Below are 144,179 nucleotides of genomic sequence, written 5' to 3'. Positions count from 1 at the left end.
ATTGTAACACAATGATTAGTATTTGTATATCTAAACATATCTAAACATAGAAAAGGTACAGCAAAAATATGATATAATCTTATAAGGCCACCCTCACATACATGGTCTATCATTGGCTGCAATGTCATTATGCAGCACACGAATTTACATATATTGGACAGAAATCATCACCTAGGACTTGAAAACTTAAAATATTTAAATTACGCTTTCTATATCTTCGATACATATAAAACTATTTAGTTTTTCTATTATGTATTTCAACCAGAGTATTCTGTAACTTTTGTCTCCATAGCCCAATGACATCGTCAAAACCCATGATTAGCTTCGCAGACCATTACCGGCCACTTTCTGCTGGACTTTCTAACTTCCACTTAAATGTGGCAAATACTTTGAAGGAATTTTTGTCACTTTCTCTTAGGAGCTCTCTTCTGAAAACTTGAGTCCTAAAATCTTGTTTGAGGGTAGATTTCTTATGGTTTCAACTCAATTTTTTGCAATATTAGAATTGTTTAATCATGTTTTCTAGCTTTTCTAGATAGTCTTTGCTGGTATTATTTAGTCTTATTTCAATCTAGTGTGTCATAGCTAGAAGCAGAAATTTGCCCTGATTTTAGTAAAAGGAATAAGTAGTTAATGAAAGACTAACAGGAAAAATGTTCCAAAAGATTATAAATAGAGACAATAGAGTGATAAGTGATAAAGCTTTTTTTAAATTTTTTTTTGTGGGGGAAGAAGTCTCATTCTGTCACCCAGGCTGGAGTGCAGTGGCTCCACCTCAGCTCACTGCAACCTCCACCTCCCGGGTTCAAGCGATTCTCCTGCCTCAGCCTCCTGAGTAGCTGAGACTACAGGCACGCACCACCACGCCCAGCTAATCTTTGTATTTTTAGTAGAGACGGTGTTTCACCATGTTGGCCAGGATGGTCTCCATCTCTTAACCTTGTGATCCGCCCTCCTTGGCCTCCCAAAGTGTTGGGATTGCAGGCATAAGCCACCACGCCTGGCCTGATAAAGCTTTTTAATACCCTTATTTTACTAGGATTTGGAATAATGACTTACATTCCCTATACCTGCACACAGAAATTTATTCTATAATCACTTTTCAAATCTCCAATTATTAACACAGCATTCTCTTTTACTGATTAGTGTAAATAATTTTGCAAAGGTTTTTTCTGAAATTCATGAAATGCCCACTATTAAAAATAGGAACAGTCATATCTTTGTGTTAAAAACTGTTTTGGAGTTATAGAATACCCTTGTCATTCACGGCAGTTACCAGCTGCCATTTTAACTAACAAGCAAAACTAAATATTTTCATTTTACTGTGGTGTGTATTTGAATCATGCTCCCTTAAGTGTGCAATGTGAGAACACATTTCTCAGCTAGGCGGAGACAAGTGGAGAGTCCAGACTCAACATTTCCAAGACATTTTTTTTTTCTACTCAGAAAAACATCTGTAATACTGGTAAAAATATGGAGGAAAGATGTTTTTTATTCAGCTACAACTTACTGTATCTTGTGGGAATAATGATATGGCATAGTATATCTGCAAATAAGATAATTTATAAAGCTTTGGAAAATTTTCCCACATCAGTGACTTGTTAAAAGCTAATTTGATTGAAAAGAATTGTAATTTTCCCCTTCAGAAACATATTTCTACTCAGCGAGCTTGGTGATTGGCCTGGATGAAACCTATGTTATCTTGAGGAATTAAAGATAAGGTAAAGATGGCGGCCTTATATCTGCCTGACTTGGATCTTCCTTCAAAAAGAATTTTCCATTTAGCTATAAGGACTACAGCAAACGGAGCAGCTTTCTGCTACAATGGTTTTTTGAACAGCCATTGGTTTTAAGCCCAAGCCACACATTTCCCTAGCAGTCCCCAGACAATAACTAAGGAAAGCCAGGCTGCCAGATAAAGCCTGACCACTTCTGCCCAAGTTTGGACTCCACTAAATGCATTCTTTGCTCCAGAGCTCCACACTGGATTGACCAATGTTTCATCTAATTTGCATCATTATTTAAGGTTCACCCTGCCCCATCATGCTTCCTGCCCAATCATGCTTCCTGTAATTTTTTCCACTTTTATCTTTTACAGTATCATCTGCCCTCCCCCGCCCCCACACATCTGCTTCCTCAAAGATCCAATTGGTACTCTAGTTTAAACCTCCCCAATTCATGCACACGATTCAATCAAGTAGAACTTTTCTTTTTTTATTTTATTTTATTTTATTTTTGAGATGGAGTCTCGCTCTTTTGCCCAGGCTGGAGTGCACTGGTGCGATCTCAGCTCGCTGCAATCTCTGCCTCCTGGGGTCAAGCAAATCTCCTGCTTCAGCCTCCCTAGTAGTTGGGACTATAGGTGTGTGCCACCACACCCAGCTAATTTTTTGTATTTTTAGTAGAGATGGGGTTTCACCGTGTTAGCCAGGATGGTCTCAATCTCCTAACCTTGGGATCCGCCCACCATGGCCTCCCAAAGTGCTGGGATTACAGGTGTGAGCCACCGCTCCTGGCCCCATTTTTAGTTTTTGAGACAAGGTCTCTCTGTTGCTCAGGCTGGACTACGGTGGCACAAATATTGCTCAGTGCAGCCTTGACCTCCTGGGCCCAAGAGATCCTCTCTCCTCGGCCTCCCGAGTAGCTGGAAGTATAGGCACACACCGTGATGCCTGGAAATTCTTGTTTGTTTTTTATAGAGACAGGGTTTCACTATTTTGCCCAGGCTGGTCTTGAACTCCTGGACTCAAGCAATCCACCCATCCTCGTCTACCAAAGTGCTGCATCTGGCTCAAATAGAACATTTTTAATAGTGGACATTTATAAAGGACTGTGGTCTAATATGGATGTGAGAAATATCGTGAGCGGACATAGAATGAAATGAAGACTTGGGCCAAACTTTCTTCTTTCCTACCTGACAGTTCACTTCCAATTGTCCAAGCAAAGTTTAATGGAATAGATGGAATGTTAAATAAAGATTAGGAAATTAGTGTAGCTATCGTGAGCCACACATTTTAGCATCTTATAGACAATGTCACATAAGATAAGGTAGGTATCAGAGTTTCTTTGGAACAAGTACTTGCCACTAGAAGGAGAAATGGTGCCTCATGCTTTAAAATTCCCCCTTTTCTCATTCTCTCCCCCATGGCTCACAGTATTCGATGATCAAAACAGGGCATAGTTCTCATTGGTCTGTTTCTCCTGGAGAAAGGGCATATAGGTGCTCATCTTCAATATTATAATTTCAAAAATGGCTTAGAGATACTGGAGTTTAAGCATTATTGCCTTGAGCTATTTTTTCTTAGGTAAGAAGTGAAGTCTCAGTGATACTCAAGAACTAAATTATTATTCATTGTCATACTGTTTTCTTGTTTAAAAATTCAAATTAGAATTTTAAACCTAAAATTCAAAATATAAACACTGAGTATAATTCTAGTGTCTTATTTTCAATAGCAAAATCATCATGACAATATTCTGTAAGAAATTCTCAATCACAGGCTAGTAGCCAATTTTTCCTTATATCATTTCAGATGTTAAATAACAGTAATGAAAATATTAGGTATTTGTAACTCTAAATGACAATAATTCTGTCTTATGTTAAAGGGTGTATTTATTAGAGTTTTTCATAGCAACATTTGTTGGAATTTTCCTGTGTTTCTACCCTGAACCCATCTTAGCTTGAACTAATCTTGGCTGTTGTTAACTTGTGGTATTGATGCAGGAGGGAGGCAGGGAAGTGCTGGGTAGAGAAGGGCGGGTCCCTGGCGAGGGCTCCACCCCCAGGCCTGTCCCCATGAACCTGGGTGAGGACAGGCATTTTTGTTTTTATGCACAAATGTTGCATTTCCCAAGAACACCCTGGCTTGCCACATCCCCATCCTGTGCCTATAAAAACCCCGTTAGCACACCGACAGGCACCGGCAGATGCTGGTAGACCATTTGCAGTGGAATGACGGGAATGGGAATCTGGCCAGGTGGTCTGAGGAGAGTCTAGCTGCTGAGCACCCCAAATCCAGGGGAAAACCACCTTCCCGCTCCATCCCCCTTCTGGCCTCCCCATCCACCTTGCTGAGAGCCACCATCACTCAATAATAAACCTTGTACTCATTCTCCAAGCCCACATGTGATCTGATTTTTCCGGTATGCTAAGGCAAGAACCTGGGATACAGAAAGCCCTCTGTCCTTGCAATAAGGCAGAGGACCTAACTGAGCTGATTAACACAAGCCACCTTCGGACGCCAAAACTGAAAGAGCACACTGTAACACACGCCCACGGGGGCCTCAGGAGCTGTAAACATTCACCCCAGGACACTGCCATGGGGTCAGCGCTCCACAACCTGCCTGTGTGTATGCTCTCCTAGAGGTTTGAGCAGTGGGGTGCTGAAAAAGGGACCCATTCCCATCGTGTGCCCTATGAGGGGGATAAGGGAACTTATCGCATTTCAGTATAAAAGAGTGATTTTATATCTTTACTCTCATTTTGTTCTTGAATGCTGGGAAGGGAGTGACACCTGGCCATGTGCCACATGGGTAACTTTGCTTCACGTGCATCCTTCTAACTCTGTACTGAAAGGTTGTTTACTTATAAAGAGCTTTGCGCTCACAGCCAAGGGAACCATACATTCCAACTGTCTGAAGTGACAATAGATCATATAATGATGAATAAATCCTTGCATATTCCAACATAGACAGATGCTGAAGAACAAGAGTTACACTCTTCATCAGTGCCTTAGTCCCAGAATTAGACAGAACACTGAGGGAGAGATGGGTTAGGACAAACTGACTGATAAACTCCCAGTTTCACTGAAATTAAATTCCCATCAATTAACAATATAAATATTCAATTTAATTACAGAATATATGTTAAAATCACATTTTAACACTTGATTTCAAAGTAGAGATTTTTATCTACTCTCTCTTTCTCTCTTTATAAATACACACACCCCAACAAATTGATTTTTCTTATAAATAGTGAATACAGGATTCATGTTATTTGATTTTTAAGTTATAATAAATAAGTATATATAAATATAATAAAATACTCTTCCATTTTCTTACATGTAGGTCTACTTCATTTTTTTAAAATGCTTCAAAGTACTTTATAAATACATATACTATAATTTATCTAACTATATGCCTACTGATGAGTACTCACAGTATTTTTTGTTTTTATTTACACAAACAATATTGTGAGAAGCTTAGTAATTAACTGCCTACTTTATTTCTGTAAAAAAAATGAGAATACTGGTCAAAGGGAATGTGCATTTGCCATTGTGAGACATCTGAGCAGACTCAACAGAGGGATGACAATTGCTTTCCAAGACTTTTTAAAGACTTATTCACTTTTACCCATTTTCTGTCAAAAAAAAAAATTAGCTCAATCACTCTTTCTGGAAAATCTAAATCAAAGTATATATGGGGATAAGTATTTCTAATTTCAGTTTGTCTAAGTATAATAAAGGGACTGCTTATCTTTTCAATGGTTTTTCAATAGTTTTTTAATAGTTTTTTTAATAGTTTTCAATAGTTGTTTTTCAATAGTTTTATGGGGTCTTTTTTTATTCTTAAGTTTTAAAATTACCAATAAGTCCATCAATAGATGTTGTTCTTTAATGACAGCTTATATTCACAATAGTCTTTCCCTCTTTCGTTCAGGTCATTGTACTAACTACATATAATTCTTTTCCTTCAAATTTTTGGCGTCCTATATAATACTTTCTAGTGAGATTAACTATGAACACCTTAACAGTAAGTTATCAGCATAAGCATCTAATTTGACTTTAATAAAAAATTGTTTTCTAAAAGTAGTACTTAAAACTGGCAACTATCCGATGTTTCAAATACTTCCCTCTGAAATTACTATGAACATCAAGGCTATGATAAACTCAAACTTAACTAAATAGTTGTAAGGTTATAATGATGTATTTTACTCAAGAATATTCCTACTTGACTAGCAACTTGATGAGTAAACATTAGACCTAAAATGAGGATCTGCGTATGATGAAGTAGTTAATAAAAATAACTTCAGCTGGGATGGAGAAAACATTTTTGGTTTTTTTTAGCATTTTAATGAAATATTTATATGAAATATATGCCAGTTTTCATCAGGATAGTTACATGAAATGTTGTACGTGCTTGGATTTTTAATCTTTTGCTAAAATTTGTATCCCCTTTTCAACACATCCTTTTTTTTTTCTGCATTGTCATTTATAATATGACTAAACAATGTGGGAATGCTGCTCTTGAGACCTAGTTGTCATATGAAAGGTAACAAACCTTTAAAGATAATATAATATGTGATTTATACATTTTATTTTTCTTTCAAAGCTGTTTGTGGGTCACTTACAGTACCTACAGTCACTGTGACAGCAAAGGAATGACTCTGTGTTAAGAGCAAACAGAAGTGATGTCTCCTTTGATCCCAGCAAATAAAATTCACCAAGTCTTATATGAAATAAGTCTGCTTTCATACAATAAAATATGAGAATAAGAGTTTATCATGATAATAGTAATTCTAAGAAGCTTAAAATATTTATTCTTATTCTAACTGAAGTTTTAATTATTGATCACAAATTAATTTCTATAATGGCAAGTATATAAAATCCTTCATATTGTACAATGGTGTAATTGTATTCACTTCTCTTACATGGTTGCCATGAACAAACTTGTGAGTGATTATCAAATATTTGGGATTCAGATTGGAGGTTGGATGGGCAGAAAGTGTGGGGACTGCTTAGTATGAACTCTGGAGAGGTCTTGCTTAAGACACTTGAGTAGAAGGCCAGATAAGATGGAAAAGCCAAGAGTGTCTCTCACGTGAAAAGAGTATTGTCTATAGCTCATTTTAGTTTCAGATTGGAAAGAAACAAAGTGAAGAAAATCTTTAATATTTTCTGGAGGGAAGAACAGTGTTTAAAATATGTAAATTGGACAATGAAGTAAAGAGGGTAATTGCAAGTTGTACTTAAGAACAGGATGTGCCAACACTCAAATTTATAAATGTTTAAGAGCAGAATTTCTTGTTTTATATTCTGTTATCACCAGAAAAGGACCGACAGTGCAAGCAGTTAAACCAGAATATGCAAATAGAAGTGTCATAATGAACTCATTTCTGTGGAAATAGCTACTAGAAAATGTTAGCACATAGATGAGAAATTCTGAAAAAAATTAGCTATCAACACTAAATATCTGAAGAGAACAAAAACCTTGAAGCTAGTCTTTTATTCTTTTTCTTCTTTTCTATCTTCAATTTTACCTGATTATTCCTTCATCTTTATAAAACTGCTTGTTATTCTCTCTAATTTAGAACAATAAATATCTATAGATAAAAAACATTAAGCTTTGGCAATACTTGAAGCCTGGAGACTCACAAAATAAATGTATAAAAAGTAAACTTTTCAAAATTGTTAGGAATTAGTTGTCTCACATGTTGTCTAAACTATATTTAAATAAGAAAAAGAAGTTAGAAAAGTGACTGAAGTTGAGACCCTGAAAACAATAATGCTCGAATGTTATACTCCCAATTCCCACACAGCCTCAAAGCAACTTGAAGGACAGCATGCACTGCATGATTAAGATGACTTTATTGAGGCTATTGCATAGGAAGGATGATCATAATGAGAAAGATTTCAAAGAAAAAGAAGGATAGCTTGGGTTTTATAGAGGCAGGTGAACAAATGAAACCATCTGCGAGTCTTCCTGGAGTGGTGAAAAAGAAGAGAAAATGAATCATACAGAGAAGGGTGGTTCTTTTGCAGTTGGCTTTTTTCTGGAATTTAAAAAAAAAAAGTGGTGCTAGGAATAGGGAAATGTCTTAACCATAAGCATTTTCCATGAGCACAGGGCCCAGGTTAAATTCAACATTCACCATTTTATTTGAAAATTTTATTTGAATTTGAAAAGAATTATTTATTCTACTGCAAAAGTAGTTTTAATTGCATTATCTGTTACGTTCAGTATACATTGAATAGGGTTCCAAATGACAAATTCATTTTAAAATTCACTTCTAAGAAATAATACTAATGATCCTGAGGAATTGATTTTTTAATTTTATTTGACAATGAAAAGTATATGAAACCACTGTTATAGTTTGTCTTTACCTAAGCTGAGAGCTCAATTGAACATTCAATTACAGAAACTGTATAGGCATATATGGTGGTCTGTATGGTTCCCCATTATTTTCATGGCATTAGTTATAAGCATTATATATTAGCAGTTGTCTTGTTTGCATATATTTTTAACATCACCTAAATCTTTTGGGAAGAAAGCAACATATAAGTAATAAATTTATTTCAATGAAAACAAGTGTGAGTTGACTTTTTGTTGTTTCTTAAACAACAAAACAAGCCCATATTTGTTGAAATATTAATTCATGAACTGTAAAGGATTTTGAATTATGTTTGCGGGGACCATGGTATCAGGACAAGAATTATGTAGCTATTAGTGAAAATGGATACATAGGAATTATCTGGGTAATTGGTATTTGATGAAAGTAGCACATGATAAAAGGATAGAAATTAAAAGAGAATAATTCCAAAGCCATGATCTTATCCCAATGATACATAAAATTAGTGCTTAGATAAAAACTCCTTATAAATATTGGAATGTCAAGAGAAAAAAAATTGAAAATAATCCAGAGGCAACTTACTTTGGTAATTGGAATTCCTTCTAATAATCCTGTCATTATAGTTCTTTATACATACAATAGCAACAAGTAAATGTTCACTCAGAGGGGAAAATAAATTGATATTAGATTGCCTACTGAATATTATTTATAATTTTTCTTTATTATTTACCTTTTCTTTTTATTGGTGATTATCAACATTCAAACATATTTAAGGCTCTTTCTCATTTGACAAACTCTATCTTAATAAATAGCACTGCCTGTCATCCAGTTGACTAATCCAGAGTTCTAGCCATCATTTTGCATCCTTCATCCCACACTGACTCATTTAACATATATGAATTGAGCTCTGTGTTCAAGATGCTATTATTATAAATGTGTTAAAAAACACTTCTTCTCTACTTATTCCTAATCAGTTGTCAAGTTCCACTTTGCCACCTTTAAACGTATTTTTCTGTCACCATCTAGAAATGTGTGTGTGTATGAGCTCTTTTGCCTATAGAAATATAGTTGTGTATATATATATATGTGTGTGTATATATATATGTGTGTGTGTATATATATATGTGTATATATATATATATATTTATGTGTGTGTGTGTGTGTTTTTCCCCTTCACCATCCCCCATAGCTGTAAGTTTCCTGAGGCCTCTCCAGGAGCTGAGCTGATGTCAGCATCATGCTTCCTGTACAGCCTGCAGAACTGTGGGCCAATTAAACATATTTTCTTTTTTCTTTCTTTTTTTTTTTTATTTTTTTGAGACGGAGTCTCACTCTGTCTTGCCCAGGTTGGAGTGCAGTGGCACGATCTTGGCTCACTGCAACCTCTGCCTCCTGGGTTCAAGCGATTCTCCTGCCTCAGCCTCTCGAGTAGCTGGGACTATAAGCGTGCACCACTACGCCCAGCTAATTTTTGTATTTTTAGTAGAGACGGTGTTTCACCACGTGGGCCAGGATGGTCTTGATCTCTTGAGTTCGTAATCCATACCCCTCAGCTTTGCGAAGTGCTGGGATTACAGGCATGAGCCACCGTGCCCAGCCAACATATTTTCTTTACAAAATACCTAGGCTCGGGTATTTCTTTATAGCAGTACAAGGACAGACTAATGCAGAAAATTTGTATTAAGGAATGCGGCATTGCTGTAAAAATACCTGAAACATGTAAGTGACTTTGGAACTGGGTAATAGGCAGAGGCTGGAAGGGTTTGGAGGGCTCAGAAGAAGAGAGAAAAATGAGAGAAAGTTTGGAACTTCCTGGAGACTGGCTAACTGGTTGTGAACAAAATGTTGCTAGTGATATGGACAGTAAAGGCTAGGCTGAAGAGGTCTCAGATGGAAATGAGGAACTAATTGTGACCTGGAGCAAAAGTCATTTTTGTTATGCCTGAGCAAAGAAACTGGCTGTGTTGTGCCCCTGCCCTAGGGATCCATGGAACTTCGAACTTCAGAGTGGTGATTTAGGGTATGTAGTGGGAGAAATTTCTGAGCAACAAAACGTTCAAGAGGTAGCCTGGCTGCCTCTAACAACCTGAGCTCATACACAGGAACAAATAAATGACCTGAAATTGGAACTTATATTTAAGAGAAACAGAGTGTAAAAGTTAGGAAAAATTTGCAGTCTGGTCATGTGGTAGAAAAGAAAATCCCATTTTAAGGGGAGGAATTTAAGCCAGATGCAAAAATTTGAATAAGTAAAGAGCAAAGAGATAATGGCCAAGATGATTGATGGGGAACAGGCCTTGAGGGCATTTCCAAGACCTTTGTGGCAGCCCCTTTCATCACAGTCCAGGAGGCCTAGGGGAGAAAAATGGTTTCATGGGCCAGGCCCAGGTCCCTGCTATCCTGTGCAGCCTAGGGACAGTGCTCCCTGTATTTTAGCCACTCCAGCTCCAGCCATGGGTCAAAGGGGCTCAGGTACAGCTCAGGCCTTTACTTCAGAGGGTGCAAGCTATAAGCCTTAGAGGCTTCCATATGGTGGTAAGCCTGTAGGTATGCAGAATGTAGGAGCTGAGGTTTGGGGGCCTCCATCTTGATTTCAAAGGATGTATAGAAAAGCCTGGATGTCCAGAGAGAGGTCTGCTGCAGGGGCGGAGCCCTCATAGAGAACCTCTATTAGAGCAGTGTGCAGGGGAAATGTGGAGTTCGAGCTCCCCACACAGAGTCCTCACTGGGGCACTGCCTAGTGGAGCTGTGAGAAGGGGACTGTCATCCTTCAGACCCCGGAATGGGAGATCCACCAGCAGCTTGCACCATGTGCGTAGAAAAGCCAACGACACTCAACATTAGCCCATGAGAGCAGTAACGGGATAAACCCTGCAAAGTGACGGACCTGCCCAATGTCTTGGGAGCTCACTACTTGCATCAGTGTGCCCTGGATGTGAAACATGAAATCAAAGGAGATTATTTTTGAGCTTTAAGATTTAATGACTGCCCTACTGGGTTTTGGACTTGCATGGGGCCAGTAGCCCCTTTGTTTTGGCTGATTTCTCCTTTTTGGATTGGGAATATTTACCCAATGCTTGTACCTTAAGTGTATGTTGGAAGTAACTAAATTTTACAGGCTCATGGGAGAAAAGGACTAGCCTTGTTTCAGAGGACACTTTGGACTGTGGGCTTTTGAGTTAATGCTGGAATCAGTTAAGACTTTGGGATCTGTTGGGAAAGCATGATTAGTTTTGAAATGTGAGTAGAACATGAGATTTGAGAAGAGCCAGGGGTGAAATGATATGATTTGGATCTGTGTCCCTACCAAATCTCATGTCAAATTGTAATCCCCAGTGTTGGAGATGGGGCCTGGTGGGAGATGATTGGATAATGGGAGCAGTTCCTCATGAATGGTTTAGCACCATGCATTTGGTGCTGTTCTCATGATAATGAGTTACTTCTCATGATAATGAGTTACGTCTCATGATATCTCATTGTTTAAAAATGTGTACCACTTTCTGTCTTCTCTCTTGCTCCTATTCTGGCCATGTGATGTGTGTGCTTCCCCTTCCCCTTCTACCATGATTGTTAGTTTCCTGAGGCCTCCCCAGGAGCTGAGCAGATGCCAGCATTATTCTTGTACATTCTGTGGAACTGTGAGTCAATTAAGCCTCTTTTCTTTATAAATGACCCAGTCTCAGGTATTTCTTTATAGCAGTATGAGAACAGACTAATACAATCATTTAGCTGTCCTTGAGAGAAAGTAGATATTCTTGGAAGAGCTTTTGATTTTAGTCATGACTGCCTTTTTGTATTTTAAACTCTCCCTCTTTCTTTTATCCAAATATAATGGAATCATATCTTTAAATTCAGCAACTCCTTTATTTGCCTCCAGGTCCTTGAACTTTGTTTCTTCTGTTTCAAGCTTCCATTTATTCAGCTGGCTAATTGCTACCAAACCTTCTGACCCTAGTCTTTGTATTGCCTCACTGGGAGGAAATGGCCTAATGTACCTGTGGTACACTTTCCAATTAGACTTGTAGTTCCTTTCAAAGAGTTCATTGTGTTGTAAATGCATGCTGAATTTCTATAGTCTCTATGTTAGGATTATTTTCTGTGGAAGGATTTATACAGATATAAAATGAAAATATGTTAAATATTTCATTTAATTATTAAGATGATGTTTTAACCAGTGGGATGGAGAATTCAAAGAACAGACACATTTACAGTTCAGGAATTCAAATGAGTATGTAAATGGAGGCAATGAAGGATTTTTACATGGGGGTGGATGGAAGCCAATTGAACCTCCAATGGGCAGAATTTTGTGTCTCTATTAGCAATAATTATTTTGCGTTGCCATCAGATATCTGTAAGTTGACTGAGTGGTAAAATAGCTCAAATAGAAGAAAAGATTAAAATTGGATAATCTGGAAAAATGTGATCTACAATGCACACGGAATCATTTTTTTCCCTTCATTCGGTAAATTGGCAACTCCAAGGAAATAAGGAATCTGTCACCTTGTTCACAAGATATTTTCCTAGAACCTATCAAAGTGCCTACCTTAAAATAGTTACAATATTTTTCATTAAAAATTAGATAATATCTTCCAAATTTTTCACTATAGCCCATGTCTCTTTCTTAAGAATTAAATAAATGTCTAATTTCTTCAGTAGATAGTCCATCTTCATACACACAAGCACCTCAAACACAGCATTATCAAAATTATATCTTGTTTTCATTAAAACAGTTGTTTCTTCAGTATTCCAGATCAGCTAATATTTATGTGTTCCAGAGGAGTTAACGATGGAATAAACTATCTGAACTCCCAGAATTTAAACCTATGTGTCAGCTTGGAACTATCCACCTGGCATCTTAATTGCATATAGATACAGTTAATTTTTCCATTTTATAAACTTAAGATTTTTCCTGGCGTAGCTCCAAGTGTTTACATTGTGAAAACTGTGAAGCTTCTGTACAGTTCACGTGATTCTGTGATTCTCTGCCTTTTGCATCCTATAATACTTAAGATTCTATTCACCTGCTAAGCCCCATTTTAGTAATTTTTTCTGTGAAGATTGAACTTAGGTCAAACCCAGTCTGCTTCACTCTGTGCTGCTTTCCACACGAAGAATAGCTTACGTCAAACTTTGTGCTACCACAATGCATGACACTTGGCACATTCATTTACTGTGGTACTTCACCAGCTTCCTGGAATTATTTTGATTAAAAGTTTATTTCCTTTACTCATCTATAAGGTTTCAGAAGTTAGAAAACTTACATTTCTTATCTTTGAAACTCACTTGACTAACAAAAAATAAATCAAAAGAATAAATAATACAGGAGCAGAAAAAATCAATTCCTCTTATTTTATAAAAGAGAACAGTCTATATCCACATACTGAAGAGTAAAACAGCCTTTTAAAATATGATATACTAGGGGAAAAATAAAAGTTCAACTAAATTTCTGGAGGTTTCAAAGCGTTTTCTATCTCAAAAACCATAATGATGAAAGAAACACATATAGGGCATTCATGATTGTAATTGGTGCTAAACCATGACCAACAGCTTTTTGCTTAAAATTGATATTGTAAATGTTTCAGTCACTATAGAATAAAAGACATGAAAGGAGATTTTATCTAGAAATACAGCTTTCTAAAAAGCAGTCATATAATTTGTTTTTCTTTTCCAACAATGCAGTGTCAAATTGCAGTGTAATAGCACAGCATGGAGACATTGCTGATGGTCCATGAGACATCGCTGATGGAGTCTGAGCTGTAAGGGCTAGCATATGACTTCAGCTCCTCCTAAACCTCTTCTCTTAGAGGAAGACTGTGGAAATATTGTACAGCATAATCATATTTTGCAGAATATGAAACACTGTCTAAGGCAGAATGGCAGAGTATATTTGTATTTTATTTTTAAAAAAAGTAAGAGATTTCCAACAAGTTCTCTTTCCCCATAGTTCCAACCACTGACCTGTACAAAGCACAGTTCGTCACATCTCATTCTTTGTGTCTTTTTCGCCACTATCTTTACTATTGCAGTCAGTTTCGACTCCAGTCATGCAAATTTTCAGCAGGAGCATAGATATTCTATATTTATAATAGAAATTTATCAGTGTTTAGTCAGAGATGGAATAAGAAATATGAATTCAAACTACTCCAACATTTTACTGAGTGAGTTGTACAAAACATTAGTACTGTGAGATTTCAGCATTTTAGGGTAAATTTTAGATAAAATTAAGCAATTCCTATTTTAAACATTTTTAAGAGTATTTAATATAATGTGCTTTCTAAATTTCTAAAGGAACAAAGAGCAAAACTTTTATTCAGTTATATTTGATGATGTAACCTTTTCCTTAGGAAGAAATTCCAGGCAACTATATTTTATAGACTATGCTAGGAAATGATTTTCTTCCCATATAGTCTTGTTTTGAAAACAAATATAGACAAAAGCACCTCATCTGTTAGCATATAATACTGCTGATATTTCTTATTGTTACTCTTGCAATTTCCATTTCTAGAAACGTAACTAACAAAAGTACAAACTGACACATAAAGATACGTTTTTCTATCGTTCATCTGGTTATTAATAATCTTGGCCATGCTTGCTTTTCTGTAGATTTCCCCAAAGATTTCAGGGCTTGATTTTCATATGATCTGAGCCAGGAACTCATCATTAGTCAGTGATCAAACAGAAGCTATGCTTTGCTGAACATTGGGAAAATGTATATGAATTTATTTTTAATAAAGAGAAAAGGTAGAAAAAAACAAAATAAGAGGACAAATAATATTAACAGTTTTTAATTGATTGTTTACTCTGTGCCATTGACTATGCTAAGTAAGTCACTGAAATTATCTCATTTACTTTTCACAAGAACTCTAGGGTAAAGATATTATTACCATTCCCTCCATGTTACAGATGAGAAGACTCAGCATTCTGTAGGTTATATGATTTGACAGTGCCCTCCTAGTAAGAAACAAAGCAAGATTCTAACCGAGATGAGCTGATCCTGAAGCCCACATTCACTGATGATCAGTGTGTTGCCTCATACCAGCCCTCACTATCACTATGCAATGCTTAGAAGCAAGAGCGATTGGTTCAGTTGGCCTCATTCATGAATGAAGCTTTGTAGAGTTAAGTCTAGAAGAAAACCTAAAAGAGATGAGAGAGGAGGCTTGCTGCCTGATTCATTGCTACCATCTTTGATATAAGGAAAGAAAGTTCCCTTGAGTTGCCAGTTTTATTTTATGCCTTTTCCCTGTGGAATCCTTAGTGTGTGGAATGCAGTTAGTGTGGAGATGAGGCGAACCATGAGGTCTCCATTCTATGAAACACGTGGTGTTCTTTTAACAAACTCAGGTATTAGCCTTTAGAACATTGCCAGAACTATGGAAGTTGTCATGTTCTCATCACCTCTAAAGCCATGGCTGCCCCCATACACTCACAGACACTTAAGAAGTCCTTCCTCCAAGCCTAAGAGTGAAGTGATAAAGGTATGATGAACATTCCAACAAGCTGTAGTAGTTCAATGATGGTTTGGACACATAACCGAGACCATCCCACAAATCAGACCAACATACAAAATATTTTGTACACGGTCTCCAACAATAAAAGAAAAAAAAAATTAGTGATCTAACCATCCCAGACAAGAAGTTGGCTTCTGCACAAACTGCCTCTTGTAAATAATTTTCTACAAATTCAGGTTCTTGGGTATTTTTTGTTTTTGTTTTCTCTAGCAATGGCTCATTAGTCAGGGATAGTAAACATTCTCATTTTGATAACTTGAAATATAGTCCTTTAAACCAGTGTCTCCCCAATCTCCATTCTTAATCTTTCTATTTGTTCACTGGCAAAATTATCAAAATAGTACTATTACCTACAGTGCTTTTTCTTCCAGTCTCAACTTACTCTTTCTTATTTTTCCTCCTACAAATTTGCTGAAACTACAGCCTTTGAGAGCTCAATTCACCAACGACCTACTAATTAACAAATTCAATGGTCTCTTCTAAGTCCTTATTTGACTAGTTTTCTCTACAGTAATCAAAATCACAGATCACTTGTTCCTTCTTGGAAAGCTCTTGTAACTGGAAGAAGAAAATGAATGTCTCTTTCCCATAGAGAGCCTGGGGAGAAGAATGACCCTTGGCTGAAAATGTAATCAAGTACTTATAAGAAGTAATTTCAAGGCTTCCCCTGCTCTTAGTGTAGCTAAGGTAGCAGGTTGTAAAAGATATACGGTTTAGCATTAGCCATTTATTATTCCAGGTAGACCTGAAATAGCATGTTTTAAAAGGAGGTTGGGGAGCCGAAGGAGAAGAATTATCATGGCGCTGCATAACAATGAGACTGTGCTAACTCTCTTGCACTCAGGTGAACTTGTGAGTTATAAGGCAGTTAAAAATGTGTTTGTTTTTCTTATTTAGGCTTGACACTATTTTGAAAGATCTACGCATATGAATAAGTGCATATGAGAGAGAAACAGAGACAGACAGATATAACAGATAACAACTGGAAAGTTGGAGAAACAAAATGTTTTTGACTCCATCTGACCTTTGGGAAACAACTACAGGATCCAGATTTAAAGTTCCCAGGACCACTCCTGGACTGCATGAAAAAACTGCAAAAATAGGCAATTCCTGAGTGTTTCTTTTAATGTCTACATGGTTCTATTCCAGCTTTGATATGACTAGACTGATGACACTTAATCCTAGATGGGACCAACCTTAATAGATTTGCTGTAAAGGAATATAATTTTTCTAAAATTCATCTAAAAACAATGAGCATGTCAACGAAGGTTTTAAATATGTTTATTTATCTGTTTCTTCTTCACCAATTTTCGAACTCTTGGAGCACAATCATTCTACCTGTTTTCTTTGAACATCATTGTACCTCCCGTAGAGGCATCAATAATTAGTAAGTGCTCAAGAAATATTTTTAGAATTGAATTGTTGAACTAAACACAGACATATGTATGGTAAATTAGTCATACACTAAATGTTATATTAACTTTGATAAATTTATTTAAATAAAATACATATAAAAGTAGCTGAATTGGAACATATTAATATTAAACATACAAAAATTAATTAGCAACATGGTGTGCACACAATGAAATCGTGTAAATATCTTGATATTTATGGTAAAGGGAGAAAGTAGGAACTAAGCTAACATTTATTAAGTACCTTTAAAATATCAGACATTTTTCATACATCATCTTATAAAATATAAAAAATTCTTTAAAAATAAGCATTTTAATTCCAGTTTACATCTGAACATTCAGCCCAAAATTCCATGATGAGTAACTAGCTCAGGGAAGAAAAATAGATCTCAACTTTCTTGCAAACACCTATCAATTTATTCGGGCTGCAGATGAATAATTAAAAACAGTCTTTGGTTGTATCTCTATTCAATGAGAAAGACTCCCCATGCATCAGTAATATCTGCTTTAACCTCAGAAGGAAAGGGAAACTGATCACTAGCAAGTATTGCTATCATTGTACAAGTTCAAAATTAGAAAGCAAGAATATGAGTGTATGGACATGTTTATTTACAGAGAGATGGAAGAGAGGGCTGAACAGGATTTGAGCTCACATACATGCTCCTCTCAAGGAGAGCTATTTCCACTATCACTAATTTAATTTTAAAATATGGGAAAGATATAAGTGTTTTGATGAGTGCATGATTAATGAAAAATATCATGGTAAGAGCGGACTCAGGAAGCATTAGTTCAAATTAAAAGTATCCTAATGGATAATACTATATGAAAAATTATGACTAATAGAGCAGAAGTTGGAGAGGAGTCAGCTCTCCATTTCCTTTTTTTGTTTTTGTCTTTCCCAGACTGGTTTTACCATTTTTGTATCTAGTGATCTTTGTGAGCTTAAGGATAAAAATATACACAAATGTTTTGACGTATTACCACCACAAAACCAAGAAAATAAAATACTCCTGAGTTTACATAGTCTTCTCCTTTTGGGCACCAGTTCATACTTTTCAAAATAAATTGCACTAAAATCAAAAATAATATGTAGTTTCTTTAACATTTCTATTTATAAGCAAATGTTTTATAAAATAAATTTATTTGCTATGAAGTTAATTCTGCCCTACAGATGAATGTATTAAATAAAATAACTAAAAGATGAAATTCAATACCAATTAAGTTGAAGAAAATGAAGACATTCAAATTCCCCAAATTACAGTGTCTTTTATTTTAAAGCAACAATGCTACTGACACTGTGGTTCTGTCTTCCAAAGCTTAGACATTGGCTGGCATGGAGAGCTGGTAATTTGCAAAATTAGAAATATGCTTTCTACACCACTTATAGTTCAATTAAATGAGTTTATAAAAGTGTTACCGCAAGGAGGCGGAGCGAGATGGCCAAATGGAACCCTCTAGTGATTGTTCTCCCCACAGAAGTAACACATTGAACAACTATCCATGCAGAAAGCACCTTTATAGAAATCACATATAACATAATGACAAGGAAAGAAGCGTCGAAGAGGATAGGAAGGATAATCTTGCATTGCCTATACACCCCTTCCCCAGCCTCAGGCAGAGCAGCAGGGAGAGAGAACCTGTGTGCTTGGGGCAGGGAGAGTGAAGTGAGTGTGGCACCTTGCATTGGAACTCAGTGCCACCCTGATACAGTAAAACAAAACGTCGGGCAGAATTCCACTGTTCCACTGAGAGAGCACTTAGATCAGTCCTGGGCCAGAAGGCAATCCTCCACCCCAAGGGTGGGAACCCAAGTTCTAGCCCACTTCACCACTGCTAACTAAAGTAGGTTGGGGTCCTGAATAAATTTGAGATGCAGTTAGGCCACAGCAATTGCAATCGTTGAGCAGGCCCCAGTGCTGTTCAGACCTTGGAGACTTTGGCCTTAGGGTGCAACCCAGTGAGATGCAAGCTGCAGCTGTCAAGGAAGTCCACGCATCACCCCTCTTTCAACTCCAGGCAGTGAAACACAGGGAGAGACCCCTTCTACTTAGGGGAAGAAAAGGCAAAAGTACAGAGAACTTTGTCTTATAGCCAGATACCAGCTAAGCCACAGCAAAATAACGCACTATGCAGACTCCTGAAACACCCAGTTCCAGGACTTTGCTCCTAGATGTTATTTCTAGACACATCCCAGAACAGAAGGGAATCCACTGGCCCTGGTGGGACAGACAGTTTCAGCAGAATTCACACCGGCTGACGAGAATGGCCTTGGTCCTTGAATAAACATCAGTGGCAGCCAGGCAGTCGTTGCCATGGGCCTTGGGGGAGCCCCAGTGCTGTGCTGGTCTGAGAAGATATGGGCTTCAGGTGCAACACAGCACAGTGCCAGCTGTGCCCATGAGAGTGCTCATATTATCCTTCCCCCAATTCCAGGCACTCCAGCACAGAAAAAGACTCCTTGTGGGAAAGGAAGGAAAGAAAGCAAAGGACTTTTTGGGAACCCAGGAAATTCTCCCTCATCTTCTCCAAGTCCACCAAGGCTATGTATTTAGGGGGCTGCAAGAGTCACGGCATACGTGGGCTTGGGGCATCACCTAGTGCTGGAATGGCTGAAGTGACCACAGGCTAGGAAATAAAACCCAATCCCCTTTGAATTCTTGGATTCCTCTCAAGAAGGATAGGCACAAACAAGGCCAAACTACAAAAACTGGAATAAATAACTTCCAGATTTTATAAAATAAAATCTCTTCTATGCCCAGAAATAAACAAATGTCTATAAGCATCAAGAACATCCAGAAAACCATGACCTCATCACATGGAGTAAATAAGTCACCAGTGACCAGTCGTGGAGTGATGAAGATATGAAATCTCTCAGACAAAAAAAATTCCAAAAGCTTTGTGAGGAAGCTCAATGACCTTCAAGACAACCCAGAGAAGACATGCAGAATTTTATCAGAGAAATTTAACAAAGATATTGAAATAATTTTTAAAAATCAAACAAAAATCCTGCAGCTGAAAAATTCAATTGACAAACTGAAAAATGCATCATAATGCCTCAAAAGCATAATTGATCAAGCAGAAAAAATAATTACAAAGCTTCAAGATAGGCTATTTGAAAATATACAGTCAGAGGAGAAAAAAGGGTCATGAACAAGAAATAATGAAGTGTACTAGCAAAATCTACAAAATAGCCTCAAAATGATAAATCTACAACCAGACTGAAGGTAGTTCTTCAGTGTGAAAGAATAGGACACCAAGAAAAAAACAATCACTAAAGTTATAAAACTCACTGGTAGATTAAGTACACACACAAGTACTAAATACTCTAATACTATAATTGCAGTGCATAAACCACTCATATATTTAGTATGAAGACTAAAAGGACAACCTATTGAGGCCAGGCATGGTGGCCTATGCTTGAAATCCCAGCACTTTAGGAGGCCGAGGCGGGCAGATCACAATATCAGGAGTTCAAGACCAGCCTGGCCAACATGGTGAAACCCCATCTCTACTAAAAATACAAAAAATTAGTGGGGCATGGCGGTCCGTGCCTGCAATCCCAGCTGCTCAGGAGGCTGAGGCAGGAGAATCACTTGAACCTGGGAGGCAGAGGTTGCAGTGAGCCGAGATCCTGCCACGGCACTCCAGCCTGGACAATAGAGCAAGACTCCATCTCAAAAAAAAAAAAAAAAGAAAAAGGAAAAAGAAAAAGAAAAACTCATCAAAAACAATAATAACCACAGAAATTTGCTTAAAGACATAAATAGATAATGAAAAGTTTTTTTTTTCTTAAAGCAATCTCATTTACAATAGCTACAAATAAAATAAAATGCATAGGAATAAGCTGAACCAAAGAGGTGACATATTTCTACAATGAAAACTATGAAATATTGACATACAAAATTGAAGAGGACAGAGAACATAGAAAGATATTTAATGTTCACAGATTGGAAAAATCTTATTGTTAAAATGTCCACGTTACCTAAAGCAGAGATTCAATGCGATACCTATCAAAATAATAATGATGTTCTTCACATAAATAGAAAAAAAAATCCTAAAATTTACGTGGAACCACAGAAGACTAAAAATTGCCAAAGTCATCCTGAGCAAAAAGAACAAGACTGGAGGGATCACAATACCAGACTTCAAATTATACTATGCTATAGTAACCAAAATACCATGGCAGTGGTATTAAAACAGACACATAGACCAATGGAACAGGATAGAGGACAAATAAATAAATCTACACATTTACAGTTGACTCATTTTCAACAAAGGTGTCAAGAACATCCATTGGGGAAAAGCCAGTATCTTCAAAAAATGGTGCTGGGAAAACTGGATATTCATAGGTACAAGAATAAAACTAGACACCATTGTTCCTCATATACAAAATCAATTCAAAATTATTAAAGAGTTAAATCTAAGACCTGATGCAACAAAACTGCTAGAAGGAATCATTGTGGAAATGCTACAGAACATTTGTCTGGGCAAAGATTTTTTGAGTAAGACCTGGAAAGCGCAGGCAACCAAAGCAAAACTGGGCAAATGGGATCACATCTAACTAAGAAGCTTCTGTACAGCAAAGGAAACTATCCAGAAACAGGATGGGAGAAAATATTTGCAAGCTACTTAACTTTTATGGGATTAATAACCAGAATATATAAGGAGCTGAAAAACTCAATAACAAAATAACAAAGAATCTAATTTTAAAATGGGCAACATAGTTGAATAGACATTTTTCAAAAGATAAGAATGGCCAACAGGTATATGAACAAATGCTCAACTTCCCTAATCATCAGAGAAATGCAAGTCAAAAACAATGAAATATCATCTCTCTCCAGTTAAAATGGCTTTTCTCAAAAAAAAAAAAAAAAAAGGATGGCAGCAAGTGTATGGAGAAAGGGGAATGCTCATACACTGTTGGTGGGAATTTAAATTAGTTCAGCCACTATGGAAAACAGTGTGGAAGTTTCTAAGAAAATTAAAAATAGAACAACCATATGATCCATCAATGCCACTGCTGCCAATATATTCAAAATAAATGAAATTAATACATTCAAGAGATATTTGCACTCCCATGTTTATTGCAGCTCTACTCATGGTAGCCAAGATATGAGATCAACCTAAGTGTCCATTAACGGATGAATAGATAAAGAAAATGTGGTATATATATACAATGGAATATTATTCAGCCATAAAAAGAATGAAGTCCTGTCATTTGCAACAGCATCGGTGGAACTGGAGGACGTTACATTATGTTAAGTGAAATAAGCCAAACACAGAAAGGCAAACATTGCATGTTCTCCTTCATATACAGGCATTACAAATTTGATCTCATGGAGGTAAAAAGTAGAATGATGTTTACCAGAGGCTCAAAAGGGTACTGAGGAGGAGAGGTTAAAGAGGGGTTGATTGATGGGTACAAAAATACAGTTAGAAGAAATAAGATCTAGTGTTTGGTAGCAAAATGTGACAACTATAGTTAACAATTCCTTCCTTCCTCCCTCCCTCCCTCCCTCCCTTCCTTCCTTTCTTCCTTCCTTCTTTCCCTCGCTCTATCACCAGGCTGGAATGCATGGAGTATAATGACGCGATCTCGGCTCACTGCAATGTCCGCCTCCCAGGTTCAAGCAATTCTCTGGCCTCAGACTCCCGAGTAGCTGGGACTATGGGTGTGCGCCACCACGCCCAGCTAATTTTGGTATTTTTAGTAGAGATAGGGTTTCACCATGTTGGCCAGGACGATCTCCATCTCTTGACCTCTTGATCTGCCCACCTCGGCCTCTCAAGGTGCTGGGATTACAGGCGTGAGCCACCTCACCCGACCTTATTGTGTATTTCAAAACAACTAGAGGAGTGAATATGGAATGTCGAATGTTCCCAACACAAAGTCAGGGTAAACGGATATCCCAAGTACCTTCATTTGATCATTACCCATTGTATGCTTGTATCAAAACATCACATATATCCCATAAATATATACAACTGTCTTTTTTTTTTTTTTTTTTGACACTGTCACTCTGTTACCCAGGCTGGAATGCAGTGGTATGATCTCAGCTGACTGCAACCTCCACCTCCCGGGTTTAAGTGACTCACCTGCCTTCGCCTCCCAAGTACCTGGGACTACAGGTGTGTGCCACCACACTTGGCTAATTTTTGTATTTTTAGAGAGACAGGGTTTCACTATGTTGGCCAGGCTGGTCTCAAACTCCTGACCTCAAGTGATCTGCCTGCCTCGGCCTCCCAAAGTGCTGGGATTAACAGGTGTGATTCACTGTGCCCAACCTATACAACTCTTATGTACCCATAATTTTTTTTAAAAGTTAAAATTTAACCACAATAGAACAACTGGTCTTTTTCGTCATGGTGAACCCTGAAAATTTGAGCATAGATGAATTATGTAGTTTTTATTTTTACTTGCTTGCCCTATCCATTTTTGCTCTCATCACCTCAGGTGTCACCCCCTTTTGTTATTGTCCCTAGGGACCCGATGCTGGCTGGTTTATGATTAGGTTTAACACAGGGAAAGCACCAACATGAGACTGGAGGGCAAGAGTGAAGATTCTCCATTCTCCTTTGCTTTGAGGATGCTCTTTTTTTTTGTCTGCAACTGCTTTTCTCCACAACTACTTGGGTAGCCCTTTTGCTGGTAGTTCAAGTTCCCATTGAGGAACTGTAAAAATGTTTCGTATCCTTTTTTTCTTCAATCTGTGGGTAGAAAGATGCTCTGACATTGCTAGTATCTGGATGCCTCACTTGCTATACCTTTTTTGTTTCCTTAACTCTGCCTGAAGCTTTTGAGAAATCTTTTCAATGGGTTAAATTTTATTTCCTTTTTGGGACTATGATCAACCCAGATTGTGTTCCTGGTTTTGGTGGTCTTTTTTATTTTTTTTTAATTCCTAAGACTTGTAAATCTGTTTGTGTTTATGCTCTGGGTTTGGCATCTCTAGTCCACACACTGTCCTTGGTGCTCAAGGACACTTTGTTCCATTTGTTCCTCTCATTTCTTCCTGTCTCCTTCCACCCATTTAAAATAAGTTCTCTTTGTAGCACATTTCAATTTTGTCTGTCATTTTAATTCACCATAGGGTTCAAATGTGTGAGAACAGCTGATAAAAGATCAAAGTGCTCCCTCCTAGGTAATATCCTTATATTTCTATTGAACAGTAGTGATGTATTGAGAACAGTCCTGAAATTTAAGGAAAAAGATCAGCATCTGAGCTCAGCTCTGGCATTAATTATTTCACATTACGAGGATCTATTAAACATCTATTCTTCTGTGGCAGAGCAAAATAATGTGCTTATGAAGGTGAAGCAAATAGTTTCTAAACCTAAAGCGGATTTGAATGTATTTTATTTCTTCTTTCTCTATGAGCCTTTATTTTCTTTTTATTTCCTTTTATTACCATGCAGTGATTTTTCTGTGGGGGGCAGTAACTACCATAGCTTGTGCCTATTACTTAGTACTTACATAAATATGCGTAAAAGTGAATTAAATTTTCTCTACTTTAAGTTGAAGAACATATGTTCTAAGTTCTCGCTTACATGAAATTTTCAGGACCAGCTGTTTATTTGTGGCACTACTAAAAATATATTGATAGATTGATATGCTTAAATTGTGCTCTCTTTAGATAAAACAAGTAACTTGGTTAATATCTTTGGAATCACCCAGGAAATTTAAAGAATATTAAAATGCTCATTCATTCAGATTTATTTTTAATACAATCTAATGTTTAATCAAATTATCAATAGTTATTTAAAGGTTTGCATCATGCAGACATAATCTATTTTTTGTGGAGGGGAGGGGCAGTGGATATATTTGAAAAATAACAAAGAATAAATTCTACAATATTTCCATTTGGCTTTTAAAAGTTATTACAGGTTTCAAATTCACATTACCCTATTTGTAGAATAATTTCACCCATTGAGTAGACATATTGTATTTTTTAATATTTCAAGATAATTTTGAAGGGATGAAAATAAATGTATACAAATTATAATGATTTCATATAAAATTATTTTATTACAATTGATGAAGTTTTCATTTGCTCCCTCAAACATAATTTAAGTATCTGAGCATTAGAGCAATAAGCTATTCTTTTATAGTTTATTGATATCCACTGAAATATCAATGTGTAATTTTGCTCTGTTCAGATAGTATTTCATCATATCATATGATTCCATTGTTCTTGAATCATTGGGCTGTTTCCTAAGATAGAAAATAAAATTAACCTGGCTTTATGTATTTCTTTGCTACTGTTTCCATAAAGGCTGATAGTGAAACAGTTAAGTAAACACGAAGTTTCTAAGAAGAATCACTGAAGTGCATATGATCTAACATAATGTGCTTCACAGAAACTAGAAATTGGATTAATATTGCTTGCTCATGCTTGAAGCACAGAAAATTGCTCAAAGGCAGATGGATAGAGAGTGAAAATCTAAAAATAAAATTCCCAGTGGAAATGAGGATTTTCACAGTCCAGATTGGTTTCGTCTAAGATATAAGTCTCATGGCATGGATGAAAACCTTATAAGCAGGGCACTTATGAATATTGTAAATCATATGTATATATGTTTGTGTATATGTGTGTGTGTGTGTGTGTGAGAGAGAGAGAGAGAGAGAGAGAGAGAGAGAAAGAATAGGCCTAAAAGACATATAAATTAAAGAACAACAGAGTTAAAACTATTCATCATTTGTGGCAAAGTGTCATTATTTATTGATATAACCTATGATTTCTTTTATAGACTTCCAGCAGCAGGCATTCAAAATTTGAACTAGTATGATTTTAATGAAAAAAAAATGCAATGAACTTTGGCATGATTTTTATTGTTTTATTTTAATAAAATCTATATGGTGGATATGTTCCCCTTATGGTTTATATTTACTAACTTCTGGAAAGAAATATGGTTTATATTTACTAACTTCTGGAGTCTAAATGCTGCAGTTTTAATACCTGCAGATAAATCAGCTCAACTGTGTATAATGTGATAAATGATCACAGCAATTATGAAAAAAATAATGAATTCTAAATTAAAATTTATTGAAAAATATCACATTGTGTATAGCACTGAAATAAATTCCTAACCAAAAAATGTGTTAAGTAATCAGATTTAATACATGTTTTATTATTTTTAAATATAATATAATTTAATTAATTAATTTATTTATTTTTGAGATGGACTCTTGCTGTGTGGCTCAGGCTGGAGTGCAGTGGCATGATCTCGGGTCACTGCAACCTCTGCCTCCCAGGTTCAAGTGATTCTCCTGCCTCAGCCTCCTGAGTAGCTGGGATTACAGGCATAATCCACCACGCCTAGCTAATTTCTGTATTTTTAGCAGCAATGGGGTTTCACCATGTTGGCCAGGCTGGTCTCAAACTCCTGACCTCAAGTGATCCACCCACTTCAGCCTCCCAAAGTGCTGAGATTACAGATGTGAGCCACTGCACCCGGCCAGATTTAATACATATGTCTTAGTATAAGGACAATTCATAAAACTAGTGTTTTTTGTTGCTGACCACATATTATCTGCTAATTTAATATAGGCACAAAGTATAAAGTGTGCCCATTTATTAAGAATGCATTTATGTTTCTTCTCTTTAATTCTAGGAATTTCACTCAGGTAACTGTAGTTAATACTTTTATTAGTGATAAGACAATTAAATCACCTCATTTTCTTTATAGGAAAAAGGAGATGTTGCTTAAAAATAATATTGTGTCTCCTCTCTCACTAATGCCAACCTATAACAAGTGCAAACACAATTCAATCATTTATTGCTAATTTATTTTATATTGACTTCATTTTAATAAACTTTAAATATATGAACTAAAATATTAGGAAAGTATTATGGGAGGGGTTATTAGATTATATTAAATAATACTCCCCATTTGGCTTTAATAACCAACTTGTAAGGGGTGAAGCTCTCTGTCACAACTTAAGAAGTTTCACTAAATTGACTATTTTTTGCTTATCTGTCCAGTGGTTCTATAAATTAGCTTTAGGAGAAATCATAAAATGAATTTTAAAATTCTTTAGAGTGAAAAGAAAAAGGCTCCCAAGTGACCCAATAATGTTCTCAAGGCCCTTCCAAAGGCTGCTTCTTTGGTCCTAGACTCATCATGGATTTCCTGGTTGACCTTCAATGTTATCCAGTACCTTTGCCATAAATGGAAAGGATTGGTAATCTGCCAAGGCCTTTCTCAGGCTTATAAATCCATTTCTAGAAAAAGATTTGACAGTTATTCATCTTTACTGATAACAGGGCAACATTATAAAAAATAATAAAAAGAAAAATAAAACATTGACTTAAATTTCAGGAAGGTTTAGAAGGGTAAGAACACAAAGACAAGTCTTTTCTAAAAATAGAAATCTCTTAAAACGCTTTTATATATGCCCACCTAAATGAATTTAGAATCAAGTTAGTTTTATCATAGACACAAAAGAAAGAGTATTAATATTTCTTCAAGTTTTATGAATTTAACATCATATGAACAGATATATCAAATAATATAAATTACGGAGAGATTGTCTTTAATATCAACATTAGTATTAATTTGCCAAAAATTTCAGGGACTAATGCAATTTTTTTCTCAAGTCCTGGAATCAGTCTCTGTATACCAATAAATGAAAGTTATAGCTTCCTGTAGGGAATATAGTCCACGTTCAACATGCTTCCCCAATTACGATGAAAATATTTGTCTAATTTCTATTTTTCTTCCTAATTCTAGCATCAACTAAAGTTGTCCTTCTTCCTGAACATAGGATGAACAGTAGATTAGATTATAAAATTATATTTTGTTTATTAACCATTCCACTCGTAAGAAATAAAATACCTTATTCTTTTCTTAGGAATTTTTACTTTTCCCCGTTTAAGAGGGGAAGATATTTCTGCTTAAGCAAAAAATGTTTTAGTCACAAAATAAAACATATCAGATGATAAAGATGTAAACATATATTCATTGGAATACTCATTTTGTTTGAGCAAATCATTTTAATTCAGAAATTGATCAAAAAGAACTTTACACCTAAAAAAGGAAAAAAACCTTAATTATAGAAATTTGAAAATTCTCATAAATCTGAATGCCCCTAGTCGAATTTTCTTGAGTCAAATTTACCAAGATTATTTCATTATGTTTGATTGAATGGTAAAGTAAATCAGCTAAAAAAACTTAAAGAAAAATTAATAGTCTTATTTAGTAAATCAATTATATATTTAGAAGAAATTTTGTTAAATTAGTTCATTATCAGTAACAACAGCTAGTTTTTGAAAAGATAACCTGATTATTATTCTGTATCTGTTTTATCTGAATATGTAATTTGTATATATTATTCTTATTATTTTAGATTCCTACATTCTATTCATTAACATTTCTTGAAAACATGTGTTAATTCTCACAAGTATTTAGGCATTAGTGGGAAAAAGAAACACCCAGAACTACCATAATTTTCTACCTTAGAAATCACTGTAATATTTTGCTATATTTTAAATCCCTTCTGGGAAGTATTTTTCTTTTTGTTAATTTGAAAATATAAAATAGTGCCCTTTACTTTACATAAAATAACATTTTCTTCAAACTTGGTACTTAGAGCACAGTTACATAACCAGAAATACAGGAAAATTGCCTCGTAAGATATTGACTGTCCCACAGCTTACACACTTAACCCGGAGAGTGACAAAACTGTTTGTCAGCAGTATAAGATTTTAGAATTGTTCATAAAATTAACTTTATTGGTTTAAGTAGCTTGGTTAGAAGGGACTGTAAATCAGAAGCCTCACCTGGAATCATTCAGGCTGGAAGGAGAGAGAACATTGCAGCTTTAACCTGTAGCTCTTATCTTTTGAAGTTGACTGAAAGAAAAGGAATTTATACAGAAAACAAAGCACAGAGTTTAGGTGATCATTTAAAGCAGGAAGCATATCACTTTAACCCTATGTTCTGAGCATCATCGTCATTCTGCTCCAGAAAGCAAAAAGTACTAAGCAATTGAAAAAGTTTTGGAAATGTTTTTAAATATTTAGCCAAAAACAAAAGTTCCTAAGGAATAATGCATATAAAAAGGCATGTATTTATGGGAAAAATTTTATTCTGCACATACTCCAAAGTGATAGATGCGTGAGATCATTATTTTTAAATCACAACAATATACTGATACAACAAAAAGACTGACTTTAAAATAATATATAATATATAATAAAAATATACAAATAATATACATTATACAATATATTATATATGTAATACATATATTACATACTATATATAACATCATGTATTGCATATATTATATAATATATTATGTATATAATAGATGTATGATTTTGATGCTCAATAAATTTTTATTAGCAACGATAAAATAAGGCCCAATAACAGTAATTGTTTACAGTGAGATAAAGTAGTAGTCTAAGCAGACGTAAAGTCAAATAGAAAAAGAAAGAATAAGCATGTTGAAAATTAAATGAATGCATGGAATTTCATCAAAATGTCAAGTTCAACATAGCAATTAATAGTGTAACATAAAACAAATACATTTTCCATAAAACAAATTAATATACTCATTCATCAGAATAATTTATGAAACTCCTACTGTTATGCATCAGATGTTATCCAGGGTACAAAAGGTTGAAAGGCAGTTTTAAGGACAGAAGGAGACTGAAAATGTTTGAAGAAATTGTATGTAGTCTCTTGAATGTGTGGCAGTTTTCCAGTTGTCTTTTACTTCAGTATTATTATTGTGCTTTCTCCATGGGAGAAGCTATCCATTTTAATTTTCTATTTGCTAAATGAATGAAATAGCATACTCAATTAGTTGCTTAACACATGTTTTTATTTTATAGCTTTATTGAGATATTACACATATCATAAAATTCACCACTTTAAAACACACAGTTGAATGATTTTTAGCATTTTCAAAGAGTGTACAACCATCATCAAAATCTACATTTGGAATACTTACCTGGCTTCACATCCTGCACTCTCTCATTCGAGACCCCACTTCCAGCCTCAGCTCCAGAGAACCGCTAATCTATTTTCTGTCTCTGGATTTACTTAGACTGGTATTTCACGTAAGTAAAATTGTTCTTGATGTGGTCTTTGTGACAGCCTTCTTTCACTTAACACGACGTTTTCAAGGTTCATCTCTATCGTAGTATGTATTAATATTTCATTATTTTTATTGTCAAGTAATATTTTATTGCATGATATAACATGTTATGTTTATTAATTGATATTAAACATTTTGTGTTTTCCCATATTTTGCCTATGAATAATGCTGCTATGTACACTTATTTATACTTTTTTTGTGTATCTAATTTTTCATTTATTTTGGGTATACACTGAGGAGTGAAATTTCTGGGTCATACAGTAAATTTGTGTTTAATTTCTTGGAAGAACTGTAAGTTTTTCAAAGTGGCTATGCCATTTTAACTTTCTACCAGTGATATATAAGGGTTCCAATATCTCCATATCTTCATCAAACACTTCTTATTATCTGTCTCCTTTATTTTAAGCATTCCATCATATGAGAAGTGGTATTTCCTTTAGGTTTTAATTTGCATTTTCCTAATGACTAATGATGTTCAGCATCTTTTTATGTGTTTATTGGCCAGTTGTATTTCTTTCTTTTTTCCTTTTAGCAATTTCTATTTAAATCCTTTGCCCATTTCATTACTTGTTGTTTTTATTGTTGAGTTATAGAATTACTTTATATATTTTAGATACAAGGCCTTGGTCGAATATGTGATTTGAAAATAGATTTTTCTCATTTTTCCACTTGACTTTTCACTTTTTGATTATGACCTTTGATGGGCCAAGTTTTCAATTTTGATTAATCCAAATTATCTTTTTTTATTTATATTGCCAGTTGTGCTGTCGGTGTTGTATTTAAAAGATCACCGCCCAACCTGAGGTCATGAAGATTTACCTGTATGATTTCTTCTATAACTTTTATAATTTTGACAATTAGTTTGTGTCTATATACACCTTTGAGTTAATTTTTTTGTAGGATGAGATAGCAGTCTAGATTTGTTCTTGTGGATTTGGATATTCATTTGTCCTATCACTATGTATGAAAATATTACTTTTTTCTCCATTGAATTGTCTTGGCATCCTTCGTCAATTTATATTCAATTGATTTATGGTCAATTGAATATCAGTTGACCATAAGTATGAGTTTATTTCTGTAAACTCAATCGCATTCTTTTGATCAGTATGTTTATTCTCATGCCAGTATTGCTTTGCCTTGATTTCTATAATTTGTCATAAGTTTTGTATAATTTTTATCCCTTCAATTTATGAAGGCTTATTTTATGGTCCAGCATATGGTCTGTCCTGGAGAATGATTTTATACACTTAAGAAGGATGTGTATTTTGCTGTTGTAGGGTGTAGTATTCTATACATGTCTGTCAAGTCTAGGGGTTTCTAATGTTGCTCAAGTCTTCCATTTCCTTGGTGATCTTCTGCCTAGTTACCTCATCCGTTATTGAAAGTGGGTTGTTGAAATATTTAACTATTATTGTTGAATGTTTTATTCTCATCCCCCACTGTGCAGCAGAGCTGAGTTCTCTGAGTTAAATCCAAAACATCACCACAGTCTGAGAATAGAGATTTTGTAGTAATCTGCAAGTTCAAACAAAATATTTTCTGTGCTCTGGGAGTGATGCTTTGAAGGGAACTCCAGAAGAGGTTAAATCTCATTGTCTGCAGTACTGCTGTATTTTTGCTACTGTGCCATTGATCTGGGGTAAAAAGGAGTGATAGGAGTAGAACCACAGATCTTGCTGTCATACTTATATTCAATATTTTCTCTAGGATCACTCTAGTTACTAGAGTTCTGCTATGGCAGGTTTTAGGTTGTTTTGCTAGTATTTTTATTGTTTTAGAGAGAGAGAGTTCACTGAGGTCCTCATTATGTCATACTGTAACTATGTATATGATTATTGAACAATAGTAGTGTCTGGGAAAAGAAAGCTTTTTAAATTATTTACTGGAGCTAATGAGTCTTGGTTCCATATCCTAAGATTCTCTAGGAGTTGTTAATGTCATTATAGTTGCAATTAATAAAATAAATATGGCTTCTGAAAAATATATTCTTTAGTTTACAGAAGTAACATTCAGAGTACCTTGGTAGGTCATCTTAGTCTATTTTAGCTTCAACTTTATAGTTCTAAAAACCTAAATTGAGCAGAGTATATAGAGATAATTTGATTCAGAAGAACTGATTCAAACTAACAAATCGAAAGGTGTTAACCAAAACGCAAACTTTACTTTGATTTACATTAATCACCATGCCTTACTGAGGGGCCTAAATATTCAAATAATCAACATAGCTTGAAAGTGACTTAAAGACATATCTAAAAAGTATAACTATAATGCTATTCGATTAACAAAGAAAATAATACATTGTATCAATATTTAAAATATGGAATCACTTTTTATATGCTAGGCACTGTACTAATATTTTTTGATGTGTTACCCAAATTATCTTTTCAAACCTTCATATGATGGCTATAATGATTATTGCCCCATATACAAAAATGGACTAGAGTAAGAGAGATTAGAAAATCATTCTCATATTTTAATTAAATATTTGATGGCCTACTTATAGTTAAAATACTAAGAAGACAGAAACAGTGGAGCCCTTCTTGAAATCTTTTTCTCCCTAATATTTTTATGCCGTATCCTATAAATCATCATGTACTTTTAATTTTACTTTCTAAATAATTTTTGCATGTGTATTTTCTTATTCATCTTTGTTACTACTGCCCAAATATTGGCCTTTAATATTTCTTGACTGGCTCATCTTAACAGCCTTCCTATTGATTTCTTTCCTAAGCATCTTTGACCTATTAACACATACTTCATATTGCAGCCATAATTATCTTTCTACAATGCAAATATGACAACGCCACCCCTAGTTTTTGTACTTTAATTTCCCACTTCCACCGCAAATGTAGTTGTAAACACAGACACGGTCTTCTCAAGATCATTGAGGGGAATATGTAAAAATTATCAGAGGAATCTCCTGGTAAAAGGCCCTTCTCACCTTGCCAAATACATAAAGGAGATTCAAAAAGTATTTGTTGAATAAATCAATGAATGCATGAAATATAACACTAAGAAAGTGAAGAGGATTAGGGAGATGGAAGAAATAAGATATTTACAGCCCTCTCCTGGATAGTGCTATGGTCAAATGATAGGGAGAGTAATGGCACAAGTACAATAAACATTATTGGAGTTTTTTTCCCTTTTTTTCCTGTATTTCCCCCATTTTCTCCCAAAATAGTCTATTAGAGACAGAAAAATAAGACATAATCAAACAAATGTTCTACTTCAGACCAAGATGTTTACTACTGTATCAATCAACTAAAAAAATGTAAAAATACATGGAACAACGGTTTTCAAGACACTAAACATCAGCCAACAATGGACAGTGAGCCCTGAAAGACCAGAACTCAACAAAGTAAATCCTACAATTGTTCCAGCTTCTAGTCCTGAGATTTTTTATACCATAACAGGAAGCAAGTAACTAGGCCAAGCCTGGCAGACTCCCTGAACTGAGCAGGCAAAGTTGGTCAGTTACCAAGGTGGCTAGAGTTCATGAAACAGATACGTAGATAAGACAGCTGCACAGGGAGAAGGCAGGAGTCTGAGGTGTCCTCTTCCAGCATCCAGCAGTGCTGGTCAGAGCATGCAAATGAGGAAACAGTGAAGAGATACCCCGGAGGCTTTTAACGTCTTTACTATTAACTTCCTTCCGACCACAAAGAAAACTTTTTTTGGCACAAACCTAGGACTTTGTTCAAGATGTCCATCCGTCTCTACTACTAGTAAGTAAATAGTTCTTTAGCAGTACTTTCTTCCTGGAATCAACTTAAGATTTTAACATTTGGTTGATAAAATCTACAAGTGTGGTAATGAAAGATATTTGTTCCATATTCTGCTTCTTACAAATGCTCATAGCTCTTATCATATTCTCATAAATACCACAAAAGTCCAGTTATTTTCTTGCACAAGATAAAGATTTATGCCTTCCAAAGACTGAATATATCATGTCATTTTTTTCATCAGTCTCGTATTACTAAAAACTACATCTAAGACATCTAATTAAATGCAAATGAATACAATTTAACATAAAATGCTATTTCATTGATAGTATATTTTAAGATTTTAACCTCAATTTTTAGCTATATTAAAGTATCTCAGAGATATATGTAAATACACAAATGAAATGGATCGTAATGAAAACATTTATTGCTATACATACAATAGTATTTTAACAATTACAAAAGTATTTTTCTTCTATTGCTTTCTATTTAATCAAATAGAAGATATGACATAACACTCCTGTGAAGTACTTTGGATAAATTATGTATAAAAAATGTAAAATATATAGAAATATAGAATATTATACTCAAATTTGAATTTTTTTAAATTGTCATGTGAACTATAATGATACAGTGTTAATTTTTCTTGTTTAGAAAATGCATTAATGTATGTTAAAACCAATGTATGTATATTTTAATTCTAATACCATAGTTAAAATATTAATGTGAGTTATCTCGTTATCATTTGACATGATAGCTCTAAAATTCAAAGTTATTTCTTAAAGAAATACATAATAGTGCCTATAGTAATGTGACTTTAAAATATATTTTCATGGGAAAAGAGACGGGAGAGCTTAACCCTTTTTTATTTTTTATTTTTTATTTTTTTGAGATGCGGTTTTGCTCTTTCGCCCAGTCTGGAGCGCATTGGCGCCATCTCTGCTCACTGCAACCTCCGCCTTCCGGTTTCAAGTGATTCTCCTGCCTCGGCCTCCCAAGCAGCTGGGATTACAGGCACCCGCCACCACGCCCAGCTAATTTTGTATTTTTAGTATAGATGGGGTTTCACCATGTTGGCCAGGCTGATCTCAAACTCCTCACCTCAAACTCCGCCTGCCTTGGCCTCCCCAAGTGCTGAGATTACAGGTGTGAGCCACCGTGCCTGGCCAGAGAGCTTAACCCTTAACTGGCATTTTCTATGATGACATATGAGCCCAAATGTCAAGCTGCATATGGTCATCCACTCAAACCTATCACATATATGTGCAAAATACCATCTCACAGCTGGTGATGAACTATTCACAAGTTTCTATTTGTTTACTCAGGTACAATTCTAATTTCCAAGAGAAAAATGTTTTCAGTTTTCAGCCTTTTAGTGTTAAGTGTTAGCTCTACACATACAAAATTACTACTTCAATAAAACCTCATTAAATTTCATGAGAGGGCTGGAGAATAAGGTGGAGGAAATCTGGAAATGGGACAACAGTACCAACAAATTTTCAAAAAATGTATGAAAGATAAACTAAATTTAGAGCATCAGAATCCTTGGATAAGAGTTCTTCTGCCAATAAGCTAAATGACAGAAAAAGAAAGAGGAGAAAAAAAAAAGATTAAAATGATGAAAGGCATTTATCAAAGAAAGAGTGCTAAAATAGAACAAAACAGAAATCAAACACAAAAATTAGCTGTTCGGGTCCCAGCCATCATCTTCATCATCCCTGTGGCAGGGAGAAGCAAGGGATGGGGTTGCAGAGGGCTCACATCCACTTTCACTAAACTTCATTTCTACAGGGTTACCCACCACCCTTCACTGAATTTCACTGGCCAGATTTTGGTACATGGCCCAATCTAGCTACTAGGGAGGCAGTATGCATGAAATGAATTAAAAAGAAAAACAGGCTGGGCACGGTGGTTCACGCCTGTAATCCCAGCATTTTGGAAGACCGAGGCGGGCAGATCACGAGGCCAGGAGTTCAAGACTAGCCTGATCAATATGGTGAAACCCCATCTCTACTAAAAATACAAAAAATTAGCCGGGCATGGTGGCAAGTGCCTGTAGTCCCAGCTACTCGGGAGACTGAAGCAGGAGAATTGCTTGAACCCAGAAGGGAGAAGTTGCAGTGAGACGAGATCGCACCACTGCACTCAAGCTTGGGGGACAGAGCGAGACTCCATCTCAAAAAAGAAAAAGAACAAGAAGAAAAACAATGTTGTAGAAGAGAAGAGTGAATCTATACTATTATGTAAATTATATACTCTATGACTGATCTGTGAATAATATTTCCATACTCATAGAATGTTAGTGCTGAATAATGATTTAACAAAAAGTGTGAACTTTTATTTTGGGGGTATTCACATTATGTCTGGCGAATTCATTAGTGTTAAAGCCTCATCTTTCATAATAGTAATCATATATCATCTCTAAAACAGAAACAAAAAACTAACATTATAATTGATAAAGGAAGAAAAATCAATCAAAATTGCTCCAAGTGGAAGGATTTGAGTACCTTATTTCTTTTAAAATTTTTTATATTGTACACGTTTCCTTAAGGAAACATGAAAATTTGATTTTTTTGAAGAGGTAGGACTAATGGTTTGGTGGTATGGAAGAAGTTGTAAAATTGCAAGGACAGGGGTACTATAGTCAGAGAATTTACAAGAACTTGAAGGACTGGAATTGATACATTAGTACTGACAATAGGGGTGGCCATGGGAGTTAATGGCTGAGCTAAGTTGGAGAAATGTTATTAAATTCTAAGAGGTTAAGGAAATGAGAAGAAAAGTTTTTGAATAATCTTTCATGGGAATGATGATAATATCACTAAGATTAATAATAGAAGAAGGACTCGAATTTTTAAAAAATGAGGAGAGTGATCAGGAGATAGATGATAACTACATAGGGAAATATGGCATGGTATAATCGTTGGACATCTGGGTCAAATGACTTGTGAGTTTTAAAGGCAGAAGATAGAAAAATGATTTGAAAGTGGTAATGAAGAACAATGTGAGTCTTACACCTCACCACTAAGACCTGAGCTATTGAGTTAGGAGAGGAAAGAAAAGAGTCCACCTGAAAAAGCTGCAGAGAAGACGGTGTCTTTATCAGAAACTCACTTATTTGGAGAAGTAATGGGAACATTCAGAAAACTGACTAAGGCTTAAGGGGAATTGCTAATGATAGCCCATGTATTTCACACTTGGGATATATAAAACATTATGAGCGTTAGAATTGGTTGGTATAAAAGGGAGTAGAAAGTCGGGGTTCTGGCGAAGATATTAGTAAAAAGAGAAGTAGGACATCATGGAGTTAGTACCTAATGCGCTCAACTGGGTATTTCTGGTGACTCATTGTCTTCAGAGAAAAGTCACCAAGACATCAGGGGATTGTTAACTCCTGAGGGAGAGCTATTCTGGAGTTTGATGTGGTACAATTGTGCTCAATAAATGAAAAAGTGATTTACAAATAAAGCCATGGTTGGAAACATGAAAATTCAGAACTATCTGAAAACATTGTTATCTACAAGCAGAAATAAGATTATTACAGACAGCCTAATATATAGGAAAAAAGAGGTTAAGGTACTGATCAGAAAGAAAAACGACGCAACAAAGAGAAAAATAAATGGAGAATAGCTACCTAACAACAAGAAATGGAACAAAAAAATACAGTGAACATAAACCACCCTGAAAGGGAGCACTGTTGGCAGTGATTAAAAAAATAAAAGAAAACTGTACGGTTTTCTTGAAGGACTGCCTTTGACTTTACCTCGTATTCAGCTTCCTTTGCTCCCCATACACAACATGCTTGCAAGCCTCTAATAACCATTGACTAGCAACGTGAAGCCCAAGAAATACAGTGAATTTCTGTGTACAGAAAGAACTGCTTTTATTAGCTGCCAAACACAGCCTAGAATAAAGTTTTGGCAAGAGCCGAGTAAATTGCTTCAGTGGATGGAAGTATACTTTTCTTGGCTTTCTGGGTAGGAACCGTACAGCGGCCTCTGGAGGCTGGCTGATAGAATGGATCCCATTATTTATTGATAAATCATCTCCTTAAAACTGATAAAGATGTTGTGTAATTATTTTTACCTCTTAAACTCCTATTGATATCAGGAATTAGATTTTAGTCTTCATTTATCTGTTTCTAAACTTCAACATGATTAAAAGTATGTTCAGCTTTCATGATTCTCTAAACTAAAATATTGTGGGTTTGTTATCATGAAAACCTATTTCTCAAAAAGGCACTTCTGTCTGAGGTAACACTGGGGGTAGTAGTGAATATACTGGTATATTGGATATTCAATGCCAGGTAATTCTGAATATGATCTTAGTTCTAGTCTAATAGCCAGGCGTATAGTGTTACTTATAGCCACTATATTAACAGAAGTTTTTATTTAAAAAGAAGATGCTACAGTATTGAACGTGCTAATATAGAACTAAAATGTTTGGAAAAAAAGACATTATAAGAGTGTGAATTTTAAGCTGTTTTGTTTCTCTTATTTAATCCATAAATATAGTGCCGTAATTAGGTTCAGAAAATTAAAAAGATGAAGCTTTTATAAATTAGTAAGTTTTAAGTCTCTCCTAATATTGAAATAAACCCATACATTAAGTTTTCTTACATTCCAAATACAAGAACAAGAATATTCTTAGAAATCTTTACATAGGACCAGGCACGGTGGCTCAGCTTCTAATCTGAGCACTTTGAGAGGCCGAGGTAGGTGGATCAGGAGGTCAGGAGTTCAAGACCAGTCTGACCAACATGGTGAAACACCCCGTGTCTACTAAAAGTACAAAAATTAACCCGACGTGGTGGCTCGCGCCTATAATCCCAGCTACTCAGGAGGCTGAAGAAAGAAAATCGCTTGAACCCAGGAGGCAGAGGTTGCAGCGAGCCGAGATCTTGCCACTGCATTCCAGCCTGGGTGACAGAGGGGAAAAAAAAAAAGAAAGAAAGAAATTTTTACATAGCTAGATTTTAGGAAGAAAAATATTTTTTTTCATGGAGTTGGAGAACCTTATTTCCCATGCAAGTATGATTCTGTCATAATCAAGTCTGCAGTCATCTCTTTCCACAGAAGAGAAAAACTATAAGAACCCACCTGAACCAATGGAGAAGGTGCGTGTGATAAACAACCGTATTGTAATTTTCTTAAGTGCTTGAATAAAATAGCCAGTCAGCCAGGTAATATACACAATTGTCCAGCATTTTGAAGATATAAAAAACAAACTTGAAATGGCATAACATTTATTTATTTATTTGAGATGGAGTCTCGCTCCGTTGCCTGGGCTAGAGTGCAGTGGCGCGATCTCGGCTCACTGCAACCTCCGCCTTCTGGATTCAAGCAATTCTCCTGCCTCAGCCACCTGAGTAACTGGGGCTACAGGCGTGCGCCACTACGCCCAGCTAATTTTTATATTTTTAGTAGAGATGGGGTTTCACCATGTTGGTTGGGCAGGATGGCCTTGATTCCTTGACCTCGTGATCTGCCCGCCTCGGCCTCCCAAAATGCTGGGATTACAGGTGTGAGCCACAGCGCCCGGCCCATTTGTTTATTTTCTTAATACTCAACACTTGAAGGCAAATAATGTACAATAATAATCTGACAATTATTGAAAATTATATATTTTTTAAAAATAAAAATTTTGGTTTCAGAAAGTTTTTTAATGTGAGGTACTGTATTTTCTTAATTATAACTCATAGAGAACCTAGCCAATTAAGAATGTTCATAAATCAATAAACATTACTTGAATAATGATGCTACATACAAAGACCAGATGAAAACTATGTGGGCAAATTGTTGGCAGCAGCTAGGTTTCCTTTAGAAATTCCTTTCACATAACACTATTTGGACAGAATGTTACCTAATTCAATCACTTCTAAACCATCTTGAGAATGGAAAGTCAAGGAGAATTGCAGAGTTTTTTAACTATTTGATGAGAACTTTATCACCTTTCCTTTGATGTGTAACTTTCTCTTGAGAGAGGCCTAGGGCAGCTCAGACTGAGATTGGCATCTGAAGAATCTGAGTGTTGTAACATTGTGATCCCTTCATTGTATTTGTTTGTGGGTAAATATTTTATAAAAGCCTTCAAATATAAAACTTCCCTGGTCATGATTTTTAACATTCTCTCTGGTTTAACCAAGTTTCTTTTCTTACTTTGTCTTAATAATAGGGAAACTGTAGTAAGCAGTTTTCAAACATCAAAATCAACAAGCTCATACTTAGTTTGAGATTAGTTAAATACTAATCCTAAATCATTTCAAACAAAGCTGACTAGTAGTTATCAAAAATTAATTTGTTATGATTGGCATTTTATTATAATCTTTAATAATAATAAAGTTGATCGTGTTTGATCAATTTCAAAATTTTAACAGAGATCTGTGAGCTCTTTATGAATGAACATTACATAAAACTTGAGTGTAGCCTCTATGTTCAAAAAATATCCATACATTTTAAACTTCAGTTATTATGGGACTCATCTTTTTGACTAAGGAAAATAGTTGAAATAACATATTCTGTAAAAAAGCAGTTCTATCAGAAAAATCTTCAAGTCATGGCACACAGTGGCTCATGCCTGTAATCCCAGCACTTTGGGAGGCCAAAGCAGAGTGGATCACTTGAGGTCAGAAGTTCGAGACCAGCCTGGCCAACACAGTGAAACCCTGTCTCTACTTTATTTTTTTAATTAATTTATTTTTTTTACCTCTGAACTTCTTATTGGCCTCCTGCTCCCCAAAGGGTACCCTGCATCTGCTGGCTTAATGTCTCAGAACTTTGGTGTCGTTGGTCTCAGACACCACTTTGTCATCCACTATCCTGCAGGTGGTGGACTTTTGGTTGTTTCCATTGAGCTGCTGCTGTTCAGCGCATCACCATGATTGAAGTTCTCCCCGTCTTCCAGTGGGCTGCAGTAGGTGGTAATCTCAGTCTCCAGCTTGACCTTGATGTTCAGCAGGGCTTCGTACTCCTGGGCCTGGTGCTGTCCCTCTGCCCGAGTCTGTGCCAGCTCTGACTCCAGGTGCAGCAGGATGGCGTTGAGCTGCCCCATCTGCAGGGCATAGCAGGCCTCCACCTCCCTCAGGCTGTTCTCCAAGCTGGCCTTCAGATTTCTCATGGAGTCCAAGTCGATCTCCAAGGACTAGACTGTATGTCTCAGCTCCGTGAGCGTCATCTTAGCAGCTCCAACCTCAGCAGACTGTGTGATGACCACTGTGGTGCTCTCTTCAATCTGCTGAGACCAATACTTGTCCAGCTTCTCTCAGTTCTTCCCAGCCAGCTCATCGTATTGGGCCGAATGTCTGCCATGATCTTGGTGAGGTCCTGCGATTTGGGGGCTTCTACCTCCATGGTCAACCCAGAGCTGTCAATCTGGGCTTGTAAGCCTTTTACTTCCTCTTCCTAGTTCTTCTTCATGAAGAGCAGCTCCTCTTTGAGAGCCTTGATCTCTGTCTCCCTGCTGCAGCTGAGTGACATTAGTGTCATCAATGACCTTGCAGAGCCCATGGATGTCACTCTCCACAGACTGACGCATGGCCAGCTCTGTCTCATACTTGACTCTAAGGTCATCAGCAGCAAGACGGGCATTGTCTATCTGCAGAACGATGTGGGCATTGTCCACAATATTTGCGAAGATCTGAGCACTCAGTTCCTCGATGGTCTTGAAGTAATGGCTCCAGTCTCTGTCCTGGGGTCCCTTCTTCTCCAGGTGCTCCCGGATTTTGCTCTTCAGGATTTTGCTCTTCAGCTTCGGGTTCTCAGTCTCCAGGCTCCTCACTCTCCAGGTAGGAGGCCAGGCGGTCATTCATGCTTTGCATGGTCTCCTCGTTCTAGATGCCTCCCATTCCTGCCAAATCCCCCGCCATCCTCATGGCCAGGCCCTGAGACCCCATGCCGCCCAGGAAGCTGGTAGAGCGGGACACGGAGATCCGGGAACCAGGGCCCCTGGCGGCTGCATAGACGATGGCCGTGCTGCTGCCTGGCAGGGCACCATAGCTGGACGCCTGGACAGAGCCCAGGGAATGGTAGTTGGTGGAGAGGGTGGAGCGAGTGGTGAAGCTCATGCTGTTTGGGGAGGAGAGCGAGAGGACAGGACTCAGGCTTTGCCAACGACCCCCTGTCTCTACTTTAAATACAAAAATTAGCTGAGCGTGGTGGCGCATGCCTGTAATCCCAGTTACTCAGGAGGCTGAGACAGGAGAATCGCTTGAAAGTGGGAAGTGGAGGTTGCAGTGAGCAGAAATCCCGCCAATGCATGCACTCCAGCCTGGGAGACAGAGTGAGACTCCATCTCCAAAAACCAACCAACCCAACAAACAAAATCTTCAAGTCAACCAAAAAATTGTCGATAGGCCTTTGTTTGTTTGTTTGTTTTACCTGATTTCTCTTAAATTAATGTTGCTCTTAACTCTGAGATAACAAAACAAGGGACTGGTTCATATGTAGGTATCAGTAGAAGTAAAGAGGAAGAGGAACTATAGGAAATGATATTTCAATGTGAGTGTTTTAACATGGTATTGTTTAAACCCAGCTATTTCAAAAGATTTTGTAGTCTTACTGATAATAATATGTCATTGCTACGGGAAGAAAGGTGCAAACACAAGTTGAAGACAACATCCTTAATCTAACTTGGAAGCAACCTGGGTGCTACTCAATACTCATATTAACGAGCTCTATAATGTTTTGACTGCTGAATAAAGTTACTTTAACTAACTTCCAATATCTTCTAATTCATGTATACTTTTAATATATCTCTCCTTTGTGTTTGTATAGATGTATACAGCATGGGTTTGTGAGAAATTTTTCTTGTTGAGAATATATTATTATTAAGCCATAAACTCAGGACAATTTTGGTTTACTAAAGACCAAGGTTGCTTTCATCAGTTCCACCAAACATGGTTTAATGGTACCACTCACCACCCTTGCCTCTCCTTTCCAGCTCCAGAACATTTAGTTCTCTGTCCTCAGTACCTTCATAGTACCAAATGTATATTTCTGTCCTAACACTTGCCACATTGTGCTGTCAGGTTTTACTATACTTGTGGACCCAGGAGAAAAATGTGCAGCCCTGATATAGGTTTCTTGGTATAGTTGATACTTTGTCATTTCATAACCTGTGCTGAACATAATTTCTGGCTCTTGTTGGATCTCAACGAGAATTTTTGAAAGAATAAATAAATAGTGGGAGCAATGTGAATTTCTGCAAGCAACTTGCTTTTAGAAATAAATTAATCCATTTGTCTTTATTCCTATTCTCTATGGATAGGGAATGTGCAAATTGTTAATGTCCAAATTGTGAATGTTAATTTTTATTCTTTGAAGTAGAATGGGCTGAAAAGAAGTCAAACTGTACATTAACTCTAAATTTTACCTGGAATAGTAGTAACTGAGTCAATGAATTCTAGGAAGAAAATTCTTGAGTTTTTAATCCTGACTTCTACGTTATAAATTGTCTGGATATATGCTCCCTGCCTATGTCATAGCATGAGAATAGTAGTAATGGCAGAGTGAGCTGATCTACAATATCAATTTACCAAGAAGGAAATGGGCCAGGTGCGGTGGCTCATGCCTGTAATCCCGGCACTTTGGGAGGCTGAGGTGGGTGGATCACTTGAGGTCAGGAGTTCAAGACCAGCCTGGCCAACATGGTGAAACGTTGTCTTCACTAAAAATATAAAAATTAGCTGGGCCTAGTGGCATGTGCCTGTAATCCCAGCTACTCATGAGGCTGAGGCAGGAGAATCACTTGAACCTGGGAGGCAGTTGTTGCAGTGGCCCGAGATCACACCACTGCATTCCACCTTGGGCGACAGAGGGAGACTCTCTCAAAAAAAATTAAAAAGTAAAATCTAGAAGAGTAGCTAAGATTTTATTCAAGTAATTATCTATTGAGAGACTTACCTAGACATGATTCTGTTGCTGATGAAATTTGACCTTGTCGCCACTTCCGGCCCTAACTCCCTTTTGAATTTGGCTTACACTGCTCATCTGCAAAGTTCTCTGAAACACAGCACTTCTTTGCCAGGGTAAGAAACTTTGTTTTCCTGCTTCAATCTCTGAGTACTATGTGTTATTAATTCTCTTTCCTTAAGGCCCTGTCAACATACGCTGTGTGAGCTTACAGATTTGTTAAGATACAATGGTAGTACCCTACTCCTTCACTAGAGTAGAAATGTAAGGTATGGATAATTAAGTTCAAAAGATTCCTTGAGCCGTGAGAATACAACATACATCACTATTTGGGAGACAAAAAGATGTATTTTTCTTTTCTTTCTTTTTTTTTTTTTTTTGAGACAGAGTCGTGCTCTGCTCTGTTGCTCAGGCTGGAATGCAATAGTGCGATCTCGACTCACTGCAACCTTCGCCTCCCGGTTTCAAGTGATTTTCCTGCCTCAGCCTCCTGAGTAGCTGGGACTACAGTCATGTGCCACCATGCCTGGCTGATTTTTGTATTTTTAGTACAGATAGGATTTTGCCATTTTGGCCAGGCTGGTCTTGAATTCCTGACTTCAGGTGATCCACCCACCTCGGCCTCCCAAAGTGCTGGGATTACAGGTGTGAGCCACCACGCCAGTCCTAAAAAGATGTATTTTCTCTATCTTTTAAATTATTCTGTAAATATAATAAATAGAGGATTAGAAAATATAAAAATGTGAAAAAATGTTTGGGAGTCTGGCCTATTATGACCTCACAGGATTTTTCAAGTTTGCTTCTATGACACTATATCATATTAGTACCTGTAATTTTGAGGTAGGAAAAAAATTGTATATTGCTTTTAACAAAAACTTTGATTTAGGCACTGACTTATTCTTTCATAATATTCAGTTTGCTTTCAGATTTCAATAAATTTGCTATTTTAATATGCCCAGTTTCTTAGCCTATTATACTCTGACATTCATTATTAGCAGGATTTTGTAAAATAAAAATATTTGAAATTATCCGTGTGGGACCAAGCTGAATTAAGAAATGTGGCTCTAGAACTGTTTTCATTTGAGACTTGTTTTAATTTCGAATACTGACCCCACGTGCACATATAGACACAGCACCTCATGGAGAAATTGAGCAAGGTTTGCCTCACCAGTGATTACCTGCTCTTCTCTATCCTGTCACTAACGGTGTCCAAAATAGTAATTACTGCTTTAAGGGTGTCCAGATAACTCTGTTCTAACCAGTGAGATAAAAGTTGACTTCACAGAATGAGGTTTCTAAGAACCCATAAAGGGAAACATAGGCTGTGAAAACATTTTGTCCTTTGTTCTTCTCTGACCTGGAGTGCACTAAGTGATGTTAAAGATGAAGCAGGCAATGAAAACCTTTTCACCTTAATGTCCCCACTGATTATTAAGAAAACTATCACTCTTACCTCCTAAAACAAGCCAGTAGATGGACCAACTATTTTTTTTTTTTAGAGAGACTATAAATTGAACCTGTAACAGAAGCATTTAAAAATCTGTTCAGACAGAATAACTGGGTATTCACAACCACCAACCTGATAAACTGTCTTAAACAGTTGCTCTTTTTTTTTCCTGCCTCTACATATCCAGAAGTTTGAAATAGTCCTGGGCTAATACAAGAGCCCCAGTGTTATCAGGCATGTGAGCATCCTTTAGAATTCCTTTCTCCGTTATTTTTCAAGTGGAGTGAGCTTTTCTGTGGTCGCAAGGTGCCTGCTTCACCTTCAACATCACTTAGGGCATTGCAATCCAGAAGAAGAACAAAGACAGACACAGTAATTTCACAACCTATTTGCCCCATAATAGACTTTCATGGAAGCCATACTTCACAAAGGTGTTTATATTTTATTGGCCAGAATATACTTTTTTGGGCAACTTTAGACCAATGATTGGAAGCTAAATTTGGAGAAAGTATTTGTCCATAGGGTTAGTCAGCCAACCAATAGTGACCTCCACTGTTTTTACTTAAAAGTGATATGACAGACAAAAAAGAGAAAAGTTAAACAAAGGAATGTAATAATGCATACAATTTTTAAAATGTCCTTTCTACAGTGCCTTTGTGTACAGAATAGCTGACTAAAAGAAGTTACTAAGAATTCAGAACTTTGCTGTTGGTTTGCTTGGCTATGCTTTGCTGATGTGCAGAAAGGCTGGCATACTTGGTTGAGAAAACAATATGGAAATATCATTACATAAGACACAATTAATATCAATATATTTCTTTTATATATTACATACTTCCTAGGGAAAAATCACTCAAATACAAGCATTAGATTCAAAACTACAAGCTGATATAGGAGTGTTTACATTAATTACCAGTAACGAAATTTGAATTGGCCCTCATGGCCAAGGTAAAGTGCAACTGAACCCCAATACCTGAGCTTGGTTTTTCCTCAGCCACATTTCAACAGGTGCCTCTTATCCTTCCATTCAGGGAGGAAAAATGGAGTAGCCCAGGAATCCTTTGGAACTTCCTAAGCCTTCAATTAGAACAATATTTCACAATGTTTTTTTCATGTTGTGGCAAAATAGAATAGTATCCTATTTGAAGTTGATGGAGGAAGATGCTCCTGCCTGGACTGGGCTGGGTTGAGCAATTTCATGGATAAAGTAGTTAAAGATCTTGGGACATTGTTAAACCATTCATAGCCTCCCTGTGCATCATAATAAAATGATTTAAAAAATTTCTTAGAACATAAGTTTATATCACAGCTATGGTTTATCTACTAAGCTAAAAAGAAATTCTGCCAGGTAGTGATGATACTACAAATGACTGATCACCTTTCTTTGTGCCCCAAGTCTTTTTTCCCATCTGGAAAAATTGTCTCATTTTACAATTCAAATTTGTCTAATTTCATTTTATTTCCTATCCTTATGCCTGTCCTTTAAAAAAAAATCTTACTCCTTTCTTAAGTTTTTTTTTTCTAGAACCTGACTGTTCTCTTTTTATTAAATCGAAGTATGCAATATGGATCCTGAACAGTCATAGGCAAGCTGTGTGCATTGATTAGCAAGGTGGAGCTTGTCCCTGAACTGATTTTCTATTGGCAAATTCAGGGTAAGGCCAAGTATGAAGTCTGAATCCTGTGTTTTCTCTCTTTTTTTTTTTTTTTTGGCTTCCCCTCTTTTTGTGACATTCTTGCCCTCACTCTTCAACCTCCTTGTCCCACTTAGACCCAACTCAAGAATGTTTTTTCCATTGGTGCTGGTTTTCAACCAGTCAGGATCTTTGGTCTTCTGACAAAATCTCTTATCATACAAAAGTAATTGTGTGAAATTATTTCAGCTGGTCTTAATATCACTTGGCATTTCATCTAAATTATAGTTCCTTGAAAATAACTGAGTCTTCTAAATATTTGTACCCACAATGCTACGCACAGTCAATAAATTATGCTTTTAAAAATATTACATAACTTCTAAAACATAAATAAAACTATCGAGTGTGGTATAATGTACTGATTACACTCATTATTCATACATGGCCAATCTTAGTTTATCTTCATCTAATGCAATTAGTATTCCCAAATGTCAGACACCATATAGTATGTCAGTATATGTTTCTAAAATATAAGGACTTCAAAAAATGCAGCATAATACTGGGAAGCAGGTTCACTAAAAGAGGACTCCCATTGTGGGGCAGATTGCAGAGATCATCATCATGTGAATCACCAGGAATTGGAGTCCAAACTCTTCCACCCGCTGCAGCCTGGGCTGCACTGTTACCAATGTGAGAAGGAACACATTCACGTGCAACAGTTATTTAAAGCAGGTTTATTAATTATAGATGGGTAGGAAGGGAAATAAGAAGTGTTGGATCCACTGTGAGCTGATCCTCAAGGTTCAGAAAGTTGCCCAAGGCAGATGGAGTCTCAGCTGACGTGGTCCACTTGCATGACAGCTGAGGGACACCAAAAAGTAGACCACCCTGGGCTACTAACTCAGGAGCATGTGACTCACTGGGCAAAGCTTTGAAGGCCATCCTGCTTCCAAGGGAGAGAGGAACAAAGCCCCAGTTAGTTCCAGATAGTTTCTCCCTAACTTAAGATATTACATTTCCTAGGAGAGAGAGACAAGTCCCAGGCAGTTTCTCTCTGCCTAAGCATATTGCATTCCTAGCACATTCTACACTTGTTGTTGAGACTGTAAGCAAGAAGGTGGGGAAAACTAAGTCAGTCCAAGACCATGTGAAGAACTGCCCTGAAAATACCACTTTCACACTAAGAAATGAATGATAACTTCATAATGTTTTTCCAGTATTCATATTATAAGGGTCTTACAAGTGATTTTTAACATATTACTTTTTTGGATCTGAATACAAAGAAAGTCCATATATTGCAATAGGATGTTACGTCTTCTTAATATTTGTATCTTGTCTTCTTTTCATCTACTTTTTCAATTAAAGTAAAATTTACATACAAGGAAATGCACAGATTAGGTGACAATTCTGTGAGTTTTGACTAATGTATACATCATGTACCCTATACCCCAATCAAAACAGAAAACGTTTCCATCACCCCACAAACTTCCCTTATGGCTCCATCCAGTTTTTGTCATCACCCCATAGTTCAGATTTTCTATCAAAAATTAAGGTTGTCTAATCTAAAAATTCATGTATATGAAATCAGACTTACTATTTTGCAACTGAAATATTCCTTTCAAAAAATGTTTATAAAATTCAGCCATGTCTTCCTATATATCAGTCTTATTTTATTTTATTTTAGAAATGGGGTCTCACTCTGTTGCCCATGCTGGAGTACAGTGACTCTATCCTAGCTCACTGCAGGCATGGACTCCTGGGCTCAAGCGATCCTCTCACCTCAGCCTCCAAAGTAGCTGGGACCACAAGCGCAAGCCACCATGCCTGGCTAATTTTTGTATTTTTTGTGAAGATGGAGTCTTACTATGTATGTTGCCTAGGCTGGTCTCATGCTCCTGGGCTCAAGGGATCCTGTCACCTAGGTCTCCCAGTGTTGGGATTACAGGTGTCAGCCATTGTGCCCAGCCCCATGTATCAGTCTTTTATTATTGATGAATATTGCAGTATATCAATATATCCCATTTTATCCATCTAATGCTGATGGACATTGGATTTGCTTTCAGTGTTTTGCTATTATTAATAATGATTCTATAAATATAAGTAATGTGTAAATTATTTTTCTGGAGCTATACCTTTATTTCTCTTGTGTAAGTAGTTGGGTGTGGAATTACGTGGTCTCGAAGTCAGTGTAAGTTGGACTTTATAAAAAGACTATCAATGCTGATTTTAAAATTTTTTTTCTGTTATCCTCAATGTATATGCATTTTCTAATTCTTTCACATCATGGCCAAAGTCAAATTGGATTTTTGCTTTTTAATTTTTGATACATAGTTCATATATTCTACATATCTATTTTATATGACATGATATGTGAGAAATATGTAAATATGATTGCAATATATTAAACAGTTAATGTAAAATGTAGCATACTATAGTATAATGTAATATAAATGTAGGGCAGATGGAGTCTTGTCTGCAAGTGCTCTACTTGCACGACAGTTGAGCGGCACCAAAAAGTAGACCACTCTGGGCTACTTTATTTATAATTTTGTATAAATTATAAATTAGCTATATAAATATAACTACATATTGATATATGGTTATCTATAAGTATGTGTAAATATACATATAACAGATTATAAATTATATAATATGTAATATATAATATAATTTAGTATACCATAAAACATATAGTTTCTATAATATCCTATATATCAGTAACAAAATGTCAACTTATATATAAGATTACATATATATGTGTGTGTATATATATATATATATTTTTTTTTTTTTTTTTTTGAGATGGAGTCTCACTGTGTCACCCAGGCTGGAGTGCAGTGGCACGATCTCAGCTCACTGCAACATCCGTCTCCAGGGTTCAAGCGATTCTTCTGCCTCAGCACCCCCCCTCGCCCCCCGCCCCGTAGCTGGGACTACAGGCATGCACCACCATGCCTGGCTAATTTCTGTATTTTTAGTAGAGACAGGGTTTCATCATATTGGCCTGGCTGGTGTCAAACTCCTGACCTCGTGATCTGCCCATCTTGGCCTCCCAAATTGCTAGAATTACAGGCATGAGCCAGCGCACCAGGTGAGATTATATATTCTTTATGTCAATTCTATGTATTATGTATGTCATATAATATATAATATATATTATCTATGGTTACATGTTACAGGTTAGAAGTTAGGATATAAGTCCTTCATAGGTGTTATACCTACTAGATATGGAAACATTTCCTCTCAATGTGAGGCTTGATTTTTATTTTCTTAATGGTGCTATAAAATGAAAAAGAATTAAATTTTGTTAATATCCGATTTATATATTTTTCATAAAAGCTCAGTGTTTTATGTTTCTCAAAGAAATCACTGACTACTCATTACAAAAGTATTCTATGTTTTCTTTGAGAAAATTTAAAATGTTACTTTTACTATTAGATCTATTAGGATTCCAAATTAATATTTGCTTGTGCTGTGCAGTAAGGATTAAGGTTTTTTATTTGATATGATTTTGTGTGTGTGTGTGCTTTTTTTCCCCAATGTTCATCCACTTTTTCCAGCAGCAGGTTTTGAGATTTTCATTTCTCAGTTGAATGGCCTTAGCAAGTCTGTGTTTAATTGATAGTATTTGTGAGGTTAATTTCTGAATTCTCCATTCTGTTCCACTGACTGATTTCTTTACTTTTATATCAATCACACACTTGCATGATTATTGTGGACTGATAAATAGCCAGAAAGTCAGGTATATCCATGATTTTCATGTCAAGATATCTTTGGCTCTTCACGTTTTTATGTACATTTTAGAAATAATTTGTCAATTGCTGTAAACATATGCTGTTATTTTGGTTGGATTTCCATAGAATCTATAGCACTTTTTTTTTAGATAATTGATGTCTTAGAAATATTACATTTTCCAATGTATAAATATATTGTGTTATTCACTGGCTTCCTTAATTTCAGTCAGTAATATTTTCATCTTTTAAATATAGAGGTCTTGCACATTTAACAAGCATATTTCTTAATTTTTTTATGTTAATGTAAATTGACTTTTTAAAATTTCAGTTTCCAATTGTCAGTAGTATGTATAAATACAACTGATTTTTCTTCAAAAACCTTCTATTCTGTAATCTGTCTAAATTCATTTTTTATTAAAAAGATTTAGTACTCTCCTTAAGATTTCGTTAATAGTCTATCATACCTCCTGTGTAAGAACACTTCCTTTTTCCTGTCCTTATATAAAGTTATTTATTTATTTATTTATTCATTTATTTATTTATTTATCTTGCCTTATGGTGCTAACCAGGACCATGGATATAATGTTGAATGGAAGCGCTGAGACAAAATATGCCTTTTGTCCTATCTCAGAAGAAATGCTTCATCAGTAAGTATGATGTTAGCTATAAGTTTTTACAAGTGCCCATACTTAGGCTGAGACATTTTTCTTCAATTATTTTTGTAATTGAATTGAAGAATTCAATGAAATAGAATGAAATAGAATTGAGTAATTCTATTATGAACAGGAGTAGAGTTTTTTTCATATGAATTTTCTTTGGGTACATAGATGGTCATATAATTCTTTGGCTTCTTAATATGGACATAAGCTCCTTAATTTTAAATTGTTGTTTTCTTATTTTTTTTTATTATACTTTAAGTTTTAGGGTATATGTGCACAATGTGCAGGTTTGTTACGTATGTATACGTGTGCCATGTTGGTGTGCTGCACCCATTAACTCATCATTTACATTAGGTATATCTCCTAATGCTATCCCTCCCCCCTCCCCACCCCCACAACAGGCCCCAGTGTGTGATGTTCCCTTCCTGTGTCCAAGTGTTCTCATTGTTCAGTTCCCACCTATGAGTGAGAACATGCAGTGTTTGGTTTTTTGTCCTTGCGATAGTTTGCTGAGAATGATGGTTTCCAGCTTCATCCATGTCCCTATAAGGGACATGAACTCATCGTTTCTTACGGCTGCATAGTATTCCATGGTGTATATGTGCCACATTTTTTTAATCCAGTCTGTCATTGTTGGACATTTGGGTTGGTTCCAAGTCTTTGCTATTGTGAATAGTGCCGCAATAAACACACCTGTGCATGTGTCTTTATAGCAGCATGATTTATAATCCTTTGGGTATATACCCAGTAATGGGATGGCTGGGTCTAATGGTATTTCTAGTTCTAGATCCCTGAGGAATCGCCACACCGACTTCCACAATGGTTGAACTAGTTTACAGTCCCACCAACAGAGTAAAAGTGTTCCTATTTCTCCACATCCTCTCTAGCACCTGTTGTTTCCTGACTTTTTAATGATTGCCATTCTAACTGGTGTGAGATGGTATCTCAGTGTGGCTTTGATTTGCATTTCTCTGATGGCCAGTGATGAGCATTTTTTCATGTGTCTGTTGGCTGCATAAATGTCTTCTTTTGGGAAGTGTCTGTTCATATCGTTCGCCCACTTGTTGATGGGGTAGTTTGTTTTTTTCTTGTAAATTTGTTTGAGTTCTTTGTAGATTCTGGATGTTAGCCCTTTGTCAGATGAGTAGATGGCAAAAATTTTCTCCCATTTTGTAGGTTGCTTTTTCACTCTGATGGTAGTTTCTTTTGCTGTGCAGAAGCTCTTTAGTTTAATTAGATCCCATTTGTCAATTTTGGCTTTTGTTGCCATTGCTTTTGGTGTTTCAGACATGAAGTCTTTGCCCATGCCTATGTCCTGAATGGTATTGCCTAGGATTTCTTCTAGGGTTTTTATGGTTTTAGGTCTAACGTTTAAGTCTTTAATCCATCTTGAATTAATTTTTGTATAAGGTGTAAGGAAGAGATCCAGTTTCAGATTTCTACATATGGCTAGTCATAAACTGTTCTTTTCTGATATAAACATGTAAATTATGAATTTCCTTCTAAGTACTCCTTTAAGTGCGTGTCACAAATTTTGACAAGTGCAGTTTTCATTATCATTTATTTTAAAATATTTTTAAATTTTCATTGTGTTTCTTCTTGGACAAATGGGTTATTTCAATAGGTTATTGTATCATTTATAAATATTTGATGCTTTTAAAGTTTATTTTTATTGATTTTTAATTTAATTTAACTTGATTTTTTATTTTATGTTATTTTTATTTTTTTGAGATGGAGTCTCACTCTGTCACCCAGGCTGAAGTGCAGTGGCGTGATTTCAGCTCACTGAAACCTCCACTCCTGGGCTCAAGGGATCCTCCTGCCTCAGCCTCCTGAGTAGCTGGTATTACAGGCATCTGCCACCACACCCAGCTAATTTTTGTATTTTTAGTAGAGACGGGGTTTCACTATATTTGTCAGGCTGGTCTGGAACTCCTGACCTCGGGAGATCCACCCATCTTGGCCTCCCAAAGTGCTGGGATTACAGGCGTGAGCCACTGTGCTCAGTTTAATTTTATATCATTATGGACAGAGAACAATATTGTATAAGATTTTATTATTCTGAAATTTGAGTCTGGTTTTATGGCCCAAATATAGTAGAGCTTACTGAATGTTCTATATGCATTAGAAAAAAATGTATATTCTGCAGTTGGTGGGAATAGTATCTTATAAATGTAAATTAGTTCATGCTGACAATCTTGTTCCAAAGACATAAATCTTCTTCTTCTTCTTATTATTATTTTTGATACAGAGTCTTGCTTTGTTGCCCAGGCTGCAGTGCAATGGCATGATCTTAGATCACTGCAACCTCTTCCTCCCGAGTTCAAGTGATTCTTGTGCCTCAGCCTCCCAAGTAGCTGGTATTACAGGCATGCACCACCACACCCAGCTAATTTTTGTATTTTTAGTAGAGGCGAGGTTTCACCATGTTGGCCAGGCTGGTCTTGAAATCCTGACCTCAAGTGATATGCCCGCCTTGGCCTTCCAAAGTGCTGGGATTACAGGCGTGACCCACCATGCCCGGCCCCAAACCTGATTTTTTTGTGTACTTATTAATTAGTGAGGAAGCAGTGATAAAAACCTCTAAATATGTTTGTGACCTTCTCTGTTTTTATTTTTGTCACTTTGTATATTTTCCTACTCTATTATTAGATATGCACTAATTTATATTGCCAGGTTTTTCTAAAGAAATCACTCTTTTATTACATGATGTTCTCTCTTAATCTGTGGTAACACTCCTTTTAAAGTCTATTTTTTTTACAATATTAATATATCCACTATTTTTTTGAGCTTCTACTTGGTATGGTTTATCCTTTTTCATCTTTTTCCATTCAGCTTATCTCTGCATAAAATAGGCAAGTCTGACATGGAATAACTTTAAATTGCAGTATTTAGTTCTTTATATTTAATAAAATTATTTCCATTTGTTTTTTGTTTCTATCTGCTTATTTTTTCTTTTATGTCTTTTAAAAATAATTGTTTGAATATTCTGTTACTTCTGCAATTTGCTTTTTACAAGAAATTTTTTGTATATTTTTTCTAGTGGTTTTTCCAGAGGCTTAAAGTATGTCTAATTAATTTATCAGTCTACTAAAAGTTATGTTGCACCATTTCAGGTAAACTCTAAGAATTTAATTGCAGTATCATCCCATTGCATTCCTTATCATATTTTGTATTATTATTGTAACATATTTTACTTCTAAATATACAGTGCACCACATTCTAATTTTTTTCTTTGAAGAGTTAGTTTATTTGCTTTTAATGAATTGAAGGAAAAAAATTAAAGTAGTCTATATTTATCCATATCTTTATTATTTCTATTGCTTTGCATTTCTTTCTATGGATAGAGTTCTATCACTTAATTGTTCCCTTAAGCTGGAAGAGCTTTATTTAGCATTTCTAGTAGCACAGGTAAAAATTAATTCACTTAGCTTTTCTTATATGAGAATGTCACTATTTCATCCTTATTTCTAGAATATTATTTCACTTGATAGAGTATTCAAAGTTAACTTTATCCCTTTCTCATGAACTTTAAAGATACCATCTCTTTGTCTTCTAGCATTGAAGATGAGAAGTCAGCCGTCATCCCTATCATCATTTTCCTCTGTTTGTGAAGTGTTTTTAACCTCTCTGATTGCTGTTGAAATTTGTCATTGAGTTTGACTGTATTCTTATGGTATGCATGGATTAGATTTTCTCCATTTTTAACCTGCCAAGATTACTCTTAGCTTCTTGTATCTGTAGTCTAAATTCTTTCACATGTTAAAATTTATGCCATTACTTCTAGGTGGTCATTCATCCTACAGAGAGTCATATTATCTTGACATTTCTGATAGCACCCCTATAATGTCATGCAACATTCTTACTGTTTCTTGTATGTTCTGACAAATATTATAGAGTCATGCTCAAAACAAAGCATACATTTTAGGAGAAAATAGAGATCAATACTATTGTATAAGTTGTGTATTCCTTTCAGGAAGCAAACACTACTATGTTGTTTCTCTGCAACGTTTTTAAATAGTAATAATTATAGATCAATTTCTTCATGTGTGGTTGCAAAATAATGATAGTATAATTTATCGTATTTTTTTAAGTTGAACAACTTATATTAATTGAAAGGTCTCATTTCCAATATGTGGTTCCATAAAGTTCAATTCATACAAGAATGCAGGATAGGTGCTACTTTTTTGATATTTATTTACAATTTTTCAAAATAACAAGGTGGTTCAGTAACATTCTCTATGGCTATACATTTTAAAATTATAATTAAAAACTTTTAAATTAAACATTTTAAGTATATTCATGCATAGAAATTAATATTTTCTTTTCAAGCCAACAGATGTCCAGCTGCCTTAGTTAGCTCTGTTTCCTCCTAAACAAACGCTGCTGCCATTGGATATTGTAGCAGCCAATGATTTTTCACCATTTTCTCATGTTTTAAGGTTCCTAAGGACACCTTTTTCCCTAGGTAAGTTGTAGATTTTAGCTGCAGATTTTTTGTTCTACTATTCTTTTTGAAAGTATATAGGAAGAAGGAAGAAGTATTCTGCTCTTCTGCTCTTAATAATTTTTAATTGAACTTTCTAAATAAGTCAATGCTGATGTTACCATTATTGCTCCAACTGTTGCATGTCTTTCCAGGTACTTTCTATGTGGGTGTATGTGAAAATCTGACATTATGATAATGAATTAGTTATAGGGCAGGAGGGTGCCATAACCTCCACCATAGTAGATTGTATCCAAATATGCTCTGCTGAACATAAGGAGTGGCCTTTGTTGTCTAAGTTTCTTTGTAGGTGAAAGAGAGGTTATATTTGAAAGGAGTTATGATAAATGATCTCTGGGGACCATATGGGTACTGTGTGCACTTTAAACCTTATTCAATAGGGAGGCAATTCATAAGAAATGAAAGATCTCTCATTATCAAAAACAAAACAGAGGTTTTCTTTCTATTTAGAAACATTATTTAGTATTTTCCCACTGTAAACTTGCATATTAACTTGAGCCCAATTTTGTATCTTTTTCTAGCCTGTTAGTATTCAATATAGAAGCACATGAAACAGGGAGTAGTAATTTACAGAAACATTTTCCAGTAAACATAAACCCTGTTGACATTGTGATTAACATAAAATCTCCCATTAGTAGTTTTCCGTGGAGATGACTGTACTTGTTGAATGATGATGCATTTGCTTCAGGTATCTGTAGGTCTTTTTGTTTCAAACAGACACAGACAATCAACCAAGACATATTGTTCCAAAGAAGAAATAAGCTAAACCATCTTCTTACCAAGGCCAGAGATAGACTGTTCTGATCTATTTCCACTCTGTAACTACTTAAAGCAATTCACTTTCATTTCCCACAAGAGGAGATTTGGAAGTGCATCAAAGACAAACTTGAAATTGGATTAACCCCTTTGTTCTCAGTTTTTGCCACTTGGCATCAACTAGCTCTCTAAAGAAAGGAGAAACTTGGAGTGCCACTTATGACCTGATTTCAAAGGCTATAACTGAAACTCTTTGGGAAATAAGTGGTCATTTTTGTTCAATTATTTCATGTATTTTTTTCTAATTAAATTAGTGGAAACTGTTTTTGCTTCTAGGCACTAGTTAAGGTCTTGTTAAACCAGTTCATTGGAATCGCATTTTAATTTATATACTTTTTAACTTCAAAAGGAGCAGTCATTTTTATTTAATATCCATTGCCTTGCCATCCACTGCTTCAATTTAATTTCAAATTTATTTTAAATTATGTGAACATGACCTGTTCAAAAAATATTTGTGAAGGACACCTTTTTTCTTAGTTAAAAATTGAATATTCCTGCATACATTGTTAAATGTACCATAAACCACCAACTATGTAATTAGCTTTAAGAACATGCAACATGATAAAGTGAAAATTAGTCATACATAGATTAAAATATTTATGGCAATGTGCTCACTCAACCCATTCCTGCTTTTTTCTAGTTGAAGACATTTGTGGTCTTAGAGGTTTATTTCCCATACTAGTTTGTACTTCCATTTTCAGTTCTAAATAGAATCTGTTTTCTCCAATTAGCCTTCACAGGAGTTATCTGTCGTTCACTGTTTTTTTAGAAAGAAAGTTTGGCAAAAAATAAAAAAAGAGAGAGAGAGAGTTTTCTACATTTATGGGTATGCAGAAGCAGTACCAAGGGCAGAAGTAGTTGTAGCGACAACTTCTTCATTCTTTTAATCCCTGCATTGGAGCTATGCTATACATTCTCCAGATTCCAAGATGTCAAGAAATCATTGCTTTGACAGCTATAGGGGAGAAAAGGGAATTTATTATCCTCAACCGTGTCAAGGCTAATGGCTTACACTCCTATAATAGAACATAGATTAACATGAGGAAAGCATAACGAATTTATTTAACCAAAGTTTAATGTGACATGGGAGGCTTCAGAAGTGAAGACCCAAAGATCCAGGGCAAACTCTATTTTTATGATTAGGTTCAATAAAGCTGGACAGTTGTGTAGAAGTATGATTGGACAAAAATGGGGTATGACCTACTGGTAATAAACTTGGAGGAACTTAGCAAGGCTTATATGTTCAGATTCTTCTTGGCCTCTGGATCTAGGGTAGAACGCCCACGCAATGAGGTTCTTATGACCTACTATCAGGTAAGGAAGGCCAAAGAATTTACTTATGACCATTCATCAGGGGAGAAAGGTGGGAGATGTTCAGAGTAACCTTCTTGCCTCTGCAGTTTTCTCAGTGACCAAATTGCCATATTGCGAAGTGTCTTGTTCTCAGCCCTGACACAGCATTTTAGGCAACTGATGATTTCTTGCTTTCAACATATAAAGAGTAGCCTAGAGCAAGTTGTATAAGTTCTGAGAAAGATTCTTTGAGATTCAGCCTAGAATCTGGACTTGCAAAATTTTCACAGATTTTATAGGCAACAAGCTCTTGGTTAAAATAACTACACTTGGCCGGGTGCAATCCCAGCACTTTGGGAGGCTGAGGCGGGTGGATCACAAGGTCAGGAGATGGAAACCATCCTGGCTAATATGGTGAAACCCCGTCTCTACTAAAATACAAAAAAAAATTAGCCGGGCGTGGTGGCAGGTGCCTGTAATCCCAGCTAACAGGGAGGCTGACGCAGGAGAATGGCGTGAACCCCAGGAGGCGGAGCTTGCAGTGAGCTGAGATCGCCCCACTGCACTCCAGCCTGGGCGACAGAGCGAGACTCAGTCTTGAAAAAACAAAACAAAACAACAACAAAAAACCAAAAAAACAAACAGACAAACAAACAAAACTAGGCTTTTATGAACTAAATCTTGACTGATTCAGGCACTTAAAAGCACTGGGATTCACATGCACTCATTCACATTTTTTACTACTCATTTGCAGTTTCTTTTCACCCTCAAATGCCTATTTGGGTATTATTTTCACTTCTGATAGAAGAGGACATGTGTCTAAAGTCCAATTTTTACCACATTTCTATCATATTAGGATTAGTGCCATGCTCTTCTTGTGTTCTTTCCTGCTTAGAAGTGTTTTTTCTCTAATTAAATAAAAGAGATAGTATAAACAAATGGGAAAAAAAAGCAAATACAACAACAACAATAACAACAAATACAGAAACATACATACCAAAATAAGACACATCTGCTGACCAATTTACCATCTATATATTGGTTAATTGGAAATAGCATTCCCATTAATTATGTAATAATTTAGTACCAGTTTGTGATCTGAAGCAAAGAGCTTTATGTTCACTTGTCAAAATGCCCTGAAATAAAGCACCACGGAGTGGATCTGCAAAAAGAAGGTCTTTATTCATGGTTAGCAGGAGGGTCATTGTGAAAGTAAGACTCCCCTGCCTTCTGGCCATAAGCAAAGGTTTTATATGTCTCAGGGAAGCAGGTTGATCAGGAGTAAAAGGAACAAGGAAACAAGAATGTGATGTGCCAGGCAAAGTAGTTTTCTAAAGCAAATGGCCTCAGGGTAAGCAAGCCTGGAAAAGTATATTCTGCAGGTTCAAGTTAATAAGGAAAACTGACAGTTTAAGCAAGTTTTGAGTTTGGCACGTACTTTAAGGCTAGAGAAATATTGTTGTAGGTGTTACACAAAAGATCTTAATATTTATAATCTGGAACAATATATCCGTTTGTTTTGGGTGTCTTAAAAAGGTACATACCTTTGTCAAAACTAAGACACTGTACACTTAAGAGCTGTACTTTCTATTGTAAGTAAAACCTCAAAAGAAAGAAAATTAAAATGGTGAATTCTAGTTAATGATGTGCATGCTATTTATGGAAAGCTGAACTGACTTCTAAATTTTAATTTTTAGACATCATAAATAGAATAATAGATGGATATAATGTTGCATAGATTATATTAGTAACATGCAGTACCATGTCAATGGTAGACACTTGACAGATATATTAATGGACACTGTAAAATTATTTCAACTATGCTACATATTTGAAAATTTTTCTAAAACTATTTGGAAAAAGAAGCAGCATTTTAAGAAAGACAGAGGGTGCAATAAGAGTTTATGAATACTATGATGTTTGAAATAAAAAAATAAATAAGTGATTATATTTTCTTAGGAAGCAGGGCAGGCATGCAGCATGTGTAGGAATGATATAGCAAAAGAAATTAACTTCACGATCAGCTTTAAATAACCTTGGTTATTTAACCTTGGCGAAATCAAATACATGATATAATGAAGATAATAATATATCTCATGACTTCTCATTGTATTGTGAAGATTAATGTTCAAATTACTATGCAAATATACATTTGTATTACTCAAATTAAGGATTACATTTAATAACACTCTAGCAACACACAAATTCAATGCTTGCCTTTTAAGCACAGATTGGAAGGTCAGAAAGTGAAATTCTCCTCTCTGATCCTTGGAGGTTTCTTTCCCTTCCATTTTAGGCCGGCGTTAATTGCTGATAAATGGTGGCAATTTGTTAGAAGCAGACAGTATTGTATCTAACCAGTGGAGCAGAGTAAAGCATTGTTAAGCAAAACCCCTCAGATTTGATGGAGATCTGTAAAAAACAGTATAAAGGCAGCACTGAGGTTAGTCTCCATTAGAAAAAGGAAGAGACCAATACAATGATAATACAATATGTCCCGCTATTAACTAAGACACATGAAAGTGAGATACCAGCAATATCCACAGGGTTATTGACAGAAATGAGGACTAGTGCATTCATTTCCTATTGTGGCATAATGGAGGACCACCCCATAGCAGCTTAGAACACACATGTTTATTACATGACAGTTTCCATGGTTCTGGAGTGCTGCACAGGTAAGCAGGGACTTCTGCTCAGGGTTTCTCTGGTTGAATTCAACGTTGGCAGGGACTACTATCTCATCTGAAGTTCAAAGAGTCCACTTTTCAAGTTGGCATGTTTTTTGATAGAATTCAGTTCCTTTTGGTTGTAGAACCAAGGTCCCCACCTCCCACCCCCCCCCTTTTTTTTTTGGTAGTTGTCGGACAGAGTTTATTCTCAGCCCCTAAAGGCTGCTTTCAGATTCTATCCACATGCCCTGCCACAGCATGGGAACTTGGTTCTCCAAAGCCAGCAGGAGAGTCTCCCTCTAGTCTGCTATAATGGATGGAGACTTATATAATGTCACATAATCCAAGAGTTACTATCCTTTTATATTTAGAGGTTCTACCCACACTGATGCAGAAGGGAACACACAGAGTGTCCATCAGGTGGCAGGAATTTTAGGGGCCATCCTAGAATTCTGCTGACCACAGACAGGTATGTTGACAAGAAAATTAATATTGTCTTAATTTTAAAATTTCAAAAAAAAAAGTTCATCGAGCTTTTCAAAAGATGATGACTGATTCATGAATAGAGTGAAAAAATAATACTAAAATACTAGGTCATTAATGATGCCAATAAAATAGGGAAAATTTGAAGCGAACAAACTGAGAACATTGGGACTCAAAAAGGAAAATAACAGAAGCAAATTACAGCTCTGGAGTTTTGCAACCTATACAGAAACCTTAACAGAGGCAGTAAGACATTCAGAAAAAAGGAACATCATGATCCAAACACATCACTGGGCTCATGAAGGATGTCATCACCAGTCTGCACGGTAACTAAAGAATAAGAGCTCAGTATAGTCTGAACAACATCAAAATGCATTAATTTACTCACGTTTTCATTTACTTAGTAAACTTGTCTTCATTTGTGTCCATATGCCTATCACCAATTGTCATCTTTCTGGTGTTATATAAAAGTGAAAAAGACAGGTCTCACTCTCAAGAAGATCCCTTCCTACTGTGAAAATACTCAAGAGAAAAAAAAATGGCAACAGCAGGGAGTAAATGATGGTGGTGTGCATAGGACTTTCTAGAGCATAAGAGGGGTGCTTAACATGAGCATTGCTTGTCTGTGTCATTTTCCTAGCATTGATGACACTTTGTTGCCCTAAGTTCAATTTGGACTGGGCTGAGAAAGGAACCCATGATCAGCGTTACAAACAGAGTGAAGTACACATTTAAAGGGATAAAATTATGACAGGCTCTTGGGGAAGCAAACAAATGGATAAAAAATAGTACTTTGGTTTGACTAGAACACACCTGGTATGACAGGAACTGGCAAAGAGGTGGATCAATAGGGAAGATTTATATGTGAATGATAAGTGATTATGAGAGATCTGGATAGGAGTCTTGTCTCCATCAGTAGCAAGGTAGATTACTTGGGCTAATTAATCAAGCTTTCCAATTCTCAGTTTCATCATCTTAGAATGGGGTAATATATATCACGAGGATATAGTAGACCAAAAGAGATCAGGAATACACAGCTTGTACTCATGCTCAGCACTGAGGGACTCTTCAGTACATAGCAACTATCATTAATCAGGTAATTAGTTAAATTCTAGGCAAAGGGAATTATAAAAAAATCCAATAAGTGGTTTAAAGCAGGTGGGTGTGGTGTAGGTGGTAGCAAGATGAGATTTGTATTTTAGAAATATTGCTCCATCAGGAGCTTAGAACATTGATTAAAGGGAATTGAGGCTGGAGGCAGGGAGATGAGTAAGGGCATAGTAATGGGGCCTTTTGCTAAGTTCATGGCAGTAAAGACAGTGAGCAGAGGATGGATTTGAGAGACATTTAGAGTAGAAACATTAAGAATCGATGATGAACTGAGAAGGAAAAACATCAAATGATTCTTAAGGTCTCACATTTGGCTGATTAAGTTAATAGCAGCATTATATACCGATGAAATAAGATGTGTTATAAGGAAAATAAAAAAGATAACATTTAAATTCTTATTCAACTACTCCCACCCCAAATAATTAAAGGGGGATGGGAAGACTATGCTGAATTTTGCAGGGCTGGAAGCTGTGAAAGAAGGTGATTGGCAGAAAGAGGCAGAAACTGCCAATGAGGGTGAAAAGAGAGCCCTCAAGAGCCAAAATAGGAAGTAGATTGTGATTTTGAATGTGTGGATGTAAAACATCCAGGATCTTGGAGGGGGATGGTGGCAGGTTTTGGTCCAGGAAGGCTGGCTCGACCGGGTACTGCCAAATTCTGCAAAGCTCCTTGTATCCAGATATAACACGGAAACAGCCAAAGCAGCCACCTGCGTACAAACCTCAGGCCTCAGACAATAAATGTTCCTGCAGGGCACAGTGTAAGCTGAGATTACAGGACTGAGCCACAGGATTCTGGAAAATTTACTTCCTCTGAACTTTATCAGGCCCTGGAGAGGAAGAGTCCTCAGAAGTGCTGAGTTTTAATTTTTGATACCACAGATAAGAAAGATTATTTAAATTAGAAAGATAAAAATAATGCATGTTTCTATATAATCTGATATAGGTGAAACATAGTGGAAATAATTTTGCTAATCGTGTGTAAAACTGTGAGAAGTATGTAAGAAAATGTTGCAAGACCTTGAATGACATGTGTGGGAAGAGACATTTGGAATAGAGACATAAATTTGGAGGTCATCAACATATAGGTAAAAAGTAAGATGTTGGGAATACATTAAATCATCCAAAGTTAAAGAACGTAGATTGAGACTTGAAAATGGCCACAGACAGAAGATATCTTTTCTATGTGTGTGAGAAAGAAGGGCTACCAAAAAATAATAAGACCAAAAATTACAATCTTACCACTATCTTATAAATAACTTTCCTGAGAAGAAGGAAAACCAGAGAACAAAGATGCTTTAGGTCACTTTAAATGAAAGAGTCTTAAAAAATGAAGAAGGATCCATGGTAATAAGTAAGAAATTATTGAAAGGTGAACTAAAATAAGTATGTCCTGAAAAATATCAATTGGATTTAGTAATTAGACTCCAATGAGACGAGTCTTAATTTATTTCATAGCTTAATTTAAACTGTTATAGATTATGTTAGCAGTAAAATGTCACTTTAGAATATTGTGCCTAAGTTTTCTTCCCAATAAGTTTAGAAGATAGGACGTTCTTCTTCATCATGTTTATGATTCAGAAATCAGAGCCTTGATGAAACATGGTAATTTTTTCAGTGTCTCACAATTAATAAGAGACAGACCTTGGATTTAGATGTGTTTTAGTAGATCTCAAAGGAGAAAGGCTACTGGAGGAGGTTCAGGTTGCTGTGAAATCTGCTCTGCAACTTGGGACATATGATGCAGAAGATCTAAAGAGAATGGGGATGCTAAGTGGTGTCTCAGGCCACTTAGCATCCTCATTAAAAAAAAAAAAAAAAAAAACTGCTAGAAAGAGCTCTAGGACTCTGAGGCAACATAATGCTCTCCATGGCAGGATCAATCACTCTTGAAATCAGCAGTTTCTAGTTACCGCGCATTAAGTAACAAGTGGTGTTTTCCATAATGAGCTGAGATGTCACAGGTTCACTGAGTCATTCGGTTGAATGGGAACAGCTATTATCTATTGTGTGTTGAAGATGCAGGTCCAGAATTAGGCCCAAACAAATCCAGAAGTTAAAAACAAATTATACAGGCCGGGCGCGGTGGCTCACGCCTGTAATCCCAGCACTCTGGGAGGCTGAGGCGGGTGGATCAAGAGGTTAGGAGATCGAGACCATTCTGGCTAACACAGTGAAACCCTGTCTCTACTAAAAAACACAAAAAAATAGCCGGGAGTGGTGGCAGGCACCTGTAGTCCCAGCTACTCGGGAGGCTGAGGCAGGAGAATGGCGTGAACCCGGGAGGCGGAGCCTGCAGTGAGCCTAGATCACGCCACCGTACTCCAGCCTGGGCGACAGAGCGAGACTCTGTCTCAAATAAATAAATAAATGTAAATTATATAAATAGGTGGCTTAGATCCCATAGCATCTAGCTGTTGAATTGGTGCCTCTTCCTCAGCTTGCACTTATGGACACATGATGGCTCTCCTAGGACAATCACCAAAGAAGGAACTAATTGGGTCTGGCTCATCAATGGATTGACACAATACACTGATGGCAGCAGTAGACCTAGTCAGGGACTAGGCCTATAATATGATGATAAAAGGATATGAACAAATTTGAGAGTGGTAAGGGTATAGACGTTCTCTTTGAATTCAGGGAGAAGCAACCCAAGGTACAGGTGAAGATGGAGTCCCAGATGGTAAATAGTAAATAGGTTGCCTGGTTGATCGAGTACTAGGAGGAAAAACAAATGAAAAGAGAAAAGAAAATGTTGAGAATGGTGATGCATGTAGACTGTGTTTCTGAGTTCTAAATATGCAATCTTTCTGCCGACCAGAGATTATCCACTAAAAAAGAGGCACATGACAGCCAAGTGAATAGGATGCCTGGCTAGCTTAAATGTTAGCCAGCCTCCCTCTTTAACCATTTAAGTGCTGCCGCAAAAGTCTCATGAATGAACTAACCATGGCTGCTGCTTTTGGGGTGACCCTAAGCTAAGACAAATAGGCTTTTTAAAGGCAGGTCCTCTGAGCCCTCCTGAGTAACTTGTTTTTGTGACTGTCTGTTGTTAATGTCAGTGAGTTGATGACTCTGGTCTCACATAAAAGTTGGTTCTAATGTATCAACCCCCATAGTTTCTCAGCTCTTTCTAATACTATAGCAAGGCATTTTTGTCAAGTCCATCTAGGTCATTATCATACCCAAGCTTCAATAAGTCATTCCGGCAACATGTTAGCACAGCTCCAATATCCTGGCTAAAAAATTAAATCCTGTATGATGGGAGAGTATAAGTGAGTTTTGCATTTTTTTTTTTTTTTTTGCCATCCAACTTTACATTCTGCCACATCTAAAAAATATCTTTTGAAAATTCTCTATATTTTCATAAATTTCACCTCAATACATGATAGCAATGCCCTAGACTTCCTCTGGAGTTTAAGTTACTTCTTACCTGATACAGACTCTCTCCATGGAGGTTGGTGTGGAGGAAAAGTTAAATATTAAATTTGGACTCAATTAAACGTGGACACAAACAATGGTCACCAAGTTCTGGAACAGGCTGTATGAGCCCCTTGAGGCATTCATCCAGCACTGTTTCTGAGAAATCTCTATTTCAATCTATTCCCATATTTTAGTTATTGAAAAACAACAGACAATCACAAAAACAAGTTGACCTTTTAGTGTTCCTTAAGCCCAGTCGGGAAGGACCCTTGTGACTGGGCCTCATGCCAAACAACTCGTTACAAAAAGAACTAGGGTCCCAGACTGTGCCGAAGCTTCATGAGATCTCTCCTGTCTGTGCACGGACGAGTGGCCGACTCTGGAGCCCAGGGTGTTGCTTCCCGGTCTGGTAGTGAATCATCCATAGTCTGGTGAGTGTAGTGTCTGACTCTGGAGCCCAGGCTGATGCTTCCCGGTCTGGTGATGAATCGTTCATAGACTGGTGAGTGTAGTGTCTGACTCTGGAGCCCAGGCTGATGCTTCCCGGTCTGGTGATGAATCGTTCATAGTCTGGTGAGTGTAGTGTCTGACTCTGGAGCCCAAGCTGTTGCTTCTCGGTCTGGAGATGCTTCCTCCACAGTATGGTGAATGTAAATATATACGTATCTTTTCCCTTCTCCCCTTCCCATATCAATTTGCTTATTATATCATTTGCTTATTATACCTGTATTGCCATATACTTGGGATAAAGGCTGTTTACCCTTAAAATTATTGTGTGTGCCTTTTCTTCTCCCCTCATGCATCTCCTGCACAGAACAGTTGGTCTAAGAACAATGTGAATTATTCTCTTTAGTAAATTGGAGAAAGGAAGAGGACAAGTGTCATTTGGTAAAGCAACTGCTTCAAATGTGATCTTTGAAAGGTTTTCAGATAAGGGAAACCTGCTCTTGTTCACAAAGAAATAAAGTAGCTACTTACACAGAAGTTTCAAGAAAACCTGTGCATTCAAAATTCTCAGAGTCTGCTCTCCAAATTTTCACATACCAGAATAAGGGTATGTACTCATACCAATCATGACACTATTTTGACCTATGATATATATCATGGCTTAGCATTCAATCTCCTATTAGCTTTCCTATGCTTACATTTGATTCCTGGCCTGATTTTCACCACAGTCAGGCCTGGGGCTATGCGTTTTATGCCTCCTTAAACGCTACTAAGAACTCCTCTGGTTTTTACAGCATGTTATGGCTTGAGAGTTGGCTGACCTAAACCTGTCATTTCCTTTTCTTAAGGTTTCCAAAGCAAGCAAATAAAGTCAGGCAATTTCACAGTTTTTATAATCATCTTTGGCCTCATAATGTTCAAGTGTCACATGTATTACTTAATCCAAATTATAATAAGAAGAGAGGTGTCACAAAGACTGATAAAAGATGGAGAAAAGGAAATATCATGGCAGATACTACAGTTGACAAGATGTTAAGCATAACTTCAAAGCATCGGGTTTTTATTTCACTGTACTTTTATATATTAAAAATATAGTTTACATACAGAAAATATACTTTTACAGTATATAATATTTGAAGGTTAAAAAAAGTATATAGTTGTGTAATCATGACCAAAACCAATACAAAGAACAATTCCAACAGTCTCCAAAATTCTTGCATGTCCCCTCCTCCCAATCTCAGTCACTCAAAACACTTTCCTTACACTTTTATCTTTTCCAGAATGTCATATAAATAAAATCATACCATATGTAGGCTTGAAGGATGGCTTCTTTCCCTTGCCTTTGAGCAGTTGACATTCTCCCATGTTGTTGTAAATATCAATGATTTAGCCTTTTTAAATTTCGGAGTCGTTTCCACTCTATGAATATACTTCAGTTTATCAATTCACCAGTTGAGCAATATTTGGATTGTTTCTACTTTTATTACAACATGTTTTCCAATTACATGAAATGGACAAATTTTTTAAAAAATACACACCCAGTCAAAAATAAATTAAAAATATAAATAGTTACATATCAGTTTTTAAATTTCACAAAGAAAACTCTAGGTCCAAATATGTTCACTAGAGACTATGTAAATAGTTTTCAAAAATAATACTGATCTTATTATATAAGTGTTCCAGGTAATAGAAAAGAGGGAAAACTTTCTGATTAATTTTATGAAACAACAAAAAAAATGATAGCAAAATCAGACAAGGATATTAAAGTACAGAAAAATTAAAGGTTAATATCTTTCACGAACACAGATACAAACAATGTTATAAACTATCATAAACAGAAGATTCTTGCAAAACAAATGTAACAATATACAGAAGAAATAATATATAATAGAGAAGTGCAGCTTGGTTTAGAAACATAAGGTTTCAACATCTGAAATTAAATCATGATTTACCTTATTATCACACATTAGTGTGTTAATATCAAATGTACCAATGTGCTTAAATGCATTATTATGTTAAAATACAAGGAAGAACTTGGTTTATCTTAATAGGTACAGAAAATATTACTTGACAAAATTCAACATTTGTTAATCATATTTTTCTTAATGGCAAGAAAATTCAATAAAATTATTATATCATCTCTGCCTTTCCATACTAGTGCGAAAACAAGATAAAGTTGTCCATCTCAACAATTCTATTGTTGATATAGTAAGAATACCAACATTATATTAGTATTCTTACTCTAGGAACTATTGCAATTAAAATAAATAAAATGTACAAATCTCAGAAATAAATACATTAACCTCAGAGAGAAAAAAAACAAAACTAATATTAGCAGATACGTGATTACATATGCACAAAATAAAAAAGAATCTAAACATTTAGAATTAACGTTAATGTCATTCAACATTCGAAAATCAATTGAATATTTATATATTAACACCAAACAACTAGAAAATAAATGTAAAAAATATATTTTCAATATCATTGAAAAATCAAACACATATAATTTAAAAAAAATTTTTTTTGAGATAGAGTTTCGCTCTTGTCTCCCAGGCTGGAGTGCAGTGGCGCAATCTCGTCTCACTGCAACCTCTGCCTCCCGGGTTCAAGCAATTCTCCTGCTTCAGCCTCCTGAGTAGCTGGGACTACAGGTGTGCACCACCACACCCGGCTAATTCTTTTTTTTTTTTTTTGTATTTTTAGTAGAGACAGGATTTCACACTGTTAGCCAGGATGGTCTCGATCTCCTGACCTTGTCATCTGCCTGCCTCGGCCTCCCAAAGTGCTGGGCTTACAGGCATGAGCCACTGCTCCCATCCCTAGGATTTTAAACAACAACAAATAATGCAGAAGAGTTCCTGTAGCTTCACATGCTTACTGGTATTCTGTAATGTTTTTAAATTAATTTAGAGGGTGTGCAGTGGTATTTCATTGTAGTTTTAATTTTGTATTTCTCTTACTTCTAATTGTATTGAGTATATTTTCATGGACTTTTGTGCCATTGTTTTTCTATATATTCCTGCATGGCATCAGTTCAAATCATTTGTCCATTAAATAAATATTTAAAATATAGTAAACATAATAGCTGTGTTAATAAATAAAATGTATACGAGGCACTACATAAAGATGCCTGGAAAAAATCTTACCTATGTATTGAACCAACAATCAATGATAGAACACAGAAACACACAAAAAATGGAACTTAGTATTTGGAGCCACATTTATCGTGGAGCCCTTTGCCTATTCTGAAAGATGACTGAGAGTTTGCAGAGGGCTCTGACAGCCTCCATGTCTAGGGAAACCAAAGTTGCTTTCTGATATTGGAATGCTAACATACAGACATTAATATAAATATAATTCTGTTTCAGTTTAACTTCAAGAAGGTAAAAGAATATTCACAATTTTAGCTCAAAACTGGAAAATATAAAGAATATATAATAGATGTGGAAAAAAAGGTATAGATTTGTAGTGAAAATAGCCTGCAATACAAATTTGAAAATTAACAAACTAAAAGGTTCTTCTTAATTCAATACAAATAATGCAACAAGAGCAAACCAGTGAAAACTTCCGAAGACAAAGTAAGAAACAGTAGATAGTGAGACTAATATAACCATATTCTGAGAGAGCATAAAAATCTGGCACAGGAATAATATATTTGATGACATAATGTAACCAGGCGGTTTAGATCCAAAATGCATTTTCAAACCTTTTTCCGCTTCTCTGTTCTTAGCTTTGAGATGTGTTTCAAAATTCTTCCCCTCCCTTCCTGGCACTGCGCTTGGTTATCTAATTATTTGCTTGCTTAAAATTTCCAGTGGTTAATCTTGAAATGAACCAGTCCTGGATACTCAGCTGAGGAATTCCCTCCCATTTAGAGATCACTTCAAGTCAATTACTCTACAAGCCAGTCATTGTTGAGATGGTGTCAGCCTGTACTTCAGATGGACACTAACTCAAGATGGTTATTGGAGCAAGACATGTAGACCCCATATCCTAGACCATTCTTGTGTGCTTCTCATACTTGGTTTCCCTTCTTAAACTCATTTGAAATTGTGTTTTAGAGGCATGAGCCCGGCCATTTCCAAACTGCTATTTGATTAACAAAGCTGCTTTCCCTTCACTAAACCTTACTTTTTAATAGGCTTCTCAGGCAGTGAGCACCGGGACTTGTATGTGGTTACAATACTAACTAAGAATTTCCCAATCGTCATCAAAGACTGCAACTCAAAGATTCAAATTATGAAATCCATCTAGGAAAAACTTTTTTTACAAGAGATGTGAATGTACAATCACACTGGAATAACTTACCCAAATTTTCCCTCCTATCAGATCAACCATAAATCTAGAAAAAGAATGACAAAACTATTTTCAGACACTAGATTGCACCCAGATAAGGACTGTGATCCTTAAAAGAAGAAAAAGACATACACACTCTCTGTTAGCTGGGGTGTTGTGCTTCAGTGTAGTATGCAGTTTTGCTGAACTGAAAAGGCAAGACTTTGGTGCTACTGAAGCTAGAATTTATAGGCAGGATATGACAGAGAACATGACTACACAGTGCTGAAGCCCCAGAGGGTAAGGAGGGGTTACCATTTGTTCTTGGCTGAGGAATTAGCTGCACGCAGGCAGGGTGAATGTTCATGGGGCTTTTGGATGAGTTATTTCTGAGGGACTGGGAGCCAAGCAGAGGTGTCAGAGATCATGCAGGCCTGGGAGGTGCAGGGATCCTGTCCCAGCCTGGTTAGAGAGACCTCACTGTGTACATTGCACATTCAGCAGAAACCTCAGAAAGGTCATGCCTTAGCAGTAAAGACTTACACCCTTGGATAAGAAAATTGACTAAAGACATAACAAAAATAAGCAAGTTACAACAAAAATCAAAATCACACTGAAAGGGTCAAAAAGGTCTACCAGTAACTTTGTTTTAGACAAAATAAAAACATTAATTAATAAGATATAAAAGAACCAGATGGAACATACATATAATATCTGATATTTAAAATTTACTGTATAAACATAACAGAAGATTGGAAATAACAGAAATAAGAGTCAATAAACTTCTAGATATATTGGTAGGAATTGTCTGACTGGCAGGAATGAGAGAAAATAGTCAAAGATAAAGAAACAGAGCATCATCGATACTCAGTAAAGAAAGAAAGGGAGTTGGGGGAATAAAGAGAGAGGGACAGAGACAGAGGCAAAGGGAGACAAATATTTAATGAAGCAAAGTCAAAATGTTCCAAAATTTAAAATTAAAACATCAAAGCTCTAATTCCAAGATGGATTAACTGTAAGCATTTTAAATACAAATAATGCCATACCTAGACACGTTATAACTGAATGCCGAACATAAAATAATAAGAAAATTTTTGAAAATGCCTGAAGAGCGCTAAAAAAGACGTATTATACGTAGGAAAGCAACTAAATGAATGATGGTTTACTTCTGAGAGGTTAATGAAAAAGCGCAAAGTGCTGAACAACGAGAGAACAAACTCAGGATCGTATATTTAATGAAAATATCCTTAGAAAATGCAAGTAAATAAAGGCATTTTCAGATAGATCACATCTGTGAGGATTTGAAGCCAGTTGACCTTCACTAAAACAAATGCTCTAGGGAGGTTTTTAAGATGAAGGAAATGGAACCTGATGGACATTTGAATGTAGGGTAAATATTAAAGGACGCTAGTGACTGTAAATATGCACAAATATAAAATACCATTTGTTCTCCTAATTTATTTAAAAGACATTTGCATGTTTGAGACAAAAAGTGTACTGTGGGGTTTAAAATATACATAGAGGCAGGGTGCAGTGGCTCACGCCTGTAATCTCAGCATTTTGGGAGGCCGAGGCGGGTGGATCCTCTGAGGTCAGGAGTCTGAGACCAGCCTGGCCAACATGGTGAAACCCAGTCTCTACTAAAAATACAAAAAAATAGCTGGATGTGGTGGCGGGTGTCTGTAGTCCCAGCTACCAGGGAGGCTGAGGCAGGAGAATCACTTGAACCTGGGAGGCAGAGGTTGCAGTGGGCCGAGATGGAGCCATTGCACTCCAGCGTGGGCAACAAGAGTGAAACTCTGTTTCAAACAAACAAACAAATTAATTAATTAAATATACATAGAAGTAAAATCTACAAATTTATAGCAAAATAGGCAGTGATATTTAGAATTACATCATTGAAGGGTTTTCTTTATATTTCATGTAAGTTGTCATGACATTAATTCTAAATTATTTGTGTCAATATTTTCTAAATTCTCACAAAGTTGATACTTAGCTAATACCATTTTAGTTACATAGGAGGTTAGTTCATTGTATATGGTGACAGTCTTAAACCTCGAGATGTACTTGTCTCACAGGACCTGGTTAAGAAAAGCTACCCTAAGTTAAAAAAACAAGACATTCTATTCTTACTCTACTTAATCTTCCTGTGGAACTTCATTCATTTCTACAGTTTCAACTAGTATGCATATATTCCTATCTCTTAAATAGTGAACACCAGCTTACCTACTGAATATTTATCTTTGCTAATTTCACTTCAAAATCTAACATATACAAAACTTGCCATGTCATTTTCGTCTCCAATTATACTAAGTTTAGGTGTCTTATCTCAGGGAACGGCAACACTCTCCATTTGCTGCACAAGCCAGCTGCCTAGGCAGCATCCTTTACCTGCCCCTCACCTATCCCTCATTTGGGATGTCACAGCAACAAGACCTTGGCCATATAACAATTGTTGAGAAACAATATCCGTGTTAGTCTTCTGAGGCCATAGAGCTGCAGTGTGGATGCATAGCTGCGTAATGGTAAAAAAAAAAAAAAAAAAAAGAATAAGAACTCAACTTACCTGTTTAACCCTGAATAATTATTATACAAATCCTCATAACAATGTGATATAATTTCTAATAGTGCAGAGACTACAGCCAATAGAAGGAACCCAGCTGGGACATTTAGGTGTATTTACTCCCCTACATTAACTCTGTTTACAATACTTAGGGAAGTTGACATGTCTTTACTAGAGAGAGAAGAAAAATTGTTCTTTAATGAGAACCCCCAGATATGCTATGGTTCTCTTCAACATATTGTTTTTGTTTAGTTTAGTTATTATTTTTTGTCAGATAAACCTATTTTATAATGATGTTTGTGATTGTTTTGATGTCCTATACAACATTTACTTCATCAAGCAAGTTGCAAATTGACCTTCCACTAGATGAAAACATCAGATGTTCAGCTTATAAGAAAGAACATTCCAGGATCCTCAGAATGGGAAAGTATGCATCCTTCAGACAAATTGATTAATTAATGAGTACCCCAGATGGGAGTGGTTATGGTCAATGTAAGGGAAATTTTACCTTGGTACGGAAATATTTTAACCATATATATTTTATCCAATTACGTAAATGAATACACTGTGAATAAGAAATAACTGGGGATATATAAGCCCAACTCAACATGCCTTGATTTTATCCCGTGTTCTAACATCTTTTGATATAAACTTGTTTACAATCCCCAGAGTAAGAAGATTTTATGGGTTCTATAAAAATTAATTAGCCAAAAGAAAAATCTAATTGGTTAGGGGATACAAGAGACATTAATACCTATTAGATAGTTCAAGTCCTAGTGGTCGCAGATGAATCAATTTGTCTCTTTTCTATGTTAAATAGGGTAATCAAGGTTTATAGGACTGCACTGTAAACATAAAGGGTCAGTAACACCTTTTCAGACACATTTGTCCTTGCACTAAATTATGACCTTTAATGGTAAATCTTAACTAGACTGTAAAATGAAGATCTTGATGCTTGGATGAAGGGGCCAAACAAATTATAGTCTGTTGGCAAAACCCTATGACATTAGACAGGGGATAAATCTCTTTCTTGTTGGGGGCAAATGAAGGTTTGTGTGAGGTTAAACTTCTTGCCAAAAGAAAAAAATACCTTTTCCCCTCATTGTACCTGTAATGGACTTGACCAGAAATACTGCTGTTCCTGGGTTGATGAGAGTGATGTTACTACTGGTGTGACTCATTTGGTCAAATGCCTTTTATGGAGGCTACAGTGAAAACTTGCCAAACAGAGGAGCCCAGAGACCTTATACTTGGCTAGAATGAAAGAGAATGGAACTACTGGTTTTGCTTTTACTCATGCTGTTAGCCTCTCAGAAAAATGCAGAAGGAAAGTTGAAAACAGGTGAGCTGACACAGTCTTATCAGCAAAGTCATGCAAGGCTATATAGCAGCCTGATTTTCAAAGTGGTTGCAACGAACTGACAAAAACTTACCATCTCACAGGGAAGTATTGCACAGCCTTCCAAACTCTGTGATTAGAGAGTGACATCAGCTTCTGACAAAACTGCATCAAAATCTACTGATATCGCAACTGCTGCTGCTGGTTTAACCGTACATTGGGCACTTCATGCTTTATCCCTACATTAAGAGTGGTTGCTGAATTGGACCACCATGATTGACTGACCACTTATAAAATAAGACTAAAAAATATCCTGAAGTGACAGCTGAAGACAGGCTATTTGAAAGACTGAATAGAAAAGAAAATTTAAAAAAAGATTGCTTACCTTAAAACGCCAGCCCAGAAATAAAACCTAGTTATTTAATGAGTGGGTTATGGATAAACATTCAGATTTGATAAAACCCCAGATATCCTGATAATCTATATAAAAGAGAAATTTCCAAATGGGATGAAAATGATATAGCACTCTGTTTGATATGTTGACCACTGTATCAACTAGAAGTGGTTAAGAATGTTATGGGGTGATGCTATCTTTCTGAATTGACTTTGGAAGATCCAAGTACCTTTTTCCAAAACAATTCCCCCTCTTTTAAATAAGGCATATAAAATCTCAATATCCTTCTCATGTAGAACTTACTCCTTGTGATATAATTGATCTCACTCCCTTGTGTATCTGTATTATAGGTTGTTTGCACTGCAATTTAAAATGTATTCTTTAATCATATGTTTTTGGCTAATTCACTGATGTATCAATAATTGAAAAATGTTGGAGATAATGTTATTATGAATAAAATAGTCATGATATTTTGTCCTCTTTTAGAATTGTTACATTTTTATTTGATATTTGAAATGTAGTCACATTATAAATATTACAAAACATAGGTATCTTAAAAGTGCCTGATAATTTTAATCCAGTGAAATAAGAAATTGCAGTATTGGATCTGGTTGTTCATTTGAAAGCCCTGCTTGAGTGCAGGTTTCTGTGCAACGGTAAGAAAAATAATTTGATAATGTGGTACATCCATTGAAATATGACTTATTGTTAGAAAAATACCCATAGCAATGTGCCATAATGTTTAATAGTTCATACAAACCTGCTAATTGACAGAACAGAACTGGGACTTTCAGAGACATTATTTCTATTGTGCTACCTTGGCTTGGAATTCTTAAGGATGGTGAAAATCATTTATCAAAAATTGAAGCAGCTCTTTAACAGGAATTACCATTTATATTGTGGTTCTGGGTCTCTTCATTATTTTGTATTATTTTCTGTTAAGTAAATAGCATTTTGCAGACATTTTTGAAAGACATTGGGGAAAAAAGTCACAATGGGGAAGAACTTACATGAAATAAATTGGGAACACTGCAGCCAGGAAATGAAAGAGGCATCAGGGATAAGGCCGGAAATTATATCTCCAGAGAAACACTTGTGAAGGCTCATCAAAATACTGAGGTTTATTCTTATGATTATAGAGCATCCTCCCCTTACACACCTTATAGCCAACTAGAGTAAGACACCAATATAATAACAGTGGATTATAGGTAAAAGAGAAAGAAGACACAGACTCTGTCTGAGAAAAACGATTAGAAAACCCAATGTCAAGAGGAAGACAACAACAAGGACACTAGAGAAATTTGTAGATTTTAGCACCTACAGCTACAAAAAAAGACTTTTAACCCAACCCAGCTCCTACCCAGATTAGCATAAAATTTCATGCTAAATGCCTGTTTATGTCAGTTCCCATTACCCAATACATCATGTCCAGCTTTTAGGAAAAAATTGCAAAGCATGGTAAAAGACAAGAAAAAATATAATCTGAAGAGAAAAGCACCCCTGACAACCAGACTCAATAATAAACAGATGTTGAAATTATAAGAGGGATAATTTAGAATAACTGTAACTACCATGTTAAAAGAAATAATGGGACAAAAAGTAATGAGAGAAAACAGATGGATGATGTGAGCAGAGAGATAGAAATTCTAATAAATGAATAAATAAAGTCCTAGAACTCAGCCAGGCACAGTGGATCATGCCTGTAATCCTAGCACTTTGGGATGCTGAGGTGGGTGGATCACCCAAGGTCAGGAGTTCAAGACCAGCCTGGTCAACATGGTGAAACCCCATCTCTACTAAAAATACAGAAAATAGCTGGACATGGTGGCACACGCCTGTAGTCCCAGCTACTGGGGAGGCTGAGGCAGGAGAATCACTTGAACCTGGGAGGTGGAGGTTGCAGTGAGCCAAGAATTTGCCACTGCACCCCAGCCTGTGTGATAGAGTGAAACTCTGTCTCAAAAAAAAAAAAAATACTGGAACTTAAAAACAGTAGCAAAAATGAGAAAAATTTTGATGAGCTCATCAGTAGACATGACATGTCTGAAGAAAGAATTAGTGAGCCAGAAGATACATAAATAGAAACATTCCCACATGAAAAACAATAATATGAAAAACAATAATAATAATAATAAACAATATCAAAGAAATGATATCGAAAGCAGTAGCCTACCTGCAATTAGAATACCAGATGAGAAAAAAAAATAAGAGAGAAAGAGAGAGAGGAAAATGCAGAAAGAAAGAGAGAAATGAGATGAAGACATATTTGAAGTAACAATTAATGAAAACTTTTCAAAAATTAATGACAGACATAAAACCACAGATCCAGGAAGCTTAGAGAACAGCCAGCAAAATAAAAACCAAAAGAAACATAGCTATTAATATGACATAACTTCAGAAAACCAAAGGCAAAGAGAAAATCTCAAAAGAGGCTAGGGGTAGTGAATGGGAAACTACCTTATTTATAGAAGAGGAAGAATATGAGTTACAGCATGCTTCTTGTCAGAAACCATGCAAGAGAAAGGAAAGTGGAGTCAAATTTTAAAGTTTTGCCAGAAATAAAATAATGAATAAAAACACCAACCTGAATTTCTATATCCAGCAAAATTATCCTTCAAAGTTTCAAAAGAATAAAGACCTTCACAATTGAAAGTTGAGGTAATTCATCATAAGCAGATGTACACTACAAAATTGGTTAAAGAATTTATGAAGAAATAAAATAATACAGTTTAGAAACTTGGCTCTGAAGCAAGAATCAAACAATATCAGAGAAGGATTACAAAGAGTATCAGAGAAGAATTAAATAAAGATAACATTATTTTATGTTAACTTATTCCTAGGTGATCTAAAAGATAACTTTAAATTAACAATAGTAATGAGCTAAATGATTTTTTACATACAAATAAATGAAATGTCACAAGAGACAGAAAAGAGAAATTGGAAATATGCAATTATAGCAGGCCTGCACTGTACTCTTAAGTATGAACTGCACATAGTTACTGTTTCAAATAGTCCAGTATGGAAAGTGGAGAGAAAGAGTAACTTTATACTAAAGAAATCTGAAAAACACTACTTTAGCCAGTTGATGAAGGTTAACAACAAAAGTGCTAATCCACATTGAAAGTATGTTTCCGTTATATGGTACCATGAAATTGCACTTTATTTGTATGATTTTCCTCACCCAAACCCATAACCCCAGTCTAATCATGAGAAAAACATCAGACCATTTTCAATGGAGGGACATTCTTTAAAGCAGTTCAACTGCTAATACTCAAAACTATCAAGGTCATCAGAAACAAGAAAAGTCTGAGAAACTATCACAGCCAAGAGGAGCATAATAAATACAAGTAAGATGATATTCTGGATGAGGTCCTGAATAAGAAAAAGAATAGCTGGGAAAAACTAATGAAATCTGAATAAAATATGCATGTTAGTTAAATAATACATTAATATTAGTTCAGTAATTATGGCAAATGTACCATACTAATGTAAGATGTGAACAATAGTCCAAACTGGGTTTGGGTATGTATGAACTCTCTGTCCTATTGTTGTGACATTTTAGGGGACAGGTGCTTAATTCTTTGGATAGTTTATCTTTTTAAAATTGAATAACCAAAGATTTTAACTCAACAGAGATAATATGATAGCTCAACAAATTCACTCAATGAAAATAAAAGCATTTTGTCATGAGACCAATAGCAAGAGATTTAGGAAGACTTGAGCAGAGTTATTTATATTTGACAGATCACTTCATTATTTACCAAATATACTACAAAAATATGTCCCTTTCGTTCATTAAGATTTTTATGAGGAGTGTTCTTTTTTATTAGTTAATGAGATTAAAGAAAATTAGATAAAGCTATTTGTGTTTCATTGCTACTACATTACCTATAACGAACCTAAATTTTGCCAATCTTGAGTGAGCCAAAGTAGATGTGTAGAATGTGGGATTTGAAGAGTTTTGAATGTGAATTTTGTGCTCTGAGGTTCACATAAAAGAGTTACTTAATTATTAGTATTTAATTCTACACTGTGGCCCAGCAATCATACAAATACACTATTTTGCTGATATTATAGACCTCACTTAGAAAGCAAATTTCTGTCCTAACTTCTAAATTCTTGAGTGATTTTTAGTTTTATCTACAAGTACTGGCAGTAGCTTATAATTTAAAATTATATTTGTTTTGTCAATATCAAAATATTAATTAAAATATTTAATTAAAATATTAAAACCATAGATAACGGAATTACAAAATTATGCATTGTCAATATTTTGTTAAAAAATAGATATCATTAGGGAAAATAAATGAAAAATAGTGAGAACTAATGTAGGTGTATTAGTCTGTTCTCATACTGTTATAAAGACACACCTGAGACTGCTTGAGACTGGGTAATTTATAAAGAAAGACAAAAGATTTAACTGGCTTATGGTTCTGCAGGCTCTGCAGGAAGCATAGCAGTATCAGCTTCTGGCAAGTTCTCAGGGAGCTTTCACTCATGATAAAAGGCAAAGTGGGAGCAGGCATCTTACATGGCAGGAGCAGGACCGACAGAAAGTGAAGGTGCCATACACTTTTAAACAACCAGGTCTCCTGACAAGTCCATTATGAAAACAGCACCAAAGGGATGGTGCTAAACCATTCATAAAACATCCACCACCATGATCTAACAACCTCCCACCAAGCCCCACCTCCAACATTGGAGTTACAATTGAACATGATATTTGGGTGGGGACAAAGATTCAAACCATATCAGTAGGTATTAAAGTTTTATTAACGTGATATTTAAATAACTAAGAAGTAAATAAAAAGAGAATTTCACCAGGAATAGCAATCCATTAAATATTAAATTTAAACGTGAGTATTGTATAACTTTTTAAAAATCCATAAAAAATTTAACAGATTAGTCATTACAGATTTGTTAACTGAAAATGATATCAATAGACAATATTCAGATAGACAGTAAAATGTCAGAAACATAAAGAACACATGAAAAATAGCAAAAAATCTGATATATTGCAAGCTGACATAGTTCTAGAAGAAATTCTAGAAGAATTGAGAGAATACAAAACTTGTGTTTGAAATTTTCTCAAACTATTAAAGAATGTCAATCGTGAGATAGAGCAATCTTTAAAAATCTGAGTCATAATAAATAAAAAGGAAACCACATCTAAGCATGTCATACCGAAGTATGTGAACATTAAAAAAAGATAAAATTCTAAATGTAGGCTAGACAGAAATATTATTTTAAAGGAACAATGCTAAATTTAAGAAATAATTTTCCAAATGAAACAATGGAGCTCAGGAGACCCTGAAATTGCTATCTCAAAGGATGAAAAAATATCTTCCAACCCAGAAATCTAAATTTAATAAAGATATTCCTCAAAGTGAAATTTCAAGACACTTTTGGACAAATAAATATGAATTCATCATCTATAGACCTGCAGTAGTCATACTAATGCTGTTACTTCAGGTAGAAAATAAAGCATTCCAAATAGAAATATGAAAATTTTGAAGAAACTTACAATCCTCAAACAGGCAATTATGTGCAAAACTCTTAGTGAATGCTGACTGAAGACAAAAACTTAAGTAATAATAGTAAAAATAATGCTGTCTTGTGTGATTCAAAATACCCGAAATGCTTGGGTTCCTACAGAATTATGACAGTTGCCTGATTTCAAATCTCTTAACATTTCCTCAAAAATATCATACGTATGGAACAATGCAGGACAAAAACACTACACTCAGAAGTAACAATCTTTTACATTTGGGAGTGATACAACTTGGAAGCAGAAGATGTCCAGTGGAACTAGGAAGAAAGGCGAAAAATAGAAGCAGGTAGTAGAAGTTAAGGATTCTACAGGAAGTAAAATTAATTGTAAAATTAAGAACATAATTGAAAAAGGCACCTATGAAGTGAGAGCTACAGAAAGTTATCAAAACCTTTAACTTCGGCCTATATATCCATTATTTCTGGTCCAGAAAAATGCAACACATTTAAAAGTGAGAAAGAAATTTATATGGTTTGGATTTGTGTCCCTGCCAAAATCTCATGCTGAATCGGAGGAGGGGCCTGGTGAGAGGTGATTGGATCGTGGGGGCAGATTTCCCCTTTGCTCTTCTCATGATAGTGAGTGAGTTCTCATGATAGTGAGTGAATTCTCAAGAGATCTTATGGTTTAAAAGTGTGTGGCACTTTCCCCCCATTCTCTCTCTCTCTCCTCCTCCACCATGGTAAGATGTGATTGCTTCTTCTTTCCCTTCTGCCATGATTGTAAGTTTCCTGAGGCCTCCCAGTCATGATTCCTGTTAAGCCTGTGGAACTGTGAGTCAGTTAAACCTCTTTTTTTTTTTCATAAATTACCCAGTCTTAGTTCTTTATAGCAGTGTTAAGAATGGACTAGTACAGAAATACACAGTCAGAAGGTATACATAGCTACTATAATAACACAACAATATAAAAATCAAAATGTTGTTAACATTAAGACATCAGCTGATAAAATTTATATCTAGACCATTTACAAAAAAAAAAAAACAGAAGAAAACTAACACAGCATTCAGATCTAAATATTTACATACTATTTAACAGAACAAAGAGTTTATCAATGGGCTTAAATTTGTGATATTCAAATGGTTTGCCATATATCCACGTTCCCGGAATGGATCATTGAAGCCTCATTTATGTCACTAGTTATAAGATATACATTGAACCTGAAGTTAAGAGACACACTTACTAGTTTTAGTCTCCTATATCACTAGCCAAAGGCAAAGAAGGAGGTTACTATATGGGCTAGTATAGCTGGTCCTAATTATTATGGAGAAATTAGTTTGTTCCTATATCTTTGGTATGGGGCAATCTATTCATAGGTCACCTGTTAATACTTCCATGTCCACTAGCAAAAGTTAATGAAACATTACAGCTATCAATGCAAGTGTGGGTAGGATCACTGAGGCTACAGATAGTTTAGAGATGAAGGTTTTGTTCACCCCAATGCTCACATCAGCTTCCTCCTTTGACAGAGGGTTCCCCATTATATTTTGCTATTTGGTGGCTTCAGATGGAGACTTGAAGGCCAAAAAGGGAAAAAAGACTTACTTCTTCCAGTTTACTTGCTAGTCCTATAAGCTTCCCCCTAGCAATGGCCCTTGCCCTGACCTGAATCTCATCTCTATTAAGTCCTTCCTCTGGACTCCACAGATATCATTACTAGCTAGATAACACCTCTGAGGCCTACATCTTAGAATTTTGGAGGCTCTTAAGCAAGCTTTCAGGTTTTGATAAAGCCAATGTTATTTTTTTGTTGTTATGAAGGATAGCCTTCAGCTTGGCAACTACTTCCTGTGATTATTACATTGTGGGTACCTGTTGTGGGTGTGGGCAAGAGGCTCCCACCTATTCTTCTGACGAATGTGCGGTGGTGCTGCCAGATACTCCCTTGCTCCCCACCAAGATGGTCCCAGCTTTCCCTAAGCCCACACCCACACTCCAATTGGGGCAGAGAGTGGCAGAGTCACAGGCTGCTGATGGAGGAGGCAGATGGGCATTGCATGGAGCACCAAAAGTCAGGAAATAGGCAGCTGAGAACCCGACCCAGGAGTGGAAGGAGGCGGTGTGGAATAGCCATGTGTGAACCAAGACTCCAAGCCCCAGCATATGCTTCATTGTCTCGTCTGACTTCACATACAAAGCACACATTCAAAGATAAAATTATTGTGAATTTCAAGATGGCAACCACAGATCATTAAACTCTTTCTACATTGGGGTTTTGTGTGACTGCACTGGTTGCTTATCTACGATGCCAGCTCTGTACACTGGCAAGGTAAATGCAAACACTTTACTACTATTCAACAAGGAATGCAAATTGCACATTTTCAAGGTCTGTGTAATATGAATGAGAGGATCAGGTCTGATTAACTTTTTAATTGCTTCTACAAATTAAGTGCCTGTCTGGTACTTAGTAATTTTCTCCCTTGAATCATTTCCTCAGACTATCTGACTCAATTGCCAGAATTGCTCCATAAATTGCAGTTTTTTTGTTGTTTGAAAATCATAATGATTTTATAAGAATGTGACATCACTCTATATATAAGTATGTTTATATCATGCATGTTGATAAGCTTACCAAATACTTAATGTGGTCTAGAACCATTTTATTTCTTTTAAATTTAATTAAACATAGGTATTAAAACTGATTTAATATAACTTTTATTTCTTTGCTTCTGTTTGCTGAATACATACATTTGTGATCCCTTATCAAAGGTAGTAGCTTTCTTTTTTACCTGATCACAGAATTTATACAGAACTGATCACTGACTTGCTAATGATTGGAGACGAAGATAATACACATGGCCTTTAATTTATTTATTTCTTGATTAACTGATGGAAGGTGCTACCTGAAAGGAATGAAAGCAGATAACCCAACCTAATTTTTTTAACGAAGCTGCTAATGATCAATCTCCTATAAATAGGCAAAATATATTTTAGATGAAGAGGGATTTTTAGGAAATTCATTTAGCAGGATACCCTTGGTTTAGCATTGCGTAGGCAAAGCAAACCTAGGATATAGGGATTGATGAGGTATGACTTTTGGTAACATATTACATAAGCTATACCAAGTCTACAAAGTCTGGGATACAAAGTAGAGCTGTTTTACCATTTATATAGTAACTAACATGTATCCCCTGCTAAAGGCCCCATACATTGCTCAGGGCCAAAGAGCTTATGTTTGATATGTGAAGGAAGGAATCACTCTGACCTCTCCCTGTTTTTCCTTTGTTTATTTATTGAATCATTAAAATAATGGGCAAAATCTCTGAACTGAGTCTAATTTGGCAATCAAATTATTTTCATAATTATAAACATGTTTGAATTTAAACTTAAGGACAAAAATACGTGTCTTAGCCCCATATATTTCAAGCCACTTGCCCTTTAAAATTTTGAAAGTTGAAACAATGTGTTTGACACGAAGCCATTTATCTGGAAAAAGCGGGAAGAGAAATTCTTGATGTTAATGCACACAATTATACACACTTAAAACATTTTAAAAGCTGTCAACTTCTCGGTTCATCAACCTTAACAGCAACCCATAAAATTGTTCTTGTTTTGTACATCTTTAATTTGAAAAGCAGAGAAGCATGATGTTGTACAGCTTTGATAGCATCTGTCACTCACATCAGGGACATAAGTTTGTTTCCCTAATGTGCCTTATCTATATTGAAGTTTTTGCCATAAATCTTATTTTTTAAATAAGTAAATTCATGAAGCTTATAATCTGCACATTACGTACAATTTTAATATATAAGATGATAGCACCCTCTAACATTGATTTCACTTAATCTTTAACCTGACATATTGCAGGTTTTACAGTAGCAGTTCTCACATTGAGACTCCATCTGTTAATGGCAGGAAACGACATTGCTATACTACAGGAAGCTGCCAAAAAAGTGTAAATGACTTGATATGCCATGCACTGTGGTGTTCCACTGTATTTAAAGATGCTCTTTTTGTATTTCCCAAATACATGGTAATGGCCATCAAATACAACTGATAACAATCCCTGAAGATCAGTATCAGTTACACATATTAAGACATGAAGGAAACAACAATCATTTATATCTACTACTGTTGATGTATAAAAATTCCTGTAGCATCTCTCAGAGAAGTATCTAGGCATTCTGACAGAACTATTAAAAGTGTTAGTTCCTATCAGTGAGCTAAGTTAAGGTTGCCAAATGCTTTCTCAAGCTCTGCAAGTCAGTGAATCCTTTAAGTCATACTACTTTGATTATATTAGTTACAGGGCTTCTCATAATCTTTCCAAGTGTGTCAAAATGAAATAATGTGAGCATTCAAAAGCAATTTATTTCCTGGAAAATCTTCAAAAAATGCAAAAGACACTTTTCCATAAATTAAATAGGGGAGCACGTCTTGACAAATAGAGTCTTTTTCCAGGTCAGATAAATAAATATTCATTTGGCACCTACTGTGTGTCAGGAAATTGCGGAGTGCTGGGTCTATAGATACTATAAAATATATTTTCTTCTCACAGAAAACACATCGATAATTTACTGAAAATGACACACTTACATGGAATTGGAAGGCAATCCATTTGTCATAACGGCCGCCAGAGAGAGAGAGAGAGAGAGAAGTAACACTGTAGTTTAGGATAGTAGAAAGAACTAGAATTTTAACTGACACTGGCTTAAATAAAAGCAACCTTTAACACATATTTTTGTTGTTGTCGTTCAATGACATTGATAAAGGTCTATGATTTCTATAACTTTGTTTTCTTATCAATAAATTGGAAGGTGTTTATGCCTATCAAAGGAAGTAGGTTTATTGTAGGAATTAAATGAGATGCGCAAATATATACAATTCAAAGGAGGAAGAAATTTAATGATCTTTTATGGTCACAGAAAGCTTCACATAAAATATCATACTTAACCAAGGTATTGAATGCTATCTATGTTTAATAGGTGGAAGACGGAAAGAGAAAACCATATGAAAAAAAGACACAAATTTCTAAAAAAGCATCCTGTCTTTGAAGAGTGGCAAATACTATTCTGTTTTTGAGTACAGAAATAGATCCAACTTGGAATTATAAAACAGAATGGTAAGAATATAAGTAGAGAAAGATAGATAAAATTGTTGTTTTCTATATTGGGTATTTTTTCTCTGGATGCAGTCTTCATTGTTTTTTCATCCAAAGATGCTGTAGAGTTGGATTTGTTTTACTAATTAAGTATTCTATTTGAAATAAGTTTAAATTAACATCAGAAGGCAGTCTAAAATTGTAGTATAAATTCCCTAAAAGGAGAAGGTTCTACAGTTTCGGCTTCATGTAGAGACTTACACTATCTAGCATGTATCTTATAGAAAACACATTTTTAAATATATGTTGAGAAAATTATGTTAATATTTGAAATGTAATACAAGTATATATAGTAAGCATCACAAATTTAGAAAGCAGTTATTAATCATGCAGTGTCAATACATAATGAAAGGTTGTTTTGTTTAATTATAAACTTCTTTATGTATTTATAGAATTATCTCACTCTCACAAGGAACTTTAATAGGCTACATACATTAATTCATCTCTTTGGAAATACTGTTCACACAGAATTATCGCTGAAGTATGAAATTAGGTTTGGTGATTCAAGAGTTCTATAGTTTTAATTTTTGTCAATAAATGTAAACTTCTTATAATTTTTCATGAATTTTAAACTATAGTATAGTCCTGATATATTTTAAGAAAATTAAATTTACATTCCACAATGATTAATTTTTAAAATTCATTCAGCATAATTTACCATAATATATAAAATATGAGAAAGTTCAAGAATTATTTCCTTTTTTTGCCTAGTATTAATAGCAGATCTGCTTACATTAACCCAAGGGAATATTGACACTACTGTTTTACTCAGAGTTACAAAGAAAATTCCTAAAGACTTGCCCTCTGACTCATTCATATATCCACACATTCACAAAGTATACAACACTCACTTAGGGAGAATTTTTTGATCTCTACCAGTAAAAAATACTGCTTCCCTAGCTTCCAAAAAGGGTATTGTTATATTACATACATTTATTTGGTTGGCTAATTTAAGTATGTCCTCAACTTGAGTGTGAAAATCTTGATTCTTCTCATATTAAATAAGTCAATTAGTGTCATGAATTTGTTTTTATGAAGCTCATGGCAGCCTGTTACCTCTGTTAAGCCATTGTTGTCCACATCCATTGGGCTTCTGCTGAAATGCAGCTACTGTTTTGCACCATCTTCTGGATGTCTACAACCGAGTCCTATGGTTGCTATCTTCTTTCCATCAAAATACTCTCCTAAACTCTTGTCTGGTTGAAACTCCCTTTTTTGGCATCTACAAGACAGTTCAAATTTTGTTTTGGGTTTCAAAAAGGCTTTTCTTTACATTAATATTACAATTATGAAAGTTAAAATGTACAGCACAAAATAACCTGTTAACACAGAGGAATTAACAAGTGAAATTGAAAAGACTGTATGTAGCTCTGGGTATAAGTTAAAATTGTACCAGGCTACTAGTAACAAATGAATAATAGGAATTTAAACACAATAAACATTTCTTTTATCTATTATAAACAACAGGGTGTTAAACAACGGTGGAATGTTGGATTATTTGTGGATATTTGTTCTGAATGTTTTCCTCTCTCCCTGGAATAGAATTTTGCATTCCTTTGTTTCTAACTTTTCAGTGCCTCATCACTTGGACTTAACCATATGACTGGCTTTGACCAATAAAATATAAGTGGAAATTCTACTATGCTACTTCCAAGAAAAGTCTTAAAGAAGTCTGGAAAATTTCCACATCTCTCTATACATGTCCTCTGTCCCCAATCAGAAGAAAACATACTAGGAAGTTGTTAATTCTTTAGCTCAGATCCTGGAATGAAGACACCTGGAGTATACTTGAAAGTCTGAAGTCCAGCTGACCCCCAGCTCAAATTAGTGAAAGTACAGTCCACCAGCCAACCTGTGAGCAGTAAATAAATATTTGTTTTAAGTTACTATATTCAGAATAATTGTACCAAATTTATCTCAAGTTATCAGTTCTCCAGGGATAGTATGACAGCTGCTTGTTGAGACCTTGGACACTTTTATCTTTTAGGCACAATATATTTAACTGACTTTCATCTTCAAGCAAAGAGTTGTTCTCCAAATGGCAATTGGAATTTGCAGGTAACATTTCTAATATATATTTTGCCAAACTTACCTACAATAGAGCCATAAAACTATAATCTCTAACTAGGAATATTGCCTGTTGTAATAAAATTGTGGTTCTGTTACTAAGAAAATAATGGATATTGAATAGACATCTGGTAATCATTGCCAAACTCTGACGTAGCCCTCTATTGTAGGCTAGTGTTCTCCCCAAATCTAAATGTTGATATCCTAACAGCCAGAACCTCAGAATGTGACTGTGTTTGGAAATAATGTTTTTAAATAGGTATACTTCAATTAAAACAAGGTCATTAAAGTAGGCTCTGATAACCAATATGACTGGTGCCTTTACATGAAAAGACAATTAGGACGCAGATGGGTACAGCATGATAACCATGTGAAGACATAGGAGATACACAGTCTCTACAAGCCAAAAGAGAGGCATCAATAGGAAGTAACCCCACCAATATCTTGATCTCAGACTGTTACCTTCCAGAATTGTGGTACTTTCTTACTGCAGTCTTACCAAATAAATACATGTTTTGATACCAGGTCTGAGGTACTCCTGTAACAAATACCTAAAGATGTGGAAGTGGCTTTGGAACTGGGTAACAGAGCCTGGAATAATACTGAGGTTCATGTTAGGAAAAAAAAACCTACACTGCCTGGAATAAATTTTGTAGAAACACGGACATTAAAGGCAGTTCTGGTGAGTACACAGAAAAAAGGAGAGCTGAAAGCTTCTATTTTCAGAGAGAATGCATATATAATCATGAATGGAACATCAGTCGATGTATGAATATTAAAGATGCTTGTGGTGAGGCCTCAGACAGAAATTAAGACATGATATTGGGAACTGGGGGAACAGAGATTCCAGTTATGAAATGGCAAAGAACTTGGCTGAGTTGTGTTTGAGGGTTTTGTGCAAAATAGAACTTTTAAGTGGTAAACTTGAATAATTAGCTAAGGAGATTTCTAAACAAAGTATTGATGGTGTTTACTGGTTTCTCCTTGTTGCTTATAGCAACCTGAGTGAGGAGAGAGATAAATTGAAGAATTGTTAGGCAAAAATGAACCAGAACTTGAAGACTTGGAAAATTACCAGCCTATTTATATTGCAAAATAATATCAAAGAATTTTGGGAAGAGAACATCAAGGATATTGCTGGGCTACAAAGATCTGCTAGAAAGATTACAGGTAAGTGACACAATAAGATATGCATATTTGATCCCTGCACCTGGTTGCTTATACAGTATTCCTAAGACTCTTGTAATTTCCTGAGTGATGGAACTGATAGAAGCATCTTACCCAGATCTTCTGAGTTCCTTGAAATTTATTGGGTGACAGGAACATTTTCATTTTTATGAGGCAACTCTTGGTGGGCTCCCATACAGCTTCAGGATGGGGGCAGGTCACCAGAAAGACCAAGTCATAATTAGAAGCTAAAAATATTTAGTTCTACTCCCACATCCTCTAGCAAGGGGAGTGGGATTAGAGATTGAGTAAATCCATCATGCTCACATGAATGAAACCTCTACACAAATTCCTAATCTATCGGATTCGGAGAGCCTCTAGGTTGGTGAACACATCCACATGCCAGGAAGGTGGCGTACTCCAAGTCCACAAAAGTGACTCTATTAGGACCCTTCTGGACTTTGCTCCATGTACCTCTTCATCTGGCTGTACATTCATATCTTTTATAATATCCTTTATAATAAACTTGTAAACTTGAGTAAAGTGTTTCCTGAGTTATATAAACTGTTATAGAAAATTATTGAACTATTGAACCTGACAAGGAGATTATGGAAAACGCTGATTTGTGATACTTTTGGTGGTAGTCTTGGAAAACTAATATACTATCCCAAAGTCAAACTTACCTACTATATTCTCCTTTAATTTATTTTATTTTTAGTTATTTTCTTATAAAATATGATCAAATCACTATATTATACAGATCATTTGACATCTCCTTCATGCTTTAGAATTTTTGGTTGACAGATTTATAGTGACTTTATTTTCTATACACTTTTGTTTAATTGCTAATTTTAAATAATATATCTTGTATTTATTGATCTGTTAACTTAAGATCAACTTAAGACCCTCAATTGGCTGATTTCTTATTTACCTTCAAACTTCGTTCAGCTATCCCTTCCCTTTTCTATTGCTAAGGTTTACATAAGAAAATTCTGTTCTGTAAATATAAGAGTAACTTATGATTTGTTTCAAGATTTGTTTACATAATTGAAAACTGATAATAGCACTTACAAAGCCTTAATTGTATAAATATATCTAGAGGACTAGGACTACTTAAAAAGATACAAAATGATTTATCACCAAAAGTCTGCTGTTAGCAGTTAAATATTAAAAACCTTATGGTCAGATTCACAACAATTTCTAAATTAAAAGAATAACTCAAAATTATGTCATGTCTGTGCTTTCTTTTTTATCTGAATTGTCTTTTATAGATTCTCAGACCCATGAGATTTATTAATTGTGTTTATTTTTTCAAGTTGACAGAAGAATAATTTGCTCATCTCTCATTCATACTGCTATCCAGATTCCTAACTGGGCTTCATAAAATTTACTGATCTACAGAAAAATTATTCTCAGAACCTTGTGAACTTTTGTTCAATGTAAACAGTCATTTTCTAGGAGAGGTGCACAGCTCTTATCATAGTGCTTTTATTCTTTATACTCTGAAGTAGGTAGAATGCATTTTGGATGGCATATTTTCTTCTTGATTGTTTCTTTTCTCTTCCAGAATGCATTCTCTTTTGACTTTTTCATTAAGCAACATTGTGAAAGAAATAAAATTTCTGAGTCTTAGTATATCCGAAAATATTTCTTTTATCCTCTTGGTGGACATTTGATGGAATACCAAATTTTAGATCCAGAATTTCTTTTGCTTACAATTCTGAAACCATTATTTTATTCTCTTTTGCCAAATTATGTTGTTGATGTGAAATTAGATGTAATACAACCTTCATTCTTTCTATGATAGCATGCATAATGTTGGTATGTGTTTTACTTTTGAAACTTCACTAGAACGCATGTTGAGCTGACTGCCTGTCTGAATGCTGGATCTCCCCCTTCCTAGAACTGCCAATTTAATCTAGTCATTTTGCCCTCTCTAAAATTAATTGACAGTACTTTAAATTTGTCAATAATTGTGATATGGCTGTAACTTTGTCCTCTTTTCACAGAGCAATTTTGTCCAATTGAAAGAATACACTTCATTCCACACACTTAGATGGACTTTTACTGTGAAGCATCTTAAAGCTTTTGGATAGCAAGTATATTGATCATCCTTTTAATTTGATTCTCCACACAAGGATGGGCTTCAATCTGCTTTTATTGATCAAAGTTTTTCTCAGTTTTGGTTTCAAATAGTTGGGAATAAGAAAGATGCCTCCTTCAACACTTAAAGTTCAAAAAAGTTGGATTCTTTTATTTCTTTATTGCAAAGTGATGAATTCTTTTTCTGAATTGATCTCCTCTCTGTAGTGCATTGATAAATAGAGCACATAGTGATAAAAATGTTTTGTGAACATATCATTGTATTCTTCTCCCCAAATATCTTGGCAAACCAATTCTATAACAAATTACTGTTCTCATCTCCCAACTCCCAACCTCTGTAGGTGAAGTAGGCAGAATAGCTTGGAGACTGGTGCTGTAGACTGCAGTGTCTGTGAGTCACACTGTGTGAGTGGAAACCTGTCTCCAACACTTGCCGGCTGTGCAATTTCAGGCTGATATTGCCTGCCTTCTTCGTGTCTCCTTTCACTCACCTGGGAATAATGACAGTTTCTTTCTCATTGGGCTGTTGTTAGGAAACTAATCAATCAATCAATTGATCTACTGATACATAGATGAATCAGAACATTAGCTAGAATTTTCTAAGTGCAACTGCAAAAGTAATAGTAGTTATAATTACTGTTTAATTATTGTCAATAGCAACAGGACAGCGAGGTGGGGAAGTGCCTGGGTGCTAAAACCTGATGCAATATTTAGGAGAGAAGTCATTCACACTTTTTTTCTTTAATTTTAAGCTGTTTGGGGCAATTTCAAGGCAAATGGAAGGAGCAATTAACCTGCCACCATGAACTCAGTCACCTAAGTATGGTAGATAAAAAGTAACATTTTAAAAAATGATTTTTAAAATTAGTTACCAAATAGTTGATCTAATAGCTTATCTAAAATTTTCCATAGGTAGTGGATATATATTTTCTTAATCAACTAACATCACTTTCTCTATTTGTGATAGCAGAACCTCAGTTTCCCATAGAAAATCCATTTTTTAATGGGTTGGAGAAGGGCCTTAAGCTACTTCTTTCTACTATAACAAAAGCAGTAAGTGAGCCTGATTCCTCGGACCTGGAAACCAACGAATTCCTTCTCCCTGGCCTCAGTGACTAGTTAGTTTGCTTGCAAAATAAAATCTTTCACATCACCATGGCATCCATGCATAAAATGAGGATGACGTCTCAATACATATTTTTAAAATCTGGATTATTAATTTATTTCTGGCCATTACAAGATGATAATGCACTCTTTGAGGTTTTAATAATAGGTTGTTGACTTTTAGCTTCAAGAAATTGATATAACTGCTTAGCAAAAGGCATTCAAAGCTCTATAGAATCATATATACTACTAATTTTTTAAAATTCTACTCATTTATTAATGTGTTTTATCATTTATATATTATCAACTTTAAAACCATTATTTTCCACGTATTCTAAAGTTTCTGTTTATTTAATCACAGTTATATTGATAAGGATTTTCACATGATTGGTCCTATTAATATGACTAATCATTGACAGAAGCCAAAATTAGAACTCAGGTTTATGAGACATAATATAATTTACTATTTAAAATCATTCTGTTTTTACTTTATTATTCAACTGTTACCAGTGTCTGCTATATATTACCTGAATTAATAATTCGCACAAGGCCAATAAGCTGAAGTGTAGAAAAGTTTCATGATAATGCATCTGGGAAATGTCAAACTTTCTACTTAAAAATTAGTAATCTCTCAAAGAATCAAAAAGAAAACATATAGTCTTTACCTTGGATAACAGTATTCTGAGAATTGCAATATACTTTACTAATGAGGAGATATTAGACATTAAAATACAGGAAAATAAGGTAAAAATAAACAATGAACCATGGAAAAATACTATGATAATCAAATGAAGATCTGTGATCAAAAATTTCTTTAGCATTAAAAGTGCACAATTGGCTGGAATAGATATTACTCGTGTGACATAGACAAGTCTGAGAAGTAAATACTTTCTTTCATATAATAAAAAATAAAATTATTCTAAAGAATATATTTGTTTTTTCTGTGTATATTCTGCATCTTTAGCAGTGAATTTTTCTATTGATTACAATGAAAATGTTTTCAATTAAAAATAAATGCTGTGCTAAAATAATAATTAACACTTATTGGGTATTTTATTATGATAGACATTGTTCTAATTATTTTGCACACTTTTACTCATTCAGTCTTCAAATTACCAGTAATAATTACTCCAATTACAAATGATCATTTCAAAATTGCAGAGGGTAAAATGAGGCAGAGAACACAAGTAATTCACCCCATCTTAGAAATGGTAAATATCCGAGCTGTGATTGGAAGCTAGGCAGGGCATGTCTGACACTAGATGCTTAACCACTATTCTGTACTACCATGTTATAAATAATTAAGTATAAAAAATAAATAAATTATTTTCATATATTTTTTTCTGTTGTGTTGAGAAAGTTGACCTAGATGTCTTGACATCAACATGCAGAAAAAAATGACTATAGATAAAAATAGCATTTAACTGTGTCTCTAAGACTCATAAAATTTTCAATGCTTTTCAAATCGTGGTAGAGAAATTATAATTAAATACTGAAGATTCAACTTTTTTTAAAATTCTAAAACTAAAGACATAAAGCAACGTTTAAAATGTTACTCTCTTTAAATGTAATCATCATGTGAAGAAATAGCTAATCTCAAGCCTGCTTCGTTAGATCAGCTCTGCCAGGAAAAAACTAAGAAATTGTCCATACGGCATTGGACCATGAGATTCAGTTACATTTTTTTTTTATCCTAAGAAGACTGGTCTCATATAGCCTCACTTTTTTCTTGCCTCCATTACATTCTTCATGTAAACTATGTATTAACTTTTAGTTTTTCTACTGTTAAAAGGAAATCTAGAGTTAAATATTTATAAAAAAATTTAAAGACATCAGCTTCTGGTTCAATATTCAATAAACTAAATAACTTATTTTTATGCAAAGACTTATTGTAAATTAGGAACTAACAAAAGAAGGGCCAAGGTTTTATCAAAATTTGAAAAAATTATAATGATGAGTTTGTGTAGCTCTTTACAATTTACAGAACACTTTATCATAAATTGTTTCATTTTATTTAATCATTACAACAACTTTATAGATACCATCCAAGCATATTTCAAAAATGACAATGGTCTTCATAAAATGTGGAACAATAGAAAACCAAACTCAATAAAGCCTAGGAGAGTCCTGATCCGAAGCAGAATTAGGAAAATGTGGGTTTTTATAGTCAGGTGCCAAATTTACCAAAATGAATCTTTTAATTTTGCAAATTTAAATTTTTTATGTCCTCCATATTTTTTCCTCTTGTAGTTACCATGGTGCTGCAACTGGCTGAACATGCTGTTACTATGGAAACAACAGTGTATTTCTCCGCATCTCATACATTTTGGTACATTCTTCAGATCTTTTCTTCACATGTGCATTTATTTTCATATGACAAATATGTAATTAAAAGTTCTATAGTTCTTGAGCAATTAGGGCAACTTAGACAATATTTTCATACTTACAGAACAATTGAAAATTAATGACAGAATATACACAATATTGTATATTTTTACTCATCTTGGTATTCAACCAAAAATTATCAGCTTACTTTTTGCATGTGTTCTTTATAGAAATAACTCGTTTATTTAAAATATTTTATGAAAAAGTATCACATATTTTCTTGGTGCTTCACAAACAAAATCAACAAAAATATGTTTACTTGCAACACAAAAAGGAAAATATATTGAAATAACTCTTATGATGCCTACTAGTTAAAAGGAATAAAATATTTTTGTCACTGAGTCAACTCCAATAAGAGAAAATAAAATTATTCTAAGGAATTATATATATATTTTTTTCTGTGTGTATCCTTCATCTTTATCAGTGCATTTTTCTATTGATTGTAATGAAAATATTTGCAATTAAAAATAAATGTTGCCCTAAAAATAATAACTAACACTTACTGGGTATTTTTTTGTAATATAAGAAAGCCAATAAACAATAATTTTACATATATTTTTCACATATCAGATTTAGTGAAGAAAATTCCTGTAAATATTCATATATTACCATTGTAGGCATTATCTTTTTAATTATACTACTTCTGGGTTTATATACTTTCCACTACCCTCCATACATACACTGAAAGACATTCTGACCACTAAATCATAATTCATTACAACTTCCAGAGAAATTATAATTAGGACTGTAACAAAACATTTTTAACTGAAAATGCAAACTCAAGATCTGCAATGAAGCCCATTGTTGCACAAAATTATCTTTCTACTGATGCTTATTTCGTGTAGCAGGCTGTCATCAGTTTAGAAATATTTACAAGTATTTACTTGTCTGTAGATGGCATGATGTTCTAGTCTTTCATAATCTAAAACACCTGTTTAATATACATTTTACATTTACCAAACCGGCATGTGAAACACAATTTTGAAGTTTACACATTCGTGCTACCTAAAATCGATTTGACACTTTATTTCAAAGAATTATACATGTAAGGACAAATGTAAATTGATACTCCTTCTGCATCTAATTTATCCTTTTATAAGAATTGCACATTAAAGAAATACACGTTTCCTTAAAATTAAATGTTATTGAATACGTTTAATATGTTAGAGAAAGACTGCATTAGAAATAAATGTAGCATTTAAAAATATATTTTGTAGTCTGAGGCATGCACTGAAGTGATGATTGTATCCTTATCTTGATACAATTAGGAAATATTTTTGCATGTGAGGATGCTCTTTATAGAGGGTAAATATTTGGAGTTTGTCATCTGGCGCCAAGAAGATAAAAGAAATGGACACACACAAGGAGTGAGTTTAGGAGAGTAGGTTTAATAGGCAAAACAAAGAGAAAGGAGAACAGCTCTCCCTCAGAAGACGGAGGGGCCCACGAAAGGGAAATCTGGCCCACTGCAGAGTGCACCAGATTTTATAGGTAGGCTTGAGGAGGTGGATTCTGATTTACATAAGGCCCACAGATTGGTTGGACCAGGTGTGACATAATAATCTTGCATAATCTTATTATGCAAAATGACTTTGCAGTTGGCTGGCACCATGTTGTCAGCATCTTACAGTACACGTGGCTGGCAAAGAAAAGGGAAGATGGAACCACCATTTTGAATATGCCTCGTCCCAGGTAGCCTTTTCCTATTGGCACCACTGCCAGCACTCGCCCACGCAAACTTCCAGCTTGCTTGTCTGTGTCTGCAGCTCGATTTTACTGGCTGCTCTTAGTTAGAAAATAAAATGATTTGGGGGCCGCTTTTCATTAAAAGGAAAACCTTACCAAGAACTTCCTTACCCTCACTATCTGCCTAAATAATTTCTTCTTAACTTCTATATCATTACTTTACATTATTTACCAGTTATTTTTTTAAAACATCTTGGGCAAAGACGTAATAAATTTATTGAAAAATGTTATGTTAGTGCTCCCTTTTTTCATGTTTTTCTGTCTTCATAGTTTGTAAATAAAAAGGCCTTTAAAATACTATATTTAAATAACAGCAACTATATTAGATTAATTATTGTAATAAATGCTTCCCTGATTAATATATTTTCCTCATATTTTTTATTTAATAAAGACAAAGGAATTATTTAACAATTTTTTGCACAACTATTCTTAACTGACAAAGATGATTTGTTTAAAAGGATCTTCAGGGTAGCAAAGATACATGCTAAGAGGGTAACACCAGGAAAAAAGACAAATACATTCTACCACAAGAAAATGCTTTAAGACCAAAAATATTAATGCAATAAGAAAATATTTCATATATCTTTTATCAGAGAGCCTATTAATTAACTCACTTCTGTAATCCAGTTACGTGGCATATGTTCCTTTTTCTAGTTTATCATGCAGAAGTTTGGAAAGATTTTCTCTAAACAGAGCAAGTCAGTGCTAACGGTTTCAAGTCGGGGCTGGCAGTCAGCCTGGAAGAGCATGCTCAGAAGGCCGTTTACACTTACCTGACCCCTGCCTGGTACTCTCACCTGCTCCAAAAGGGTTCAGTTAATTTCTATTACTAATGAATTATCTCTTATACTTACTTAATAGACATATGAATTACTACAAATATACCTATAAATTAACAGGATATCATTCAATGTGGAGGACAGCAGCTGGAACCTAATGACACCCTGGAGGTCTCTTGGTTACTGTTTTTAGGAAACAGAAAAAAACCTGCCTCATTCCAGGTAAAACATAAAAATAACACTTTAACAGAAAGTGTTCATCCTGCCTGTATGCTTCCCCTAAAATGCCATGTGAGTAACACAGATTTAAATAAAATTAGGACATAGGAATTAACAAGTACACCCAAAACAGACAAGAAGTTTAAGTAAGGACTGCTTCCTGTAATCCTATCCATATTGTTTCATGGATAATTTTCAGAACATAAAAATACAATAAATAATGGAAATACAGGGATTCATTTATTACTTTTTGCTTTACAATCAAAGACACCCAATAATATTTCTATTTACTTCTTATAAAAGATTATCAATTTACTTTTAAAACAAATCATTAAAAAATTCCAAATCAATTCCTACAGACAGCACAAAAAAAGGGGGAAAAGGAAATTATTTTCCCTGCTTTCAAGCTTTATTACACAGGTTCAAAAATGATTATTTTATGTCATCCTTAAGTCAAAGGACATACTGCCATGCTTCTCTGCACTGAGTCTTAGGACATGCTAATGTTGCCAAATCAAATTTAACTATAGTCCCAATGGCATCACAATTTACAAATGCATATGCCAGGATTAAGGGTGAATAGGGGGAAAAACTCCAAATGTTTTAGAATGCAGTTTAATCAAATGAGTTAAATGAAATAAGAAACATTTAATTTAGTAGGCTATCCTGTTAAATAATGAGTTTGTGTAGAAAACGTAATCAAACAGAACTAAAAATCATGTCTAGTAAATGACACAAATGATTTCTCAAATGTTCAAGTTTGACTTAAGTTCAGTCTAGTTGGTGGGGATTAATGATCTATATACTCTTTATACTAATTTTAGAACTTTAAATTCCAGAAAGACAAACTAATTTATTCATTAGTTTACTTTTGACAACAGAATTCTAAACACACAGAATTAATGCAGTGGCCTCAGCACCCTCCCAGTTAACATTTCTTTAAGTTAGATTACAAGAACAATAAAACATTTCAGAAGACACACACTCACTATGCACTTCATAGGCCTGCCCAAGTTGTCCCCAACTCTTTTGCAAGACACAAAGACAATTCACCTGATTCTAAGTCTATTCAGCAGAAATACAAAAATCATGCAAATGTTAGCATGTTTTCAACACATTATGGAAATACATTTGGAGAGATGGAGTACTCGATGTATATTATGTGGGCCACTTTAAATCAAAGGCATCATTATTTATTCAATTTTCAGACATTGCCATGGTATCTTATACCTTTATATCAGGTAGGTCCAAGGCTAGAGACTTTAGTATCATTCCAAAGAATATAGAGATATTTATATACATATTTCTTTTAAAATAATATTTAAGAGTTTTACTACAGAAAGTCTGGCTTCAACATGGAAGCATTTTTCCTTTTCAAGATTATACACCTGCATGAAAGTAGGTGATTTCCTCTACATTTAGTTTTTTCACAATAGCAAAATAGACTCCTTATACATTGCATTTAAATTGACAAGAAATGTAAGATGTAAAGTTCCATGTAACTTTTTGTATTGTGAACTGTTCTCTTTAAACATACTCCAGATACATTGCTGATTATTTAATACAGTACAACATGATCAACTTAATTAGAAGTGTTATGATGAACAAACTGTGAAACCAAATGTATGTTAAAACAGTAGGTAGAGTTCACTATTATGACTAAAAGGGAATTTTAATGTATCCTCAAAATATACATCAATTTTCTTGTTATTACTTGTTTCTATAATGCATTTCTTTCTAAACCTAAAACCACGTGCATAAAAAATAAATATCTTCAAACTCATTCAACAGTTTGCTACTTTATGTGGTATGTAAATAAAGTCTTTTATTTAATTTCATACACATTATCTTATGCATTATTTTATTTTTTCTTGAAGGAATTCATCTTTCAAGGTCAAAATTAGTATGTGTTTACACATGAGAACATTTTCTTAATGTTATTACTACCTGCAAATACATTCTTCCATAATAACACACTTTCAGTTTTCATCAGAAAGATAGCACAAGCCTTTTTAAAGTCCTATGAATAAAATTTATACAGGGAGGAGAACACAAGTATGGTGAATGCTCCCACTTCCAACAAAGTCTTAAGAAATCCTCCTGCTTCAAAACATAAACACAATTTCACAGGATTTGTATTTGATCATAATGTGGGCAAGAAAACTGTATTTCTATTCTTTTTGATAGTAACAGTTTTACTGAATTTGTTTTCACTTTCCATCAAAAAAACACGTAGCATATGTTGTTGATGTGGATTCTCAAACCCATTCAGAACCAGTACAGTCACTAGAGTAACATAGCATTCTGATTTTAAAAGCAGCTGATTGCTTATAGAAAAATGATATGCATCAGACATTTAATCAGAAAAGAAAAATGAGAACATGTCTTTCATGTTTGATATCATTTAACTTACAGGATGATGTGAAAATAGGTTGGTTATAATTTTAACAAAATTAAAACCCACTTCAACTAATGAAAAAATCAGACACTGAAGAATCAAATATCTACCAACTTAGCTAGTATTACTGTCCAAATAAATATCTTCCATTGCACTGAACATTAGAATTAGAAATTCACTATATGTTCAGGCATATTTTAATTATGTTCCAGAATTGCAGTTATACTGGTTAGTGTTCCCATTTCCCCACTCTTGCCTTCATCCCACCCCTTTCTTCTAGGGCTCAAAATATTAAGTCATGGTTTTGGTAGCTATTGTAGATTAGAGCTGGCAAAACACAGTGTGTTCACTAGGTTTTATGAGCATAAACATTAAAATGTTACATAAAATGTACCATAATTTACTTCACACTCCAATCTAAGATGGTTTAATGTCATGAAAAAAGGTGAAATGACTTAAGTACATTTTACATTTTGTGCATTTAGACCACCACAGGCATAGATGTTCAAATGCTGAGTTATTGGTCTTCAGTATCTCATAGTGCTGGATGCTTGAAACTATGACAGAAACTTGTAACACAGACTAACCACAAAGTATCAGATGTTTCTTGCCATTTGTGGTCTTGCAATAAAAATGTGTCAGATGAGGATCACAAGGATAGTATTAAAATCATAAGGTATATTACGCAACTTGTTCAGATGTTTTCTGACTGCAGGGAGGCCAGACGTTTCTTTATTCAATATGTACTTCTCAGTTCCCATGCAGGAGTTCTCTATATATTCTGCCTAATGTAACTGCCGTACCTCAATATTGAAAGTCTTTTTATCTTCAAGGTTTAGTTGATTCATTAACATATTGACATTGTCAGTATTCCAAACCCAAGAATTACTTGTGAAATACTCAAGTAACATCACAGCTTTGTGAAGATGAATTATTGTTTTCATCATCCTTGGGTTTCTTCCAGTCATCCTGAGGTAGATATCATCCAGGAATGCTGAGGCCTTATGGCTTACGGCAATCCAGTAATGATATAAAAGGTGATTGGAGGTTAGATTTACATTGGGCCATCTGAAGGCCTGTTCGAGAAGATTCCTCTTGAAAGTAGAAATTACATGGTATTAAACGTCACCCCAGTGGAAATGATTAGTGCTATCTGTTGTACAATTATATGACATGAGGTTTCTTGTTCTATTAACTCCAGAATACCAGGCTGCCACAAGACTCTTGTTGACAACTACATCTACAGGAACAAGATCTTCAAGGGCATTATTGGAGACACGCATTGTTCAAATAATTCCTTTCCCTGCCACAATAAAGAGACCACTTGGTCCATTAAAGTTATCAATCCATCCTGGAAAGTTCTTTCCAACTGGCACCAACAATAGACGGCCTTACAATCTCCACATTTAGCTTTGCTCCTTCTTGTTGTACAACATATTCTGCCAATGCTTTTGTGTATATGTATGTGTCAGGTCTGTCTCCTATCAACTTTGGCATGATATCATTTACTCGGCCATAATCCATCCACTCTAAAGAATCAATCAGCTTCTCGGGATCCACAGGTGGTAGATAGACAGAGCAATACTCCGTCTCAAAAAAAAAAAGTAAGCATTTACCTGCACTTTTTCACCCTAATACTCTATCAGGTCAAATTTCATATACTAAGTGTTAGCAGTTTATTCTCTGGGAAACAGTTATCTGGATAACATAACTTTAATCTCTGGAATTTGTTGGACAGTTTAGTAGCAGAAACACAATCTCACTAACTTAGTTTTAGCACAGTCATGTCAGGGCTTTTGCAGAATATATATGGTAAATGCAGTCCCAGTCAGGGTGACAGTCCCTTCTCAAGCCCAAACACTATGTGATAGAAGAGAAAATTTCTGATTTCAGATCCATTGAGTCCATACCATTTCTACTGGGCTAGGCATGGAGGAATCTCCTAGTTAACTCACCGTGTGTATTCATCTAACTCTTTACAACACGGACAACCGTCTGGCTGCTTTTCACAGTTTATTGGGGACTCACAGCAACCGAAATGCATTCTTAAGCTGTTCTGCTCATACCACAGAGCACACCCTCACACTCTCTTTTAGTGAGTCTCCTACCTTGTGGCAGCACAAGTCTCACTAACATCATGGACCAGGCCCATATCAGTACTTGGTTCTATTGCCTTTCTCCAGTGATTCCTTTTCTAGCCTGGCAGAAAAGAAGTGGGAAAAAATGTAGAAAGGACAGACATGGTATTCTTAATAATACATTTTTTTCCTATTCTCTTTCTCGGTCTCTTTTTCTCTCTTACGTTTTTTCTTCCTTCCTTCCTTTTTCCTTTATCCCTCATTACATTCCTTCCTCTCATTCTATCTTTCTTAATTAATATAATTGGTTTCCACAGCCCAGTTATTGTGAATAATGCTACAATCAACATGGGAATACAGAGATCTCTTGTACTTACTGATTTCATTCCCTTCAGATATATACCCAGTAGTGGGATAGCTGGCTTGTATGGTAGTTCTATTTTTAATTTTTGGAGGCTCTTCATACTGTTTTCCATAATGGCTGTACTGATTTACATTCACACAAATTGTGTGCCAGAGTTCCCTTTTCTCTACATTCTCACCAATACTTGTTATCTTTCATCTTTTTGATAATAGCTGTTCTAACAGGTGTTAGGTAAAAAACACACACACGTATGTTATTTGTAAGTCTTCTTTGGGAAATTTCAATGCTAATCCTTTGCCCATTAAAAAAAGTAAGTTTATTGGTATTCTTGGTTTTTTTATATTTCCTTTTTCATTAATAACCCCATATCAGATGTATGGTTTGAAAATAGTTTCTCTTTATTTTATAGATTGTCTCTTTAATTTATTTTTTCTTTCACTTTGCAAAAGCTTTATTTGTTTGTTGTAATCCCAGTTGCCCACTCTTGCTTTTGTTGCTTGTGCTTTGGGATTATATCCAAAATATCATTGCCCACATAAATGTCATGGCTGTTCCCCTACGTTTTCTTTTAGCAGTTTTTCAATTTCAGGTCTTAAGCTTAAGCCTTAACCCCAGCCCTCCTTTTTGAAGCCATTGATTTTTTTTTTTTTTGATAAATTAGGTTATTTTCCTTATAAAAATGTCCTACACTATGAATATGGCCAATTGCTTTATTGTAGTTTTGTTTAAGTGTCTATGCTAACAGTTTAAATTAGTAGTTAGATCTAGAGTTTGGGGTACATTCAGACTTTATGTGCAAGGAAAAATATTTAGAGGTAGCATTGAGGTACTTCTCGTATTGCATCATAAGTTACATACAATCTAATCGCTCCACATTTCATAATTTAAAATTGATCAGTGGCTTAAATGATGCTAGACTAATTTATGCATTATACAATGCCCTATTGGTTTTCTGCCTCATAATTTTTGTTTTTTACTTTTTTATATTTATATATTTAATAAAATTTGTATATATTTAAGGTGTACAACATGATGTTTTATTATGTACATACACACACACACACACACACACCATGAAATCATTACTAAACTGAAGCAAATGAACATATCTACCTCCTCACATAATTATTGTTAGTAATTTTTTTGGTGAAAGCATTTGAAGTCTACTCTCTTTGCAAATTTCCAGTATATGTTACAGTATTATTAACTGTATTCATCATGCTATGCATTCAGTCTCTAGGCCTATTTACTCTATATAACCACAGTGTTTTACCCGTTGACCATCTCTCCACTTCTTCTCACATTCCTACCCTTGGCAACCACTTTTCTACTCTCTGCTTCCATGTATTTGACTTTTTTTGGATTCAACATGTAAGTAGATCTAAGCAATATTTTTTATTTCTGTGTTTGGCTTTCCTGCTGCTTCTGAAGCTCTCTCTGTCTGTGCAAATGTCCAGTTCTGCATTTCATTCTGTCATAGGACTGGCTAGGACACACTGGAGGAAAAATATAGGCGAAGTCACATTGAGTCTCATGTTACTTTGAAACTAGTTTTTGTCTTTAATCTCCCTACTACTATTTACTTCTAAGTCCTCCAGCAGTACCTCCATGCATTCTTCCAGGTACTTTTAGTGGCATTACTTGGAAGAGGTAGAGAGAAGTGGTTGTACTTCCTCTCACTCAACTTGAATCCCTATATTTTCTATTGAAAGGCCTAGTTAGAGACTAAGGTTTTGATGGGCATTCATGTTACCCATTTTCCAAATTAGCACTGCCATTTTAAAAGTTTTCTTTCTAAGCCACCTGAAAGTAATTTGTACATATCCTGATACTTCTCCATTAGTATTTTAGCAAATATCTCCTTAAAATAGAGATATCCTCTTACTACCCATTCTACAATTATCACACTCAATAATTAATATTGAAACTATCTAATATATAATTCATAGTCAAATTCCACATTCATATCTCTAAAAAACCAACCATACTAATTCCATACTTTAAAAATAATTTCTTAATATACTTTTTTATAAATTCATTTTATAAGCTTATTTATGTAAATCAAGATCCAAACAAAATCCATATGCTGCAATTACACTGACATATTTCTTAAAACTATTTTAATATACTAGTTGTCTCCTGTATATGTTTGTTCTTTCAGTTGTTTTATTGGGAAAAAAATGAATTATTTGCCATTTAAACTTTTCCATGCTATAAGACTTGCTCATTGCATTCCTGAGTTGTCTGCTAACATCTGTCCCCCTGTATTTCCTATCAATAACATTTAAATGTTTAATTAGATTCAGGTTTAATTGTTTGGCATAAACATTTCTTAGGCTGTGTTGTATACTTCCTGATTTCTGTTTTTCTTTTTGAAATGTTAGCAGTTATTGATGACTGTAGCTTTAATTCATTATATTACTGGGGATGGCCCAAATGTGATACTCCAACTCTGTTCTTCTATTTTCAGATAGTAGCTATAATAGTTTTATGAAAATTAACTTTCCTTCACAAACTGTTTGGTTATCACCAAGTTCAGTGTGTATAGAAAAGGCATGAAAAATGTTTACACACATCTCTTTACTTAGAGGTTTTAATATGATGAGTTTATCTACAAAGCTTTCTTCAATGATGATGTTTGAATAACATTAATTACCATGATTTGTTTTTGGTATAATAACATTATGAACTCATAAATATAAATATAACTGGTGTGTTTTAATCCAAAAGGCAAAGTAATCTAATAAAAGAGACATCAGATCCCTTCAAGTCAAGAAGAAAATAGTCTAAAGTTGAGTCAAGCTGAGGGGAATCTTACAGCCATCTTGGTCAGAACCATGTGAAAGTCTTAAGCCCTGTGTAATTAAGGAAACTGTGTCTTGTTGGTCTGTCCCCAGTTGTGGTTGTCTTTCTTCATTCATTTATTCTGCTGATCCTCTCTGTGTACTCTATGAGAATCCTAACAGAGATTAATAGACTTCCTCCTGCCAGTGTCTTGTTTCGGAGAACTTACTGCTTTCTGAAACCCCATTTTCTCCTATCTGTTGCAATTACATGGACTTTATTATAAGCATGAATGTTTTCTAGATTGTGTTACAGCAGGTTGCTTCTTCCAAAATTACACTGTTGCCATTTATTGATTACCGTAGATGTGACCTCTCCCCTCTGTGACTGTGATGCTGTAGCTCTGCTCTGTGCTGATCTACACTGAAGGCTCTGTTTTCTGGTCAACTACCGCTCTATTCCGGAGCTGAACTAAACCTTCTGCCCCTTCTGCTGTGGAGGCTTTTATCTTCTTCTTCTACAAAAAGTGAATTCCAGATTAAGGCCTGAAAAGAAAAGAAATCACTGATTCTGTGATAGTTTCTGAGTAACCACTAAATCTTACCCCATGGCTGAGGTAGTGGGTCTTCATATTTAGATACTGCAAATGTTGACTGTCAAGGTGTTGCCGTTTAGGTAAAAAATGTCATTGAGATAGGAGAAAAAATTCTTAGAAAAACAGCAGTGTTACTGTTAAAGTTCTGGCAATTTATTATAACAGAGATTACACATTTTATTTTTTAAATAGGATGAAATATCCATGACCAACCCTTTTTTCTCTTGTTCTTCATCAAAAATTTCCTTTGGCAACTGGATGAAATCATATGGTAATATAGCTTAAATTTTATTACCACATTTTGCTCTAATTTTTTGCATGATATAGTCTTTGCTCCTGTTTCTTCCCTAGCCATTTCTTCCTAATTTTAAAGCCTTTCTCAATCACATCTCCTAATTCAAATCTCCCCATACAACCTCATTACTCATTGTGTTTTCCTTCACAAAATACTGGGAAACATTTAATGCATAATCAACCAATTTGGAACCATTCCTATACATTGAGAATGGACAATCTATAGCCCATGTGTGAGATCTGGCTTCATCTGCATTATTGTAAATACATTTTATTGACACACAACCACACCTAAAATGATGTATTGTCTGTGGATGCTCTCATACTGCAACAGTAGTATCAAGTAGTTGTAACAGAGACCACATGGCCAAAGAATCAAAAATCTTCACTCTCTGACCTTTAAAAATGTGAACACTTGATACAGATAACTATTCCCATTTTTTCCCCTATAGACGCAAATCCACAGGAAGGTGTGTGGGTGGTACTTACTTCAATCTACACTTCTCTGAATCTCTGCAAGTCTCTAAAGTTTAAATTGCCATGAATTTTATTTATTATAATTAAAACCTAAGGAAACTATTGTAGCTTTTAAAATAGATTTTCAGCATTAGACTTTGTACTTTAATGGTTTTATCTTGATTTTATAATTCCGTATAGAATTTAAAAAACATTTTATGTTGGGAAATTTTCGTTGAGCTTAGAAAGTTAAATTTACTCAACCGTGCTATCTTAATCAGTCTTTTCTCTTTGAATATTATAGACCCATTTACACATCTCCTAGGGCATTTTTAATATTTTTATCCACAACAGCCTAATTTAATTTAAATTATGGTCAGAAAATATGTATCAAACTCCATAAAAACAATTATTATCATAATTTATAGCATGTTTCTCAACTTAGTAGAAAATTATTTTTTATAATAGAAAAGCCCTCTTAAACTTTCTTTAAATCAGAAGTCTTATTTCAAGTAAGTAGCTTTGGAAAACAGAGTTCTACACAATTGGCAAAACCAGGGGCGGGATTTTCCAGGCTTCCGTTTTCTTGAGGCTGCTTCAAATTTGTTTTCAATAAAATTTTGCTGAATCTGGGGACTTGGGAGATCACTGAATGAATTAAATTCATTGAGCATAACTTATTTTTCTTCTTTAATATGGTACTTTTAATCCTGAGTCTTGAATACACTTTATGTTTCCTAAACTGTTCAGTTTTCTCACATAATTTTACCTAATTGGAATACAATTTCCATTTATTTCACAAAACTCAAGCTCTCTACTATTCATTAATATTTAACTTTGTTCTTACCACTACAAGTCCAGCCAGGGTTCTGAGTCTCAGGTCCTAAGAACACCACTATATTATCAGGAAGCATCTAAGTCCCTTGTATTAACCAACAAAAGGTGTCCTGTGACCCTCTTCAAAGTTGACGAAAGCTGTTAGAAAAACATGTGATCTCCTGAAAATCATGTATTGCTTTGCTGCTAAAACGCCTGTATAACTACTGAGTGTCTGGGTCAAATTCAACCTTTTACATTTTCGTTGTATTGTTAGAAGTGTCCCTGGCCTAGTAATCTGTGTAATTAATGAACAAATCAACTGTGCTGCTTGTACTATGACCTCTTGTCTATACCCCTCACAATCATAGCCTTAGTTCTATATTTTCTATTTCACTTCCCAAATCTTTTCAGGTACTTTGTTCTATTCTTATATTATCAGATGCCTGTGTTAGTCTAAACTATCTCTTGTTAATATGGCTAATGTTTATAGCCTCTGCCATTTATTACAAGAAATAGTACTTTGAGTACATACCTCATTTCTGGTACTGTTCTTGGTCCTAGGGGTACAGCAGTGTAAAAAGACAAACGTTTCTGGCCAGGCATGGTGGCTTATGCATATAGTCCCAGAACTTGGGAGTCCAAGGTGGGACAAATGCTTGAGGTCAGGAGTTTGAGACCAGCTTGGGCAAAATATCGAGACCCTTTCTCTACATTGTTTTGTTTGTTTGTTTGTTTTTTTGCGACAGAATATTTCTCAGTCGCCAGGCTGGAGTGCAGTGGTGCGATCTCGGCTCACTGCAACCTCCACCTCCCAGGTTCAAGTGATTCGCCTCCGTCAGCCTCCTGAGTAGCTGTGACTACAGGCGCACCACCATGCCCAGGTAATTTTTGTATTTTTAGTAGAGATGGGGTTTCTTCATGTTGGCCAGGCTGGTCTCAATCTCTTGACCTCGTGATCTGCCCTCCTTGGCCTCTCAAAGTGCTGGGATTACAGGCATGAGCCATCACACCTGGTGACTCACACCTGTAATCACAGCTACTCAGGAGGCTGAGAAAGGAGGATCACTTGAGCTCTGCAAGCCAAGGCTGCAATAAGCTATAATCATGCCACTGTACTCCAGTCTGGGTAACAGAGTTAGATCCTGTCACACACACACACACACACACACACACACACACACACACACACAAAGACAAACATTTCTGCCATCATGAACATTATGTGGTGTTTGTAGTGATAAAAATATATCTAAATGTGTGTTATTTGCCTTTAGCAGGACACTGTACAATGCAAAGTTCTTCTGACTATTAGTTGATTATCAGTGAACATTCTTAACAGCCAGATTACATTTACCACCATGTGTACTTGTGTTTGTGTGTGTTTGTGTGTATATGTGTGTGTGTGTGTGTGTAATTCTCAACTAAGTTTCCCAATCACCTGCTCTGTATGTTATCCCAGATTTTAAAACCCTGTTTATTTATCATTAATATCTGCATAAAGATTGCCTTTCTATTAAGTATTTCCAATCTAATACATAATCTCAGATGTGACAATATAAAATATTATTGATCATTAAAAAGACTTTATATACAGTGCACTGATACCTCCTTAGCTGTTCTAACAAGGCTGCTCTTTGTTAGTCTGTCAGTTTTATGTAATATATCACATGGTCTTACCAAATCTATGTCCATGTTTCTAACACTTGATTAATGCAATTTGGATAATATGGTTGACAAAGATTCAGCTTCTGCCATTCTCTTAATTATCTGACTGCTGATTCTGTATCTCCAAAGCTACAGTTTTATTATTGTTGTTTTGTTTTACTTTGCTTTTTTACCTATTTACCTCTGATATGGTTTGCCTGTGTCCCTACCCAAATCTCGTCTTGAATTGTACCTCCAATAATTCCCACATCTTGTGGGAGGGACCCAGTAGGAGACAATTGAATAATGGAAGCGATTTCCCCCCATACTGTTCTCATGGTCGTGAATAAGTCTCATGAGATTGGATGTTTTACAAGGGGTTTCCCCTTTTGCTAGGCTCTCTCTCTTGCCCACTACCATGTAACAAGTCCCTTCGCTCTCTTTTCATCTTCTGCCATGATTGTGAGGCTTCCCTCGCCATATGGAACTGAGTCAATTAAACCTCTTTGCTTTATAAATTACCCGGTCTTGGGTATGCCTTTATTAGCAGCATGAAAACAGACTAATACCTCTTAATGCAAGTATTTTCTAGTTTGATTACCTTATCTTGAATATCTCCATGTAAAATAATCTCATGATTTAATTTTTATCTTTTTTTTTTTTTTTTTTTGAGGTGGAATCTCACTCTGTCACCTGGGCTGGAGTGCTGTGGCACAATCTTGGCTCACTGCAACTTCTGCCTCTGCAGTTCAAGTGATTCTCCCACCTCAGCCACCTGAGTAACTGGGATTGCAGGAATGCACCACCATACCCAACTAAATTTTTTGTATTTTTAGTGGAGATGGGGTTTCACCATGTTCACCAGGCTGGTCTCAAACTCCTGGCTTCAAGTGATCTGCCCTCTTAAGCCCCTCAAAGTACTGGGGTTACAGGAGTGCGCCACCATGTCTGACCCTAATTATTCTTTACATGTGTCACCGCCACTCTTGAAAGTTTCTAGGGGCTGCAAGATAAAGTGTCCTACCTGTCATGGAAAACTCATTCCTGCCCATTCCTGCATTGTATAGGCTACTAAATTTGATCTTATTTCTTTCTACTAGAACTTTACAATCTTTACGTTTTTTATTTTATTTTGTACATCATCACAAATACTTCACTGACACCTCAGTTTGTGTTTACCTTCAGATAATTTCTATATAAATGGAGCTTGTGCAAATATGTGTATTTTACACTTTTCTCTATAATTTACATTTTAGGATTCCATATGCCATATTTCATTCACATTTTTTTTAACTTTTCAGTTCGGGGTATATGTGCAGGTTTGTTACATAGGCAAACGTGTCAAAGGGGTTTGATGTACAAATTATTTCATCGCCCAGTTATTAAGCCTAGTGTCCATTAGTTATTTTTCCCAGTTATCTCCCTTCTGCCACCCTCTACCATATGAAAGTTCCCAGTGTCTGTTATTACCCTCTATGTGTCTATGTTTTCTTATCATTTAGCTCCCAGGTATAAGTAAGAACATGTGGTATTTGGTTTTCTGTTCCTGTGTTACTTTGCTAAGGATTATGCCTCCAGCTCCATCCATGTCCCTGCAAAGGACATATTCCCATTCTTTTTTATGACGCATAGTATTCCATGGTGTTTATGTACCACATTTTCTTTATCCAGAGTATCACTGATGAGCATTTGGGTTGATTCCATGTCTTTGCTGTTGTGAATAGTGCTGCAATGAACATACACATGCATGTGTCTTTATAACAGAACAATTTACGTTTCTTTGGCTGTATCCCTAGTAATGGGACTTCCGGGTCAAATGGTATTTCTGCTTTTATGTCTTTGAGAAATTGCCACATTGTCTTCCATAATAGTTAAACTGATTTACTCTCCCACCAGCAGTGAAAAGTGTTCATTTTTCTCCACAACCATGACAGCATCTGTAACTTTTTGGCTTTTTAATACTATTCATCTGGCTGGTGTGGGATGGTATTTCATTGTGGTTTTCATTTGTCTTTCTCTAATGATCAGATATGTTTAGCTTTTTTTCATATGATTGCTGGTTGTATGTATGTCTTCTTTTGAGAAGTGTCTGTTTATGTCCTTTGCCCACTTTTTTAATGCGGTTGATTTTTTCTTGTATATTTGTTTAAATTCCTTAGAGATGCTAGATATTAGACCTTTGTCAGATGCATAGTTTGCAAAAATTTTCTTCCATTCTGTAGGTTGTCTGTTTACTCTGTTGATAGTTTCTTTTGCTGTGCAGAAGTTCTTTAGTTTAATTAAATCCCATTTGTCAATTTTTGCTTTTGGTGCAATTACTTTTGGTGTTTTCATCATGAAACCTTTGCTCATGCCTATGTCCTGAATGGTATTGCCTAGGTGGTCTTCCAGGGTTTTTATAGCTTTTGGTTTTACATTTAAGTTTTTAACCCACTTTGCGTGAATTTTTGTAGATGGTGTAAGGAAGAGGTCCAGTTTCAATTTTTTGCATATGGCTAGCCAGTCATCCCAGCACCATTTATTGAATAGGGAACCATTTATTGAATAGGAAAACCTTTTCCCATTGCTTGTTTTTGTCAGATTTGTCGAAGATCAGATAGTTGTATATATGCAGTCTTATTTCTGAGTTCCCTATTCTGTTCCATTGGTTTAATGTGTCTGTCCTTGTGCAAGTACCATGGTGTTTTGGTTACTGTCATACCCCTGTAGCATAGTTTGAAGTTGGGGAGCGTGATGCCTCTAGCTTTGTTCTTTTTGCTTAGGACTGCCTTGGCTATTTGGGCTCCTTTTTTGTCGCATGTGAATTTTAAAATAGTTTTTTTCTAGTTCAGTCTCATTCACAGAAGTTTTATGGTACAACAATTTTGTACAGTATTTCTTAAAATTCCATTTGTAGGAAGGCATTGATATGTAAGACTTACAAATACTTACTTGCTATGTTGTTGATATAATAGTTTTTAAAGGATGACATATTGAGCACAATAAAACAGCAGCCTTATTCTGAATTTGAGGAAAAATGGGAATAATTAGAATTATTATGTTATTGTGCAAATGACTTTATTGAGATGTGATTGTTATACAAAATGCTGTACATATTTAATGTATACAACTTGAGTTTGGAGACAAGTCTATACCTGAGAAGTTATCACAATACATGCTGTAAACGTCTCCTTCACTTCCAAAAGTTTTCTCTCTCTTTATTCATTATTATTATGCTTTGTGATGAGAACACTACATAAGAAGTATTATTTCATTAAAATGTTAAATATATGTTACAGTATTCCTAACTAGAGGCGCTAGGCTGTACAGCAGATCTCTAAGACATTCACCTTGATAAAGTGTCTTTTTTAAGGAAAAAATACTGTATTAGTCTGTCCTCACACTGCTAATAAAGATATACCTGAGACTCAGTAATTTATAAGAAAAAAGAAGTTTAATGGGCTCACAGTTTCACATCACTGGGGATACCTCACAATCATGGTGGAAGGTGAAGGAGGAGCAAAAACATGCCTTACATGGCAGCAGGCAAGAGAGCATTTGCAGGTAAATTGCCCTTTATAAAACCATCAGATCTCATAACACATATTCACTATCATAAGAACAGAATAGTAAAAACCTGCCCCCATGATTCAATTACTTCTCACTGAGTCACTCCCATGAAACACGGGGATTTTGGAAGCTACAATTCAAGATGAGATTTGGGTGGCCAATCCATAGCAAGTACCATATGAACTTTCTAAAATATAAATTATTGCTAATTTCATTGCATTCTTTTTAGTAAGTAAGATAGTTATCCTATATTTAAAACATAAGAATCATAAAAAGCAAGGAACATATTTACATGAAATCCATATTTCTTGCTCAGTTTGTAGTGCATATTAATTTATAATATTAGAAATCATAGCTATCATTTTATAAAGTAGAAATTAATGTAATAAGATCATTTAAATTTTACATAAGTAGAGACATGACTCTACGAAATTCAGAAAATTTCCAACTCTATTATAATGTATTTTTCTCAATGAAACAATTTGGTAAATATAGAAATATTGTAATATAACATTGTATAGATTAGCAGAAATTAAGATTTCAAGTCATATAAGAAAAGTACTAATGTTTGTGATTTGGAAAATATAGCGTAAACTTATAAACCAAAATGAATATATTCAGTGCTACCTTAATATTTTGGTATTTTATGAATGTCTTTTTTTTAAAGTTTTGCAAAATTAAGTGTCATTCCATTCATGGAAGTAATTTTTTTCTTAAGTAGCACTCAAGCAGCAAAATTTAATATTTATGTATGTTAAAAATGAGAATGTCAGATGTCAACAGCTGTGATACAATTAGAGGTTTTCTTTTTGTAAGCAATTAAATTAACATATGCACATGCACACAAAGACAACCCCTTCTATTAAAAGCATGCTTTCTTACTAATATTTAATGGCTTACATAAGTGAAAAAAAAATTCTAAAACTCTTCTCATTTGAATCCTTTCTGAAGGTTAAATTTGTTTTATTTTATTCACTGTATTTTTTCTTAACTTTCTCTGTTCTAAGGAGTTATAAAGCACTTAATATTTTTTCAGTAGAGGTCATCATCACGGAGCACCTCAGGAGGTAAGAAAAGTAATTCATACATTTCTTATACAAACAGACTCTTCAGAGACCTCCCACGGGTACAGCCCAGTTAAAATATGTTTAATTTCATCCTCAGGTGATTTTAGCAGGAAACAATTTCATCTCTACAAAGAGCTAGCAAAGCCATATCTGCAATTTAAAGATAAATTTACAAATACAATCTTACACTGCTCTACATGACACTGTGTGCATTTTAATTTCAAAATCTTAATGGATAAAGTAAACATTATTGCAAATATATTTTAACACAAGTAATCCTTTATGTATTAAGCAATTCCAAATAATATCAGATATTCTAAACAAGTAACTTCTCAGCTCTCCATTGAGAAATATTTCATTGTAAATACTTTACATTACAATAACTACTATTACTAATATTATTGCTACTATTTTAAAAACACACACATTGTCTCTACTAAAGCCATAAAAATAAAATTAGCTGGGCGTGGTGGCAGGCGCCTGTAGTCCTAGCTACTCTGGAGGCTGAGGTGGGAGAATGGCCTGAACCCGGGAGGCGGAGCTTGCAGTGAGCCCAAATCGTGCCACTGCGCTTCAGCCTGGGCGACAGAGTGAGACTCCGTCTTAAAAAAAAAAAAAAAAACCTAAAAAAACACACATATATATGTTCAGTATTTACCATCTTCCAAGCACTATTTAAATGCTTTATATGTATTGCATGTATCAATTTTTTTTAATCCTTTCTCTGCAAACTTTTCGGAAATTTGTCTGTGTCCCAAATCATCAATTTCATGATGGTGTATCCTAGTTCAAGACCGTTTTCATTCATTGTGTATGTTCCTAATAATGCCCTTTCTACTTTTCATATTCTTCAGTTTGAAGATTTTTTTAAAAATATTTTTAAATTATTTTCTTATCTTTTTTTGTTTCCTATTATTTGGAGTCTAGACTTCATGAATTGAAGGTTATAAGATTATATTACACTTTTCAGAATTCTAGCAGTTGAGTCAGCAAAGAGGACTGAAAGAGTTCCACTTTCAATCCCAGAATTTCACTCAGTTCTCCTCGTCAGAAAATAGCAAAGACTTGGAACCAACCCAAATGTCCAACAATGATAGACTGGATTAAGAAAATGTGGCACATATACACCATGGAATACTATGCAGACATAAAAAATGGTGAGTTCATGTCCTTTGTAGGGACATGGATGAAGTTGGAAACCATCATTCTCAGCAAACTATTGCAAGGACAAAAAACCAAACACGGCATGTTCTCACTCATAGGTGGGAATTGAACGATGAGAACACATGGACACAGGAAGGGGAACATCACACTCTGGGGACTGTTGTGGGGTGGGGGGAGGGGGGAGGGATAGCATTTGGAGATATATCTAATGTTAAATGACGAGTTAATGGGTGCAGCACACCAACATGGCACATGTATACATATGTAACTAACCTGCACATTGTGCACATGTACCCTAAAACTTAAAGTATAATTAAAAAAAAAGAAAGGAAGTTTTCTGGACTTTGTTTGATTCTATCTTTTCAGAATCTTTCTGATTCACTCTTTTTGAAAAATTAATCTCTAATCATCTGCCTGGTTAAGACAGAATCAGTTACTCAGTTATGAGGATTGGGAATGAGATCTGGAGAAATAACTGCTTCTTAAACAAAATTTCACCTAACTCTTTGGGAAAAACAAACAAACAAACAAACAAAACAACTTAGTTTTTCTTTTACATTCAAGATATTACCTCAATTTCTGATCATGGTGTTCTGCCAATCAGTTCGCTTCTTGATATTTCTGTGTTCGATTGATTAACGTTCGTCATATGCTTTTTACTTTCTCTAAGTGCGTCGCAGTTTCGTCTCATTTTTGTGCTGTTCTGACAAATTTAGTTGAGTTTTTGAAGGGCGTAGAGATACATTCGGTTTACTGTTTAAATGATTCTCTATACTTTTTTATTTGAAGGAGTTGATCAACCATGCATCTGTAATGTCCTAAAAATATAAAAATTGGATAGTCATCTTCTATTAGCATTATTACTCTTAGAGGCTAATTATGGTCAGGAAAACAAGTTTTGTTTCTGTTATTGTTGCATGTTTGTTTTCTTCTTTTGCTTTGTTTGATTTGATTTTGTTTTGCCCTTATTCTCCATTTAGACACCATTGTTCATTCAGGCTGCTGCTAATTCTTATCTGTACATTCAGTGTCCACAAAGTAAACACTCTCTTCTGTTTTCAAATGTCAACAACTCATTATTAATAACTTACTACAGTGTTACATTTTGTTTCTTCAAAGCACGTGATGGTTAATACTGAGTGTCAATTGACTGGATTGAAGAATGCAAAGTATTGATCGTGAGTGTGTCTGTAAGGGTGTTGACAAAGGAGATTAACATTTGAGTCAGTGGGCTGGGAAAGGCACTTAATCTGGGTGGACACCATCCAATCAGCTGCCAGCACAGCCAAAATGTAAAGCAGGCAGAAAAAAAACGTGAAAAGGCTAGACTGGCTTAGCCTTCCAGCTTACATCTTTCTCCTGTGCTGGATGCTTCCTGCCCTCAAACACTGGACTCCAGGTTCTTCAGCTTTGGGACTCAGACTGGCTTCCTTGCTCTTCAGCTTGCAGACAGCCTATTGTGGGATTTGTGATTGTGTAAGTTAATACCACTTAATAAACTCCAGGATATTTATATATCCTATTAGTTCTGTCCCTCTAGACAACCCTGACCAATACAGATTTTGGTAAAAGGAGTGTTTCTAGAGGAACAGAATATTAAGGATGAAGTTCTTTTGTTGGTTTTGGGGTTTCTGGAGTTGGCTGCTTAATATGATTAGACCCCAAAATGCTAACGACTCTACTTCTAACAGTATGGAGAACACTGATTTTCCTTGGTGTGAACTGTTTAGAGTTATGCAAAATAAATGCATTTGACACTCCCAACTCACTGCTTATGAGAGGCAAGGAGTTTAGTAACTCTATACATAATACCTTTGACTACAGGTGGAGAACAAATGAACGTAATGAAGTTGGTTGGTTGCTCCTAAGTTCACTGGGGAAAGTGATGAAGAAAAATGATGAACTCAGGAATTATAACTCCAGTTTCAGAAGCAGATACTGAGCTTCAAATCTGCTAAGATTGCCGTGAGTGAGAGTCTCATCTCCTGTAGAGAAAGAGCTGAAATTGTGGAAAATCAGACACAAGCTCTTATCATGTGAGTGGCTGACCTGCAATGAAAGGTGCATGCACAGCCTCACCAGGTGTCTACTGTTAAAGTGAGGGCATTGATTGGAAAAAAAAATGGGACCCTGCTACTTTGAATGGGGACATGAGGGAGGACCCTGATGAAGCTGGGGACACTGAGCTTGTAAACTCTGATGAACCTTTTGATCAGAAGAAACAGCTTCTGCATCCCTAGTAGTGGCAATATCCCCTCCCCAATCCATGCTGCCATCAGCCTTTCCACCTGTGCTGCCTGAGGCAACAGTGATGGTGTCCCGTGAGGCAGTTGCCAGGAAAGATAATGTTGATTCTCCTCAGGAGCCACCCCCAAAACCCCTGTTGGCTCCTAGACCTATAACTAAAGTCCCGGGGGGCCCCTAGAGGTGAGGTTGAGAGTGTGACCCATGAGAAGATGTGCTACACTCAAAAAGAACTGCTTGAGTTTTCTAATTTATATAAACAGAAATCTGGAGAACAGGCATGGGAACGGATATTAAGGGTGTGGGATAATGGTGGAAGGAATATCGAGTTGGATCACGCTGAGTTTATTGATTTAGGTCCACTAAGTAGGGACTCTGCATTTAATGTTGCAGCTCAGGAAGTTAAAAAAGATTCTAATAGTTTATTTGCTTGGTTAGCTGAAATATGGATTAAAAGATGACCCAGTGTGAGCAAGCTGGGAATGCCTGATCTCCCTCGGTTTAACGTAGAGGAAGGCATCCAATGGCTTAGGGATATTGGGATAGTGGAGTGGATTAGTCACTTTAGATTAGTAATTTCAGCTGGGAAGGTCCAGAAGATATACCCTTGACTAATGCTTTGCAAAACAGATTTGTGAGTGTAGCACCTGCATCTTTGAAGAGCCCTGTAATAGCTCTTTTCTGTATGTCAGATATAACAGTGGAACTGTAGTCACTCAACTACAAAATTTAAATACAATGGGAATAATTGGATCCCGAGGTGGCAGGGGCCAAGTGGTGACTATCAAAGGCAACTGTCAAAGGCAGTGTGGGTGTGGCTACCTTAATGGATAGCAGAAGCAAGGCAGCCATGAGAGTAGTCTGAGTGATGCAGAGCTCTGGCATTGGCTAATTAATCACAGTGTTCCTAGAAGTGAAATTGATAGGGAAGTCTAAAGCATTCGTACTTAATTTATATCAGGTCAAATGGAAAAAAGACTAATTTGAATTATAAAAACAGAGAATCATGCCCCCTCAATCAGTTTCCAGACTTGATCCAGTTTATAGAACCAGAACTCCTTGAGCGAAGAGGAGGCCTGATCCCCTTGAGGAAGGACCCCACCATACTACTGACAATGTATGCTGTTAATCGTTCTTCCATCCTTCCCCAAGAAGACTTCTGGCCTTTTACCAGGGTAACTGTGCATTGGAGAAAGGGAAATGATCAGACATTTTTGGGACTACTGGACACTGGCTAGAGCTGACATTAATTCTGGAGGAACCAAAACGTCACTGTGGTCCTCCAGTTAAAGCAGGGGCTTATGAAGGTCACATAATTAATGGAGTTTTAGCTTAGGTCCGACTTACAGTGGGTTCAGCGGGTCCCCAGACTTGTCCTCTGGTCATTTCCCCAGTGCCAGAATGCATAATTGGAATAGGCATACTTAGCAGCTGGCAGAACCCCCACATTGGTTCCCTGACTGGTAGGGTGAAGGTTATTATGGTTAGAAAGGCCAAACAGAAGCCATCAGAAATGCTTCTACCTAGAAAAATTGTAAATCAAAAACAATATCGCATCCCTGCAGGGATTACAGAGATTAGTGCCACCATCAAGGACTTGAAAGACACAGGGGTGATGATTTCCACCACATCCAACTTCAACTCTCCCATTTGGCTTGTGCAGAAGACAGTTGGATCATGGAGGATGACAGTGGATTATCATAAGCTTAACCAAATGTTGACTCCAATTGCAGCTGTTATGCCGCATGTGGTTTCATTGTTTGAACAAATTAACGTATCTCCTGGTACCTGGTATGTAGCCATTGACTTGGCAAATGCCTTTTTTTTCCATTTCTGTCTGTAAGGCCCACCAGAAGCAATTTGCCTTCAGCAGGCAAGGGCAGTAATATACCTTTACTGTCCTACCTCAGGAGTATATCTCCAGCCTTGTGACACAATCTTACAAGGAGAGACTTTGATCGCTTTTCACTTCCACAAGATATCACACTGGTCTAATACATTGATGACATTATGCTGATTGGATCCAGTGAGCAAGACAGGCCCTGGTGTGAAGCTGGAAACCATCACTCTCAGCAAACCATCACAAGGACAAAAAACCAAACACTGAGTGTTCTCACTCATAGGTGGGAATTGAACAATGAGAACACTTGGACACAGGAAGGGGAACATAGTATGCATTCTTAACTGTCCCACTGATAGGCCATTCCTTTTCTCCCTCCCTCTGCTCAAGCCACCCTATTCCCTAAGAGACAATATTGAACTTAGGCCAGATGATAACCCTATGATGGCCTCTAAGTGTTCAAGTAACAGGAAGATCAGTCTGTCTCTCCCATTAAATCAAAAGCTAGAAATGATTGAGCTTAATGAGGAAGGCATGAGATGGGCCAAAAGCTAGGATTCTTGCATCGGATAACCAAGCTCTGAATGCAAATAAGTTATAAAATGAAATTAAAAGTGTTATTCCATGTATGCATTGCAAGAAAGCAAAACAGCCTTATTGGTGACATGAAGAAAGTTTGGTATTCTGGATAGATCAAACCAGGGATAACATTCCCTTAAGCCAAAGCCTAATGAAGACCAGGATGGTAACTCTTTAATTCTATGAAAGCTGGGAAAGCTGGGGAAGCTGCAGAATAAAAGTTGGAAACTAACAGAGATTGATTCATGAGGTTTAAGTAAAGAAGCTGCCTCTATAACTTCAAAGTGCAAAGTGAGGCAGCAACTGCAGATGGAAAAGCTGCAGCAAGTTATTCAGAAGCTCTAAATAAGACAACTGATAAACATGGCTATACTAAAGTATAGATAAAACAGCCTTCTATTGGAAATAGGTGCCATCTAGAACTTTCACAGCTGGGAAGAAGGCAATGCCTGGCTTCAAAGCTTTAAAGATCAGGCTGTTTCTCTTGTTAGGGGCTAATGCAGCTGGTGATCTGAAGTTGAAGCCAGTAGTCATTTACCATTCTGAAAATCCTAGGGCCCTTAAGAATTATGCCAAATCTAATCTGCCTGTGCTCTAGAAATGAAACAAAGTCTGAATTAAAGCACACCTGTTTTCAGCATGGTGTACTAAATATTTTAAGCCCGATGTTGAGACCTAATGCACAGAAAAAATATTAATTCCAAAATATGACTGCTCATTGACAATGAATCTGTTCACCCAAGAACTCTATTGTAGATGTACATGGAGGTTAATATTGTTTTCATACCTGCTAACACCATACGCATTCTGCATCCCATGAATCAGGGAGTAATTTTAACTTTCAAGTCTTATTTGATAAATAAATACCTTAAGGTTATAGCTGGCATAGATAGTAATTCCCCTGGTTGATATGAGAAAAGTAAACTGAAAACCTTCTGAAAAGGATTCACCATTCTAGGTGCCATTAAGAACATTCATGATACATTGGAGAAGGTCAAAATATCAACATTAACGGGGGTTTGGAAGAAGATGATTAAAACCCTCATTGATGACTTCGAGAAGTTCAAGATTTCAGTGGAGGAAGTAACTGCAGATGGGGTGGACATAGCAAGAGAACTAGAGTTAGAAATGGATCCCAAAGATGTGACTGAATTGCTGCAATCTCATGATCAAACTTGAGTAGAATGGGGAGTTGCTTCTTATGGATGAGGAAAGAAAATGTTTCTTGAGATGAAATCTTCCAGTAAAAATGCTGTGAACATTGTTGAAATGACAACAAATAAAATTACATAAACTTAGTTAATAAATCAGTAGCAGAGTCTGGGAGGATTGACTCCAATTTTGAAAGTTCTATTGCAAGTAAAATGCTGTGGTAAAAGCATCACATGCTACAGATAATTCTTTAGTGAAAGAAATAACCAAGTAAGGAGGCAAACTTCATTATCATCTTGTTTTAAGAAATTGTCACAGCCATCTCAACCTTCAGCCACCACCACCCTGGTCAGTCAGCAGCCATCAGCATCAACAAAAAGATTATTACTTACTAAAGGCTCAGATGATTTTTAGCATCTTTTAGCAATAAAGTATTTTTAATCAAGATATATACATCATTTTGTTTAGACAAAACATAATGCTATTGTGCAGTGAATAGATCACAGAATAGTGTAAACATCCCTTTTATGTGCACTGGGAAACCAAAAATTTTATGTGATTTGCTTTACTGCAATATTGAGGTGGTCTGGGGACAAACTCAAAATACCTCTAAGGTATATCCAAAATCCTGTACATACCTCCTTTTCTGTCTACTTACAAGATCTAAGAGAAAAACTTTGCAAAACCTTTATACCTTTGTATAATATATATATTTTTGACACAGAGTCTTGATCTGTTGCCCAGGCTAGAGTGCAGTGGCACTATCTCTGCTCACTGCAACCTCCGCCTTCTGGATTGAAGCGATTGTCTTGCCTCAGCCTTCGGAGTAGCTGGGATTACAGGCACGCACCACCATGCCTGGTTATTTTGTATTTTTAGTAGAGATGGGGTTTCACCATGTTGGCCAGGCTGGTCTCAAACTCTTGACCTCAAGAAATCCACCCGCCTTGGCCTCCCAAATTGCTGGGATTACAGGCGTGAGCCACTGTGCTCAGCCCCTGTAATTTTAATGATCCAGTATATTTGACATCCTAAACTTGAGAGAAAATAGATGATCCATCGTACTGTCATCTTTTGTATTTCATCCTTTGAGATTTTTAGTTTTATTATGATATAAAGAATGTATTAAACCAAATAAAATTCTGTCTTTTTAATGATCAGGTAATATTTTTACATAGTAACTAAATTCATATCAATGTAAAACATTGTAGTAGGCTGAATAGTGTCTCTTCAAAATGCACTTTCTCCTGAAACTTCAGAATGCGACCTTATTGGAACATGGGGTCTTTGCAGAGGTAATTAGTTAAAGTCCTCATGATGAAATCATCCTGGATTTGGGTTTGATCCTAAATCCAATGACTGTATTCTTGTAAGAATAGATAAGTATATAATGAGACTTAAAGAGAAAGCAAGACCAAGTGAAGATGGAGGCAGAGATTGGAGCTGTGCTGCCACAAACCACAGAACACTAGCGACCACCAGAAGTAGATGGGGAAAAAAAGGATTCTCCCCTAGAGTCTTAGAAGGTACTATGGCCCTACTAACACCTTTATTTCAGACTTCTGATCTCCAGAACTGTGAGAGAACAAATTTCTGTTGTTTTAAGGCATCTACCTTGTGGTACCTTAATATGGCGGTCCTAGGAAACAGATACAAAATGTTAGCAGAAGAATGAAACACAGTATGTTGGAGATTGCGTTTTGCAAAATGTCTTTTATGCCTTATTAAACAAATATTTAATCATCAGCTATATCAGAAGTGCTGTTACATATTTGAAAGATAAGATGCACTAATATGCAATCAAATAATGTTTCTAATGATAAACGAATTATAATATAGTAAAAGAGAAAGACAAAAATAATTGCTGTGCAATACGATGAGTAAAATGAAAGAAATTAGATGTGTTTGTTAATTAGAGAAGGACAAGATGGAGCTGTGAATTAGAGAGGTTATAAATTAGAGCAGTAATGACAGGAGATTCAAATACTCCTTGAAGAATCAAAACATGAAACTTCATTAGGTTATTACGAATGAGCTTTTCATATTTAAGAATAGGAGAGTGTTCTTCCATCTGTGGGCAATAGAGGTATAGGTGGAAAAGGCTACCTGTTAGGTTGTACGAACAGTTTTATTTGTTATGGATTAGTAATCTCAACAATGAGAGGCATATAATATACTGGTATTCTCTAATGTAATGACTAAAAATAAATATACAGTTCCTTTAAAACTGATATTTTCTATGAAATCTTTATAAAAAGTTTCTGAGATGAATACGTTTTACTGGATATTGGATATTTTCAACCATGCTAAAGTAGCAGTTTTAAATTTAATTAAAAACGAATATATCAATAAGGAGTATCAGCTGAGTATAGAATGTATCAGATAAGTATATAATGAGACTTACAGCAAGACCAAGTGAAGATGGAGGCAGAGACTGGAGCTGTGCTGCCACAAACCACGGAACACTAGCAACCACCAGAACTAGATGAGGAAATTAATTAGATTCAAAATCATATGCATTTCATCTACTCCTATTATCCTGGGATTCTGAATGTTTAATCTAATTTGGTAAAAATACTAATATTGTAATTATAGTGGAGCCAGAAATTTAGCAGTTAGAAATTTGCATAATCTCAAATGGATTATTTTGAAAATTGTTGCATTCAGGAAAACCTGTAGCCTAAACTCTTCAAGATATAAGTGAATTAAAAATGTACAAACTACAGTAATAGGGCAATATAGTTAAAAGTGTAAAAGTAAACAATGCAAGAGAATATATATTAAAAAGAGAAAATTAAGGAATGCATATCATAAAAAATTTCATATATTTATAAAGTCATATTATACACATCATGATTATATATTTTAAAGCAATTTAGAAAGACAAGCAAAGAAAAAATCATAAAACACTGAAACACAAATTGATGCTTGAATATTTTAATAATCATTGACATCATGTGATATCTACTACTCAGGAAAGATACACAAGAGTGAACAACACAAAAATGCGTATTTTAATCTGAAGGCTTGAGGTGAAGAAATAAAATTTATTTTCTCTTTCATTACTCATTATTTTCTATTCCAAGTAATATCCAAATATATTGTCATCATATTCTTACCTTCTGTTTCTCACACGTGCTTAAAGAGAAAATAATTGTATATAAAATTAATTTCTTACTAATTTACCTGTTTAATGGATTCATTTTCAGCAAAGGAAGACAGAAACTTACTTTTAATCACTCTTAATCACCTATCTTACGTTAGATGATGTTTAATAAAGTACATTAGCATGCATTTGGGCAGAATTTTATTGTACTATAGCTTACACATTGCTTTGCGTTTAATTCCTTACCCATATAATGATCTGATAATCTTATTAGTAAAATAAAAACGCGAATAAACTATCTCTCCTCTCTTCCTTAAGTAATCACATCTCCTGAAGTATAAATTGTGACACTTGATTGTGTCACCAATTCTTCCTTTTTCATTATATTTTTAAAATAATTTGCTGGAGACATGGGGCTAAGGAATTACTACTAAAAATGAATAACTGTCATTTTTGTTGATATTTATGCCCCAAAACATACTTTATTTATTTATTTAGAGATGGAGTCTTGCACTGTAGGCTGGACTGGAGGGCAGTGGCACGACCTTGACCCACTGGAACCTCCACCTCCCAGGTTCAAGTGATTCTCCTGCCTCAGCCTCCCGAGTAGCTAGGATTACAGGTGCCCACCACCACGCCTGGCTAATTTTTTGTATTTTTAGTACAGACAGGGTTTCACTATGTTGTTCGGGCTGGTCTAGAATTCTTGACCTCCCAATCTGCTCACCTCAGCCTCCCAAAGTGCTGGAATTACAGGCGTGAGCCACCGCACCTGGCTGAAAATATGCTTTTTAAGTATTTTCAATAATTTATTTACTAATTATTTGTTATTAAGTCTAAGTGCTCTACTCCTGACCAAAACAAATGCAACAACAACAACAAAAAACTTACAAAAATCTCCATTGCACCTAACAACATGGTCCTCGAAGCAGTTAATGTGTACCTGGAGAGCCCGACAAGACTAGTAATTGAGTTTTGGTCAGAAAAAAAGAACATTCATATTTATTTAACATTAACCTTTATGCTTTACTACAATTTAATATGCAAGTTGATGAAATAGTTTTCACATAGAACATATATAAGATAATCTTTTTAAATAAGGAATATTCAAGAAATATTGAAGGAAATGTGGAAATTTTAAAATGCAGAGCCAAGTGCTTAAAAATTTGCCTTCATTTGTTTATTTTTCTTCAACATATTTCAGACAAATTTCAAGACTATTTTTTTTGGAAGGATATCTTTTTTGTTATAAAATATATTTGGCCCTAGAAATATGCTTAGACTTTGTATGGTATATATATTTTCAACCTCTGACTTTCCAAATTACTGTACAGTTTACTCATGGACAACATAGATTTGAATAATGTGGGTCCCCTTACATGTAGATTTTTTCCAGGAAATATATTGCCAAATTATTTGAAGATTTATTGCAATTATAGAAAACTTGCAGATGAACCACATAGCCAAGAAATACCATAATACCATAAAAATTAAGAAAAGTTAGGTATGTCACAAATGCAATAAATATATATAGATCCTAGTCTATGTATGTGTTTATCACCTGTTTATGTTATCAGTAAGGAATCCTGTCAAATGTTAGTAGTTAAGGTTATTAGTAGTAAAGTTTTGTAGGAATCAAAAGTTACATACAAATTTTCAAAGGCACAGGGCGTGGTGGGGGATGAAAGTCACTAACCCTTGTGTTGTTAAAGTGTCACATGTGTTAATGCAAGTCCCTTTAATTGTTGTTTGCAGTATAGTCATTATTGAATTATCAAGATTAAACTTTTCTTTTGAACTACATTTTTTGTCGGTTTTCATTTAACACTTTTTAAAGATATGTTTGTTAAAACTTACTATTTTATGATTTTTTTACCTTACTTTTCTATGATGTTACCTTTTTCATTTATACTTTTATTAAATTAGTATTTTTAATATCCCTTTTTTCCTATTTGAATGTCATATTCACACATGAATCATACCTATCAGTTATTCCAGAAATTACAACATGAATTATTAAAGTACAAAAATCTAATGTAATTAGTTCTTTTACCTCTTTGAAAAACAACAGGGTACGTTAATAACTTTAACTCAATTTGCCTCTTAAAAATTTGAAGACATTAATTGTTATATATTCTTTTTATAGCTTTGGATTTTTATCTGGATTTTTTTTTTCCTGCTTCCCTGGACTTCCTTCTTTATTTTTGGCATTTGATTATTTTAAGCAATAGCTCTCCAAAGCGGACAATTATATATAATGTAGAGAATTTTAGAATTCATAGTAGTCTTGGACCATAATATTATTCCACATACACTGAAATTTTCTACTTTGTCAATATGACAGGAGCATAATTTCTTCTTTTTATTTTTAAAATTTAAGAGTCTTACAGCAATGTAGTTTTCATTTTCCCACTTTCACTGTTGTGGCTTATTATTGTGAGGCTTATACAATTATTATTTTATTTTAAGCAGTGAATTGTCATTTATAGAATCTATGTCTTTACCACTTCTGAGTCTTTTAATTTATGTACTTCAAGTTTCCACCTGTTATCATTTTCTCTAGGATTTCTCTAATGGGTCTAGAGTAGCTTATATTCGCCAGTGCATTAAGCCCTACATCTAAGTAAAGGCTTTTCTGACACTTTGAGTATTCAACAAGGTTGATCCACTCTGGCTGATAGATTTTCAATTTCTCACTAACCTGAGTAAGATCTATTAGTTGCTAAGGTTACAATTGCTGGTTAGTTGCTTTTCTTTTGTAGTTATATCTTGATCAGATGTATGGAGTCTTACCCTGGGTATGAAAATCTTTATCTCTATATGAAGTCTGAAACTTTTTAAAAAAAATTTCCAACCTCTCGTTTATTCTCCCTTGACTGTTCCAGAAACATCAACATTCCCAAATTCCGTGACATGCTGTGTCAGACCAATAAGACTATCACAATCTTCTTTGTTTTTCTGTTGCTGTATTACGTCTGGAAAGTGTCTCCAGGCAGAAATTCAAGGAGAATTTGTGTTTCAACTTTTGTTTCCTATCTCTTAGGGAACACAATACATTCTTTTTAAATGTCTGACTACAGTTGAATTAAATATTTTTTTTCTACTTTTCTAGTTTGTATTTTGTTTGTTTGCTTTGCTAGAGGGCTAGTCTTGTACATATTACTTCATGATTGCTGGACAAGGACTCCTTTCACTTTTGTTTTGAGATGGAGTCTCCCTCTGTCTCCCAGGCTGGAGTGCAGCAGCATGATCTCAGCTCACTGCAACCTCTGCCTCCAGGGATGAAGTGATTCTCCTGCCTCAGCTTCCCAAGTAGATGGGATTACAGGTGCCCACCAACACACCCAGCTAATTTTTGTATTTTTAGTAGAGATGGGGTATCACCATGTTGGCAAGGCTGGTCTTGAACTCCTGACTTCAGGTGATTCACCCGCCTCAGCCTCCCAAAGTGCTGGGATTAGAGGCATAAGCCACCGCGCCCAACCCCTTTCACTTATTTTTCAGCAAATTTATGCTGTGATAACTGCTCCATTTTTGCTTTATTCTTATTCCTAATATAAGTCCTTATTATGAGTCCACTATCAGAGGCATTTTCCAGCACACTTTCTTTGACAGGCCCAGGGGTCCTAAATTTCATCCCAGGAGTGCAAGTCTAAGAAGTGTACTCCTTCACATCCCTTGTAAGTTGGATTTCTAGGTATTTTATTCTCTTTGAAGCAATTGTGAATGGGAGTTCACTCATGATTTGGCTCTCTGTTTGTCTGTTATTGGTGTATAAGAATGCTTGTGATTTTTGCACATTGATTTTGTATCCTGAGACTTTGCTGAAGTTGCTTATCAGCTTAAGGAGATTTTGGGCTGAGACAATGGGGATTTCTAAATATACAATCATGTCATCTGCAAACAGGGACAATTTGACTTCCTCTTTTCCTAATTGAATACCCTTTATTTCTTTCTCCTGCCTGATTGCCCTGGCCAGAACCTCCAACACTACTGTTGAATAGAAGTGGTGAGAGAGGGCATCCCTGTCTTGTGCTAGTTTTCAAAGGGAATGCTTCCAGTTTTTGCCCATTCAGTATGATATTTGCTGTGGGTTTGTCATAAATAGCTCTTATTATTTTGAGATATGTCCCATCAATACCTAATTTATTGAGAGTTTTTAGCATGAAGGGCTGTTGAATTTTGTCAAAGGCCTTTTCTGCATCTATTGAGATAATCATGTGGTTTTTGTCATTGGTTCTGTTTATATGCTGGATTACGTTTATTGATTTGTGTATGTTGAACCAGCCTTGCGTCCCAGGGATGAAGCCCACTTGATCATGGTGCATAAGCTTTTTGATGTGTTGCTGGATTCAGTTTGTCAGTATTTTATTGAGGATTTTTGCACTGATGTTCATCAGGGATATTGGTCTAAAATTCTCTTTTTTTGTTGTGTCTCTGCCAGGCTTTGGCATCAGGATACCACTGCTCAACCAAATAAAAGAAGACACAAACAAATGGAAGAACATTCCATGCTCATGGATAGGAAGAATCAATATCGTGAAAATGGCCATACTGCCCAAGGTAATTTATAGATTCAATGCCATCCCCATCAAGCTACCAATGACTTTCTTCACAGAATTGGAAAAAACTACTTTAAAATTCATATGGAACCAAAAAAGAGCCCACATTGCCAAGTCAATCCTAAGCCAAAAGAACAAAGCTGGAGGTATCATGCTACCCGACTTTAAACTATACTACAAGGCTACAGTAACCAAAACAGCATGGTACTGGTACCAAAACAGAGATATAGACCAATGGAACAGAACAGAGCCTTGGAAATAATACTACACATCTACAACTTTCTGATCTTTGACAAACCTGACAACAACAAGAAATGGGGAAAGGATTCCCTATTTAATAAATGGTGCTGGGAAAACTGGCTGGCCATATGTAGAAAGGTGAAACTGGATCCCTTCCTTACACCTTATACAAAAATTAATTCAAGATGGATCAAAGACTTAAATGTTAGACCTAAAACCATAAAAACCCTAGAAGAAAACCTAGGCAATACCATTCAGGACATAGGCATGGGCAAGGACTTCATGTCTAAAACACCAAAAGCAATGGCAACAAAAGCCAAAATTGACAAATGGGATCTAATTAAACTAAAGAGCTTCTGCACAGCAAAAGAAACTATCATCAGAGTGAACAGGCAACCTACAGAATGGGAGAAAATTTTTGCAATCTACTCATCTGACAAAGGGCTAATATCCAGAATCTACAAAGAACTCAAACAAATTTACAAGAAAAAAACAAACAACCCCATCAAAAAGTGGGTGAAGGATGTGAACAGACACTTCTAAAAAGAAGACATTTATGCAGCCAACAGACACATGAAAAAATGCTCATCATCACTGGCCATCAGAGAAATGCAAATCAAAACCACAATGAGATACCATTTCACACCAGTTAGAATGGTGATCATTAAAAAGTGAGGAAACTACAGGTGCTGGAGAGGATGTGGAGAAATAGGAACACTTTTACACTGTTGGTGGGAATGCAAATTACTTTAATCATTGTAGAAGACAGTGTGGCAATTCCTCAAGGATCTAGAACTAGAAATACCATTTTACCCAGCAATCCCATTACTGGGTATATACCCAAAGGATTATAAATCATGTTGCTATAAAAACACATGCACACATATGTTTATTGCGGCACTATTCACAATAGCAGAGACCTGGAACCAGCCCAAATGTCCATCAAAGATAGACTGGATTAAGAAAATATGGCACTTATACACCATGGAGTACTATGCAGCCATAAAAAAGATGAGTTCATGTCCTTTCTAGGGACATGGATGAAGCTGGAAATCATCTTTCTCAGCAAATTATCCCCCGGACAAAAAACCAAACACCGCATGTTCTCACTCAGAGATGGGAATTGAACACTGAGAACACCTGGACACAGGAAGGGGAACATGACACACCAGGGCCTGTCGTGGAAGTGGGGAGGGGGAAGGGATAGCATTAGGAGATATACCTAATGTAAATGACGAGTTAATGGGTGCAGCACACCAACATGGCTCATGTATACATATGTAACAAACGTGCACGTTGTGCACATGTACCCTAGAACTTAACGTACAATGAAAAAAAAAAGTGTACTCCTAGTTTCCCAAACTCTCTGCCATGTATCTTTGACAGGCAAACGACCACAGAGGAAATAAGCCACAAATATGGGCTCTACTTTCTAAACTTCCTTCTCCTTCTAACTAAGAAATTACTTATTATCTTGTTAAATAAGTTGTGTTTTCTACTTTTTTTAAAAAAGTACAAACTTCCTCATTATTTTTAGTAAAAGGGTTGACCTAATTTATGTGGCTGATTACGGTTAGCAAATATTTTCTGTATATTTCCTCATTAGGAATATGTGTGGACCTCCTCCTCCTAATAGTCATGTTACTCAAATTATCCTTAATATTTCCCATGTTTTTAATTTCTGGCTTACTGGATAATTTCTCAGATCTCTATGCATGTTTATTAATATTTTATATGGATGTATAATCCCTCATTTTTATTAATATTTTTATTTGAGATATATTTAGAGTCACATGAAGCAAGAAATAATACAGAATGTTCCCTTGTGATCTTTACCCAGTCTCCCCCAATGGTAACATCTTGCGAAAAGACAAAGATATTGACATTGATACAATAGAAATAAAGAACACAATAAGAATCCCTCATGTTATCTTTTATAACCAACCTACTTTCCTCTAACCTGAACCTCTGTCTAAATTTTGTAATCTATTAATCTATTCTCTACCTCAACAACTTTGCCACTTCAAAGATATTACATAAATGAAATTCTAGAATAAAACCTTTTATGAGTGGTGTTTGTTGCTTAGCATAATTCTCTGGAATGTTATGTGTTATCTGTCCCAGTGATTTTCCTTATTACTGCTGAGAACTCTTCCATGGGATGAATGTAGTAAATATTGTTAAACCATTGACCTATTGAAGAGCCTCCAGGTTGTTTCCAGATGTGGGCTATTAATAATAAAGATGCTGTACACATTCATGTGTAGACTTTGTGTAAAAATGCATTTATTTCTCTCGGATGTATGCCAAGGAGTATAATGCTGGTTTGTACTGTATTTGCATGTTTAGTTTTTAAAAAACTGCCAAAATATTTTCAGAACAATTTTGCTATTTAACATTACCATTAGCAAGGTAGGAGTAATGTCATTTCTGCGTGTCCTTGTTAGCATTCGGTGTTGTCAATATTTTTTACTTCATCCATTCTGATGGGTGTAGGGCTATCTTCTGAGGTTTTAATTTGTATTGCTCTAGTGGCTAATAATGTTGAACATCTAATATGCTTACTTGCCATCTTTAGATCTTCTTCATTGAAATGTCTCATTATGGTTTTTTTTCCTCTTTTCTAACTGTATTATTTGACTTTTTAGTGTTGAGATTTGAGAATTTTAAAATATATTTTAGACAGCAGTTCTATGTGGGATGTGAATTAGGAAAATATTTTATTTTTTCTAGTCTGTTGTTTGTCAGTTCCTTCTCTTAACAGAGGCTTTCACAAAGTGAAAGTTTTTCATTTTGATGAAGCCCAATTTATCAATGTATCCTTTTAAGGATCATGTTTTTGGTGTAAACTCTAAGCAATATTTGCCTAATTCTGAATCCTGAAAGTGTTTTCATCTTTTTTCTAAAGGTTTCATAGTTTTACTTTGTTGTATAAGTTCATGATAATTTTGAATTAATTTTTGTAAAATATATAAAATGTAGGTCAAGTTTTTAAAAATTTTGTTTTGTTTTATAATTTTGTCCTGCGGATGTCCAATTACTCTGCCACCACTCATTAAAAACTCTATCTTTACGCACTAAATTGCTTTTGTTTATTTATCATAATTGGTTGGGCACATTTGCGTGGGTCTATTTATGGGATCTCTACTATGTTTCGTTGATCTATGTGTCTATTCCTCTAATTATACCATACATTCTTAGTCTGTAGCTGAATAATAAGTCTTGAAATTGAGTATTGTGGCTCCTTCCCATTATCCTTATTTTTAAAAATTATTTAGGCTAGTCTACTTTCCTTGTCTTACTATACAAATTTTTGAGTAGTCATATCAATAACTAATGTAAATCTTGCTGGGATGTTGATTGTGATTGTGTTAAACCCACATACAACTTTGGGAAATTGCCATCTTTATTTTATGTTAAATCTTTCAATCTGTGAGGCCGTATGTCACTCCATTGATTAAATATTTTCTAATATTTTTCATTACTGTTGTGTATTTTTCATGCAAAAGTCCTGCATGGTTTGGTTAAATGTACAGCTAAGCGTTTTATTATACTTTTAGTGATTGTTAATTTTATTTTTTTTTAAATTTTAACATCTGTGTTCATTTTAGTACATATAAACACAATAAATGTTTGTATGCTTATCACTGAGATTTATCAAGATAGTAAGTGATATAATAAAATGTTTTGTTAGTAACAAAACCTAGTCATGCCACCATTAGTGTCTTATAAGTTTTTTTAAAAGCAATGTATTTTTCTTCTACAATATTTCCTGTTGTTTTCTATTTTTCACTGTCAATATATTTATTTTTACATTAATAACATATTATTTGCTGATCAAAGAGCCAATGCCATTTACTTTTATTAAGATCCTTAGTATTTTAATATATTCTGTTCTCAAGTATCCACTGACTGCTCCATACTGTCCTCTCTTTCAAAATTGCATAGAAATTATATGGAAATAAATAAAATTACAGAGTTAAAAGTGTAGTCTATTAATCCAACCACTTAGCCAGATGTCCATTCATCATTGTATTTATTTATTTATTTCACTAGTTAACAGGTGTATCAAGCACGTATAATGTGCCCATCATGGTCCAGGTGCTGAGAATACAATGAAAACAACACAGACAGAAATTCTTGCACCCTGGGAAGTATATACTTTTCATCTTGTCTATGAAGCATAAACTTTAATTTCTACTACATAAAAGGTATTCCTAAAGTTCCATCAAAAGATTTATTTAATTTTCTAACCTACCATGAAGTTATATTTTAATTTTAACTTAAATTTCTCTTCATTTTAATTACTTAATTTCTCTGTTGTGATGTCTCAGTGTGAGAAAACAAGAGTAAATTACAGATCGACCGAGAGCACATTGGCAATTCGTGTTTTTAAAAGACAATTTACCAAATGGATAATAGTAGACTGAAACATTCAAAATAATTTCATGTTATTTTCCTAGTAAAATTATCCACTTCATTTTTTACTTGAAGTAATGAAGATAAACAACACTTCATTTTTTAAGAGAAATGGTTATTTACCTGAGTGATAGTTTTTGCAGTGAAATTGAATTAGCGTGTCTTTGTTATGTCTCAAGAAAGAAGTTTGAAAAATTGAATACTTTTTCGGAAAACTTTGGGTACTCAAAGGCATTTCAAAAGATGGGGAAGGAGAATTCTAATAACTAGGTACACACAGAGAAGACAATAGAAATGTTAACAGATCAATATAGACTGAAATATGGTTCATAATTAATAATAATATCAAGATCTGTTTAATATTAGACTGTTTCCATTTTCATTCAGATTCCATTCATAAAGCATCTCTTTAGAAAAACTGTCATTATTTTATCTCCACCCTACATGAAAGTGTGGACTGACAGTGTATAAAAACCTAAAAATGAAAGTCAAAACAATAAAGATATTAGAAGAAAATATGGTGAAATGTCCAATTGGGCATGAAAGTAGTTTCATTTAGTATTTAAGTTCCAATTCTTTAATGCTAAATTAAAAATAGAGATTAAAATCTTCTGCATATTGATGGAATTTAGTGCAGAGGTGTTTTTAAATCTATGAATGATGAATGATTTCAGATCTTCTTGGCATAAAATATTTTTCCTTTAGCAAAATAATAATATACACAAAGTGCATGATCAGTGGGTGTTTGCTTTCATATCATTTCCTTCATTACTATTTTACAAGAAAAATAAAATACATAGGTCCTGAAACCTGCTGAGAAGCTTGTTTTGTCCTGAATATATAACAGTATATTTAGTGCACTATGGCTTCACTATTATTAATAGTACTGTAGAGTGTGTAAGACTTACAGTATCTTCTTAAGTCCTTAACTTACTACTAGGTAGTGCCTTAGGCCACCTGGAGATAAAACTCCCCATGGTGTGATACTACAAAATTTACTATGAACCATCATATTTTAGGAAATACATTACAAAGTTCCAAATGCTTGAGATTAAAATGATAACATGGGAAATCAAAGATAACAAAGGAAATTGTTAGATGCCTTTAGCTGATCTAACAATAATGAACACAATACAACAAAATACTATCAGATAGGATTGAAAATCAGCAGAGTGATAAATGATGGAGGAAAACTTAGATGAAACTGAGAATTGTGTCTAGGGTAAAATGCTTGCTATTCAGACCAACCAAGTGTGCTGATTAAAATTGTGATAAGTTGGGCATGGTGGCGTGCACCTGTAGTTAAAGCTACTTGAGAGGCTGAGGCAGGAGGATCACTTTTACCCAAGAGTTTGAGGCTGCAGTGAGCCATAATCATACCACTGTACTCCAGCCTGAGCAATGGAGCAAGATCCCTTTCTGAAAAATAAAATCACATAAATTATGGGAGCAATTTGGTCCTGCAGTGTTAAAGATAGAGGTAAAAAAAAAAAAAAAAAGCTAGCATGAATAGTTAAATGATTCAGCATTTCCATTAGTTTCCTATTGCTGCTGTAACAAATTACCACAAATGTAATGGTTTAAAATAACAGAAATCTACTGACTAACGGTTCTGAAAGTCAGAAGTTTAAAATGGATTTGACATGTCCAAAGACAAAGTGTTAGCAGGACTGCATTTTCCTTGGAGGGCTGTAAGGAAAAATCAATTTCCTTGACTTTTCATCTTCTAGAGTTACAGCTGTTACATTCCTAGGCTCATGGCACCTTTCTTCATCTTCAAAGACAGCAGCATAGCATCCTCAAATCTCTCTCTTTTTCTAGCCCTCTGTTTCTCTGGTACCCTCGCTTTCTCTCTTCTGTGGTCAAATTTCGTTCTGTTTTCCTTTTATAAGGACACATATGATTACATTTAGAGCCCACTGGGATAACACAGGATAGTCTCCTCACCTCGAAAGAATTTAATCACATATGCAAAATTTCCTATGCCATATAAACACACATTTACAGGTTCTGGGGATTAGGATCCAGATATTTTGGGGAGCTATTATTCAGCCTATCACAATTCCAAGACAAAATCATTTATTTAAGAGAAAAACAGATTCTTGTGTTGAAACTAAGGAGAACATTTCTGTTATCCCACACAATGAACACATGATAAAAAAAATATAAGATCTTTAACTTGGAAAGTATCCACAAAGTAAAAGCCAAAAAATTTAATTAACCTCTTTTATAAAGTTTACCTTGTGATACAATGATTGTGGAATGTCAAAGAACAATGTAGGTTTTAAAAAATCATTTTAAATGTTTCTGTCCATGCATATATCATATATATATATATATATAAGTTTGGCTTAAGTAAGAGAAAGTTTGGTAAGGATTCTTCCAAAACATAAATTTAATAAATTAAATTAATAATTAAATTGGAGAAGAACTAAAGGTGTTCTTTCTAAGGTGATGGCCACATGCTTTTAACATTGGAATGAATGTTGAGCTAAATATTATTTAATGATACTTAGTTTTATTATAAATATAATTGGCATTCTCACTCAGGAATGAAAGGAACATGAGCATATTTATTATAACACTGCATAAACAGAATATAATTTCCACATTTCCAAATCCTAAAAATATGAGAACTATTTATTTATTGTTCTGTTTTCATTTTAAGTGGAATATTTTGACTTTGTATAAGTCATATTCTCCTGTGCTTGATATGTAACCATGTCTTGGAAGCAACATACTCTAAGGTTAAGGTCTTTTCCTAAGGAAACATTTAGGATAACAATATAATAGACCCACAATTTCAGACACTTTATTGAGATATATTTTCCATATATGCATGTATGTTTTGTGCGTGTCTATCTATAGATGATATTAATATTTTCATTTTTGCTTCTCTTCAATAAAATTACAACCCCAAATTTTACATGACACAACACAGGTGAGTTTGTTTCAAGAAAGATTATGTAGAACACCAGTCATTAAATCAATATTTAAGCAAAATTGCCTCTCTGTGTCTTGCATAAAAGGATTGACAAGTGGGAATAAAATTGTATGGCTTCATGTCTTTGGTCGTAATTGTTCTAACAACTTGTTACAAAAGTGAAAATAATAGATGAATATCCCATTATTTTTGTAACTTGTATTCCACTGAGGCAAAGGAAAATAAGCAAAGTAAATTAAATACATTAGCAAAATAATTGCTGTGAAAGAGAGTGGAGTAAAGAATGAGAAAAGGGATCAGAAATATAACTACTTTGTTGAAATTTTAAACAGTTTGGAGAGGGTAGACTTCATTGAAAAGGTGATATTTGAATAAAATTGCAGATGTCATTAAATATCTGAAGGAAGAGTATTCCAGAGAATAGCCAAGGCAAAGACAGGATCTTGTTAGTTGTATCTGAAAAACAGCAAGGAGGTCAATGTAGCTGGAGCTAAAAGAGAATTGTAGGAGATGGCTTATGTTATGTCTTAGTCGTGTGAGCTGCTTTACAAAAGTACCATAGACTGGGAGGCTTAAGCAACAGAAATTTATTGTTCACATTTCTGAAAGCTGAAATCAGTGTGCCAGCATGGTCAAATTCTAGTAAAGACCCTTTTCTAGGATGCAGAATGCTGACATCTCATCTATGGCCTTACCACCCTAATGTGCCTGATCTTGTCTGATCTCAGAAGCTAAGCAGGGTTGGGTCTGGTTAGTACATGGATGGGAGAATGACTGTACCTCCTTGTGTTCTCACGATAGTGCAAAGAAAGTCAGAGAGCTCTTTGTGGTCCTTTGTGTAAGGGCATGAATCCCGTTCACGAGGGCTCCAACCTCATGACCTAATTACTTCACAAAGCCCCAGACACCATCATATTGGAGAATGGGATTTCAACATGTTAATTTAGGATGCATGTAAACATTCAGTCCATTGAAAAACGTAAGTTTTAAGATATACTTATATCATTTTCAGTTTTCCTTATGTAGGATATTATTTTTGGACATATAGGCTATTCAGGCTTTTTGTTTGTCGGTTTGTATCGTTTTGTTTTTTAGATGGAATCTCTCTCTGTTGCCCAGGCTGGAGTGCAGTGGCACAATTTTGGCTCACTACAACCTCCACCTCCTGGGTTCAAGCAATTCTTCTTCTGGAGCCTCCCAAGTAGCTGGGATTACAGGCATGTGCTGCCATACCCAGCTAATTTTTGTATTTTTTAAGTAGAGATGGTGTTTTGCCATCTTGGCGAGGCTGGTCTCGAACTCCTGACCTCAGGTGATCTGCCTGCCTCGGCCTCTCAAAGTGCTAGGATTGCAGGCTTGAGCCACGGCACCCAGCCCACTATTCAGTCTTAAATACTTTTTTTTTTTTTTGTTTTTTTTTGCTTCTCTGTTCTGTTACTTTAAGTTTCTAGAAAAAAAAGAGTATCATAACTTTTTTTAAATCCTCAACAGGTAGCATAGAGATGGATGAAAAATACACCTCAATGCATAAGGGTTGCCAAATGGAATAAATGAAAATATAAAACTTACCAGTAAGAACTCAAGGAAAGTATTATCTTTCAATTTGTTTTTTACCAACAGTTTAGCAAGAGCAATCATGTTTCTACATTCTAAATTTAAGCAGAGTCCACTGTTCATTTTCCTCATTGGGATAAAATTACTACAAACTTGACATTACTTAAATGTATTTAATTTATTACATACCTTCCTGAAAAGGAAGGTACACTTGGCTGGTTTCCTGAGAGTTATTAATAGTAATTATATTTTAATATCAAAGTAGTTTCTTTTATGGTTCACCAAGTTAAGAGCCAATTCAGTAACTCATAGGTAAATACAATCCCTGTCTTAAGTTTATTGAAGTTCTTGTAGATAAAATATTTCTACTTATATACCCACCTAGTATCATTTCTATAATATTTGTTAATAGTAACCTTTTTTCATAAAATATTGTACAACAAATAATAAATTAGTTATTCATATATATTCAACATTGAATCGAGAAAATAATACTACTTACAATAGCTAGAAATAAAATACCTAGGAATTAACTTTAACCAAATAAGTGAAAGATTTCACAATAAAAACTATAAAATAGTGACGCAAGAAATTGAAGAGGACACAAAAAAATGGAAAGATATTCCAAGTTGGAAGAATCAATATTGTTAAAATGCCCATACTACTCAAAGTAATCCACAGATTCAATGCAATCCTTATAGCAAAAACAACTCTTTTTTTTTTTTTTTTTTCTTTTTGAGATGGAGTCTGGCACCATTGCTGGGGCTGGAGTGCAATGGCGCGATCTGGCTCACTGAAACCTCCGCCTCCCGGGTTTATGCGATTCTCCTGCCTCAGTCTCCTGTGTAGCTGGGATTACAGGCGCACACCACCACACCCAGCTAATTTTTTGTATTTTTAGTAGAGACGGGGTTTCACTCTGTTGGCCAGACTGGTCTTGAACTCCTGACCTCGTGATCTGCCCGCCTCGGCCTCCCAAAGTTCTGGGATTACAGGCATGAGCCACTGTGCCCTGCCCCAGCAAAAACAATTTTAAAATTTATGTAGAACCCCCAAAGACCCAGAATAGCCAAAGCCATCCTGAGCAAAACGAACAAATCTGTGGGAATCACGCTACTTGACTTCAAATTATGCTACAGAGCTAAGTAACCGAACACCATAGTACTGCCATAAAAACAGAAACATAGACCAATAGAACAGAATAGAGAACCCATAAACAAATATATTTATCTACAGTAAACTCATTTTCAACAAAGGTGCCAATAACATACATTGGGGAGAGTACAGTCCTTTCAATAAGTAGTGCTGAGTAAAGAGGTTATTCATATGCAGAAGAATAAAATTATACCCCATCTCTCACCATTTAATCTATTTTGATTTTATTTTATTAAAAAATCCATTTTGGGCCGGGCGCGGTGGCTCACGCCTGTAATCCCAGCACTTTGGGAGGCCGAGGCGGGCGGATCACGAGGTCAGGAGATCGAGACCATCCTAGCTAACACGGTGAAACCCCGTCTCTACTAAAAATAGAAAAAATTAGCCGGGCGTGGTGGCGGGCGCCTGTAGTCCCAGCTACTCGGGAGGCTGAGGCAGGAGAATGGCGTGAACCCAGGAGGCGGAGCTTGCAGTGAGCTGAGATCGGGCCACTGCACTCCAGCCTGGGCGAAAGAGCAAGACTCCGTCTCAAAAAAAAAAAAAAAAAAATCCATTTTGATTTTTATTAAAAAATTATTAAAGTTTTTAAATAAAAAATCAAAATCAAAATGTATTCGAGACTTAAATCCAAGACCTAAAACTATGAAACTACTAAAACAAAACAGTAGGAAAACTCTCCAGGACATTGGTCTGGGCAAAGGTGACAAAGCAAAAATGGACAAATCAAGTTAAAAAGCTTCTACATCACAAAGAAAACATTAAACAAAGTGAAGAGACAACCCACAGAATGGAAGAAAATATTTGCAAACTATATATCTGACCAAAAGTTTAATAAGTAGAATACATAAGGAGCTCAAACAACTCAACAGGAAAAAAAAAATCTAATAAGCCCATTTGAAAATGGGCAAAAGATCTGAATACAGATTTCTCCAAAGAAGACTTATAAATGCCAAGCAAGTATATGAAAAGGGTGTTTAACATCATCAATTATCAAAGAAATGCAAATCAAAACTACAATGAGATATCATCTCACCTGAGTTAAAATAGCTTTTATTCAAAAGACAGGCAATTATGAATGCTTGCAAGAATGTGGAGAAAGAGGAACTAATGTGTTGGTGGGAATGTAAATTAGTACAATAACTATGAAGAACACTATTGAGGTTCCTCAAGAAACTAAAAGTTGAACTCCCATGTGATCCAGAAATCCCAATTTAGTTAGATACCTAAAAGAAAGGAAATCAGTATCCCTAAGATATATCTGCATTCCTATGTTTGTTGCAGCACTGTTTACATTAGCTAAGATTTGGAAGCAACCTAAGTGTTCATCAACAGATGAAATCAATGGGTTTACAATGCGTAAAAATATAAAATAATATTTTATATTTATAACAAATGTTTATCTTGGTAAATCCAAAATTTTCAAATATAAATGAAATAGAATAATTTACATATATAATAGGATTCAAATGCAATATTGTAAATTAAACAATTCCAATATTTTGAATTACAGTAATCATATGTAGAAATTACATAAATTTTCTATGTAGATTATAGTTGCATCTAACAAAAATAAGCTCATACTATACAATCACAATGCAATATGTTTTTAAAATTATTACATAATTTGTAACAGAAAATTCAAATTTACATATGTATGGGTATATATATTTGATATATAATTTCTATATGTATATTATGTGTAAGTTACATCTATATGATTTATGTATTTATAGCATGCATTGTCTTCTAGTGGTTTAAATGAACTCAAGTTTTATTAATATATATTTTGTGTTAGAATGTGAACTTCACAGATTTAGTTTTGTACATTTTACATTGAACACTACTACTAAAAATATTAAAAATATGTTTGTAGCCTGCAATTACTAGAAAACTCTATTTTAGATGCAAGCAGAAATGAAACAACAGGCTTCTAGGGGGATTTTCTTAATAATGCTGCATGCTTCTAATATCATATCCTAAAGCCAGGAAAAGCATTATGTTCTCTTTAAATATTGTAAAAATGAAAAACTTTCCAATCTTTAAATTCACACGTGGCTCTCAAAATCCCAAACAAATTCTTTATTATGAAGCATTAAATTCAGATACAAGCATATTTGTAGGGATTCTTGGAAGTAAGATTTTTTTTTCATAATTGAAAATTATCAAGTGTTTTCAACTTACTTTACCATCTGTCCTTCTGGTTTTGACCTACTCTGTTGGTCATTTGGGCTCTGTTGAGAATCTTCCAGAAGGCATCATCATCCTACCAGATGGGGGTCAGCTTGAAAATCCCAATTGCAGCTGTGTTCAAACAGACCATGGCAGACACTGTTGACAAGTCCCCTCTTTTACAAATTTCATGGCATTCTGATGACTCTGACTGCAGCTGCTCTTTGGCTTATACTTTCAAGAAAGATATGTCTCACATCTTTATAACATAATATTATTGTTATAGTCTTCTACATACTATCAAACAGGCATTTTCATTTCTACACTGATGGCTTTCAAAGTTTTTGTTTTCTAAGCATGTGCATCTTATTCATTTTATAATATTTTATAGTTGTCATTTAACAAAACACACCAAAGAAAATTACGTTTTCATTTCTATGTGTAATTCAAAGCTGAGAGTATGAATCTCAGTTCAAAATTCTCATTTGGTTACATATATTTGATTAATTTTTAAAGATGGAATTTCTCTGGTTTGAAAAATTGATGCCAAAAACTAAAGTATACAATTTCATAATCACATAATTGTGATAATAGACACATTTTAATGGAATGTTTTATAGTTATCTAGAACTACATTAAGCATATAGTTAGGCTATAGTTGTCACATTATTTCTAACTTAGTTACAAAAACAAGATAACAATGAAACAAAGGAAAATAACATGAAGAAGCATATGCTATGTCATAAATTATGTGATATAATGAGTGAAGTAACAATGCTGAGAAAGTTTGATGATGTAAATTCTAAAAAAATTATTTCATATATGTATTTTATTGAATCCCATCATATCTGCTCCATTATATTATTTGAGGTTTAATTGTTGTCTTTCTTGAAGATTTTCATATTCTTAGGATGGGACATTTTATTTTCATCATCATAAATATTGCAAATGATCTGGTAAGAGCTGAATGACAATCCTGCAGAAGACAATGGCTGAATGTAGCTGTGGAAATCAGTATCAAAGACAAGAAAAGGAATAGGAGTAAGGAGAGAGCCCCAAATCTTAAAACATAAAGTAAGCATAGATTGATTTCAAATGTGACAACAGGGATTAGACACAAATGTAGATAGGGAAGTTACATTCACAAAAGTTGTAATATATCCAAGATAGAGTAAGAATTAGAACACATCAAAAAAGGCAAAATATGACATATGCAAAAAAGAAGGAAGACTGTGGGATGAACCTGTATTATATCTTACCCTGCTTTACTTCTTACCAGCACTTAGAATGTCAACCACCTTCCTGAATATCTGCTTGCCTATCTCCAAATGAAATTATAATAATTTAAAATAGGTTTGTTGTGAAAATTAAATGATAGTTAATATAATGAGCAAGAAAAAAACTAAATATATGGAAACACTACAATGCATATTAGTTAAAATTAAGTAAATTGGAGATTTCAGTAGGATGCAAGACTCTTCTATGAAAATAATCAAGTTAAATAAAGAAAAATAAAAAGTCCTTCTATCTGTGCATCCATGAAGAATGCACTGAATAAGCCAGTGCATGGCCCATGATAGTAACTTAATATTTGTTAAATAATAGTTGAACAAATGAATAGGAGGGCCCAATTGCCATAAAAATCTCTGTAAAAATAGAGCATTATCCTGCTTCAGATCCCTCCAGGTTATTTGGGAATATTGAGGATATTGTGGAAGTATGTTTTGTTTCGGATTATTGAGATATATAGATACACCTTGCATTACTGAATGAAAGGCACAGTAACCCAAAATCTTCAGCACCATAACCCATCTCATTGAACTATTTATGAGTTCGCATGTTGTGAGTGGCCTCCCACCTCTTTATACCCAAACATTTTGGATTTCTCCTTAAATTTTCAGAGTTGGATGAGGGATGTTGTGTGAAATGTGGTATCTATGTATGTTGGTCCATTTTAGCCACTTGATTCCAAAAACAAAAGAGCATGGATGTTGCATTGCATCTTATGGACAAATGTTAATTATTTCCAAGGCTTGGAATGGCCCTTACAATTAGCATTCCCATTTCCAGCTTGGTAGAAGGTGTAGATTTTTAAAGGAGAGAGAGATATGGACATCAGATCTTACTTGGAGGATCTCTATAGGATCTACACACTATCAGTGTATTTTGAAAATATTCTGTGTATTTTCATATTAAGTATTTCATTGAAGCACTCTAAATTACAAATGTTCAAATGCTGTCTATGTCCTATGTGGTGCTTTTGTAGCTTTTTTTTTTTTTTTTAACATACAATGTGAGAACTAAAATAAACTTGTTGTTTCTTTCTACTTTTCCTATAGACCATGTATGTGTCCCTCATAGACGGATCTGAGATCAACTCCTCCATTTGTTGCCTCTTGCTGGAAGGCAGCCCTTTTGAGTGGGGCCTTTTCAAGACATTTCCAACTTGAGTACTTTGCAGAAGACCCCAATAACCCTCATGAAACGGACCCTTGCCCCATGTTGGTCATCCCATATTGATCCTCCCACCTCTGTTTTTACAGGGAGCTGAAGCTCTTCTGACACCTTTCTTTAAAATATACTGGTCACTTAATGTTCTCTATTTAATCGACTTTTTAAATAATCTACAACTATATAAACGTCTCTCCATTCCAGATGTAATGGGTTGAATCCAGCCTTTCCCAAAAGATTTGTTGACATCCTAATGCCCTGTACCTGTAAATGTGATGTTATTTGAAAATAGAATATTTACAGATATAATCAAGTTAAGATGAGGTCATTAGGGTGAACCCTAATCCAATATTACTGGTGTTCTAATAGGAAGACAAAAGACATAGACTCATTTGGGCATGGGACTAATTCTGCCCTAGAGCCTTCAGAGACAGCATGACTGTCAACACCTTGATCTCAGGCTTCTTCCCTCCATAGTGGGGAAAGACTAATCTCTGTTGTTTTAACCCATCCACTTTGTGGTACCTTGTTACAATTTTTCTAGTAAATGAATACATGTACCAACTTCTTATTGTCTCTTTCTGGGACACTAGTCCCCTTGCAGATAGTTCACTATATCTGTTCGGGCTCCCATATTAGACACACTCCATTCTCTAGACCAGCACTATTCAGTAGAACCTTCTGCAATGAGGAAAACGCTTTAAATCTATGCTATCTAATATGATAGCCAATATCTACCTATGGCTATTAACCACTAGAAAATGGACCAGCGCAGCTTTATTGGCCAGCACAGTGGCTACAGTATTAGAAAGCAGTTCTAGACACCGTAATCATTTCAACCAAATCTGATCATCTCTGCTTATGCTATGCATAGATATCTGCTTATGCTATGCATAAAGGACAAAAGGTATATTGACCCTCCAAGCATTTCTAACAGATGTCCCTCTTTGCCAAGTGTTAATCCACCTCTCTGTCCTTCTACCAGATTTTAAGTACACATGCTCCATTCCATCTTCAGCTCTTTACCCATCCATACTTATGTTGAAGATCTCTCTTCCCTACATTACTTTGCCCCTCTTTATCCTTTAGATATCAGTTCATTGTCACTACCCTGATATCTCAAACTAAACCACATCCATTCATAATATGCTGTCATCTACTACCCTCTTTTATTGTACTTATCAAAGCTAGTTTATCTTTTGTGTAACTGCATTTTTAATGCTTCCCTCAATAAATATAATGCCACATTATCCAAAAAAAATTTCTGTTCTTGGTCCACCATAAAAATGAAACATGCCTGTCATATGGCAGGCATTTTAATTATTGGTTGGGAAAATTAGTGAAGTCATCTTGACATGACATGTAATTAATAATAATTAATATTATTACATTGAATAAGTAATTATCCAACTTTTAAAATCTAGAAAGACATGGTGCTCAGGTTTAAAATGGAATCTAGCTAATTCATCCACTACTGATTGTCACTACAAAAATCTATGCAGATACAGAGAAAGGCACACATCTCAATAGCATTGGAGGCTAAAACACATAAGCAATTAATACCAAAATCTGGGAAGAATTGCCACTAATTAAAAAGCAGATGGAATGGGATTGAGATAAACCCAAACTAGGCATTTGCTTTTGGCATACCCTGGCTTTACTTTACAAAAGACAGACCATATTAAATAGGTATGAAGGTACTTCATGCCTCTTCAACCATCTGTCCACTGACTCTAATATCTGGTGTATTTCTATGTAGAAAACCTGACCTATTTCATTATTCTGTGATGTAGATAACTGCTTTCTCTTCACT

At 35.3% G+C, this 144,179-nt stretch overlaps 3 long non-coding RNA genes, 1 other non-coding gene and 2 pseudogenes across 8 annotated transcripts; 2 read left to right on the top strand and 4 right to left on the bottom strand.

Moving 5' to 3' along the window:
• Positions 1–40,575: 40,575 nt before the first annotated feature.
• Positions 40,576–41,631, bottom strand: LOC129136856 (keratin, type I cytoskeletal 18-like; annotated as a pseudogene). The gene has a single exon (XR_008538870.2). The product of XR_008538870.2 is annotated as a keratin, type I cytoskeletal 18-like (transcript).
• Positions 40,981–41,075, bottom strand: MIR622 (microRNA mir-622). The gene has a single exon (NR_035950.1). It is a non-coding gene; the product is annotated as a microRNA mir-622 (primary transcript).
• A 5,890-nt stretch (positions 41,632–47,521) lies between the features above and the next one.
• LOC107967948 (uncharacterized) lies at positions 47,522–60,434 on the bottom strand. The gene is made up of 4 exons (XR_010150539.1): positions 60,345–60,434; positions 60,031–60,225; positions 50,027–50,083; positions 47,522–47,750 (listed from the first exon to the last, which is right to left on the bottom strand). It is a non-coding gene; the product is annotated as an uncharacterized LOC107967948 (long non-coding RNA).
• A 25-nt stretch (positions 60,435–60,459) lies between these two features.
• Positions 60,460–94,476, top strand: LOC107967947 (uncharacterized). Of its 4 annotated transcripts, none has more exons than XR_010150541.1 (7): positions 60,460–60,488; positions 60,854–60,951; positions 84,994–85,130; positions 86,744–87,023; positions 87,157–87,227; positions 88,234–88,406; positions 90,413–90,625. It is a non-coding gene; the product is annotated as an uncharacterized LOC107967947 (long non-coding RNA). The 4 variants fall into 4 exon arrangements; XR_010150540.1 differs by lacking the exons at positions 60,460–60,488; positions 90,413–90,625 and adding exons at positions 87,762–87,918; positions 93,861–94,476 and having other exon boundaries at positions 60,496–60,951; XR_001708805.3 differs by lacking the exons at positions 60,460–60,488; positions 90,413–90,625 and adding an exon at positions 93,861–94,379 and having other exon boundaries at positions 60,496–60,951.
• A 5,188-nt stretch (positions 94,477–99,664) lies between these two features.
• On the bottom strand, positions 99,665–108,509 carry LOC100610619 (fatty acyl-CoA reductase 1-like; annotated as a pseudogene).
• A 31,070-nt stretch (positions 108,510–139,579) lies between these two features.
• LOC107968079 (uncharacterized) lies at positions 139,580–142,508 on the top strand. Its single transcript, XR_001708962.4, has 2 exons — positions 139,580–140,989; positions 142,255–142,508. It is a non-coding gene; the product is annotated as an uncharacterized LOC107968079 (long non-coding RNA).
• Positions 142,509–144,179: the final 1,671 nt, after the last annotated feature.

The sequence above is a fragment of the Pan troglodytes genome, chromosome 14, assembly GCF_028858775.2.
Source record: "Pan troglodytes isolate AG18354 chromosome 14, NHGRI_mPanTro3-v2.0_pri, whole genome shotgun sequence".
Taxonomy (NCBI): domain Eukaryota; kingdom Metazoa; phylum Chordata; class Mammalia; order Primates; family Hominidae; genus Pan; species Pan troglodytes.
Note: the sequence above shows the minus strand (reverse complement) of the source record. Positions and strands in the feature narration are given on the sequence as shown.